We start from the raw sequence: 144179 nt of genomic DNA, 5'->3' as shown, positions 1-144179 counted from the left end.
TCCAAAAATCTTGCATAAACTTCAAGTTACACAACAACAACAAAACAGAAATGAAAAGGACAAATAATGATCCATTTTCTTTCTCTGTAAAGCAAAGCAGAATTTAGAATTTAACAAAGGTTGAACTAGATGGACGTGTTTTTCCTTTTTTTTTTCCTTTTTAACCTAATCTACTGTGTTACTGTCTTAGAAGACAAGAATGGAAGGGAAATCAAAGTGCTTTTTCTATTGAAATATAAAATTGCAGACAGGAACTGTCTTTGTGATTTTCAGGATGGGGCTTGTTACCATCTCCGAGTTTCACCATAATTGGGGTTGAGAAATATGTGAGTGAAGGACACCTGTCTTATCTTGTATAGCATTATCAGTGAATTATTTCCTGCTTGCCAGCTAGTACAGATAGGCAGAACAATTACTCCTTTGCAATGCTGTGAATTGTGTGTTATGTTTCTGGCATACTCTGTATTTTTGTTTCAAATACCATGGTCAGGTTAATCTGTCTGCAGCTTATAATGAAGTGAAACATCGGAGCCAGGAAACTATATGTCATATATGAATTTCTTATTAGTCATTATTTCAGCGTGTTTCTTGCTTTTTGTAAGGAGACTGTGATATAGCCACTGTCGAGTCGTTTGTACATACATTTTGGTACCATTATCGCGGATTATTCAAACAGAAACAAATTAAAAGAATTGCCTTTAGGTGGGTAATGTTATAATTAACGAGTTGAGGTTTATAGCTGCATTCTGTAGTACATAGCTGCACTTTATTAATGAACTAATAGTGTACTTTACCACTCTCACAGCAGCACTGAAAGGGTTAAGGAATGAGATTTGGATTGTAATTTATTTTCCTATTGTCTGATTTTGCTCTCTTTTGTAAAGCACTAGTACACTGGCAGTGCTGTATAAAGGTATACATATATTTCATGCTATTAATAGTTAGGATGCTAAGGCCCAGATTCAATAAAGTCAATTAACATTGGTTTGCGTTCGCAAATAGGAATCGATTTAAAAATACTAATAGGTGTCTGATTTAAATCAAAATGTTTCAATCCCTGGATTTAACTGCTTACACATCCCCCCCACAGATTGTTTTGTGGCCATAGCAGAGACGGCCCCTTTGCGCCGAATTGAGGGGCACAAATACACCCCTGCAGTGATTTGTAAGGAAAGTTGGCATGCATGATACAAAGGCTCATTCAATTACTGAGCCACTGATGGAGCCATCTGTGCTGAAGCAGGGATATCCTCAAAACCTGACCTGGTGGCCTTTGAGTATTGAAGTTGGCCACTAGAGATGGGCACATTTTTTGGGTGGATTTGGATCCGCAGGGGATCTGCTGGGTCCTTTGGTCCGCGAATTTCAGCGGCTCCATCTCAAAAGGGGGATTCACATTTTTTTCGTATTTTTCATTATTTTTGCCAATGCGGATTTAGCGACGTGCCAAAAAAAACCCGCGTCCGCGTGCATTAAAACCGACCAAATCCATTTGCAGATTTTGCACTGCGAAACAGATTTTTGGGGAAAATCCGGGAAACAGATTTGGGCAGATTCTCTATTGGCCGCCCCTGTCTTAACCCCACTAAATAAAGGGAATTGTTTTAAAGGCGCTATATTAATCATTTAGAAAAAGAAAGGAAAAGGCATCTTTTATTTTTTTAAATAATCTTGAAAAAGACGATATATTTTGGTTCATCCCATGACACTTTGCCAGATGAATGACATACAGATGTTGCAGGTGTTACTGCACCTACTGGCCCCGCCCCTTTTCACACGCCTTTAATGCAGTTACAATGACGGCTGCTCCTGCTCGGGGTGCTGTGCGTGCAATGCGCCAGCGAGAGCAATAACAGCTGCAACATCTGTGTGTATTGTGACACTTAATAGGATTAAATGCATGGGGCTATATATGTCCAAACCCAGAACGGCAACGCAGACGCTGAAATTATTGTAATTATTAAGTGCGCATTTTTAATTTTATCTCATCGTGAAGCATTATTGTTTTTGAACAAAAGTGGTTCATACAGTAGGTAAGCAGCCAAACGAAGCGCAATTCATGTTTATTTAGTAACTGTGTCAGTCCCTTGGTTGGGGTGATTCCTACTGGTGTGTTCAGTAATTTTCCTAGAGGCCCCTATTCGATATGATGTGCGTTTCCTCCCTGTGCTGGAGAGAAATAATTTAGCTCCTTTAAAATGAGTGGGACTGAAGTCTTCTGCAGCACGGGGAAGATGCCTTTTCAGCATAATGAAGTGTTTCTCAACCCTCTCTTTGGGGGCACCCCAGCTAAATCATGATTTGTAGGCAACCTAGCTAATCGCACATTCCCATAGGTGCAAACGTATGTTTGGTAATTCATGGGTTAATCCTCAAATCCGGGGTGTAGGGTGCCCCCGAAGAGAGGGTTGAAAACCACTGGCATTATAGATAAAGGTCACAGGGGATTTGAGTGTGGGTAAAAAGGGAGGCTGCAGTTCTCTGCTTTTCAATAGAGGAACAAAGTTCATCAATAGTGCTCAAATGCACCTCCAATCATCCCCCATGCACCTCCAATCACCCCCCATGCACCTCCAACCACCCTCCCCTGCACCTCCAATGACCCCCCCTGCACCTCCAATGACCACCCCTGCACCTCCAATGACCCCCCTGCACCTCCAATGACCCCCCTTCACCTCCAGTGACCCCCCTTCACCTCCAGTGACCCCCCTGCACCTCCAATGACCCCCTCCCCACCTCCAATCACCCCTATCACCCCCCCCCTGCACCTCCAATCACCCCCTGCACCTCCAATCACCCCCCCCCTGCACCTCCAATCACCCCCCCCTGCACCTCCAATCACCCCCCCTGCACCTCCAATCACCCCCCCCTGCACCTCCAATCACCCCCCCTGCACCTCCAATCACCCCCCCTGCACCTCCAATCAACCCCCCCCTGCACCTCCAATCAACCCCCCCCTGCACCTCCAATCACCCCCCCTGCACCTCCAATCACCCCCCTGCACCTCCAATCACCCCCCTGCACCTCCAATCACCCCCCTGCACCTCCAATCACCCCCCCTGCACCTCCAATCACCCCCCCCTGCACCTCCAATCACCCCCCCCGCACCTCCAATCACCCCCCCTGCACCTCCAATCACCCCCCCTGCACCTCCAATCACCCCCCCCTGTACCTCCAATCACCCCCCCTGCACCTCCAATCACCCCCCCTGCACCTCCAATCACCCCCCCCTGCACCTCCAATCACCCCCCCCTGCACCTCCAATCACCCCCCCTGCACCTCCAATCACCCCCCCCTGCACCTCCAATCATCCCCCCCTGCACCTCCATTCACCCCCCCACCTCCAATCACCCCCCCCCTGCACCTCCAATCACCCCCCCCTGCACCTCCAATCACCCCCCCCCCGCCGCACCTCCAATCACCCCCCCCTGCACCTCCAATCACCCCCCCCCTGCACCTCCAATCACCCCCCCCGCACCTCCAATCACCCCTGCACCTCACCCCCTGCACCTCACATCACCCTTCCTGCACCTCACCTCCCCTGTACCTCACCTCCCCTGCACCTCACCTCCCCTACACCTCACCCCCCTGCACCTCACCTCAATGCACCTCACATCACCCCCGGGACCTGCACCTCACATCATTCTCCCCCCCTGCACCTCACATCATTCTCCACCCCTGCACCTCACATCACTCTCCCTCCCTGCACCTCACACCACTCTCCCCCCCTGCACCTCACACCACTCTCCCCCCCTGCACCTTACACCACTCTCCCCCCCTGCACCTCAAATCACTCTCCCCCCCTGCACCTCAAATCACTCTCCCCCTTGCACCTCCAATCATCCCCCATGCACCTCCAATCATCCCCCATGCACCTCCAATCACCCCCCATGCACCTCCAACCACCCTCCCCTGCACCTCCAATGACCCCCCCTGCACCTCCAATGACCACCCCTGCACCTCCAATGACCCCCCCTGCACCTCCAATGACCCCCCTTCACCTCCAGTGACCCCCCTTCACCTCCAGTGACCCCCCTGCACCTCCAATGACCCCCTCCCCACCTCCAATCACCCCTATCACCCCCCCCCCTGCACCTCCAATCACCCCCTGCACCTCCAATCACCCCCCCCCCCCCCTGCACCTCCAATCACCCCCCCCCTGCACCTCCAATCACCCCCCCTGCACCTCCAATCACCCCCCCCTGCACCTCAAATCACCCCCCCTGCACCTCCAATCACCCCCCCTGCACCTCCAATCAACCCCCCCCTGCACCTCCAATCAACCCCCCCCTGCACCTCCAATCACCCCCCCCGCACCTCCAATCACCCCCCCGTACCTCCAATCACCCCCCCTGCACCTCCAATCACCCCCCCTGCACCTCCAATCACCCCCCTGCACCTCCAATCACCCCCCTGCACCTCCAATCACCCCCCCCTGCACCTCCAATCATCCCCCCCTGCACCTCCAATCACCCCCCTGCACCTCCAATCACCCCCCCCGCACCTCCAATCCCCCCCCCTGCACCTCCAATCACCCCCCCCTGCACCTCCAATCACCCCCCCCTGCACCTCCAATCACCCCCCCCTGCACCTCCAATCAACCCCCCCTGCACCTCCAATCACCCCCCCTGCACCTCCATTCACCCCCCCTGCACCTCCAATCACCCCCCCTCCACCTCCAATCACCCCCTCCTGCACCTCCAATCAACCCCCCCACCTCCAATCACCCCCCCCCTGCACCTCCAATCACCCCCCCCCCTGCACCTCCAATCACCCCCCCCCCCCGCCGCACCTCCAATCACCCCCCCTGCACCTCCAATCACCCCCCCCCCTGCACCTCCAATCACCCCCCCCCCACCTCCAATCACCCCCCCCCGCACCTCCAATCACCCCCCCCCCCCCCGAACCTCCAATCACCCCCCCCCCTGCACCTCCAATCACCCCTGCACCTCACCCCCTGCACCTCACATCACCCTTCCTGCACCTCACCTCCCCTGTACCTCACCTCCCCTGCACCTCACCTCCCCTACACCTCACCCCCCTGCACCTCACCTCAATGCACCTCACATCACCCCCGGGACCGCGGGGAACCGCCGCCATTTTTTTTTTTTTAATTTTTTTATTTTTTTTAATCTGATCGCGGGCCGTATGTTGTGCAGGCCTGGTCTATGGGTATGGCGCAGGCCTGGTCTATGGGTATGGCGCAGCCATTCATTTTGAGTTACAGTATTGGTATGCTACAATATAGCTCTGCTGTGTCTAATGAATGCCTAACACATATCGCCCATAAACACCTTGTCAGTGCTTCACAAACGCCATGCTCATTTCCATCCCCAGCACAAAGGCAGAGATGCAAAAACATTGATGTGGAATCCAGAACCCCGAGCAGCTCCCATAGTGTCTGCATCGCTAAGGTGATCGCTGCATCACTGCGGCGGCAGGTGGGACCTGAGCGTGGGTTTGCCTGCAGCTAACAGGCGGTCAGCTGGTCATTCTTGCTTTGTCTTTCACCAGTGACACCTTGTCCAGCCGTTAACAGCCTGTCCATGCATTAAAAGCAACACACAACATCATCACATTGTGATCTCCCACAAAGTGTGCAGTTAGCAACTTATTAAAGTTGTAATAGACAATTACAAAAACAATGGTGACTTTTTGCAGTAGTTACCAACCAATTACAATGTAATTAGTAGGGCACAAAACAATAAGTTACATGTATTTAATAGATGGGGCAGAAAAAAACAAACCATATAAGTGTACAATTTAAGAAGAACTGCAGGAAAATATGGTTGTATTTTGTTTTAATCTAAAACCCTCTTAGTTTTTAAAGTTAGGAGCCATTGGTATAACCCAGTTAGTTTGTCTTATATCCACTTGTAGGATTTTACAAGGTTAAAATGGTTCAGATAATAACAAAAACTGTATTTATTAATAGTGTACTTGTTAAGTTTATGGCTGATCATGTGATTTGATTAAATGTTTTTAACACGAATTATTGTAAGTATGTGCGGCGATGTTTGATTCCTGTACCACATTACCAGATCTTGTATTTCCTCACTATGGTCCAGATTCACTAAATGGTGCTATGTTTAGCGTGCCCTTGCTGCCATTCAAATTAATAGCACTACATCTTAGCGCCATTTAGAGAATGTGGGTATAAATGGGCGCAAATGTTTTTTGCGAGTTTTGATCCGCAGCGGATCAGCCCTTTCCTTTGGTCCGCGATTTCACCGGATCCATGTCAAAAAGGGGCGATTCGTGGATTTTCAATTCTTATTACATAGTTACATAGTTACATAGTTACATAGTTACATTACAAATACACTCTGCGGATTTCCACAACACGTAGATTTGTAGAATCTGAAGAATCCGCCAGCAGACCGCCGCATCCACGGATTGGATTCCACAGATCCGTCAGCGGGTTGTATCAAATGGCGGATCCTGATGAATCTGCGAGGAGTGAAACCGCCCAAATCCATTTGCGGATTATACACAGCGAATCGGATTTTGGGGGTAACATCAGCGAAAATCTGGGAAACGGATTTGGGTGGATTCGCCCCTCTCTAAATGTGGACCTATGTCAAATTATAAAGCCATAAAGGTGCAGTTCCACCAGGTCAAAAAAAGCAACAATTTATCCTTCTTCCTTAGAAAGATTCAGTCACCCTTAAAGACACAGTTTTAGTTGTTCACATGCTGTTACAAATTCATATGTTTCTCTTTGTCCCTGGGTCTGCTGAAATCAAGCATATCAGCATCTTATGTTTATTTGTTGGACTAATGATGACTTCATTATTACTGTGTAGTAACAACAGAGGGAGAGGGAGTAAGTGTTATTATTACTGTGCAAACATGGACAAAACAACAACATAATTTCTTCTCTAGTTTTTAGAACTGGCAAACAGTCTTATCCTCTGAATATATTTGATAAAGATTAGAAACCCCCCTCCAAAGCATTTGTTTGCCACGGGAATGTTAAAAGTTGAAAATACTACATTTTATAAAGTTAAAAAATACTTATTCTTGACTATTTTTTTATTTCAAGGTATAGTCCCCTCCAAGAAACCTATTAAACATGACACTCTTCTTAGTTCACTTTTGCCCTAGGAGGAACTGTCCCTTTCAAGATCACTTAAATATAATACACCTAATCATATTAAATATTAATTATACAATTTGCTGTTAAGTACATTTACAAATGTATTATTTGTTGATCAACTTTCTCTCTTTCTTTTGTATATATTCATTCTGTGCGTGTCAGCTGTATGTATTATGAATATAATGCGTCTCCTAGCAGTTTTCATGTGTACATTTTAATGGCGAAACATTGATAAAATCACTATCTCTGTGTGACACTTTGACAAAACTCCACAACCAAATTGGACAGGGAAACTGATCCCAGCAACAAAAATCCCCAAATTCCCAATTCTATCAAACAAATATAGCATCTATTACTTCCACCTTAAACACTCAGGTTATGTCACGTGTCTAGATCAGGGGCGCAACTCCAGTCCCCAAGCCCCCCAACAGCAGGGCCGTCTTAACAGCATGATAGGCCCCCGGGCAGAGCAGTGCACTGGGCCCTGCCAACTTTCCGCTACAAGTCGTAATTTCTCTCCTTCTACCGAGTTAGCGGGAGATGTGAATGTTGAGGCGGGCGATCGGACAATCAGAGTTAAATTCTGGTCTGTGCATAGATTAGCGCGGGGCCCCTATACTCGTGGGGCCCCCGGGCAACTGCCCAGCGTGCCCATGCGTTAAGACTGCACTGCCCAACAGGTCTGGTTTTCAGGATATCCTAGCTTCAACGCAGGTTTGATTGATCTAATTGAGGCACCTGTGCTGAAGCAGGGATATCCTGAAAACCTGACCTATTTGAGAGGGGGGGGGCTTGAAGACTGGATTCGAGCTCCCCTCATCTAGATCTAAGCATTGATGCAGATACTAAGGGAAATAATAGCTTTATATATCAGTATCACAGCTGCAAAACTGAAGCAAAAATACTACTCAAGGGCAAAAATGCAGCACTAAGTTAGTTAATAATAATATTTGAAATTCACAAACTGCAGATATATTTGAGTAAGTCAGAATCTCACAGTTGAAAGAAGTATAAAGTCGTGTTAGTTTCTGCTTTATTTTTCTTAAAATTACCGTTATTAGTTGCATTCTTTTTCACAAGTCACAAATAAGCAAGTATTTAGAGTAGAGAGGTTTAAATAAATAAGTATATAAACTAGCCACTGCATGTGCTTATTTCCACCATAGCTTATAGCTGGAGATTAATTCTCAACCTTGGCAGTCAACAAGGAGTCTCAGTGGTGTCCAGATAAGGAGGCAGGAGCCTTGCAGGCAGACCTTGATGTCTTAGTAAAATCATGTTTGTAATGAAGGACACTGAGAGAGATTAAAAAAAAAATAAAAAAAATATGTAAAGTCACTTCGGAGAAGTCCTCCCTTCACTGCCTGGCCCATTGACGTATAAACTGAGAAAATAAAAGTTACATATCATCTCTACTTGCAGATGTTGGCCAATTGTTTTAATTGCTTCACAGTGTATCATTTCAACAATGTTGCTGTCCTAATGTTTCAGCTATTTCGTGAGCTGAGCTATTGTGCATCAGCCCAGCAGGTGCAGGAGAGACCTTGGCTGGAAGTGAACTGATTACAACTTGAGACAACAGTTACACTGTATTGTTAATACAAGCTCAAGGTCCTAAGTATGGATAAATTCTGATGAGAACCCTATCCCTGCAGTTAGATCTGTGGACTCGGCTTCCCTATCAGGTATGTCCAATGTTATTCCATGATCCAAATGGCAATGCTAACTTATTATTGTGTCTCCTTTCCTTAATATCATTCGATTAACTTCTTTCAATTTTATATTAGAGCAACGTTTAACATATTGTTAGGGATATTTTGGGGATTTATTTTTCTTTGTAAGCAAATGACAAATATTGTACCATGTGATTTATCTTGAACATTACAAGTCTTAATTCAATTCCCCCCTTTGTATTATTACTACTAACTAGTGTGTGTGTGTGTGTGTGTGTGTGTGTGTGTGTGTGTGTGTGTGTGTGTGTGTGTGTGTGTGTGTGTGTGTGTGTGTGTGTGTGTGTGTGTGTGTGTGTGTGTGTGTGTTTTTGAAAAGTCATTTTGTTTTATTGCAATTTAATATAACAAAAAAACACAATTCATGTTTTTGTGGTTCTTAAAATCTATTAAAATAGTTTTTAATGTTAATTTGTTATTGAAACGGTCGTTTTATTTATATTACATTTGTGTATATATACACCCCCCCACACACGCGCAAAGACTCTTTACCAGGCAGACCATGTATCCTAGGACCACGCATCAGGGAAGAGACTGCACACACAGTAATCCAATTTCCAAAATATTTAGCAAAAAAAAAAAAAAGTGGCACAATCACCTGCTTTTTTTTTGCATTATATTTTGGATTTTGAATTACTGTGTGCTGTCTCTTCCCTGCTGCGTGCTCCTAGGATACAGGGTCTGCCTGGTAAGGAGTCGTTGCCTATACTCTTTCTATGGGATTAGCAACTACTTTTACTCTATATGTGAGTGCCATCTGCCAACAAAATATATATATATATATATATATATATATATATATATATATATATATATATATATATATATATATATATATATATATGTATATATGTATATATGTATATATGTATATGTATATATTATATATATATATATATATATATATATATATATATATATATATATATATATTTCTATGAATAAGACTGATGTCTGTAAACCAATTGAAAAAAACCCCGGTATTTCAATGACAAATTACAATTAAACAGCTGTTTTATGACATCCATTAAACTGCATTACTACCTCATTTATGACGTGCCCATGTTTAGTTCCCAGCGCTGTTGTATATTGCCATATTTCTCATAATAATAACCCTGTTTGTTTTCTAGTTGTTGATATTTCCTAGGACAAAGCTGGATGAGACACACGCTCGTTGTTCCTTTTTCCTATGCATATACCTCTTTGAGAATCCAATCTAAAGAGGCATAGGGCATGGGAAAATGGGGCTACAGGGTCCCTCTTCTTCACCCCAAAAGTCACTCATCAAAGAAACCTTTTGACAACATCACAGTAAGATACGGAATGTGATACTTAACACAGCAAATGTACCTTTATTTTTCAGATCTGGGTTCTTGGTTCTTGAATACCTTCTATTGAAGTCATGAGCCAAAGTTTAAATATTTCTACGTGGGGAAGATTGTGTCAATAATATCTTATCATTTCAATTTCTTAAATATAACGTTATTACCCTGGATTTCAAAAGAAGTCAAACACTGACTTTTACATTAAAAAAAAATGAATTTCATATTATTACTTGTAGCAAATCTATTGTAATACATTGATTTTAATAAATGTAATAATAGTATGATTGTTTGAATTACATCGAATGCCTTAAATGCAAAATACATCTATTTATTTTTCCTTTTTTGTTTCCTCACAGGGACTTCTGAAATGCTTCTACATGTTGCTGTTCTGTAAAAAAAAAAAAAAAGTTGTTAATGTTTTTGACACTGTTTTATGAGAATATTGGAATAAAATATAAACTGAATTTATTAGTAAATTCTCTCTGTGTGTATATAAAAACATACATAAATAAATAAATATATATATAAAACGGAAATAGCCGTATATATATATATATATATATATATATATATATATATATATATATATATATTCTGCAATATATATATATATATATATATATATATATATATATATATATATATATAATCAAAAAATAAATAGATGATACCGTTCTGTGGCTAACGAAATGGATGTGTTTTAGCCACAGAACGGTATCATCTATTTATTTTTTGATTATTGAAGCTCGGCCAACACGGTACTACACACACACACACACACACACACACACACACACACACACGGCTGAATTTAGTAACATAATAAGGGCACATATTTGTCACACTGCTATCACACTGCTTTAAATTAATAATTCTCGGAAGGTCATCAGATACATACATTATTTTATATGTATAAATGGGCAGTTTATTCAACATATTTGTTTCACCCTTACCCATCTCTCTCCATCTCTCATATTTCCCAGTTTCACTCATTTATCTACCGATTTACAGTACATGTTTCATGTCCCCAGTGACAGGTGGCTGCAATTACTTTGCAATGTTTTACTAACACCCCTTGAATAAAAATAAATTGAGAAGAGGGGGTATTATTTCCAGATGTTATCTAATGGTTAAAATCAAGGGCAGAATTTGTCTCTCGTCCCAGTTACTGGACTTTGTAAAGTCCTCAAATTTGCAAACACCATCCCAGCTTCACTGAATATACATTCTCATTAAGTAAGACTGCTTCAGCAAAAGAACATCAGTACACACATTTGGAGGCAAAAGGGAAGAAAATACACTAGATTGCTCTATCTTTTATAGCACTTTTTTTTACCAAAATAAATAAATGTATCATTAACCATTTTCTTGATATATTTTTCCTTCATGGAATACCTGTCTCCAAATTTCCAAGCTTAATCTTTTCCCTTATTTTATTTCTCTATAGCTTACTTATCTTTATATATTTTATATCAGTAATTGCACCAGGACAATGTTTAAAGCTACCAATAATTATGATCCTTTAAAATCTGTTTTATGGCAATTCACCTTTTAGATATTATTTCTTTCTTCCTATTATTATTATTCAACGTTGCAACTTTTATTTTGTGTTTTGCTTTAGTAATATATTCATTTCAAACCATTATAACTAATTGAAAACAATGATGGTAAATAATAATGAAGGCATTTTTTAATGGAGGGGCAGGGAGTGCTTTGCCACACCCTGACACTGAATGAGTGAAGGGCTGGTGAATGTTATAGAATCCTGGTATTTTACTGCTTAGGTTCCAACATTTCCCAATACCACTTCTGTACCCTGGCACTCCCAAATCACTGCCTAATTTGTCCTCATTAATTAGTAAGGTTATGGTTCCACACTCAAACATTACTTAGAAGTAGTATAATATGAATCCCAGAGGTTTAGATATGACCAGGAAAGATTACCCATCAGGTAATCCATAAACACAGTGCAGAAGAAATGCACCATGAACACACATAAAGATGACATTTATCCCCCCCAAATTCAAACATTAACCCTCAATAAAAGGTTCATTTGAACTATATATGTATCCTGTTGTGTGCGATGACCATCTAGACGGGCTAATCTGGGGGTGGGGGAAGGGAAGGGGACAGGGGAAGGGGACAGGGGAAGGGGAAGCTCCCGCGTCAGCAAAATGAGGATAGTATATGAAATCAAATAACACACAAACTGGTGCAATAGAGGATAAACTATAATAACAACATAAACAGACAGACAAGTTCCTCCTAGAATGCACTCAGAAAGGTAAGTCATCTGAGTGCATCTAGACGGGATTATCATTTTTGTGTCCTTCCAATTCAACACGTTTAATTTTGTTTTAAATACGTATTTGGGTCTAAATTACATCACATACATTACACAATAATTAAAAGTATGCAAATGAGCCATGTCTTTCAACTATTCCCATACATATATAACTTTCCCACTATATTCGTTCATGATTTTCTCACTCATTAAAACAAAGATCTAATTTTCATGTATGTCTTGAAATAAAATACAAACACCTTCTCTTAAACCAGTGTCCCTCATCTCTTAGCTTTTTTCTTATCTTGGCTCTTTAGCCCAGGGGGCTCAACTCCAATCCTCAAACCCCCCTCCAACAGATCAGATTTTCAGGATATCCCTGCTTCAGCACAGGTGACTCAATCTTGGACTCAGCCTCTGAGTGAGCCACCTGTGCTGAAGCTGGCATATCCTGAAACCCTGACCTGTTGGGGGAGGAAGGATTGAAGACTGGAGTTGCCATAGTTTATGCTCTGGCACTTCTCTCACTTGCATTAACAGCGAGTGTGTAGTGTTTGGGGATTTGCAGTACAGAATTAGAGGAAGTGCTGTTCAGGGACTTTAAAGTGCCAATCCCTCCTTGTACCAAGGTGACCTAATTCCAGTGATATGTTTAAATAGTCTCACCTGGGTAATTGATACATTGTTTATCCAAATCTGACACCTACAAGTATTTTTAATGTATTTTGATCAATTAGACGTGCAAACTCTTCTAGGTACAACGTGAGCTAAATCCAGTGCCATGTTTAAAGAGTTTCATATGGGTCATTGGTACATTTTTTTTACCCAAATCTGTCACTACTTGCATTTATTTTAAATGAGACTTAGGCTTAGTCCATAGATACTGCAGCCGTGCGGAGGCGCGCTGAGGCTCAGGGAAAGCGGTGCTTTCCCTGGCCTTAGAGCGCGCGCAGTCCGTGGGCGTGTCTGGGGGGCGGGCCAGTGATGTCACGGAGCTGGTTCGCCCTCATTGGGCGAACCGCTCATGTGACTGGCCCTGCGCTCCGGCGAGCTCTGAAACTTAACATTTGTTAAGACACACGCTTCCGCAAGCGTGCGGAAGCGTGCGCAAGCCCCTGCTAAAGCCGCTCTTGCTGCCGAGCAGCAGCACGCCTCAGCACGGGTCAGCGCTTAGGCGCTGACCATGCCTGAGGCCTTAGAGGGTGTGATTTCCTCTGGCTGTTCCCTTTTGTGGTATGTCACTGTGTGTTCAGCAAGCCCCTGCACCGCAAGATTCCCCCCTCCCCTTTATTGGTTCTCAGTTCTCTAATAAGGACAAGGTGGGCTAAGGGTAAGAAAACACTTGAATGACAGACAGATCCTCATTCAGAGCCCCCCTAAGAATTGTAACTGGCCAGCAATGGAGTTGCAACTCTAACATTTGAATGATATTACCTTATTGATTCTAATCTGATTTGTACTCAAATACACTATAATGTAACTCAGGGGGCTCAACTCCAGTCCTCAAGCCCCCACCCAACAGGTCAGGTTTTCAGGATATCCCAGCTACTCAATCAGTCCCTGCTTCAGCACAGGTGGCTCAATCAGAGGCTCAGTCTTTGACTAAGCCTCTGATTGAGCTACCTGTGCTGAAGCTAGGATATCCTGAAAATCTGACCTGTTTGGGGGGCTTGAGGACTCAAGTTGAACCCCCCATATCTTATTGACACTCTTTATGTGTGAGGGATCTCCTGCATTTGTCCGCATTGACAAATTTGTTATTTTCTTTATATTATTACTATATTACCATATTATTATTTACATATTTAAAAAACGTTTCCTGGACCCAACACAAGTCAGTGACTCAGTGAGTAACCACACTGACTCTGGCACCGAGCTTGAGAGCAGGGTAAACCTGGTTCAATTCCTGGTGTCGGCTCCTTGTGACCTTCGGCGAGTCTCCCTGTGCCTCAGGCACCAAAAAAACATCAATTGTAAGCTCCACAGGGTATGGACCTGTGCCTGCAAAATGCCTCTGTAAAGCACTATGTAAAACTAGTAGTGCTATACAAGAACATGCTATTATTATTATTTTGCTAGTATTTAACGTTTTTAGTAGTGTTTGTGATTATGATGGGTGACATTTTGTTTTATATTTAGATTAATTTCTAATGCAGTTTTCATGACAACCCTGTTAGGTTAGCCAAGATACATTATACATATTATTATAGTGTCACTAGGGCAGGGAAAGCTACCTCCAGTCCTCACGTGCCACCACCAGGTCAGGTTTTCATGATTTCCCTGCTTCAGCACAGGTGCTCAATCAGTGGCTCAGTCATAAGGACTGATTACAATTTTTGTGTCCTTCCAATTCAACCTATTACATTTTTTATTGAATACGTATTTTGGCCTAAATTACATTATACATACATTACACAAAGTATGCATTTAGGCCCAGGGTATCCATTCATGATTTGCGTATTCATTGAAACAACGATCTCACATTCAAGTATGTCTTGAAATAAAATAATACAAACACCTATATAATAATGACTGAGCCACTGATTGAGACACCTGTGCTGAAGCAGGGATATCATGAAAACCTGACCTATTGGTGGCTCTTGAGGCCTGGAGTTTGCCACTCCTGAATTGGGACTACCCTCTTCAATAACAATGCAACTGGTTTGATTGCTTACATTTTTCACAATCCCATATATTACAGATATCACATTTCGGGAATGCTGAACTGGGACAGGCCCAGGTGAACCAGCAATATAATAGGGGTGCTCGAGAAATTAATCTCTGACACGTTTTTGAAAAGAAAATAGACTTTGGTTGTTACTTTTTATGCTGTCTACAGATATTCTGGACATTTTTGCAGTGGAAGCATTGTTTGTTAAGCAATAATATGGAAAGGCGGGGTTGCAGACCTGCCTGAGACTTGTGAATGTGCTCACAAGTGGTATTTTTATTTGCTGTCTTTTTCTACAAATGTGGCAAACCTGGACTGTTATAAGTAAACATGAATGTGGTAACTTTACATTATATTAACTATCAACTAGGTGCAGAAAATGAAGGCGTGACAATGACTTGCAGATCTGTTTGAGCTCAGCGCATATTTTCTTTGCTTTGGGGGTGAGCCCATTAGTAAAATATAGACTAAAAGTCCATTAATCAATATATATGTATATATGTATATCTTTATTTATTTATATAGTGCCATTCATGTGCATAGCGCTTCACAGCAGTAATACACGTGATAATCATATAAATATCAAATAACACAAATAACACATAAAGGGAATAAGTGCTTCAGGCATAAAAGTAACATTTAGGAAAAGGAGTCCCTGCTCCGAAGAGCTTACAATCTACTGTAAATATGCTTTGAAGCCGCTTTCCCATACTGGAGAAGGTGTTCAATGAAGCAGATCTCTTCTGGTTCTCCTGCATATCAAATGGGGGCTAAGTTTCAATGCTCATTACATGGCAGGACTTCTTTCTATTAGTGATCTGACTTACAACACATTATATAATGTTTTCTATGTTGGATATGGCAAAAATTAAAAACCAATTAAATGAACTAAACAAAGTGACTTGCTATAAACGCCTTTAAAAAAGTGCAAGCACATTGGGAAACATATACAAGAGATGCACTTAGGTAGAAAAGCATTCGCCCTTCCGTCCCATTTTACAGCATCCACTGTATATTTTGGAAAGTTGTCTGTCTGTTCGCTATGCATTTGGATATCTCTTAAAATATCATAATCACATTTTGCATGATGGTTCCTGAGATCAAAGAGCAGGTTTTTATCTGTTTGGATATAAATCACAAATGACATCACTGATGACATCACAAATAGCATCAGCAATTATATCATTGATGACATGACCGATGACATGATCCCATCACACAACCCTTCAAGCTACCACTTCATCTTGGTAACTCTGAAAATCCAATTTGCTACATTAGCAAAAAATTCAGGAGCAACCAAAGTTCTTCATGAGCGTGAGATCCTTGTTTGGGACAAACGTTCAAAGCCTCACAAACACGCAGCGTTGGAGGCTATCGATCAAACACTTCAGGACCTCAGAGGCAATGAAACTATTATGGGTGGAGTTGTGGTTTTGGCAGGGGATTTCTCAAAACAAAACTAAAAAAAATCTATTCATTTATAAATCTCAGTATTTTGGGCTTTATTAGAATTCTCGAGCAACGTCGGCTACTTTCAGATTGTATTTTTATAATTAAATGTTTCATAGCTGTTCAAATGTAGGCCTGAAAGTGTAAATGTATGAGAAAGTATGCAATACATAGGAATCTTTTTTACTAAAGTAAGGCACCAAAACTGGATTGCTAGCTCTATAGAACAGGGACTAATTGTGTCTGAAAAATTCTATGTCCAGATATCCACTATTACACAATTTTGCATGTCTCCCAGCTGCAAAACTCATGCCAACAATGGCAACAGGTTTATCAAAGCAAAAAAAAAATATTGATTTCAATGTGATACCTTCTCTTTAATAAATAAGATTCTGTTTTTTATAACTTTATTTCATATATCGCTTTTCTTCCAATGAGAATCAAAGCGCTTCACAATTATAATATAGTGTGCGGTATGCTGCATTGTACATAGGAGTTTTACACACACACTCCCTGCCCAGGTGAGCTTACACTCTATGGGGTTGATCCTCGGAGCTCCAGTCATTCTGACCTAAAAACGTTATGTTTCCACAATAGGGAACGGCCGTTATTTTTTTTATTATTATTAGCGGTGGATCCTCAAAGCTAATGAGATGCAGAAATAACGTCCGTTCTTCAAAGCAGTAGCGCTATTAACTGTGATTTTCCTGTCTGAAAGACACGTTCTCTAATATACAGTCCAAGAGAGAGTGCGCTGCTCTGTTACCATACTAGACAAACAGGACAGGCCCAACAGAGACTTACAACACATAACAAAAAATGGGGGGAGAGAGAATAGAAGGGACGACCAATAGTGTCATATTGTTGATATAAAAAGATGTATTCGTAACAAAAGGTATCTCACTCACAAACAGGCTTGAATAATAGACATACTGATAAGGAGAGAAGAAAGAATGTGCTCCGGCGCTGACCCAAGTATATTTGTTATAAATAGTCCAGGTGAAAAATGAAAGAAGATAACAAAGTGTTACTGAAAATGACCTCCCTTTTGAAAGTTCTTGCAGTTACATATCTCTGATGAAGCAGGAGCGGAGTCCACCAGTAGAGGTATATCTGGCACACATCTTACTTGACAAATAGAATAACTAGCCAGTGCTCACTGGATCAGGGAAGCAGCAGTGCAGGACATGCTTTCTTTTCTGCTCACATTTGGAGGGACGTGGAACTCTCTCCTGGACTCTGGCAGCTGGACTTGGGTATATCTATATTGGACTCTTTACCTTCCTCCATTAACACTTTTAAGTTGTATTAACACTGTATTTTGTAATATATATTAGTAGTAGTTTAGTGATTAGCGCTAGTTTATCCTTCCCCCCCTCCCCCCGTATACTGATAAGGAGTTCTTTAGATCTTAATGCAACAGTCCAAGGTTTTTTTCTTTCCCCCTTTAATATGTGCACCAATACAATCTACACAATGATAAGTCATTAGCTAAGTTGTCAATCGATCTGTTTTCATGTGATCGATCGACGAAGATTTGGCTCGGGGGTTCACTAAATGGCTGTCAGTGCAGCAGAAGAGGACCTAAGATGCAAAGTTCTGTGGGGAAGATCATGTGACCAGGCAGTCACTCCATGCAATTGTGCACTGCTAGAGAGAGGGCAGGGCTCAAAAAGAGGTGTGCCAGAGTCTGTTTCAGAAGAGGAAGGGGATGTAACTTTGTAAATGGTTTCTATAGAAACACAATATGCTAGTTACATTATAATACATTACAAATTTCATTTACAACTTTTTTTTTAATGCTACAAGTATTTTCTCATAGTACAGAACTGATTTATGAGAACAAAAAAAACACACATACGTAGGATATTGCTTGGTCTGCAGCTGTAAGGCTGGTATTCTGCCACTTGTCCCAGTATTCCAGTTTCTGGATTCTTCATCTCTCTAATTGACTGTACATGCGCATTAGTCAAACTTTTAGTGGCATTATTAAGGCAGCACTTTTAACAGAGATTTTCATGTGCGTTACCAAACGCTAATGCAAATCCTGTTATGATATTGAGAAATATGTGATTTTTACATGTATTCACTTTTTCACTTAATTATATGATATATCATGTAACAACGACTGTGTAAAGTATGGGTGTACAATAATGTATATCCATACATACCTCAATAATATTAATGAATAGATCATTTTTATTCATGTACAATTAAAATAAATTAAAAAGGACACCCTTCATTCATTTTAATTGTCCTTTAATGAAACCATGTTTTGTGCATGTATAATCAACAAAATAATGCAATGTGATTTTCAAAACTGCAGTGATCAGGGCAGAATGATCTGAAAGAACTTCAGAATATTTTCACAATGTGGTGTGATCAGAATGGCAAGGGGAACTAACAGCAAGTTGTACAAAATATTCCCCTTACAAGCTCCTCTCAACAAGGAAGGGGGCACACTTACTTATACAGCAATTCACAGCAGGCTCTTTTATCACTGAGGGGGTTAAGTGGCGCTCTGCCCAATTAAAATCACATGCTTTGCAGTTGCTGCTTAGATTCATTTAAAGAGGTTGATTGACACCTTTCTTTTGCCACTAGACATCCACAATTCTTATTGATTGTGCAGGCCAGTGGGGGGCGACAGGGAGTATTATTATTATTTTCCAGGAGACATTTGCAGAGAGATTTCAATGTAATCCCTTCTTGATTTGCCTGAGTACCTATGGAATTGTATATCACAACATTTAAAGAGTCATATTTAGGATTATAAAATAATTTGACTGTGCTTCATTTATGGTGGCAGTTATTTAATTACTTCACAAAGTCTGTAACCATGTATTATTTGTCATCATAACTCTGTGCCCAGGACATTCTTGAAAACGAGAGGTAACTCCCAATGTATTACTTCCTGGTAAAACATTTATAAATAAATAAAAAACTATTTCACTTTGCATCAAATGCATATTACACTACAAGCATCAGGTGCAGTGTGTGATGGAGCGCATCTTAAAGTAATAGTCAATCAGAAGTGGTATACTGGTAGCACCGCTGCTGTTGCAGGGTTGAAGTGGGTCCAGTGTCAGTTTCTTGATTTGCACAAATCACTTTAATGTCAACATTGTATCTACAGTACAAAGCTGTGCACACTGCAATGTGAGAAAAATACTGTATGAAATTGGGACTTAGAAATAAACACAATGATCACCATCTAGCCCTATTTTTTATATCAACATCTTTTCAATAATATGCAAAAAAAAACATAACATATATTATCTTTACCTGTTCATACAATCTCTTTATATATCATGTATAACCCTGTTCATTTAATGTAACCATGTATTTGTCATCATAACTCGATGGCATACTTGAAAACGAGAGGTAACTCTCAATGCATTACTTCTTGGTAAAACATTTTATAAATAAAATTAATTAAAAAAGGTATATGTGGCAAGTGTTTACACACCTACCTGTATAGCAATTACAATACAGTAATAGTGAATAAAGCCCACATTATTGAACCAGGCCAATGTGGGGTGTATGCTATGAAGGTTTGTATACCCCACGTTGGTGCAATATTAAAACACTATTTATAATACTTATAATACTTATGGGACAGTATTTTTATTGCTATATACCATGGCAGACTGTAATTATACAGGTAAATAAGAATTTTAACCCAGGTGAGTGTTAGGCCCTGCTACGGTCATGCCTTGTAAGTGGCAGCAAGCTTAAGACGCTTTGGCCAAAGGGTTAAACTAAATTACCCTTTCTACAAGAGATATATAGGTATTGCACTGTGTATTTTTGTCACATTGGAAGTAGCTTTGGGCATTTATGTTTTTTTGTTGTAGATACCAATGCAAACTGCACTGATTTTCCATCACTAAGGAGGAGTTGATCTTAAAAGCAGTACCAACATCCTACAATATGTCCAAAGCTGCACCCCAAACTTTTACATGCCCTTCTTATTTTCCTCTGGTATTTTTAAAACATTATTGTAATTGCATACTGATGTTGTAAAGGTTTAAAAACAAAAAACACCGACACAACAGCAAGTTATCATTTGCAATTAGTTTCTTTAACCACATTTGTCTTTTTTTTTCTTCATTATAAAAGTTACCTTATCAACCCCTTGATATGCCTCTTGCTTGTATAGGGGCATAATAAGTCACCATCAGTACAATATAGAGATACATGGTTGCTAAATGATAGCTAGATGCACAACACATTTTTCTCTAATACTGAAAACCATTGTTGCGGAGATAACTATGTCATTGCACCTTTTAAATTAGGTGCTAAATGCAGCTAATTAATTCTGTGTCTTCCCAGTCAGGCTGGGGCAAATTATGTGTGAAATTATTGCTTTTATGACCTTTGTCTCATGGCCTGAAGACTACATGTTGTCAGTTAGTTTACAAATCATTAAACTCAGCAGAAACCAATAACAGTAGTGAAATAAAATAAACCTTTCAATTATAAAATATGAAATTTAGTTAATTTATTATTTACATTTATAGTGTGGCATTGCTACACCATGTAATTCAGTATGGATTATGTTGGAATCTAATATATAAACAGCAATAGCAATATGTTCTGTGTTAGCTGATGGTTACTAGCATACCTCAGTTTCTAGTTCCAAATCAACATCACTGGAGATATACAACCAGGACACATATTCACTGGCGATATACAACCAGGACACATATTCACTGGAGATATACAACCAGGACACATATTCACTGGAGATATACAACCAGGACACATATTCACTGGCGATATACAACCAGGACACATATTCACTGGCGATATACAACCAGGACACATATTCACTGGAGATATACAGCCAGGACACATATTCACTGGAGATATACAACCAGGACACATATTCACTGGAGATATACAACCAGCACACATATTCACTGGAGATATACAACCAGAACACATATTCAATGGAGATATACAACCAGAACACATATTCAATGGAGATATACAGCCAGAACACATATTCAATGGAGATATACAACCAGAACACATATTCACTGGAGATATACAGCCAGAACACATATTCAATGGAGATATACAACCAGAACACATATTCACTGGAGATATACAACCAGAACACATATTCCTCACTCTGTTCAGAGTTTCCTCTGTGACATTTTTTGATTTCTCCTTTTCCACGCCCTGTATATGGCGCCCTCTTGGCTTCGGTGTTTGCCAAGTTCTGTATCTCCTTATCTTCAAGGCTAGATTTGAACGGATTGTACATTATATGAGGTTATTTACATTTGAAACTGTCTGTGCACAACTTCTGTGCAGTATAAATGGTTGGAACTGAATACAAATAATAACAATATATGCTCTTCCAGAGTCTCACAGTAAGATACAATTTCACTGTGTACACTCCACAACAGCAGTACTGATTGAGACTCAGATGGTTCAGGTGATGTTTAATTAATCAATGACTTAGTCTTTAAAGTCTCATTGTTTAGCTCTTTCATCTACATAGAATGGTACCCAGGCCCGTCAAACTAAGAGTAGTTTGGGGGGTCATTCTTTAGTCCGACTGCAAGACTCGGGCCGCACCAGGAAAAAGAAAATACATAGTCACTATAACCTATGCGTCCACTTTTTTCTTGAGCTTTTTCTATCAGGAGTAGTCTCCTGCGATGATCACTTACAAGGTTACCAGCTGTGCTAAATGCTCTTTCAGAGTACACACTGGTGGGTGGTCATCTTAAGTAAACCATGGTCAGTTTATATAAGGGGCTCCTGATAGTTATTTTTAACTGCCACTATATAAATGGGTTGGCCCTGGTGTAAATTTCTCTGTTATTAAAAACATCTTCCACCATTCTAGGAACTTGTCTTAGCAGCAGGAACTTTGGTCATGTACTTTAAGCCTCACCAATTATTTTACATTTATTTGGTGTTTACATCTGTAAGTTAAGTTTGGATTAAACAAAGGGTCAGGCATGGCTGCCAAAATCTAGGGATCAGATCTCAATATAGTCGAAACCTTTGGGTTCTCATTAAGAACAGAAATAAGGTGATGAACAAGGCCAAGGTATCTTGAACTAGAACTATCCTTTTTCATTTTTTCTTCTGCTTCTTTAGCTGCTTTTGTAAATGTTTAATGAGTGGTATAAACTGACTCAGACTAGCACTGTCTAAACGCACTTCCTGTGTTGCTATTTCAAGTGGTTTAAGTAGTTCACACAAAACTGACATGATTTTTCAGTGTGCTGGTGAAAGATACCTCCCTCCTTTCTTTATTTCATGGGATGCTGCGTAGCTGATCATGACTTGTTGTGGTTCCTTAAGTTGCTGATGCCTATTGATAGTTGAATTCTGTCAAGGGCATATGGTGGTACTGACTGCTTGAAACTTTCTTCTTCAACACAATCAACATCATCAACAACAACACCTATAACATAAGCATCTTCATCAACTTCAAGTTAAAAAGAAGTATTAGCTTCAACAGTAGCCGCCTCAAGAGTACAGGGATTTTATCAAGTGGGACTTGAGAAGTTGGGGATAGTAGACTGGGAAGTGGAGGTTAGGTGGAAGGTGCTTCACAGTGTCAAAAAATGTCCAAATTCTCTGCTGTCATTTTTGGACTCTCTCCAGGTTTATTACATAAAGGCGCAGATACAAGAAGAACAACTTTTTCTTCCTCTGACTTAGTGTGCTCATGATCTCTCAGTCTCAAACTCTGATGACATTGACGCAGTGTCATCAGAGGCAGAAGATGGTGGATGAGAAGATGAATGACCTTAGGTACTCACTTTGGAACTGGGAACTCAAGTACTGGTAACATTAGATAATAATAATAGCATGTTTTTATATAGCGCTGCTAGTTATACGTAGCGCTTTATAGAGACATTTTGCAGGCACAAGTCCCTGCCCTGTGGAGCTTACAATCTATGTTTTCTTTTTTTTGGTGCCTGAGGCACTGAGAGATAAAGTGACTTACCCAAGGTCACAAGGAGCCGACACCAGGAATTGAACCAGGCTCCCCTGCTTCCAACTCTCAGTGCCACTCAGTGTCTTTTACTCACTGAGCCACTCCCTCTCCCATGGTCACCTGAGTCTTTGCTTGACCCTGCATGTGGAGTATGGGATTTGGGCTATTTTTTTCACAAGTTGAAAATCAACCTAACTTTTTCTCTTCAAGCTTGAAAAAGATGTTGTTGAACTTCTTTGTGGAGGGCCGTGCCTTACTCTTTGGTAGTTGCTATTTACTAGTACTAGAAGTAATGAGATGTTGCTTTTCAGTAGATGGATCCATATTGAGAGAAGCATAAGACAACAGTTCAAGGCCCAGCCCCAAGCAAATGATGTTGGGAAAGGAGGGAACTTGCCACCACCAGACTACTGTAGTACCCAACAGGTAAAATACTGGATGCTAAATGTAGCTAACCCAACGGCAACTGCTTTGACTGATATAATTAGTGTAGTGTGCTGTTGTATCTGGTAGAGAGATTAGAGACAGGTCAGATGGTGGTATGAAAACAAAAAGAACGATTCCTGCGCTCCTACCAATTCGGCCAAGATAAAATGGTGGTATCACTGCCAGTACGAACTGAAAAGGGTGTTTACAAAACGTGGCACTCATAGACAGGTCAGATAATGCTACCTCATAGTTACATAGTAGATGAGGTTGAAAAAAGACATGCATCCATCAAGTTCAACCTATGCTAAATTTAGACAACAGACACTTTACCCTATATCTATACTTACTTATTGACCTCATTATCAATGCCTATGTGCTATAAAATATAAATACAATTGTGTTACAGAAACCCACCGATATGGGTGTTAACTTGAATGCAACTGATTGGTACAGTTATGTATTATATATTCTAAGAGGATTGAACTGGAGGCAGGTCAGGTGGAGGTATATCTTTAATCACCTATAGTTACTCAGCAAGTACCAACAGGTGAACTAAGGAAGGGTGTATTTGTACTTGCACGTAAACCAACTGCAACTGGTTGAGTAATAATAATAATAATAGCAATAATAATAATAAAAATGACATTATTAATTATATTTCTGTGTATATATAGATATATTCTGTATAATGACACGTGAATGTGAATACCAATAGAGATAGTAGAGACATGTCAGATGGTGGTCTGTGGTATCACTGCGTACCCATTAAAGGAGAAATCCAAGCATGCACTTTTTGTTTTTACATAGGATTGAAGCAGCGAGTTTCTGGAGCTGAATCCCATTAATTTCAGCTATATAGATCCACGGCACAAACAGTAAATTGGCACAAACAGAACAAAATCAGTGCAATTTTCAAGGCCTGACAAATAAACCCCTCTGGATTATGTCTTCTTGTGAGTCACAATTGTAGCAGGTCTGCATGTCACATTATTACTGCAAATCCCCCACCAACTAACATGAAACACCATGAGACACAATGTGGCCCTTTGGACTCACAGATGCTTAAGCCACTTGTATGAAATGAGCAGGAGTCAGATGCAATTTGTCAAACTAAAACTCACTTGCAGGTTAAGGTCGTGTATCATACAGACAAAAAGTTGAACTATAATTTTCATCATTAAATATATTGTAAATGACATCGCAATAAGCTGGGGCCCTTCTACTTCTAACTGATTTCTGATCTGGACCCTTTGGAGAACTGGTGGAAGAGCTCTGGTCATTTAGTACTTGCACAGCTATATTTACCTTGATAAAATATCTTTGTTTAATTATATAAAGAACAGTAAACAATAGAATGTAATATGTTAGGTTATTATTTTTATTATGCTATATTATATTACCACAAACTGTTCCGGCATTTAATAGCTGCAGCACCATCCCGTCCTGCACTGTATCTTTCCTTGTGTTTGGTCTCTTTTACAACCTTAAATGGTTTTTTTTTCTTTTTCCCTTTTTGAGTCCCATTGGGTGAAAAGCACTATATAAATAAAGTTATTATTATTATATGAATCCTGATTTTTTAATCTTTAATATTTAATTTGCAGAACGTTTGTTACATTTCTGTATATCTTTTAAGACATTATTTATCTCTAAGCAAATCTTGTTATATGCAGCAACCTTTTTTAGTAGGAAGGAAAATGGAGTCACTTTATCTTGCAGATGCATTTACCAGAACACTTTCCTACTGTCTCTGTAATAATAATAATGATGATACTAATAATTTGTTCTTGTATAGTGCTGCAAGTTTTACATAAGACTTTACAGAGACATTTTGCAGACACAGTCTCTGCTCCTTTCTGGTGTCTGAGGCACAAGGAGATAAGGTGACTTGGCCAAGGTCACAAGTAGCCCACACTGGGAATTGAACCAGGTTCCCCTGTCTCGATTTTAGTGCCAGTCAGTGTCCCACTCACTGAGCCACTCCTTCTCTCAGTATGTTACACCTAGTTACCAATTAGATTGTAAGCTCTTCGGGGCAGTGACTCATTTTCATAAGTCACTTTTATGTCTGAAGCACTTCTTTCCATTATGCGTTATTTGTATTATTTGTTATTTATATGATTATCACATGTATTACTGCTGTGAAGCGCTATGTACATTAATGGTGCTATATAAATAAAGATATACATACATACATACATGCATACACAATCTATAATCATAAAGAGCGGTGACAAATATGGGTTTCTATGAAATAGTTATTAGACAATTAAATTGTTTTAACTATGTAAACATCTTAATTTAATTTAAGTAGGGGATATCTGATTGAATATATATATATATATATATATATATATATATATATATATACATACATACATACATACATACATACATACATACATACATACATACATATATATACATATACATATATGCAGGAAAAAGGAGTCCATGTGAAATGCAATAGATACCTTTACGTCACTGTTTTCTAAAATCTGTTTAAATAGATAAGCGTCAATGAAAGAAAGGTAGTTGTTCTTTATCGTAGGGCTGTATAAACTGTTTTAGTGGCGCCTGTTTACCGAAACAACTTGTAAACGTGTTAAATTGGGTGTTTGCTGGGGATGAAGCCAGCTGGCTAGACTCACTTAATGCTGTAATAGGGGTCACTTCTCACTGTTATCTGAAAATATCTTAAACATAGTGACTTTCCTTCTCTGGCAAAATGTACAATTAGCCTTTTGATCTACTTCATAAAAACATTAGGCTATTGACTTTGAAATGCACCAGGCTAGTTTTCCACAAATGTACCGTTCGACTTCATGCCAATTCCCTCATTTCCTAAATCCCTTCTTCCTTTATAAAAAAAAAATTAACATTTTCCCCAAACAGAAATCAGATAAAGCAGTTCTACGTTTTTTTTAAATTGCAATTTATTTTGCTTTTTTGTGTATGACTTTTTTTCCTTCCTGCCTTAATTCTCATATATATAGGGAAAAAGAACATACACAAAAATTATATATATAAATATTCGTACCGGCAATATACATATACACACAAATTTATATATTCAAACTTGAATTTCACTTTTTTTCATCAAAACACGAACTACATTTAATAATATCACGTTTCACCACTTATTAATTTAGAGCATTGTTTAGAAATATCCCAAGTAAATCGCATTATAAATATGTTATTGTTATGGGTTTTCCAAAACTGGTTTGATAACTTGTCCTGTCTCCTAGCCTTGAAATAAAATAATGCCCTAAATAATACAAGATAGATTATTTTATTTTGAAACAATTAAAATCTAGTACAGCAAAACAAAACAACTAACAATAAAATGGGACTATCTAATCCTAGGGGTTCTGATGCAATTACCTCCCAGGTATATCATTGAAGGCCAATCTTAATAGATGAACTTGGCGCCAGGTTAGGCAGCCTTGATATTCCTTAACTGCTGTATTCATGGATTAGTCGGATGTGACAATCACCCGAAAACAGAGATTAAAGTAACACTCAATAGACCCCATTGTTATAGACATCATCCCAAACACTGTTTCATTCCAACCCAGGTTGGGCTGCAGCTTTAAAGATGCGTGGGACACTGCGGGGAAATTAGTTGGCCCAGTTACTCTTGGAGAGGAAGGGACTGTTGAAGAAGGAAGATGGAACGGGGGGTCTTCTCTGTGGAATGGCTTGCACAGAGTAGCCAGAGGAAAGCCACCCTTCCCAATGTGGATTCACTCAACTGCAGGCGAGGACATGCTGCCGGCTTACAGTTTGGGTTACATGGGGAGTACAGCGCCTACGTTTCATCCAGGAGTAAGGAGGACTCAACGTCAGCTGCTGACTGCAGTGAGAAAGAAAACCATGGGTTTAAAAATAAGGTTAATGAAGAGAAAGTGGCACCTAATGAAAGGCAGTGGATTGTGCAGCCACAATTACAAGGTAAAAATAATATTTGTTTATATTCCTTTATTATTGATGATATTTAATACTATATATAAAAATATGCATTGGTTTTCTATAAATAAACTTGAATATATGCTTATTCATCTCTTAATGTCATGTGCAAGTAAAAAGACTTGTGAAAAAAAGTGCATTGGTATTCTATAAACTTGAATATATATATTATATATATAATATATATATATTTTTTTTTCACTTTTTTAATATATATATATATATATATATATATATATATATATATATATATATATATATTGCATTTTGTTCACAAGTCTTTTTACTTGCACATGACATTAAGAGATTAATATGTTTATGCCTCATACACATGTAGAATTTAAGAACAATATTCCAGACTGCACTGATCATATGGGCCTTTACTTTAAAACGGAGAGAGGAGACATGTTCTGCATTTAGCTGCTCTCAGCACCTAGATAATTGTAAAAATGACTGATCAGGATACCTCCCAAATTTATAGTCATGAAAAATTGATGCAATAAAGTGGACAGTCCTGTTGCACCTGTGACAGAAGATCAAATCAAAGACCATTTACCTATCAGTAGGTGCAAGAATGGAGCGTGTGTTAAAAAATGAAATCAGTTTTAATTAAATAAAAAAGATAGTGCTTGATGGTCTTAAACAAACATGGACATGTAGTAAATGGAAACTGTTTTAAAAACAATATTCAGCAGGGATGAGCAAAGTAAGTGATGGCTTGATCCTGTATTGAATTTGATCGGATCAATCAGAATTGGGTAATTAATTGGAGGCAATCCAAACATCTTACATTTTTTTAAATCGTTTATTTTTTGTTTTAATATATGTAGCCTTTGATTACCTTAATTGAATATGATATACCTAAACTGCTGATTGATCAGTTCTTTCATGGTCGATCAGCAAAATCCTGCTTCCTATAGGGTTCACTAAATGGCTGCTTTTCAGTTTCAACTCAAAAGTTCAGTTAGTGTCTCAGCAGCTACAATGTATCCTTATATTACTAAGGTCACATTATCTATTGTCTCAGTTTGCAGCTCAAACTGCTGGGAATATTAGCAACAAATTATCACAAACAGGAAAGTGTTACAAATATCTTGCACTTCTGGGGACTTGTTTAAAACCTTTTATAGAAATCAAAGAATTGTCACTATATTAAAACACACTAAAAATGGCGTAGAGTTGCATTTAAAATAATAAGGTAGTGAGTTATGTAATACTATAAAGCTGATTTATTTAAAAAAATGCTTGTAGGATATTGCTTGGATTGTTCCTTTAAACAGCTGTTTATCAGAGCAATACAAAATAAGTGATGGATTAATAGGACAGCAGCTGATATGGATTTATGTCTAATTGTAACACTGGTGTCCCATGGGTCTGAATATTGTAACATTGTAAGAAAAGTGTAGTTGCAAAAAGTTGCATTTGGTTTTTAAAAATAAGATGAATCAAACTAAAGTTCCTCCTATGGAGGAGCAGCTCAGTGAGTAACAACAACTGACTTGCACTGAGTTTAAAGCCGAGGGGACAGGTTCAATTCCTGTGTCGGCCTACATAAAACTAGCAGCACTGTACAGGAACATGCTATTATTATTATTACCTAATGAAAGGCAGGGGATTTTACAGCCATAATTACAAGGTATAAATGTTATACTTATTTATTATGTATGATATTTAATACAATATATATTATATTACATTAATTATATATTGAACGTTGAAGCTACACATGACATTAAGAGATACATGTTTATTGCATCATCCACATGTAGAATTTAAGAAGAATATCTAAAACTATACTGTGATAATATGTGCTTTTTCTGTTGAGTTTACAACACAATGTAAATGTAATTACTGAAAATGATTTTTTTGTGTAATACTAATAATAACATTTCATGTCATCACGAAATTGTAATCCATTCCTGTTTCTTAACGATCCTGAGACTGAGCCCGGATATCCTGGAGTTGGCCTTAGAAATAAGGACTGCGTTACATTTTTATGATGATGTGGGGGTCAAATTGTCCACATTGGTACATCAGAAACAAATCTGTCTAACACGGTGTAGTTGGCATCATTCATTCTGTAGCTCACTTTATTACCATTTTCATATTGCTTAAATTGCCCAACTGTAGCATACACAGAGATGAGAAATAGTTGCAACCATTCCACATTTGATGGTAGACACACCACTAGGGAAAGTATGCCAACATGTTTGAAGTTTATTGCAGCATTAGCATACACTCCAGCTCTGAGTTAAATCCACAAGAACCGTTACATTAAACACACATGCGATTTATGGTATGTCTGAATTATTTTACAGAACAGGGCAAACCTCGGGAGGTCTTGAAGGAGATCTCTGTTTGGGGACAGCGCCCGGTGAAGGATGATGATGGGAGCTCTGAAGGAGACAGCACAAGGAGCCCAGGCTCCCTATGTGACGATGAGACATCCTCCAGACCTCGTACGAAGTTTTCCAGTGAGCAGCTAGAAGAACTCGAGACGAGCTTCAATGAGCACAGATACATTGGATCCAGCGAGAAGAAGCGGCTGGCCAGGGTGCTGAAACTCTCCGAGATCCAGGTGACCACATTCTTTTGGTTCTTTACAGTTGTGCGTATGAGTTGTAAACCATTTATTTTGTACCAAATGAGCGGATACTGTTTGTTGTGGGTATTATCATCTCCCCCTTTTCCCTTATAGCTGCTTGTGGCATTTCATTGTCTTATACAAGAACAGCGAACCACACCGCTCACTAACAAACAATTGACAAAGTGATGGGAGTATGAGAATAAATGATTGTGCCAATTTGCCTGAGACTGGCAATGTGTGCAACCTATGTACTAGAGATAATTGATATAAATATAGAGGAACAGCTGACTAGAGGTCAGCAGAACATGAAAAGAAAGTACATTTAAATGGTGCATACCTGGACTATTAACTTAACATTTAATATAGTATGAAGTAATAGAGGACTACACATACTAAGTAAATAAAGTGACAATGTGTGAATATATAAAATAATGAATATATAAAATAATACAATCACAGGAGGTGTGGCTGTGTCTGATTGGAGAGATGTAATAATCCCTTTTTTTGAAGAGCTAGGTGACAAAAATAATCTACTATTCAAGAACCAAAATGTGGTATGGTAGATATATGAGCAACACCTGTTCACTAGCACTGTCAGTCAGGCAATTGTAATGTATCGCTATTTCTCTGCAAAGTTAACTGTTGGCAGCCAGATAGAGCTGCTCTGCGATTTAGACCATTTTATGCAATACATCCATTTTATGCAATACATACACTATATTACAATGATATAACCAGCACTATGACTATCTACAGTATTTACATGGGATTACAATGGTACATGTAATACATTACAGTCAGTTCACCAATTCAGTATCAGCAATAGGATCCGGCTAGTTGACTTTTGCAAGTCAAATGGAAAATTGCATGATTATGTACATTCATGGATAATTAGAAGCATTCATCCAATGGCCCCATATTTCACAAAAGCTATCATAAATTCCAGAGAGATCATTGGAGAGCTTCCCTATTAACATAACAGTCTTAATTTTATTTATAATAGTCTCAATTGTGTGTGTGTGTGTGTATGTGTGGTGTGGTGTGTGTGTGTGTGTGTGTGTGTGTGTGTGTGTGTGTGTGTGTGTGTGTGTGTGTGTGTGTGTGTGTGTGTGTGTGTGTGTGTGTGTGTGTGTGTGTGTGTTTGTGTGTGTGTGTGTGTGTGTGTGTGTGTTGCCAGCTTCCAGTGGCTTGCAATGGAGCACCTGGTAGCCATGAGAATATGAGTTATTAATATTTTCCCATGTTTTGTTATGTATGTATGTAGTATCTGTTTACATTTAAAAGGACCATGCTATGTTGTTGGGGAATTTTTACTTTTAAAATATCATAGACGATTTTGGAGATATGGGCCCAAGTCTGGGAAATTATTGGAAAGCTGCATCACATATGTAACATGAAGCCATCTTCCCCACTTCCAGTGATCATTCAAGACCCAGCTCTTTGTCCCATATCAGCATATATGGGGCTTTAAGATCTTATTGTGTCTTGTAAGGTATTATATATGACGTGGATATCAGTCCTTTTTTATGTGGATATTCTTTACAAATTTGTTCAAATCGTGTGGGTGGTGAAGCCATGCCTATTTTTAATATTATAAGTGCATCATTAAAAATGGGCTTCTTGACAAGGAGCTAAGATGGCTGGGTAGCCGTGTTGGTCCTTTCTTGCATGTAGTAACAAAGGAGGGAGAGGGAAGTGTATGTAAGAGGGATATCTGGTACCTCATATTATTTCCCACTTCCTGTCTACATACATTGTAACCACATATCCCTGTTGCATACACTGTATATTATATTGTGTTTCTGTATTCCTGACATACCTGATGAAGGACCCTGAGAGGATGGAAGCTTGTAACATTTCAACTACTTGTTGGTCCAATAAAAGGTATTGTACCACCTACTCCCTCTCACTCCTTTGTTTCTACTTACAAGGAGCTATGTCTTTTCAAATACTTGCATATTTTCATTTGAGGCTCGCATACAGAGAGGTATATCCACATGAATTATAATATTACATATTATTGATCATAACAACAACTCATGTGTTTGTTGTTAAATTATCCTAAGGAACCCTATAATAGTGCGTCTGAGAGCAGATGCATTGTAAATTTTCCAGGTATTTTGTCAAATTTTCATATGACCTGAAAATTGCAGGGAGGCCCGGGTAACCCAAGGATTCCTAGAAATCTCTGGAAAATCATTCCCTAAAACTGTGATTCTTAATGATGTGTTCATTCTATTGTCATAATTAACTAAATCACTTTTACTATCATTTCAGATTAAAACTTGGTTTCAAAATCGAAGAATGAAGTTCAAACGTCAAAGTCAAGATGCAAGGGTAGAAGCTTTCTTTTCTGGTCTATATCTACCTTATGGAGGCTACTCAGATCCCCAGAATCCAGGCTGCTCTAAACTGTCAGACTTTGCTGTTCCAATTTCTCCTCCAGCAACAGCCCTGCCATTTGCACCTATCCAGTCTGCCATGATTAGCCCAGGACTCCACACAGCACCTATTCCTGCTGCACACCTTGGCTCTTACCAATATTCTTCCATGGCTTTGCATCCCAGGCTTTCTGAGTGCAGTAGGCGAAGATTCAACCCATACTGAACTTTAAATTAAAGAGACTTTAAGGCACCCTCGGTTTGCTATATTAATTTTAAGTGTTGTTGTCATTGTATGTATTTATTTTAACTTATTTGTAATTCTAATATGTTCCTTAAACTTGTTGATTCAAATGCAAACACAATAAAACACTTATGTTCCTGCTGAACAGGTTTCTGTATGGACAGTGATTAAAACATTTAAAACACTGTGGACCTCCTTAGTAATGCCCTGGATAGAAAGGGGAACCCACACTTATTGATAAGTGTTTACATCATTTAAAGAGGCAAACACTTCTAGGATCAAAGTGAACCAAAATCCAGTGCCATGTTTAAGGGGTCTCATGGGGGATAAAAACAATGTTGGACCAAATCTGGCGCCAGTAAGCATTTGCATTATTTTTTTTTCATTATATATGGGAGGAGTTTAATTTCCTCTGGTTACTCCCTTTTGTGTGATGACACTTTGTACAGACTCCCACCTCCCCTTAAATGGGGGAGTCCCACCTCCCCTTAAATGTATTGGTTCTCTGATAAGGACAGGGTGGTACAAAGGTAAAAAAACGGTGATTGACAAACACTTCTCCATTCAGCTGATTGACTGTGACATTGCGCCTTTAACATTACTGTAGTTTATTATCATTACAATATCTTAAGGGCAGTGACACACAGAGCATGTGTAACCTTACAAAAGTAGTGACGTATTTACCAAAAACAACCACAGTTTTTAGCACATTTCCAAAGGCTTAGATATGTCTCTACAGTTAAACAATATCATTATGTTTCAATGCAATTGGTCCAACAGGTACTCATGTGGATGTCAAACTATAAGCACTTGGGCTGCACCGCTAAGGTAAGTGTAACAGAGATTTTTTTTTTTAAATAATTAATTATATAAATAATTATGTAATACTAAAAATAATGAATAACATTAAAAACATGCGAATATCACTGCGGTACAGCACATGTCAAATCTATATATCAATGTACTTTATTGAATAGATTACTCAAGTGTAATAGATCAAAGAGTGCTGAGAATAAATATATATGCAGCAAGTCAGGCTAAAACCCATAGGATAAGGATTCTAAGAAAATATAAGAGCGGTTGATACCTGTTTTGCCTTCAGAATAACTTGGAGCTTGGTGGAAAAATGATTATGAAAATATGATCCTCATATCATGGGTCTCTGCATTTTGTTCTCTTGGAGTGTCTCTCTTAAATGATTACTTCATACTCACAGATGACTCTGGGTACAAAACATCTCATTTAAGATCAATAGAAGTGAAGGATCCTTTGTTGGTTATCATGTTGTTAGAGATATATAAGATGAACAGCCGGCACCCCAATGAAGCACAATAGGGTAGGTGCATGTCCCATAATAAGTAATAAACATACGATATCAGTCACACGGGTATCAGCAAACAGCACTCAGGTTAAGATTTGTAGAATATATATTGTAGAAAAGACACAAATCACCAACGTTTCGGACCCACAAACAAGACCTTCCTCAGGGTAGCACTACCATGAGGAAGGTCCTGTTTGTGGGTCTGAAACGTTGGTGATTTGTGTCTTTTCTACAATATATATTCTACAAATCTTAACCTGAGTGCTGTCTGCTGATTCCCGTGTGAACTGTATCGTATGTATATATATATAGCATAGTTACCAGTCCGTGAACTAATAAAGGAGACGGCATACAGCAAGGGGTAGTCCAAAAAAAGATGTATTCAAAACATACTGTTAAACAGATGGCATCTGTATGTATGTTTTGAATACAGTATGTTTTGAATACATCTTTTTTTGGACTACCCCTTGCTGTATGCTGTCTCCTTTATTAGTTCACGGACTGGTAACTATGCTGTTTATCTCTATGGGACTAGCATCTGCCTATGCTTTGTATTAGTCTGCTGACTGTCTCTATTTATTATATATATATATATATATATATATATATATAATAAAAAAATAAATAGATGATACCGTTCTGTGACTAACTAAATGCTTTTATTTGTGCGAGCTTTCGAGATACATTGATCTCTTCTTCCGACGATGTTACAATGAATGAAGCAAGCAAAGGGTATACTTAAAAACAGTGTCTCTTGCAACATTTCTCTGACTGGCCATAAGATGAACAATCTGGGGGTTGCCATACTCAAAGGTAATCTTCAAACACCGAAAGAGAGACGGTTGCATGAATACAAATTTATGCAACTGTTCGGGACACTTAGCGGTGGCCTAAACAGAGATCGAAATTTTATGAGTCATTACTGACACAAGTGAACTCTCTTCCCATGAGCGCTAAAGGCCATGTCTGTACATTCTGTGCAATATGTATGCACACACAGCTGTCTCTTACACATACTAATACTCCTTGTTTTTCCATCCCTATACCAATAGGGACCACATAGTATCTACACACACTTTTAGTTATGCTACAATCTCTCACATTTCCACACCTATCCACACCATTTATATTAACTCCCACTCCACACACACCTTTTGTATAGCACTGTGTACACTGTGGGCTCTCCATTCATTTATATTCACAGATACACACACACACTCTTACATCACTAACTTTCAGGAACCATTTAACACCTCTAGCCATAAATCACATCAACACACGGGGGAGGGACAAGCACAGATAACATTCCAAGAGACACTGTTTTTAAGTATACCCTTTGCTTGCTTCATTCATTGTAACATCGCCGGAAGAAGAGATCAGTGTATCTCGAAAGCTCGCACAAATAAAAGCATTTCGTTAGCCACAGAACGGTATCGTCTGTTTATTTTTTGATTATTGAAGCTCGGCTAACACGTTACTGATACCTCTACAAAGAACTAGATTGGTCATCACTAGAGTCTAGGCGCAAAGTTCACCTTTCCTGTCTCACCCTCAAATACTTTCTGGGCAAGCTACCCAGCTACCTGAACAAGCTCCTCACCCCTACCACATGCAGTACCTATCACCTGAGATCAGACTCCAAAAGACTATTCATGGTCCCAAGACTCAACAAAGTATCCGGACGTTCCTCCTTCTCCTTCCGTGCACCCCAAAACTGGAACAACCTACCAGAGACTCTCATATCCACCACCAGCTTAAGTTCTTTTAAATCTAAGGCTGTCTCACACTTTAATCTGGTCTGTAACTGTTTCATAAGCTCATAATATATATTTTCTTTAACTGTGCATGCAATGTCTTGTATATAAATGTATACCTTGTTCATTTATGTAACTGTATTTGTAACCATGTATTATTTGTTTTACTCTGTGCCCAGGACATACTTGAAAACGAGAGGTAACTCTCAATGTATTACTTCCTGGTAAAATATTTTATAAATAAATAAATATATATAATTCTTATATAATTCTGGGGAAAAGTTGATTGCATAAGATAAACACTGAAATAGTTTACTATTACCAGAAGGTACATGCACTATCCACCCTGAAATATACTGAAATAAAGCTCTTCTGTAAAATGTGAAGGATAATTTTTGCACATTTTATTAATTCTATCACTTAGAATCCCATTCCATTTGCAATTGGCAATCATCCACTGATCATAAACCCATTTGATTAATTAAAACAAACTAGTTAATTACAGTACAATACACTGTATATTTGAAGAAAAAATATCCTACAGTATTTTGAAAGCTCGGTACACTATAATTTAATCTATGAAGAGCTCTCACATTGGTCCTTTAAAATGACTCGCCACAACACACTTTTAAATCCTGTATAATCGTAGGCACACTTGAAAGTGCTGTGGGGTATAAACACAGAACAAAAAAATAACATACAGGCATACCCCGCATTAACGTACGCAATGGGACCGGAGCATGTATGTAAAGCGAAAATGTACTTAAAGTGAAGCACTACCTTTTTCCCACTTATCGATGCATGTACTGTACTGCAATCATCCTATACGTGCATAACTGATGTAAATAAGGCATTTGTAGCAGGCTCTATAGTCTCCCCGCTTAAGCACAGCTTCGGAACAGGTAGGGAGCCGGTATTGCTGTTCAGGATGTGCTGACTGGCGCATGTGTTAGCTGCCGTTTGCCTATTGAGCGAGATGTACTTACTCGCGAGTGTACTTAAAGTGAGTGTACTTAAACCGGGGTATGCCTGTACTCATGTAAAAAAGATTTTAAAGAAACATCAATTCAAATAAATGTAAAAAAAACCTTTTTAATGATATACTGGTATGGTCTCTAAATCAAAGAGTGGCCTTCCACCGAAACTATAATTGCCAATGAATATAGGTAAAATCCCCAAACAACTAGTACACACCTTATTGTATTTATATTGGGTTTATGTTTATCATTGTCTGGATTCTATCTATTGGAATCACAAATACACTTTTGCGATTTTCTAAATCTGGTGTCATCATTCATTATGTAATATTTATTTAGGGATTAGGGATTTTCCCTATATTTATTACCAACCCTAAATCGCAAAATAATAGTATATAGTAATGGTATCAAACCACTAGATATATTCAAATATTGGGACTGAAGGAGTATTTTGGTGTTAAAGGTGTAATCCCTTGTAGTTAGCCATAAAACATACTTTTGTAAAAAAAAAAAATTCAACAGTCTTCCCTAAAAAATATCTAAGTGATGCTAATAGCAAAATAATGGTTGTTTTAATTTTTCTGGAAATTAATTGCAAGTGGAGACTCTTAGGAGCCTCTGAACAGGGAAGTGTTTGTCAATCAAAGGTTTATTTACCCTTATCCCCCCTGTCACTATTAGAGAGCCAATAAAGATAATGGGAGGGGAGGGGAGGTGGGGAGAGGGGGCTCTGGCTGTACAAGCACTTGATGATGAACACACAGTGACATCAGTAGGGTTATCAGAGGAAAACAACCCGCTCCCAAGCATTACCTCGCATTGTTAACATACCAAACTAAACAACATATTCTAAAATACTTATGTGTTAGATTTGGGTTAACAACCCCCCACATGTAACCCCTTAAACATGTCACTGGTATAAATGCACTTTGGTCATTGGTTCCAGCTCACCTTTTGACTGTAGGTTTGTCATTTTATCATGTAGAAGAGATGGGGAAGTATGCTTTCTAAGGGCTGTTCTAGAGTGGGTGCGCTTGCTGCGCCGAGCGCGCGCGTGGCAGTTATAGTTGGCTGTGGTTAGTCAGCCTTCCTATAATAGGACCAAGCGCGCGCACGGCAGTGAGCATGGAGCCGGCCGACAGGGGGGAAGATGGGGAAAATAAAGATTTTGTGCCGCTACCGCAGCTGAAAAGTATGTATATGTATGTGTGTATGTATGTATATGTGTGTGTGTGTGTATGTACAATGTTAATAAATAATTTATTCTTACCAACGTATTTATTAATTTATTTATTATAAACTTATTTATAACCCACAATCTACACACACATACACACACATACACAGATATACATGCACATACATACACACACACACACACGCACTAACACAGTACCTCACTGTCGCTCACAGCACACAAAAAGTGTGCAGCACGGGCGTTCGCACAAGCACGTGTGCGCGCACGGCCACACACTATATTACGGGCCTAACTTACTGATAAGTGAAAAGGAACTTTGGCAACATTATAAACCTCAAGTAGCTCCATTCAGCATGAATATGAGTACCAACAGTGGTATGCTTTTTTGAAACTTTGACACTAAAATATGTTTATACGCCAGTAGTTTTCAACACTTGTTACATTGTGCAACCCCTGCTAGAAAATACTTGTCCTGCAAACTCATAATTAATACACTAGACCAGTGGTTTTCAACCTTCTTTTGGTTATGGAACCCTAGAATTCGATTTAAAAATTCTGGGGAACCCCAACATTCCCCCCTGTCTCTCCCCCTCCTGGCACTCCCCCCCCCCCCCTCCCCACTACGCTCTCTCTCCTCCCCCCTATGATCCCTCTCCCCCTTGCACTCACACACCCATTTACACCCACACACCCACTTAAACCCACTCTCACTTACACTCCCACACTTACCTACAGACACTCTCCCACTTACACAGACTCTCCCACTTACCCACACAAACACACACACACTCCCACTTACACACACACACACACACACACACACACACTCTCACACTTACACATACACACTCTCCCACTTACCCATACACACACTCTTCCCCTACCCCCACACACACACACTCTCCCACTTACCCACACAAACACACACACTCTCCCACTTACACACACACTCTCCCACTTACCCACACACACACTCTTTCCCTACCCACACACACACACACACTCTCTCACTTACCCACACAAACACACACACTCTCCCACTTACACACACACTCCCACTTACACACACACACACTCTCCCACTTACCCATACACACAATCTTCCCCTACCCCCACACACACACACTCTCCCACTTACCCACACTCTCCCACTTACGCACACAAACACACGCACTCTCCCACTTACACACACACACTCCCACTTACACACTCTCCCACTTACCCACACACACACACTGCAGGGGTCCGCTGGCTGGTTGGGCCTGGCCGGTGCTGCAGATTCCCCCTGACCTCTGACAAGGCCCTGCTGTCGGTCGCAGCAAATAAAAAAACAAGTCTTTTTCTTCATTTTTCTGTTTGTAATCCATACCGTCACTCTCGGTAACGGGGCCTGTATCTCATGAAGTAGGGGGTCCCCGAGGCTGAAACCAATGCGGTTCAGCTCAGGAGACCCCCTGCTCATGTACATTATTATTAAAATGAATATTTTTACTGCACGGTCGCCTGTAACAGCCGTGCATGGAGATGCAGAATATCCATGCAAATGTTACAGGGGGCTTTTTTTTCCTATCAGCCATCGCACTTGAACTTTAAGCACGATAGCAAGGGGGGGAAAAGCACTCACGATCGGGCAGATTTGAGCTCGGCTGATACAGAATGCGCTGAAGTCCTTAGTGAATCACGCCTCTGGCTTCAATTTTTAGCGGACGTGAAAACTTTTTTTCACGCCGGCGCAAAAGCTCACTGCATAGGGGGCCTAATGTATTTGTAACCATGTATTATTTGTCATCATAACTCTGTGCCCAGGACATACTTGAAAACGAGAGGTAACTCTCAATGTATTACTTCCTGGTAAAACATTTTATAAAAATAGTAAATAAAATAAATAAGCAATGAACGAACCCTGTGTGTGTGTGTATATATATAATATATATATATTTGCAGAACAAAAGATTCCTGATTTAGAGCCTGTTTTATAATGCAGATTGAAAAATCAAAATGCCTTCAACCACACACGTTGGCTTCTTCAGAGGTGCAGTCACCCTGAAAGAGACCACCCTATCTGCTTAAATATACAAATACAATTGATCAACAAAATAGATATCACTTGGAGGTATGCTGTAGGCCAGGGGTGCGCAAACTAGGGGTGGCACAAGAGGGTGGGGCGCGGTGCTTACAGAGGTCCTGCACTCTTCCCCAAAGCATTAAAATTAAATGCCGGGTATCGCGCACAAGGCCTCTACGTTCTATTACCTTGTGTCCGTTGGCTTGGGGCAATGTGTCACCATGGCAAAGATGCTGCGGGTTCATGTGATGTCGTGCTGCCATGGAAACGTGATGTCACATGACCTCACTGAGTCATTTGATGTTGGAGACAAGGTAAGGGGGGGGGGCGCGAGAAGGAGGGCACAGAGGAACACGTTTGTGTACCCCTGCTGTGGACAGTGTGCCCTGCAACCCATCAGCTGGTTTAGCTCACACCATACCATTCATAAGGTGCCTTAGGCTGAAATTATACTGTGTGCTTGAGCCCGTGCGTGGCGGCTTGAGTGCGTGCGCGCATGGTGCGGCGCACGACCGACGCTCAAGTGATCTCTGCACATACTGATTGTGACAGGTGATGGGGGTGTGGCAGAGGCGTGGCTATTACATTACAGAGCGGGTTCGCCGTGATTGGCTAAACCGCTGATGTGACGCAGCTGTCGCTTGAAAATACACTTTTTTGTCTTTTCAAAATGCGACCGTGCCATTGTGCTTCGTTGTGTGTGTGCGCGCACTAGGGGCGGCCTCTAAGGATCCTGCATTTTGTACTTGGCGCAAGCGCCCTCGCACAGTATGATCTCAGCATTAGGCTAGAGTCCCCGTGGAGGCTTCTGCATGCGTGCCGTGTGCACAGCGCTGGACCGCGATCTGCGGTCTGTAGGCAGAGTTCTCATGCGCGGGGGGCATGGCCAAAACGGGGCGGTGTGTGCAGCCATGATGGGGGGCGGGGCCATGAAACAAAAGGTTTTTCATAAATACATTTTAAAAAACACCTTCTTTGGTGGCCTAAACACATTTATCTAACACAGAACGACATCAACTGTTGTAAACTACATTCAATAAAATTCATTACTCAGATGCAAAAGTATCATAAAAATCACATTTTTTCCCTCAACTTTTTTTTTTAAAAAGATGGGCTCCCATTGGTTAGCACTAGCTGGTATATGATTGGTTGATGCAATCCAGTCTCTGATTGGCTCCCTGGCGGACCATGTGATGCATCGCTGCACAGGAACAATCCAGTTGTACACCTGCTGGCTGACACATCACAGAACGAATGGGGCCAGGAAGCGAGGAGTCACCGGGGCCTGTTAAAGAGGAGGTGAGGGGCTGGTGAGAGGCGCGCCCGCCGCCACGCACGCCGCCACCATCTGTAGTAGGGACCTAGCCTTAGACTTGTCAACCCAATAACACTTTGTGTACTGTGGGAAACAAGTGAATTGCTGCAGTTTGTAGAATTGTATTTATTGTAAAATAAAGTATTTCCAGTACGAGTCTGGCACAGTGAATCCTTTTTGGCCCTGTTCTGTTCATAGCCATTTTTGTGCATATCTGTCATGTAGCACCAAAATGAGTGCATAAACCTATAGTAGCTTCCTTTAAAAGCTGACCACTTCCACGTTGACCGTTCCATATACAACATGTGACTGCTAATAAAATTAGAAAACTCTCTATCTCATCTGGAATTTTTAGCACTTTGCGTTGATCTGGTCACTGCTGGTTCCTGAAATAGGCTCTTGCCTGTGAAGGTGGAGGAGCGGGTACAAGGTTATTGGGGGGGGGGGTATTTATGATGCAGAGGGGGAAGGGGAAATCTTATGCAGGGCAGGCAGTGTATAGTTGTTTGAGGGGAAGAGGAAATGGGCCTGTGTGAGGGATGGGGAATTATGTTATACAGTTGGGAAAACATTTTTTATTAAAACAATTAATAAACTCCTCAGGCCAGGGTACCTAACTTTTAATACCCTGGCGGGTATAGGCAGGTAGTGCCCTGTCTAGGGAGGATTATTTCTTAAATATGTTTCCCTATTCTCTAGGTTTGCTTAATTCAATATTATCACTTTTTATGTTCATCTATTTGATTTATGATGTCTTAATAACTACTATACTAACAGACAACAGCTCACATCTACTTTTGAGGACTGAAATAGTCTCATCACCAAAAGACAGGTATATTCACCGAGTTGTGGGGAGGGGTATTCAAAGTATGTACTGTTGTTTATAAATATTTTTAATTGCAAACAACATCCACAGTGAAATGAGATTTGTATGTGAAATGCTTAGATTGTAAGCTCTGTGGGGCAGGGATTTCCTTTCCTATTGTCTGATCTTGTTTGTTGCACTTATTGTGTTATAATTCCATGTACTATATTGTCTCTTTTGTAAAACACCGAGTACACTGTCTGTGCTATATAAATAAAAATAATCAGAGACAAAAAGGAGGGGGGGGGCTCAATTTATATTTAGAAGAAAGGGGACACACCAGTCTCTATCAAAAAATGTTTGTATTTAAATATACATACACAGAAAAATTCACAATTGCAATTATTAGCAAGTCAAGAAATCTGAAAACTTACATAGCTGACACATCCAAAGAGAGTCAATGTTTAGGGCTATGGCCCTTTGTCAAGTCTTATGTAAGTCAGCTGTGTACGTTGTTTCAGATTTCTTGACTTGCTAATAATTGCAAGTGTCACTTTTTCTGTGTATGTATATTTAAATACAAATATTTTTTGATACAGACTGGTGTCCTCCCTTTCTTGTAAATAGGTAGGCGAGTGTATCCTGGATTATTTGAAGGAGATTTCCATAGGGGGAGTTGAGACTAAACCAGTCCTGATGCAGTCCGAATTTTCACTGACATTGTGCATACATATAATATGTAAAATATGAGAATATAAAAAAACATACCTGTGGGATTTTCTTTATACCGAGAGACTAGTTAAGGTACCCTGGCAAATGATAGGGTGGAGGAGGTGCTAATGGCTAGGTATATAGTGATGAACTCAACAAGAAACAGAAACCCGAATTGCAGCACTCAACCTCCCTTCTGAATGACTGGTGGTAGTATTAATAATAATAATCTTTAATATAACAAAAGTCTTAAGGGCATTAAAAAATAACATACATAAGACTCACATGGGATACAAAAAGGAGTGACACAATCCTATTTGGATAATTTGGACATATAATTTTTTGTTATATTAAAGATTATTATTAATATAATACTACCACCAATCATTCAGAAGGGAGGTTGAGTGCTGCAATTTGGGTTTCTCTTTGCCTGGTTTTTTATACCAGCAGGTGAGTGCGCTTATTTGCTTTTGTTCATAATATAAATAAAGATATACATACATATTTTTGGCAGAAGAAAAGTAAATACATTTGAGCTTATGTTGAGCATTGTTGACATAATACAGGTAAAACCAAAGTGAATAACTATGTACTAATATGTATATAGTTAAGTTATGGTGGGTGGGTTATGTGGCTAGTTATGTGGGTGGGTTTACTGGCTATCCATCTTAACCCTGACTGTGCTCAAAGCTGTTACCATGCAGCAAGCTTAAGCCTATAGGGAACCATGTAAATGGTTTTGAAGCAAAAGGTGGCACTGTATGCTCTTTTGCATGTCATTTCCCAGAATCCCTTGCTGCAGTGGAAGCGCTGTGTTTTGGATGATAATGGTGAAAGGTAGGGTTGCAGACCTGTCTAAAACATGCAAATGAGCATACAGTAATATTTCCATTTCAGATATATATTTATATTTATATGGACTTGTGATTGTGGCCAGGTATAAATTATGAACCCTTCATGTGGTTAAGGATCTGAAAATCCATTGCTTCTCAATGAATTGCTGGTAACTCTTGCATGTAAGCAGTTAAAAGATTTTGCACAAAAAAAATACCAATTTTAAATATTTAATATTAAAGAAATGAATCACTTATTTAATAATTATATATAAATCATTTATTTACATGTAAAAAATATATAAATTTATGGCATATAATTTAAACAGCAGGACCCTAGTAACTCATAAAGCATCAGCATGAGATGTGGGGACATAAACATAAAACAAACAAGGTAGAGAAACAGTTATATATGCTGAGTGCTAAGGAGAGGGTGGAATTGTTCAAAAGGGGCATTATTCATAATTTGGTGGGTCGGGTGCTGTGGTAGGAAGCTTGGGTAAACAAGATATGGAAGATCTGGTGTCTGATATGGATAACAATTGGTTTGGTAAAAGGGCAAAGCATTGTTATACTGCAATGCAATCCTATGGTTGTAAGAGAGAAAGTGGGAGTACGGGGCAGGAGAGAGCAGACTGTGCTGCTGGTCTTGTATCTGCCTCTTGAGCTTCATTCTGCGATTCTGAAACCAGGTTTTAATCTGTACACAAACAAAGCACAAAGCAAATATTTAGACATTGAAGCAACCTCTGTCATTTTGTGCCTGTGTATAGTTAATGCATCCAGTACATTAGATAAAAAAAAACATGGCATTTCTAATATGACAATAAATGTTTTATAACTACAATATGGTTTAAAATACAATTTCCTGTTATGAATTGATCTACCATTATGATATTTATATCATTATCAAAATGTGTGTGTTTTTAAGGGGAATATATTTGAAATGATGCAAAGGAGAAGCCAAAATGCACCACGGTTCCTTTCTACACATATTTGAAATGATGTTTGCAAGAGCTTCACGGAAATGTGTGTGGTAAATCTAAATGCAGCTAATATAATACAAAATAACGTTGGCAAGTGTGGATTATGCCTGTTTGATATATCATTCGAGGTGGAAAAGATCAGTTACCTGTATCTCAGAGAGTTCCAGGGACATTGCCAGCTTCTTCCTTTCGGAGGCCCCCAGGTATTTCTGCTTCTTGAAGGTTTTTTCCAGCTTGTAAATCTGCTGGGAAGTGAATGCAGTCCTTATTCTGCGCTGCAAGTCACATTTGGGGGTTATTTCTCCATTCTCAGCAGTATCTTCTTCCTGGTGACTTCTTGGGCTGCTGTGAGCACTGCTGGTCTCACTCTCGTCTTCAGAGCAAGTGGGGGACGATTCGTCTGCACTTCCCCAGCCTCTCACTGGAGCTGCACACACAATATGTATGGGAAAGCAAATCATTAGCAACACAGGCACATGTTTCAGCCAGCAGGTTTGGCAACAGCTTTGGAGGTGAAGCTAATCTTCAACAAGTATTGGTGTGTGTGTGTTCCACATGCAAACACACACATAAGTGTACTACAAACAGACTAATTTAATTTAATTTAGTGAAACTAAAAAAATCATATAGGTAATGTGCTGGCGAAGTTTTGTGTCAAAAATATCAAATTGAATTAAGCTCTGATCCAGTTGCCTAACAGTATCACAGTGTCTTTACGGTAAGTAAGTTTACTCATATAACATCTACCATATCTCTTCTTTAAATGATACTTTCTATCCAGATTTATGTTATAGATATGCGGAATTAAGGCAATCTTGTCACGAACGTCGCCGATATAATTCTACATAGCTATGGATACATAACAAATGTCTGCCACCTTTGCAAGGATCTGTGTTGAAGCTACATTCCCATATATAACGTGCATGCTTACCAGGTTTAGACGCGGTGTAGCATTGTAGCTGGCTATCTGGTTTCACTGAAGAGCAATTGAAGCTGGAGCCGTCTTCTTCTGCTGGCTCTCTTTCTTTCTCTCTCCTCAGCGTGGACACCGTGGGCCTCTCACAGTACCAGGAAGGGGGTTGTGGTGGAGGCACACAAGGGATGTGAGGTCTAGATGACATGCCCTGGTTGGGATCTTTTACATAGGGTTCGTCATTTTTACTCCTTGCTAGGAAATCAACAGAAAAGCTTGAGTTGACCATGCTGGAGGGCTGCTGGAGGACAGGCTGTGCTGCAGTGATCTCCAGCTCTGTGTATACAGAAATGGTGGTAGAAGCGGAGACACTGTTTTTATAGCTTGTTGAATTTGCAAGTGTGAACCAGATCAAAGTGCAACGCAAAAGAAATAGATAATAGCTATCAGAGAGGACTAATTAACTTAACCATTCCAAGTTCTCACTTCCGACAAATGTCTAAGGCTCTGGCTCCAGTGAGTCTGCAGGGTTTGTGGTGTCACCTTGTGATGTTAACTTTGGGTTTCAGTGTGAGCCTATGGCAATGCCCTACAGTGAATCCCATAAGTAGACAATACAGAAATGAAGAATACATGATAATCTCAACATCGCAGAGATAATGCTGTTTTGTCAAATATGCGTTCATATTGTTAATGAGTACACTGATAAGCTTTTAAACAGTTTTTTTAACCCTATTTAAATGTCGTTCCAAGGAGAAGGACTTCGTGTTGGCTTCTTCATGGGACATCTACAAAAAAAGTATTCTCCAATTTAAAGCGAAGGCAAAGAGCCACGTGACAAACCTCTAATAATGACAATGATTTATGGAAAAGTCTGCAACACTGTCTCTAACCCATTTATATAACTCTCTCTCTCTCTGTCATCATCATCATTCTCTCTCTCTCTCTCTCTCTCTCTCTCTCTCTCTCTCTCTCTCTCTCTCTCGTTTACATCAATGGGTTTGCCTAGGAAGTTCACAAGTAGACTTTTTGTAAATCATGGTTATTATGTATAATTTGATATGCATTTTATATATATATTTATATATATACACACACACTGAGTTAAGTTATGGTGAGTGAAAAAGTGACAAAAACCCTCCACAGGAAAGTATATAGCAAATGAGCACATATTTCCATTTGCTATATATATGTATTTGCTATATATATAATCTGTGTGTAATGCATTTATCAGTACATTGTTTACTGCCTATTACATAAATGCATATTCTGCTTTGATGAAGACAACATTAAAATCAACATTTCTATCAGCCTGGTAGCTCATTTGAATGACCGAATAATATGTCTATAAAACATTTGGTAATATTATGTCATATTCCTGAATTAAGTATTAAGATACTATTGAAAACTAGAGGGGCACATTCTATCTCAAGTATACCCGCTATGGGTGGGTATATAGCATCTGCAGTATGTACAGTAGGACTGTTTAATTTAATGAGGGAGTCTCAGCTTGAATTTGGCGCCGGTAGCAATCTGCCCATGGGAAGGGAAATTCACCCAGCCCAAGGAACTGCATGGATCAAAGTATCACCAGCACAGAGAAGTCACACATCATCAACTCCCAGCTCCCACAATGTACAGATAACACACCCCTCCCAAGCATTTCATTTGTTAAGGAACTTCCCAGAGAAGCCCGAGCTGCTTTAAATCAGTTATTTAATTTAAGGTATCATTATGTGATGCATAGTCATTCATTCCTCTGGCTTTCCATTGAATCGGAACAGTGGACTGTTCGTGTTATTTAAACGACCATCAAATATTTTTGGTTCAGCTCAAAGCTCTTTCCTGTTAGCATTGATATCACCAATAGTGTATGATGGGTGCACCAGAGCAAAAGGACATCAAACCACATAGCATTCCCCTGATAACCAGCAGTGTATCTGTTACCTGAAGGCATCTTATTGATGCTATGGGGCCTATGCAGCAATTTGCGATATGTGTGTGTCGGCAGCGCGCTTACATCTCCTGTGTTTGCCGGGAATTTGCCGCTAAATGCAGTAAATGGCGATTGTGAGGGAAATTGGTGAGTTGCACATGTTGCGAGTATAAGGCGCAGCGCTCCGCGTTCCTGCAGTCAGTGGCGGGTGACTGCATGTATCCGTATTTCACTTTAATGTCGCGTCAACCTCTGCACATAAATAAAAAAAACCTCCTTCTTGCTTAAAGCTTTCAGTTACTCACGGTACTGACTGTCTTGCGGTTACTGACATTAGCAAACCTTTTACTGCGCTGTCCCTAATTAGATACTTTTAGAAACATACCTGGTGCAGTGCTACAGTTGTGTCTTCTGTTCTTTGACACGTGAAGAGGTGATACATGTGTGCATGTGACTTGTGACATTTCATGTACATTTGTGTCTGTGTGTTGGACTATGTTGCAAAGCTTACATGTCAGTGAGTTGCTGTGTGTACTGTAACCCGTGCATGCAGCAAGAGGCAAGATACGTCATGCATCTGTATTGAAGGAGAATTTGGCGGCAACTTTTGAACATGAAAAAATCACCTCATGATAGTTTGACCTTACATTCTGTTACTCACAGCAGTGTGTTTCTTGCTGCTAGTGACATTAGCAAGGCTTTCACAGCGCTGTCCCGCAATAGATAGTTTTAGGAACATACCTGCTTCTTGTCATTCACAAGACAGACACCTTTGGCTAACATTAATAATGTATTTTATTATAAACAACACATGTAACAGGTTCTGAATGACATGTAACACAATTGAAGCTGCGCTGCCAGCAGCAACAGTACAATGACACAACAATGTCACTAGCAGCTGTAATTTTCGGCTCTCGCCTGCTTGTTGGTGCCTTCTTGTATTGCCGCAGCTTTTTGGCGCTTTTCTCGCAAGGAGTTTCTCCCGCGCACCCCCGAGATCTTACTCGGCATCTACTGAATTCTGCGTGCTGCTTAATATGGCGAAATAGCCATTCTCGCCACCCCGCCGGCGCTTGAAATCCGGCAACAATTGCATATGCCGTTTTTCAGTTAACTCGCACACATACCGCCATCAACTGCATACTACGGGCCTTATGCAGAGAGCATAGAATTTTAAAATTGGCGAATTTCATAAAAAGTAGCTTTTTTGGAGAGTTTTATTCTCCATATGCAGAAAAGTGCGAATTCTGCTATGTTTAACATGGATGCGTGTGGCGAGTTTAAATTGGCGAGATGCGCGCTTCAGAAACGTGTAAAAACAAATTTGCGCCTTTTTTTCCCCTTTACTATAGGCGGCGAGCGCCATCTTGCCATCTTTTCCTGGCGCGGCAAAAATGCGAGAATCGCGCTATTTTTTGGCGCGAACAGCCGCTACATGCCGTTCGCACCTCTCTGCATTCGGAGAGTTTTAAAAATGGCGAGATGGAGGTTCTCGCCAGCCGCGAGGCGAGTTTTAGACATAGGAAAAAAAATTGGCGCGTTTTTCGTAACTCGCCATTTTCTGCCGTTTTCTGCGCGAAATTGAACAAAAAATGGCGAGTTTTGAAATAACGATGCTCTCTGCATGAGGCCCTATATGTCTATTTTAGGACACGACAGTTTATAGCCTTTGAGGATACATTGTATGTAGATAATAAACATCTAATGTTTTTATTGATGTTGGTAGTAGTTGATTCCATGGCATTTAGTTGATATGGGGAATCATACTTTAGAATGTATTTATATGTACTATACACATGTTATGTTATGGTGGGTGAAAAGAAAACTCCACCGTATAACATATAGCAAATAAAAAGATCACTTGCGAGCACATTCACCTGTCTAAGACAGGTGAATGTGCTCACAAGTGATCTTTATTTTTATATATATACTAGCTGAGAGACCCGGCATTGCCCGTGAGTTAAATTTCCCGCTCCCTTCTCTCCCCCTATTTCTGTGCTCCCCCTCTTTCTCCGTTCTCCCCCACCCCAGAGGGGAGGGACAGTGGACAGGAGGGGGGGCAGTGGACAGGAGGGGGGGCACTGGACAGGAGGGGGGGGCAGTGGACAGGAGTGGGGGTGGACAGTGGACAGGAGGGGGGTGGACAGTGGACAGGAGGGGGGCGACAGTGTCACACACACACAGTGTCACACACACTGTCACACACACACACTGTCACACACACACACTGACACACACACACGTTTCAGTCCCATGCGGCGCTCAGCGGCGCCCTTCTCTGGCACAGGCCCCGCCCCCCGCAGTTCCGTGCGGCGCCTTTCTCGGGCACAGTTCCGTGCGGCGCCTTTCTCGGGCTCAGGCCCCGCCCCCGCAGTTCCATGCGGCGCCTTTCTTGGGTGCAGGCCCCGCCCCCCACAGTTCCGTGTGGCGCCTTTCTCGGGTGCAGGCCCCACCCCCCCTCCCGCAGTTCCGTGCGGTGCCGCACCCTACGGGTGAAGGGGGTGGTGTGGTACGGGTGAGGGGGGGTCGGCTGCCCCCTCCCGGCCGTCCGTTTCGCCGCTTGGTCCCGGCCGGTTGCGGCAGGAGGCACCGGGGTGAGGGAGGGGAGGCGGGAGGTGGTGTGTGTGGTGCTGTGTGGAGGGGAGGCTGGAGGCGCACGGGTGTGAGGCGGCGGTTTGGGCAGGAGGGGGTGTGTGTGTGGTGGTGTGTGTGTGTGGCAGTTGGGTGAGGCGGCAGTTGGGTGACATCATAGAGCCACCAATCTGATTGGCCAGAGGCTGGACCAATCAGATTCACCACGTCGTTTCAACCCAATCTGATTGGCCAGATGTTGTTTCAACCCCACAACTTTCGAATTTATATATTAAGATATATATATATATATACAATACCGTTTTAAGACGAATATCAGAGGCAGCACTCCAGGTAAGTGGTCAAAAGAAATTTGTATTAAAAAGACATCTTATCCAACGTTTCGGTCCTTCGTGCGGGACCTTTCTCAAGGTGATGTGAGAAAGGTCCCGCACGAGGACCGAAACGTTGGATAAGATGTCTTTTTAATACAAATTTCTTTTGACCACTTACCTGGAGTGCTGCCTCTGATATTCATCTTCAAACGGTATCGTATTGCCTATTTTATACCATACAGGATTTGCACCCACATTGTTTCAACCAGACGAGTGCCTATTGTTCTGCACCATCTATAATATATATATATATATATATATATATATATATATATATATATATATATATATACAGTGTTCGACAAACCTATACATTTGCACGCCCCGGGCGAGTGGATTTAACATCGTGGCGAGCTCCTATTGGCCCAAGCAGCACACGTGTGGTACTAGGTGGCGAGTAGATTTTTTTGTTCGGCGAGTAGATTTTTTGGTGATTTGTCAACCACTGTATATATATATATATATATATATATATATATATATATATATATATATATATATATATATATATATATATATATATATATAAAAATAGGCAGATGGCACATACGTAATGCAAAAATAGGTGCTTGTCCCATACAGGAAGTATGCATAAATAGACTCCTTACCAGGTAGATCCAGAATCCCAGGGCCACAAAGCAAGGAAGAGACAGCACACTCAGGAATATCAAAAGACGTGTATTAGAAGAAAAAACTGGCACAATCACCGACGTTTCGGTGCTAGACACAGGACCTTTCTCAAGGGAGCACTCAAAGGTAAGTGAAAAAAAAACTGTATTCAGAAGTAAACACAGCACAAACATGGTCTTGTGTCTGCTCCTGCTGGGGTGGATTGTTTTGATATATATATATATATATATATATATATATATATGTATATATATGTGTGTGTATATATATATATATATATATATATCAAAACAATCCACAATCCTATATATATATATATATATATATATATATATATATATATATATATATATATATATATATATATATATATATAGTGCTGTGTGCTGGGTGATAATGGTGAAAGGCGGGGTTGCAGACCTGCCTAAGACATGCAGATTAGCATACAGTTGTATTTACATATATATATATATATATATATATATATATATATATATATATATATATATATATATATATATATATAAAATAAAATGGCAGATTGCCCAATAAAAGTGTTTTTATTTGACATTATTCATGCAAGCCTATGGGATGCAATACTGGTGCTAGAAATGTAATTTTATTATAACCCTATTGATTTTTTCCTTGGTTTATTTTTGCAGTTCTTCAGCGCCACTTTAGTCACTTATATTAATATCCCCTTTAATATAAAAGCTTTGCTGCTGGTCCATGTTTGTGCAATTTAATATAGTGCGCCACAAAATATTCATCAATAGGCCAAAGGAAAGTTTGAGAAGAGTAAGTGGGTTTTCATGGGAAGGCGGTTTTGACCGTGTAGTTATTGATGGTGTCCAATGACCATGTTCACAGTAAAGATGTGTGAAACTGCGCCAAATGCATTCACAACATTTTAAGCTTTTAACCCCCAAAATACAAAATTGCTAAATGTTTCACTAAACCTCAGATTGCCAGACAGCGAGCGAAACATGGTGCACATGCCCTATTTATAGTCACAGCATTAAGAGAATAAAGTCATTTTAGAGAACTTTGCAAATTAGCATATTTAAATGAAATTACAATGCACATTGATTTAATGCTGGTGAATCCGCTGAAAACCCCTGACCGAGTCTTTCGCTACTTAAAAAGGGCACATTTTGCATGGTTTGAGGTCTTTCTTGTTCACATCTGCATCTTCTGGTTGAAGTAGATACAGTATAGACAGTTGGAAATATACATTCATGATCCGCATTACTTAATATGTTACTGAGAGGCACCCCGCCATGGGACTAGAGATGGGTGAGTCCGTCCAAAGCTGTTTTCCACATTTTCGATGATTTTACCCCCAAAAGCCATTTTGAGGTGTAAAATCCACAAATGGATGTGCGCGGTTTCAATCTATATGGATTCATTAAAAAGTACCATTGGATACAACCCCTGGAGGGATTTGTAGAATCCAATCTGTGGAATCAGCGATCCTTTGGGGGATTCTTAAGAATCCGTCCACGGGTTGTGGAATCCGTGCATTATAGTGGGGAGTATATTGGTAATAATAATAAAAAAAGAGGGGGGTGGGGTGCCGAGCACGTGTGTTCTAAGTGAAACGTCTTTGCGTTTTGTCACTGAAATTGTGTAGACTAAATAAGAGAAAGGAACCCAATGTGGGCACTCTGCCAAAGGTGGCACTCTGCCCACATTGGGTTCCTTTCTCTTGTTTAGCCTCTATATATCCCTACCCAAGGAGAACCCCCACCATGATATACTCTACGGCTGATGCAGGGGTACGTATCCTAGTTTATCTTCTCACTGAAATTGTATTTTGATTTTTATGATTTTGATTGAATGAAAGACTTTTGAGAGTATAATTTGTATTTTATTTTTTTCAGCAGAAATTTCCATAGTATCAGTTGGAATACATGATACAATTGATTTATGGTAACTTAAGTAAGATACATATATTTTCGATTGTAAAGTATCTAAATGCGTTACTCTCAAAAGTCTTTCATTCAATCAAAATCATAAAAATCCAAATACAATTTCAGTGACAAAACGCAAAGAAGTTTGACTTAGAACACGCATGCTCGGTACACACACCCTCTTTTTTTTTTTTATAATCATTACATTCTGGCAATGGAGGACACCTTACAGCCTATTCACTTAAACTGAAAGATGTTTTATGGAATTGCACCACTTAGTAAATATGGTCCATAATGTTGTTTTCCAAAAGTGATCTATTTGTCTCATATTCATTGGGATTCACACATTAAATGCATTTTAAAGGCTTCGGACATTTTTCAAGTAAATATACCAAGATATAACATTCTGGAAGTATGAAATGCTATTCATGTTCTAACCAACAGTCATATTCCATGCATTTTCTTCTATCATTCCTGATGGCAAGGTTACAAGTAATGAAAACAAAATTCGTTTTTCGATTCTTCACACTACACAAGAATGAGACTGAACATGGTTTGCATAACTGCTCAGTTCTCCTGAAATAGGCTATAATCACTGTACTAATTGTGCATTAATACATTCTTTACTTGCATTTTTGCTATACAAACATATTTTACTGATGGTATTAAGGTGCAATGTCACTTAGGAAGAAGAAATACATATTTCCTTTAATCATCAAAGGAGCAGTCTCCCATTATAATGGCAAATCAACCAATTTTTTTAAACCAAATTATCAATGTATTTGGCTTAGTTAGAATGTTTCAATCACCTTAAAGTGAAATGTCCACGTAATACACTGTATTTGTATATGCAGCTTTATACAAACAGTCACAAACTAAATTAGATTAAAGTACCCCAGAACATGTGGTTATTATGGAGCCATAAAAAGCATAACATAATGAAATACTACAAATATAATTTTTACTTTTATGTCGAAGCGCTTATTGCCATTAAGTGTTATATTATTAGAACTGAGTTCCCTGTGAGCAGAGGGTTAGAAAAAATGTAATAAATGTCATGTATAGGCTGCTATATGTATTACTGCTGTGAAGCGCTATGTATATGGATGGTGCTATATAAATAAATGCACATACATTCATACAACGAATCCTTATACTTATCTGATTAAAAAATGTAGTGTCAATCACCTACATTTAATCTACTAAACAAACTAGTTCACTTTGGTCCTTGGGTGGTTGCACCTTTAGGTGGGACAAGGTTAGATTTGATGTCTTTCTATTGAATCATTGCATTGTCTACTTCTTGGTCACGGTCGCCCCATTTAACATAAAAAGTAGCTACAAACTAGAACATACAATTTAATGTGGATGCCTGGAGCACAGTGAAATCAGGATAATGTATCAAAGACATTGCAATGGTATTCCAGTGGGACTCCCCCTCTTCAAGGCTGGCATTCTAGACATGAAGCTTTCACTTTAACATAACATGTTCTAATACAAACCAATACTGAGTATAGATAAACTCTTCCATCTTTCTAATAGTTATTATGATGACAGAATGGAGACTACAAACGTTTGAGAACAGGAAGCTGGTATTCACGCTTTGCAACCCCCTATGTATTACTTTGGCAAAGGACTGTCCTGCTCATAATCATGCTATTTATGAGTTGTGCAAGGTATCGCATAAGTTATGAGTTAGGCACGTTTTGGAAATAATTTGTTTTGAAGCCTAGTTCAAGTTATTTTTAATCTAAGCAGAAGATATGTTACAGAGAACCTCACATAATGTCACATTTGACATTACATGCTCAGTGGAAGTGTGTAGTTCTGCTTTCTTCGTTATACCGAGCTTCATATGATAAACCTATGCTTGCATCAGCATTTCTTCATATATAATGAAGCAACTGTTCTTTGGATACTGGAAAATACATGATACGAGTCAGTTATATTGTATGTTTGCCAGGATTTGTCACTGTACATATTGTTAGCAAAGTTGATTTTGAAATGTGATCTATACTTCAAACATTGAGTACTTCATTAAAGAAATTCGATTTTCTCCATAATGAGATACTTGGATTGGATATTGTGTCTTTTAAAACTATCAGTTGAGTTAGGGTGTCCAGCTAACCGGTGCCTGTATCAGGCTACTGGGAGACTAGGAAGGCGTCAGGAGTCTTGCAACACTTCCAATAACTCTTATGAGTTTGGAAAACAGCCGCCACGATCAAAGGGGTTTCTAATGGGAAACTCTCACCTCATCCTGTTTGGACTTTCATTGTCCCTCAGACTTGTGAGACAATAAGCCCTAGCAGCTAACTGGTTCATTTAGGGCAGCACCTAATTATCTTGGCCGAATAAGAGACTCGTTTAAATATGACTGATAAGGAAATTGATCACTGTTTGTAACCCTGACTGACTGTCCGCCCTCCTTGAAATGCTAACAAGTTTATTCAGTAGGCCTTTTGATGTACTCTTAAATGATAATAGATAGTCAATTAGGCATCAATAGGATTAATTGTTTAAGAATAAATACTTTTTTTGTTTGAAGTATGTGAGTCCAATAACTCACCCATCAGCTCTGTGTCTATTGGTCAGTGAAGCAGGAATTAGATTTTCCTCCAGCGTTGGAAGATGCTGGAATGACCACTATATGGTGTGTGTGTGTGTGTGTGTGTGTGTGTGTGTGTGTGTGTGTGTGTGTGTGTGTGTGTGTGTGTGTGTGTGTGTGTGTGTGTGTGTGTGTGTGTGTGTGTGTGTGTGTGTGTGTGTGTGTGTGTGTGTGTGTGTGTTGTATGGTTTTGAAGGTAAAGGAAATCAAGTGACAGCACTCAGATATGATAAGCAAAAAATTGTATTGGAACATGGCACTCAAAAACTTATAGGTGGCACTGTGTGCTCATTTGCATGTCATTTCCCAGAATTCCTTGCTCTGGTGGAAGCACTGTGTGCTGGGTGATAATGGTGAAAGGCAGGGTAGCAGGCCTGTTTAAGACATGCAAATGAGCATACAGTAATATTTCCATATCATATACAATTAAAACATTACATACATTAAACATTGCACTCTCATTTGCAACATAATTTCCTATCTCTAACAAGAGGTTGCTGAGCTGCTGCAGTAACACTTTATGAATACATTAAACACATTTCTTACTATATATATATATATATATATATAGTGAGCTGCTTTCGTTCTATAGCAAATGCTTAGTGTTTATCTACCTGGTAACCGCACTGCATATTATTATTCTTAATATTATTATGTTATATCTGTCTATCCAACATAATAAAAGCAGACAGCGGCGGTCCCACAAAACTGTCATACTCCTTCCACTTTTATGAAGGATCATTTGAGGATCCTCCTATTGGACTGCGTGGGGTGTTGAAATTAAACTAGCAAAATAATGTATATCTTGTGGTAAAATGGGCATCTTGTCTTAAAATGACTTTAAATCATACTGCATCCCTTCGCATGCTCTCATAAGGCAATTTGTAATTTAACTTGTAATTTGTCATTTAACACCTGATGAGACATTGAACTAAATCGAGGGGACGTAAGACTAAATATATCTCAGCTAGCCTTCATTTCTAAGTATGCATGCTAATTATATGCAGTGCAGTGCCTACATCAACCTATATACAAGCACTAGATGGAAATCATTATTATGAATTATATTTTTCAACCGTTAACACTCTGTTGGCAGTGGTTCTAATAATGATGAAAGATTTGATGTTTTGTAATGTATTTTGAAGATGTGTGTGTAACTAAATTGAATAAGCACATTTAATTCAAACTTGCAAATGGTGTTGTCTTGAGATCAGCTTGGTAAGATGCCACAACAGTGAAGTAGAGTTTGGGTTTTCTGGTCGCACCCTAGCCTTTAAGACTCCTTTCCTGCCAGGAGAGCACACATTTCAAAAGTCTGCCTCCTCCCTTGATATACATACAAGAAGCAAAAGGCCAGAGTTGTAAAGGTATCTGGCTTTATAGTGTTATTTGCTATCTAATTGGTCATCAAAGGCAAAGATAATGGGGGGCAATACGCTCTAATGTCCAAGACCAGTGAGATCTGACTCGATTAGGAGGCATCACTGAATATCTCCCCTTGGCTTGTAAATGTCTCACTGGCTGGCTCCACTCTGTCTGCCCCAGCTTCCCCGCAATCTGATGCCTGGTGCTAAAAAAAAACCTGCATTGGAAGAAAGGCATTAAACCATTGATGCACAATACATATTTACATGTTATTGTGTCTTGTGATTTACAACAAATACAAGCGAGTTGTAGTTTTTAGTAGCTGTGTAGTTTATGCTATTTCATTGTTACTGTCAATCATACATTAAAGCCATTGCAACGATTATTCATTGTTTCAACGACAGCTCACAATAAAACTATTTTTTAAAAGTGTTGGGCAGTCACCCAACAGCGATTCTAATAGGGTCAAGGAAGACATTATACATAACTTTTTATTATTTATACATTACTTGTATAATATACTTGTAACTTATACGTTACTTTACAAAACAAAACTCTGGTGTCATAAATAATAGAGATACAAAAAATCATTCATTATTTTTTTGGGTTGTATTTATTAATAATGGTAACATGGATAGTTGTACAATTACTGTCCAAATATCCCGTGGTGTAACAGGGTATGTACTATAAATGCTTATATGTATGACAACAGTTTACCTTCCTTTCCTATGAAACCACATTACTATGCCTGACATTGTTGATAGCTTCACACGTAGACACGAAAGGAGCTCTGCAAAGGATTACAGCATCATATTGGTACGATAAGGATAATATATAGATAAACAAAATTGATACATTTAGCAGAATTTCCCAAAAGCAATTACCCTTCATGTTATGAAGCCAGATCAACAGACATGTTCCAAGGTATGCTTTTTAGCTCTTCAATAATCAATGTACATTATTTGACTTGTGACCGATATAATGTTTCCATAATTTCATGGTATATTGTTCTCGTATTTCAGATACAAATGTTAGTCAGTGCCTTGAATATTTCGTCTCCTTTGATTCAAATGTCCTGGTAGTTTTTTATATACTGTAACACATTGAAAGGATAAAATGATCATTCTGCACGTTTTAATCCGTTTCACCCAAAGTGGATTCTAAAATATGAAGATAAAAAAAAACAATGGAAAATGAAATATTCTTCTCTAAGATATACCATATGTTGTATCTGTAACATTATTATTTGATGCACAATACCATCCAGTGTCCTAGTGCATCTAATAAATGTACATACACAAAGCCCCCACCTAATGTGGTCATCATGAACAATAAAAGGCACTAGTGCAGACGTTTCCAACCTTTTTAAGGTTAAGGAACCCCATGTGAAATTCTGTGGATCCCCAATCCTCTCTAATAGCGCATCTGACATACATAAGATGCATTGTAAGGAACCCCAACCCTCTCTAACAGCTCATCTGACATACATAAGATGCATTGTAAGGAACCCCAACCCTCTCTAACAGCTCATCTGACATACATAAGATGCATTGTAAGGAACCCCAATCCTCTCTAACAGCGCATCTGACATACATAAGATGCATTGTAAATTCTTCTGTATTTGGTACAATTTTAAAACTAAGTGAAAATTACAGGGAACCCTTTAGCGATGCCTGGGGAACCCAAGAGTTGCTAGGAACCCTGGTTGAAAAACACGGCACTAGTGTATTAAATAAAGAATATAAAGGTCTACAGCAGCATCGCAATTGTTTAGATGCTGTTGTCCCAAAAATATTAACTTGTGTTTGAGATACATTCTATTTTGTTTTATCTGTCTGTGTGTGCTATAAATAAATCGAGAATTAACTAAACCATTGTCATTCCTCCAAAGAAGATATTTCGATTATAGCATGTGTTAATCCTTATGCAGATTGGTAATTAGCGCCCTGCTTTCAGGACTCTCTGCGACAGTCTCTGCATAAATGGGGCATGGTTTTATTTATTTTGCAGTAGTTACTTGTAGGCGTCTACCATCAAAGGCAAAATACCCAAATATTAGCCTGCTCAACAGATTGACACAATTGGATGTATACCTTTGTTTGAGTGCAACTGTGGTTAGAAGTACATTATCAGAGTTAAAATAGAAATAACAAGCCCATCTGGTGCCAATTGTCTGTAAATATCACCACCCAAGTGAAGTTGAGGAGGTGTGATCATTTATTTTAGAAGACCTAAAAATGGTGGGTCATCCAGTGTGACCATAAACACAGGCAGATAATAGGACAGAATTAAACACATGTGTGTTTTTAATGGAGTCATCTGTCAGAACATAAAGAACACAGAACACATGCTAAAGAAACATGCAATGCAAGCTACATTGTGCTGTCTGGAGAAAGGCTGCGGGATTGGAAGGTAACATCTATAGCAAGGGGACTCAACTCCACTCTTCAAGCTCCCCCTACAACTCAGGTTTTCAGGATATCCCTGCTTCAGCACAGGTGGCTCAATCGAGTCTGATTGAGCCACCTATGCTGAAGCAGGGATTTATTGACACCTCTGTGCTGAAGCAGGGGCAGACACAAAAGAAAGAACATCCGGCACTTACAGATCTCCCTCCCCGACAGAACTACACGACAGATCAGACTCTTTGTCAGCATACTCCCTGCGCTCATGACGGCAACACATTGACTGAAGCGGGGATATCCTGAAAACCTGACCTGCTGTAACTGCAGTTACACAAGTTTCATTTGCATGAATGTTTCAGATGGTTACAGACGGAATGGGGGTCACCATGAGTATTCCCCATGGCTGTGTGCTGTAGAGCGGCTTTGGAGCACAGACTATTTTCCTCTCAATCGTGAAATTGTTCAAGTAAAATGCCATAACCTCTAGAAATTAAGTATTTTTCCAAAAAAAGGATTATGTTTAAGTGTTTCTTAAAAATTAGCTATGCGATTTGGTAAAAGGCAATTTGTTGTATTACTATTTTGAATACTTGCAAGCTCACCAAGGACAGCAGAGGTGCGTGTAGTATTAGTCCATAGGACCGTAAAAGTAACAATGTATCTGCTTTTGGAGATATCTTAATAGATATTAGTTGGATCAAAATTGGTCAGTAAAGTATGTATAATGGTGTGACTATATATATCACACAACAATACTGTTGTGTGATATATATAGTCACACCATTATACATACTTTACTGACCTATTTTGATCCAACTAATATCTATTAAGATATCTCCAAAAGCAAAGCATTGTCTGCTTGAAATCCGTGATGTTGTAATGTACAGGCACATATCTGTGCACTATACATACTATATACAGTATGTTTCACCTCTTTAAGTTGCCTTGACTCACGAGTGGAGGAGTATGAGAACTTCAGCTTCTAACCTGCCCAGTGTTTATTTGAAGCTCGGGGATTGTACCTTGTGTATCTGCCACATACAGTGTATTTCCGAGTTCTGGCTTATTCTACCTACAGTTGGGTTATTCCAGTTATCATATTGTTTCTAAATGATGACTTTATTTGCACTGACATGTGCCTATGCCTCCACAACCACGTGTACCCATGCCCTTCCGCCACCACATGTACCCATGCCCTTCCACAACCACGTGTACCCATGCCCTTCCACAACCACGTGTACCCATGCCCTTCCACAACCACGTGTACCCATGCCCTTCCACACCCACGTGTACCCATGCCCTTCCACAACCACGTGTACCCATGCCCTTCCACAACCACGTGTACCCATGCCCTTCCACAACCATGTGTACCCATGCCCTTCCACACCCACGTGTACCCATGCCCTTCCACACCCACTTGAGCCTGAAAGACCACATTTGGTCCACTTAAAACGTGTACATCTCTCTACCTAACCCACGCGTGAGATTTGTTGTCCCCGCCATTTTTGCTACTACTCTTTCATCAAAAACACATATTATAATTATAAAATACAGCTCAGATTTTATGGGATATCAGCTTGTGAGGTTGCTCTTGAAATCACTCTAGCACTAGAGGGACAAGCAAAACGCCAAGGGTTTGATTTATTGCAACATGGAAATGTTATGGGCTACAAATCAACTTCCATACATTGTTGTATATGTTCTTGCTGTTTATGTATTTAGGGCCGTCAGAGTAGACCTTAATAATGATATATTACTATTTAAAATGTCCCCATAAATGTAATGGTTTTCCCTCATTGAATTTGGTGCCCCTCTTTGCATTAATGTGAGTGGGGTAGGTGGGACCATTCAATCATGAGGAATGATGTTTGTTTGGTAATTTACCAGCATTCAAATGACAACTAAAAACATCCTGATCACTTTAAATAAAACACCAATTTATTAATTTAATATACGATTAAATCACAATGAAACTGTCTTCCGAACACAATAGAAGAAAATAATGATGCTCTCAAAATATGTACAATTTTGACAAAACAACTGTATTAAATCGAACTATTCAACGTGAATAACAAATGTATAAATACATTGCTTAAATCTGTGTAATATACATATTAATTTGTGAAATCCTCCTTGAGGAATATCCAGTGCAAATGAGTCCTGCTCAGAACAATAACTCAATAAGAGAGTTCATCTTCTATTAGAAGCTTGTGTGCAGGTTCTGGTGTGCAGTAGAAAGCAGAATATATTCATACTAGTTTGTCCCATATCAGCATCTCACAAACTGCTTTTCTTTTTAATAGTTAACAGGCTGCATAAGAGATTGCTGGTGCAGGTAAAATAGTGGAACTGCTGAAGGGTTGAAGGGGTTCATGGAGTCCATAGGGTAAGTCATGTTGGTAGGTACTGCATCCATTATTGGTATGTGACCATACGCCGGCTGCCCAGAATGTGTACACTGGAAGGCGGGGTTATTCTGCTGGGCATAGGCATATACATTGTAGAATGGAGCCGGGTGAAAGGGATCTGGCCGCAGGTCTTGCATTTGACGTTTGAGCTTCATCCTGCGATTCTGGAACCAGGTTTTAATCTGTTGAATAAAGGGGAAAGGTAAGAATTCCGGTCATGATTTTTTACCAGTGCCCTTTCCATGGTCATGGAGAGACACACACACACACAAAAACCAGGTCTTGCAGTAAAATATAAAGGCGTTTATTTAAAAAAAAATCATTTTGAATCTCATTTTTTTGAGTGAGCTGAAACTTTTTTCTAGTAAACTTCTTTTATTTTACTACAAGACCTGGTGTGCTGTGCCTGTCTCTCATGTGTACAATGTTGCAGACAACAGCCCCTAATAGCCAGCAAAAGCCCTATTCCCTCTTTACACCCATAACTGCCCTCTCCCCGCTCCTCCCTCTTCACAGGGGGGCCCATTTCAAGAACCAGATCAACAAAGTGCTAAAAATTCCAGTAGAGGAGGGTGGGGGGTAGGAGAGAGAGAGAGAGGGAGGAGGAGGGAGAGAGAGATGGAGAGAGAGGGTGGGAGGGGGGGAGAGAGGGTGGGAGGGGGAGAGAGAGGGATGGCGGGAGGAAAGAGAGAGGGTCTTCCCATGCTCATATTTGTTGCAACTAGTATTGTATTAACTGGGTACATCTACAGATAGAATCAGTTCACAAGGAAGGAATCGAGTTGCACAACCTACTTGAACTTCTGAAAGTTGGAGCTTGACTGCCAGATTGCGTCTCTCGGATGCTCCCAAGTACTTGTGCCTTTTAAAGGTCTTTTCCAGGTTGCAGATCTGCTCTGTGGTGAAGGCAGTTCTCAGTCTGCGGCCCAGCCTGCAATCCTCAGAGTCATCTGCTTGAGGCTCCTCCACCGCCTCCCCTTCTGGGGTTGTACAGTCAGAGCGACCTGCTTCACTTTCATAGCCGGAGTCAGCACCACCAGTGCATCTCTGCTCAGATCCTATAGGAACGAGAGGGGAAGGCGCAATTTAGTCTACATGAACCATGTATATCACTGTATATTTATACAACCTATTTAGCAAAAGTGATGACTGTAAAACTATATTATAAATATTATTTATTATAATTATTATTATAAATACATTATGTATACTAATATATTACGAATAGCCCACCTCGGACTAATCCCCCTAAAACAAGAAAAGCAATGTAATTTCTAAATATATGCAATTTCTAACATTATAGCTGCTCTATATAATAAAGTACTTTACAATATTATAAATACAGTATAAAATGTGTGTGATTGAACGTACAGTACCTGATTTAGCAGGGATTACATCTTCAGTGGAACTGGTTTGGTTATCCTGCTTCTTTTCGTTGATCTGTGGGCTGGATATTCGTATCTCGGGTCCCCCAGTCTTGTGGAAGAGATGTGGGTTATTAACATAGAATGTCTCTTGACCAGCAAAGAATCCATGGTGGGAGGTTGGTGGCCCATGGTAGGAGGTTGGTGGCCCATGGTAGGAGGTTGGTGGTAGTGATCCTTCGGTGTTTCTGGTGATCCTCCCTATGCTGTGACTGCTCTGGGAGAGCCATTCCACGGAAAAGGGAGCCCTGGTCATTGCTTCTCTCTGTCAGCCCTTCTTGTTGTATGAGTGAGGAAGCAGGTCTTGGTATGGACTGCAAGGGTCAACCTCGGCTATTTATACCGGACCTCCAAAGAGAGGCATTGTTTATGTAAACACACATCAAAGCCAGAGATAAGTGCCACCTAATTGTCATCAATTACCTCAAAGAAAAGAGATTGTTGCTCTATTCACACATTCTGCAACTCACTTAGGGATGGCTCCAGAATGTCTGGCTTGAGTTGGCTAACCCAGTTGTACCTGATTTACATTACCTGTTACATCCTTTCTTATATGCAGATTGGCTATTTCTTGTCTATCATTCCCACGTTGCCAAAATTAATCCATTATATTTAGAAATGGAGAATTGTCTATATAATGCATATCATATAGTATAAGGAATAATGTTGCCAAACATATTGAAATATGTATTACTGTACATGCATATCGTAGCAATCAATAATATTGTATATTTATAATATACAAAACGTAAAAAAAAAAATATATATATTTTTTTTTAAGTGAGACTGAATATGACAGTGTTTCTTTATTCGTATATATACTGTTGATTATTACAGATATTTATTTGCAGGTTAACATACTTTGTTTTGTTTTCCTCTAATTGTTTCGTTTTCCAGACTGCCATCAACTTCTTCAGAACATGTCCCTTAAAAACAATGACATTGTTAATCACATTCTGTTGATATGCACAGCAAACCTTATATGATTATATTAACTGGAAAATAAGCGGTATTTTTTATTAACAATTAACTAGAAAACAAATTGAAGTTACCCAGAAAAAGCTAATAGCAAGTTATATTTTCAGCTTCTGTATTTTATTGTATCTCCTGATATTTTGTTTAATACTCACAGTATCTACACTGTACTGAAATATCTATATATTCCGCAGAATATGTATAAATGCCCGCTTCCCATATTATCACTCAAAAAGTCCCAATTAGCACCACTGCAATGGGTTTCGTGCCTTTTGTCACTGAAGGGTTTAAGTTAAAATATAAAAATAATGTTGACATTAAAGTTTGAACAGATGTGCAAGTAAAAGGCAGGTGTGACCGTGAATCGTTACATATATGTGAATGTGCTCACAAGTGATATTCTTTATTGGCTATATGCTGACGGTGGAGGGTTTTTGTCGCCTTTTTCACCCACCATAACGTAAAATATATATATATTTATTTATATATATATATATATATATATATATAGATAAACGATAGATAGATAAACGTTACCTGGGGGTAATCAAGAGGCAGCACTCAGATATGTTTGTTCAAAAAAAAGGAATGTATTGATGAACAGTAGCACATAAATCCAATGTTTTGGTCCTGTAGAGGGACCTTCTTCAGGGGTGTTTACCCCTGAAGAAGGTCCCTCTACGGTGGGGGTGCGCAAACCACGGGACATGCAAACCGGGATTTTCTGCGTGGCGCGCGGGGGTTACAGAGGCCCATCGTTCTTCCCGAAGGCACTTAAATTAAATGCCGGGGAAGCAGTGAAAGCCTCTGTAACTCTCTCTTACCTTGGTTCAGATGTCTTCTGGTGATGCATCACCATGGCAACGTGGCGTTATGTGACGTCGCATTGCCATGGCAACATGACGTCATGATGCCAGAACGTCCAAGCCACGGTAAGGTGGGGGGGCATGAGGAGATGGGGGCAGCCGGCAGGGGGGGTTCAGGGGAAAATATTGCGCTCCCCTGCTCTACGGGACCAAAATGTTGGATTTATGTGCTTCTGTTCATCAATACACTGCTTTTTATAACAAACATATCGGAGTGCTGCCTCTGGATTACCCCCAGGTAACGTTTATCTATATTATTCTATATGGGACAAGCACCAGTCTTTATTTCTACTACCGGACTGCCAACTGTTTATATTGACTGTATATATATATATATATATATATATATATATATATATATATATATATATATATATATACAGTGCAATGCAGCAAGCATAAGCTTATAGGGGTTCATGTCAAAATGGATTTGAAGGAAAAAGAGGCACTGTGTGCTTATTTGCATGTCATTTCCCAGAATCCCTTGCTGCAGTGGAAGCACTGCATGCTGTGCGATAATGGTGAAAGGCACGGTTGCAGACCTGTCTAAGGCCTCGTCCATGGTTCCGGCGGGCGTGCTGAGGCGCGCTGAGGCTCAGGGAAAGCGGGTGCTTTCCCTGGCCTTAGACAGCGCGCCGTCAGGGGGCGGGCCGAGGGCGGGCCAGTGACGTCACGGAGCTGGTTCGCCCTCATTGGGCGAACCACTAACGTGACCGGCCCTGCGCTCCGGTCGAGCGCTGAAATGTAAAATTCTGGTAAGACCTACGCTTCCGCGCGCTTGCGGAAGCGTAGGCGGGTCCCTACTAAAGCCGCTCTAACTGCGGCTGTAGAGGCTCAGTGCTGAGCGGAAGCGCGCCTCCGCCAGCAAGCAGCAACCATGGACGAGGCCTTAGACATGCAAATGAGCACACAGTAATATTTCCATTTGATTGTAAGCTCTTCGGAGCAGGGACTCCTTTTCCAAAATGGTACTTTTGTCTCAAGCACTTCTCCCCTTTATGTGTTATTTATATTATTTGTTATTTATATGCTTGTCATGTATATTACTGCTGTAAAGCGCTATGTACATGAATGGTGCTATATAAATAAAGAAATAAAGACATACATTCACATGTTACAGGTCTGCAACCCCGCTTTTCGCAATTATCACCTAGCATACAGTGTTTCTATCGCAGCAAGGGATTCTGGGAAATTACATGCAAAGGAGCACATAGTGTCACCTTTTGCCTCAAATCCATTTTTACATGGAACCCTTAGGCTAGGTCCCCAGTGGCCGCTGTAGTGCACCGCTCACAATGCACAGTGCTCTATGGAGCAGGCCCCAGCCGGCTTGTGTGCGTGCGCTCACAAGACGCGATGCGTGACAGCCTTGGCCAAAAGACAAGATTTTTGTCTTTTGGCGCGGTGGCCGAGCATTGGCCACATCACGGCAGTGTTGCAGCCAATGACGCCCCCCCCACCCCCCCAGTCGGATTTCCTGCTCTCCACTCCAAGCACAGCCGCAGACCACAGGTCGCAGCGGAAATGGGTGCTCGCACCGCCAGACGCGGAGCATGCCGCCATTATCACTGTGGCCTTAGCTTTATAAGCCTTATAAGCTTATGCTTGCTGCATTGAGGTGAGCTCAGACAGGCTGCTACGCTACCGCACGTCTGCACCTCTCTGTTGGGCGATGTGTGCTCATCCACAGCAGACAGAATGACTCATTTGGCGGCGGGAGTTTGTGATTGGCTGGCGAAGTACACGTGACGCGGCTGCCACTTGAAATCACAACTTCATTTGTCTTCTTCAAGTGCAGCAGCGACAACGCTATACTTCACCACCGGGGGTCATTTTCAGTTTGAAAACTCCCACCCACCAAAGCGAAAGAGTGACAAACGTGTGCACACACGTATGCGCACGTCGCATCGCAGGCTGTCTAAACGCAGCCTTACACATCCTTTGCTGCAGTGGGAGCACCGTATGCGAGGTGATTATGGTGAAAGGCAGGGGGTGCAGACCTGTCTAAGACATGTGAATGTGCTCACATATTTTTAGTTGCTATATGCTATATGGTGGAGGGTTTTTGTCACCTTTTTCACCCACCATAACTTATCTTATGTGCGTGTGTGTTTGTGTTATCTGGTTTGTAAAGTGTGCGTGTATACATATATAGAACAAAATGGGGCAGCCGGCACTCCCAATACCATAAATAGTTTGCGGTGCATGTCCTATACCAATAGTAAGAGAAAAGAAATCCACTCCAGCAGGAGCAGACACAAGACAGCACTCATAGGTAAGAAAACTTGTATTATATATAGCAAATGGAAATATTACTGTATGCTCATTGCAAGACTTAGACAGGTCTACAACCCCACCTTTCACCCTTATCACCCTTATCACCCCGCACACAGCACTTCCACTGCAGCAAGGGATTCTGGGAAATAACATGCAAATGAGCACACAGTGCCACCTTTTGCTTCAAAACCATAAACATGGTTCCCTATAGGCTTAAGCTTGCTGCCTGGTCACAATACACACACACATTATTATTATTATATATTTATAATAATACAGTCATACAGTAATATTTACAGTTTATATATATATATATATATATATATATATATATATATATATATATATATATATATATATATATATATTATACACACACCTTAGAAACCAGTTTACATAATTATTTAGCAAGGCTTGTGACTAGCACATACATGGAGCTAGAACACAGCACAATAGACATGTATGTATTGTTTCTGCAATGATGGCAATAAGGCACTGCACTAGCCCACATGTCCAGCCGCACTTTGGAGATACATTTACAATATCGTCCATGGAGTTTATATGAAGTCAGCGTTATCTCTTTAAAATCATTGGGTCCCAAATGTCTGTTTAATACTCAACAGGCTTTTGAACCTCGACATCTATGCATCTGTCTACTAAAAAAAAATACTATACATAATATGTGTTAGCTTGGATGGGAAATGTGTTTTATATATTCCCCTCCCCCACCCCCGACCTTCCCTTTTCCATACGCATTAAACTTGCTGGCCAGAATTATGAATGGTGGCAGGTGTTTATCTGGGACAGTTCATGGGTACATGTCACCCTCGGTGCGTTATGCAGATGTCTCTTTAATAGACCAACGTCTCTCCCCGGGGCACTGGCGCCAGCATTCTTACCATGGCTAGGGGAAGATGGAAACGACTTCCTTTTTGGCCATTCAGATCAAAGACATTAGATTAGTATCGCCAATGTGTTTTAGCACCCATAATCCGAAATGCAAATCAAAGGAAAGCTGGCCTTTGTGTGTGGCTAAATGTAACAGGGGGTGGGATTATTTTACAGTGGGATCCACTTGTAGGAGTTAACATTGTGGATACAGTCTAAAAACTCTGTCCAATAAGACACAGATAAGGACATTATATTTTATATTTCAGATTAATGTGCATTCCCACATTTGCTGTATTGTTCCATTGGACTAAATGCATATATTTGCTGTTGGATTATGTGTGTGTGTGTGTGTGTGTGTGTGTGTGTGTCTAAGACCCTTTCAATGTATTGTATAATGACAAAAACTCTATGCAGCCTTATCTATACTATCCATTAATATGACCAACTGTAGTTGGGTATAGAGAAATATGGCTCTCTCCCTCTATTCTCGTTGAAGTTCTTTGGTTGAGATGTCTGTTGCACTTGGGTCATTTAGCTATGATTTCTACACTAATCGTTTGATAATTTGCTACATTGAAGGACAAAAGAGCTTGCTTTTGTTTGCTAATTGGCACTCCATTTTTCAGGCGTCTTCCCTTGAAAGAAGACCAAAGGTCACCACTCAAGTTAATCTGCGATAGTTAATGAGTTATTTAACATCTCAGCTGGTTCCTGATGAGGTGTGAATTTGAGCTCTCTGATCTCTATTTAGTATTCAATTAGGCAAGCTTTGATGGCACCGCATTGGAGACTCCCAGCCTGGTCTTGGACTCCGCAATAGATCTGCTCTCTCCCACAAGGTCTGTGCATTAATCACACACAGGGAAGATGAAATCTCCATTCACTGTACAAGAACAGGGGGGGGGAGTATTCTTGCAAAGGAGGATACACACACAATATTCTAATCCCTCCCAAACCCTGCATGTCAAGCAAAGCCACCATTATCACAAGAGAGTTTGTAGATACCTAAATGAATATATCTGTTTTAGCATTCATTCCACAACAGACAAGTGCTTTAAACAGTGCACTTCCACAAATAGTTTGGATTTAAATTAGAAATGAAGACTCCAAATGTTTCCTTATCAAATCTCCATTGTGACCACGGAGTGGAGTTTGTGAAACTGTTTTGTATTATAAAACTCATTGTAAACTAAATTATAATTCAAATATTGAATGCCCCTTGTAAAACCCCAAATAAATTCCTTTCTATTGGCCAAGCTAAGAGCTGTTTTACTAATATACAATACACAGACCAGCACTGTTATTTGCAAAGTTACAGAGCTCACAGAATAGACATTAGAATAAAAGGAATCATATGTGCATAAAACATCATGCAAAAAGTACTCCTGTCAAGGATAGTTTACAGTCTATAACTTGAGGCTATAATAAAGTCAAAGTAATCTACTATGCAACATCTTCTCAAACATCTTTAATTTGGTTATTATAATGTAAGATGCTCACAACAGCTTTGCAGATGTAGCTCTAAAAGTTTTTATTGCAATAACCATATATATATATATATATATATATATATATATATATATATATATATATATATATATATATATATATATATAAAAAAAATATTAGCATACACTGAACATACTGCTTTCATTACAGGCTACCAGTGGCTGAAAGCCACGTAAGTAAATAATGCGGTTCTTTCAAACATTGTAATGACTATCACTGCATTGAGAAGTTATGGAGTTATTAGAAAACCCCACATTTAATGAGATGTGCGCAACAATATCCCTACACTAATATTTCTCCAGAACAGAAAACTGCAGGAGGCAGAACAGCGATCAGGAGAAAAAATATGTCCAAGTGAAAGGGTTTTTTAAGTAGGAGCTAGCAAAGCTAAGTCTGCAGGCTCGTTGGTTTAACCCTTTCGTTGCCCAATGGACCCACGATGCACTGAAAGGTTCTGGCACTCAAAGGGTTAAACCTATTTCTGCAGCCCCTTAGTATAGAGTTGGAAGTGACGTGGTACATTCACTTCACTTGGAAGTGGCTGGCTGACTCACTCCCTTTAAACCACGTTTATTGTTTACACCAGGAACGCTGTTGCTCTTGAATATCTGTCACATATTTATCAAGGGCTCCGAATGAGACATTTCTCCCTTCACTTGTTTTTTATCCAATTGCTACTCTCCCCCCCCCCCCCCCTTCTCTTAGTGAACCTTGATCTATATTTAAACAGTGGCTTGGCTTTCCTTTCAGTGCTTGACTATTTAGGTAAAGCCCTTTCTTCTCCACTTCTTGCTGTTCTGAGCCATGCTACTTTCCTAGGTGCAGCTCCATATCCATCCTAACTTCACACAGTACTACAAATAAAACATTACATTTATTATATGGTTGGTAAATATTGATGTAAGACGAGTTTAGCATAGATTTGTGGGTGTCTCTAAGTTTCTGAAAAGCTTATGACGCAGTCCTGATTTTTTTTGTTTTTGGTGCCTGAGGCACAGGGTGATAAGGTAATTTGCCCAAGGTGACAAGGAGCTGACACTAGGAATTGAACCAGGCTCCCCTGCTTCCAACACAGTGCCAGTCAGCGTCTTTACTCGCTGAGCCACTCCCTCTCTCTGTATGTTCCTCCAACCTACCAATTAGATTGTGAGCTCTTCAGGGCAGGGACTCCTTTTCCTAAATGTCACTTTTACGCCCGAAGGCCTTCTTCCCATTTATGTGTTATTTATATGATTGTCACGTGTATTACTGCGGTGAAGCGCTATGTACATGAATGGCGCTATATAAATAAATATATATATATACATTCATAGGTATTTTCCTAGCCCACACATTGTACTGCGCTGGGGTATATATCAGCGCCATACAAACAGACGATAATAATCTTCTGTAGATCTAGATTGCATGAGTTTACAAATGACCTATCACTAGTAAGATACTTTACAACACTTGACATTTAATCCCTTGGGTCAAAGGGACAGTGCAATGAATTGCAATCTTCCTTGGCAGCTAAGTGGTTATATGACAGTGCTATCACTGGTCTGTTGTAAAAAAAAAAAAAGGGTTTAACCAGTATTACATTATTTTAAAAGAAAGTCACAGCTAATTAGGAATTGCTGCCTTGTAAAGAATAAAATGAAGGGAACATTGTGCCTCTTTAGTAGCAGGGCGGGCTGCGTAATTGCAGGGATATGTACTACAGGCTGTTCTAATACTAACATGTTCATGTATAATCATTCTGCATCAATTTCCAAACAAGGTGCAGCATATTGTGAAAGTATTCTGGAGTTACAAAAAAAAAAAAGGAGGCACTCAAACATATATTATTGTTATTAATATTATATTTCATGTATATGGCGCCACCATGTTTCACAGTGCAATACAAAGAGTGGATAAGGACAAGTACAGAACATACAATTTAAAACAATAAGTAATCAGGTTCCTGCTAAGAGAAGCTTACAATCTAAGAGGAATGTATAGCATCTTAACCGTTCTTAACAGTGCTAATTTGGGAAAACAGATACCATGAAAAACAATAATATATTTAAATATATATATATGTATATACATATAATCAAAAAATAAATAGATGATACCGTTCTGTGGCTAACGAAATGCTTTTATTTGTGCGAGCTTTCGAGATACACTGATCTCTTCTTCCGGCGATGTTACAATGAATGAAGCAAGGATAACTTAAAAACAGTGTCTCTTGGAATGTTATCTGTGCTTCTCCTTCCCCCGGTGTGGATGTGTTTTATGGCTAGAGGTGTCAAAGGGTAACTGAAAGCAAGTGAAGAAAGATTGTGTATGTGTATCAGTGTGAATAAAAATGAATGGAGAGCCCACAGTATAAACAGTGCTCTACACAAGGTGTGTGTGGAGTGAGAGGGATATAAATGGTGTGGGTGGGTGTGGAAATGTGAGAGTTTGTAGCACAACTAAAAGTGTGTGTGGATACTATGTGGTCCCTATTGGTGTATATGGATGGAAAAATAAGGAGTATTAGTATATGTGAGAGACAGCTGTGTGTGCATACATGTAGCACAGTATGTACAGACATGGCCTTTAGCGCTCATGGGAAGAGAGTTCGCTAGTGTCAGTAATGACTCATAAAATTTCGATCTCTGTTTAGGCCACTGCTAAGTGTCCCGAACAGTTGCATAAATTTGTATTCATGCAACCGTCTCTCTTTCGGGGTTTTAAGATTACCTTTGAGTATGGCAACCCTCAGATCGTTCATCTTATGGCCAGAGTCAGAGAAATGTTCGCCAACAGGACTGTCTCTTGTTCCGCGTGTGATGCTGTGGCGATTCAGGTTCATTCTCTTGTTTAGCCCCTGTCCTGTCTCACCTATGTAGTAGCAGCCCCCTGGGCATTTCATGCACATGATGAGGTACACGACATTGCTGGAGGAACAGGTGAACCCTCCTCTGATTTTGTATTCCCGATTCTTGTGTGGTATTTGTATTGTGTCCGCTGTGTAGAGCATTGCGCAGGTTTTGCATCTTGGGTCCTGGCATGGTTTTGTCCCGCATTCAGTTGTACTGCTGAATACTTTACTCCTCACCATAATATTCTTGAGATTATGGGGTTGTCCATAAGATGAACGATCTGAGGGTTGCCATACTCAAAGGTAATCTTAAAACCCCGAAAGAGAGACGGTTGCATGAATACAAATTTATGCAACTGTTCGGGACACTTAGCAGTGGCCTAAACAGAGATCGAAATTTTATGAGTCATTACTGACACTAGCGAACTCTCTTCCCATGAGCGCTAAAGGCCATGTCTGTACATACTGTGCTACATGTATGCACACACAGCTGTCTCTCACATATACTAATACTCCTTATTTTTCCATCCATATACACCAATAGGGACCACATAGTATCCACACACACTTTTAGTTGTGCTACAAACTCTCACATTTCCACACCCACCCACACCATTTATATCCCTCTCACTCCACACACACCTTGTGTAGAGCACTGTTTATACTGTGGGTTCTCCATTCATTTTTATTCACACTGATACACATACACAATCTTTCTTCACTTGCTTTCAGTTACCCTTTGACACCTCTAGCCATAAAACACATCCACACCGGGGGAAGGAGAAGCACAGATAACATTCCAAGAGACACTGTTTTTAAGTTATCCTTGCTTCATTCATTGTAACATCGCCGGAAGAAGAGATCAGTGTATCTCGAAAGCTCGCACAAATAAAAGCATTTCGTTAGCCACAGAACGGTATCATCTATTTATTTTTTGATTATTGAAGCTCGGCTAACACGGTACTGATACCTCTACATGTATATACATATATATCATAATACTGAGTTAAGTTATGGTGAGTGAAAAAAGGGACAAAAACCCTCCACAGGAAAGCAAATATGCAAATACAACTGTATGCTCATCTGCATGTCTTAGGCAGGTCTGCAACCCCGCCTTTCCCCATTATCACCCAGCATACAGCACTTCCACTGCAGCAAGGGATTCTGGGAAATGACATGTAAATGAGCACACAGTGTCACTTTTTGCCACAAAAACCATTTTTAACATGGTTCCCTATAGGCACTGGGACACTGTGTGCTCATTTGCATGTCATTTCCCAGAATCCCTTGCTGCAGTGGAAGTGCTGTATGCTGGGTGATAATGGGGAAAGGCGGGGTTGCAGACCTGCCTAAGACATGCAAATGAGCATACAGTTGTATTTGCATATATATATATATATATATATATATATATATATATATATATATATATATATATATATATATATATATATATATATATATTATATATATATATATACTAAAAAGACATACATTGGCTCAACAGAAATTTAACAAACATTCGGCAGATTAAATATTAAAGATTAAATATGAAATGTTCTAAAAATCAGGATTAATATAATGATAATAATAACTTTATTTATAGAGCGCTTTTCTCCCAATGGGACTCAAAGCACTTCACAGTTACAAACAGGGAAAAAGAAAAAAAAAGTGTGTGTGTGATCACGCGCATTTTAAGTGAAACTTATTTGTCTTTTGTCAATGTTTTGTCACTGAAATTGTAATGGTTTTAATTAATCATAACACAATTCCGGTGCCAAAACGCAAAGAAGTTTGACTTAGAAAGCGTGTTTTAGCTATTTGCACTTCTATATATATATATAGTAACTGAATTCCTTGTGTGTGTCTGTGTGCCAGTCAGTGTGTGTGTGTCAGTCAGTCAGTGTGTGTGTGTCAGTCAGTGAGTGTGTGAGTGTGTGAGTGTGTGTGTGTGAGTGTGTGTCTGTTATTCTTAGGGCCCTGCCCCCTTCTCTCATGACACCCCCCCAGGGCATCCCTCCCTAACCCCCCCCCCCCCCCCAGCAGAGTTACGGAGACACGGGGGTCTGTCTGAGTCCCCCACCCAGAGAAGGCCCCCCCACCTCATTCTCTCCCCCGGCAGAGCTGGGGGGGGGGTGAAGGGTGTACTCGGCGGCTCATGGGGGGATTACTCGGCAGCTCACAGGGGGGGTACTCGGCAGCTCATGGGGGGGTTACTCGGCGGCTCACGGGGGGGTGCTCGGTGGCTCATGGGGGGGGGTTACTTGGCGGCTCATGGGGGGGTTACTCGGCAGCTCACGGGGGGTGCTCGGCGGGTCATGGGGGGAGCTGGGAAGCTCACGGGGGTTTACTCGGCAGCTCACGGGGGGTCGGCGGCTCACGAGGGGGGTGCTCGGCGGGTTACGGGGGTACTTGGCAGCTCATGGGGGTGTTCGGCGGCTCACAGGGGGCTCTGTGGCTGGTGCTCGGCGACTCACGGGGGTGTTCATTGGCTCACGGGGGGGGCTCGGTGGCTGGTGCTTGGCTGCTCATGGGGGGAGGGAGAGGGCGTGCTCATGGCGGGGAGAGGGTGTGCTCGGCGGTTCACTCGGCAGTTCACTTGGCTGGTGTGTGTGTGTGTTCCTCCTGCTGCTGGAAGCTGGCAAAATTCAGTGGCAGGGAATGTTGCTGATGGTCTTTTCTGCCAGCAGTGACGTCACCACTGACTTCAGTCCCCACCAACTCCATTCACTGCCACTGAATTTTGCTCATGTGGTAGGTGCTGCTAAGGAAGTTTCACTTCAAAAAAGATTTAAGGTTCCCCCTTTTTTATAAAAGAGACCAAACACAAGGAAAGATACAGTGCAGGACGGGACGGTGCTGTAGCTATTAAATGCCGGACAGGCTGTGGTAATATAATAAAAATAATAACCTAACGTATTACATTCTATTGCTTACTGTTCTTTATATAATTAAGCAAAGATATTTCATCACGGTAGATATATAGCTGTGCAAGTACTAAATGGACCAGGGCTCTTCCACCTCCAAAGGGTCCAGATCAGAAATCAGTTAGAAGTAGAAGGGCCGCAAGCTTATTGCGATGTCATTTACAATATATTTAATGATGAAAATTATAGTTCAACATTTTGTCTGTACGATACACGACCTTAACCTGCAAGTGAGTTTTAGTTTGACAAAGTGCACCTGACTCCTGCTCATTTCATACTAGTGGATTAGGGCTGTTCTATAGAGTGTGCGGCCGTGCACGTGCCGCATGCTTTTTGTGTTTGCTGAGCTGTGAGCTGTGTGAAGGTACTGTGTGTTTGTGTGTGTGTGTGTGTGTGTTTGTGTGTGTGTGTATGTATATGTGTATGTGTGTGTGTATGTATATGTGTGTGTGTATGTATATGTGTATGTGTGTGTGTATGTATATGTGTGTGTGTATGTATATGTATATGTGTGTGTGTATATGTGTCTAATTTATTATTTATTTAAAAAAAAAAACACTTTCGTAAAAATAAAATATGTATTAACATTGTGCAGACACGTTCAGACACACACACACACACACATACATACATACATACATACATACACACACATACATACACACACACACACACACACACACACACACACACACACACACACACACACACACACACACATACACACATACATACATACATACATACATACACACACACATATATATATATATACACACATACACACATACATACATACATACATACATACATACATACATACATACACACACACATACACACAAACATACATACATACATACATACACACATACACACACACACACATATATATATACACACATACACATACACACGTCAGCGCCGGTAGCGGCGCGAAAAGATTCTTTTACCCGTCTTCCCCGCGTTCGGTCGGATGCACGCTCACTGCCGTGCGCGCGCGGCCCTTGTATAGAAGGGCTGACTAACCTCAGCCAATTATAAGTGCCGCGCATGGAGTAGCGCACGCGGCCACTATATAACAGCGCTTAAGCATCTGGGAGTCCATGGGCCACATTGTGTCCCTTGGTGTTTTAAGTTAGTTTGTGGGGGATTTGCAGTAATAATGTGACATGCTGATCTGCTAAAATTGCGACTCACAAGAAGACATAATCCAGGGGGGTTTATTTGGCGTGGGGTGTGTCTTTATTTATATAGTGCTATTAATGTACATAGCGCTTCACAGTTGTAATACATGTGATAATCATATAAATAACAAATAATACATAATGTGAATAAGCGTTTCAGACATAAAAGTGACACTTAGGAAAAGGAGTCCCTGTTCCGAAGAGCTTACAATCTAATTATATGATAAAACAATTAAGACACTATGTTAAGACAGAGGCAATAGGAGTATAAGTATACTGGGCAGCAATCTTTAAAACTCCCCCGTCACTTGAATGTTAGATTAGTAAACACAAAAACAGTGTAAGATCTGAATACCAGAGGTGAAAAAAAAGCCAACACATTGTGTGATTTATTTTTTAACACAGCCTACACATGACCTGTGACCTAAATCTGTCTGCTTTCGCTCACCTGTCTTTCTTCATCAGCTTCTACTTCCATAGCTCGTGGATGGTTCATATGATATCAATTATTCAGAAAAATCCCTGCAGTCAAAAGGGGGTATTAATCTGTAAATGCATTATATGTATCCCAAATCTAAATCTTTTGCCTGCCCAAACTAAGGAATCAACATTGTAATGTGGAAAAGAGATTTGAACAGGTGACGCTAAAGCCTCCCTGATATACAGAAAACATGACACTATAAGAAATGCAGCTTTTGTTTGACATGGTACTGTATCTATGTGCTAAAGTGTTATATACTGAGTATTTATTACATTCAGGGCTGTGAACATCCCATTCTGACAATACAGTCCGTCAGTACAATTTTTAGAAGCCTGTATACTGGAATGAAAGAAATTGACAACTCAGGTTTCCTTCTTACAGGCTTATTCACAACAGCAAATGTGGAGAAAGTAATGGAAGTGTCACTGCCTTGTAAGTGTAGCCCCGGTCTTGTTTCGCCCCCAGGGACTCCCTTCTGCGTTTACCGAGCGGTCGCGGGTCCCGCCGGAGCCAGCGACTGACCCGCCGGCTGCTCGCGAAGGTGGGGGCCGGTGCAGGGAGCGATCCGAGACCCTGGAGTCCCGGCGGCGTACCCGGCTGGCGGGGACCGCCATGACAGGTTGCGCGAGCATGCGAGTGATTGCGCATGTGCAGGGACAGTCAGTGAGTTGCGGCGGCCATCCGGGACTCGCGCATGTGCAGGACAAGCACGCACACTGCCCCAATACAAAGACAGCCTCCACGGGACTACAAGTCCCATGAGGCATAGGGAGGCAGGCACCAGGTGCCTCATGGTGGCCAATGAGGGCCCAGAATTCCCAGACAGGGGAATAGATACATTTAGCGAGCTTTGGAACACGGCAGTTGGAGCTGGGAGCAGGAAGGGGAAGGAAGGGTGTAGGGAGCAAGTGGCTCCTACACCAGGTAAGGTTCCCCAGATCCCAGGCAGGCACCAATCCCCACCAGGGTAGTGGTAGGTACTGAGGGACGGCCCCTAGGTTAGGGACCCTGCCCTTAGGTGTGTGAGGGTGCAGTCTTGTCAGTGTCACGGCTGGCAGTGCTGTGAGCGCTGACAAGTAGGCACAGTGTGTGTGTGTGCAGTGCGGTTGCTGCAGGTACCAGGTTGGTTGCTGCAGGTACCGGTTGAGTGCAGTGCGGTTGCTGCAGGTACCGGTTGAGTGCAGTGTGGTTGCTGCAGGTACCAGTTGAGTGCAGTGCGGTTGCTGCAGGTAGTGTGTGAGTGCAGTGCGGTTGCTGCAGGTACTGTGTGAGTGCAGTGTGTTTGCTGCAGGGTTAGGTTGAGTAGTCAGAAGGGATCTGGGAGGTGAAGGGAGAGGTAGTGTGGGTGCAGGGGGTCAGTGACCCGCCTGCGTAGGACAGGCTACCCCGTAGGCCCCTAGGAGTGTTCCCTGAAGTCACCATAGGTTGCTGTGCTGCAGAGACGGCCTATAGTGAGAGCGAGCATCACCCCTTACTGTGTGGACAGCTAGGGACAAAGGGACAAGCGTGCAGAGCAGGTTTGTTGGCGAGTCGTCTGGGACCAGACGGCTGGACATTGAGACCCAGGAGACAGACTGCTGATTCATCTGACCCTTTGCGAAGAGGTACCGGTCACCGCCATGACCGGAAGGTACTATAACATCAAGTGCACCAACACCGGTCAACAGGCGCTGATCCCGCCTTAGGCTAAACTCTTTAGGAACACTGAGCGAGTGGTTAAAGAACTGAGCCTATACCAATAGTACTATACATGGACACGGTGTGTGGGGCACGCGGTGAGGGGACGGAGACGTTACTCCTGATGAGTGGGCGAGCCACTAAGGTTATACCGTTATAGTATAAGGTTACATGTGTTGGGTTATATTGCTATAAGATAGAATGATAAGGTATCGTGCATTATCTTATAGTAAAACTGGTTGCATCATATATATGTGTGTTGTTGTATTTCTTGCCCAGGGGAATCTCACATCACGGGGATCCTGGGTAAGTGGAGGCGCTAAGTAAGTGTATGAGTGTTACCCCAGGCTCCCAGCTAGCGGAGGCTCAAATCTCCTGGAGCTGCAGGTGTTGTACAGTGACCAGTAGTTCCTTTGGGAGGGTTCAGAAAAAAGGCTACATAAGCTATGCTGTGTCACAAGTTTTGATGTAAGTTTATTGTTTCCTAGAAACAATCAATGTTTCTACTCTGAATAGCCTTGTGCATCTTTTGATTAACTATGCTATGATATGCAGTAAACCTGGAGTAGTTCTTCGTCCCATATCTGCAGCACTTTATTATTGCAAAAGAATGGTTTGCAAACGTGAACTAAACCTTATTTTGCAAGAGATAAAATTCATGCAACATATTCCCCACCGATTTAACATTTGTTTCAGAGGTAATACATGTTTAATAACTTTAACAAATAATTACTTAGATTGTAAGCTTTTCAGGGCAGGCGCTCCGTTTCCTAATGTTACTTTTATGTCTGAAGCGCTTATTCCCACTACGTGTTATATTATTAAGTAATGTGTATTACCGATGTGAGGCGCTATGTAAATAGATGGCGCTTTATAAATAAAGACATACATACCATCATGACAACATACACATTATCAAACATAATGATTTAAACCAGTGCTTTCCAACTCCAGTCCTCAAGAACCCCCAACAGCTCAGGTGTTAAGGATATCTCTGCTTCAGCACAGGAGGCTCGGTTATTTTGACTGAACTACCTGTGCTGAAGAAGGGGTATCCTTAAAGCATGACGTGTTGGGTGCTAACTAACTTCAAGTGCAAGATCTGAACGCGTGGTTTAGTGGTAAGAAGATTGCGTACACGGAGTGCTGGAAGCAAAGATATATATTATCTGAAATAATCCCAGGAAAAGGCACAGAAATGTAGGGTGCTAGAAACCTATAACACAAAAGGACTGCCAGGGTGTAGCCCCTTTAATGAAAATAAAAACAAAAAAAGATACATCCAATGGACTGTTCTGGCCCCTGTTTGACTCTCCCTGTTATGTAGCTGCTGTCACTCCTCAGTATTTATGTTGTTACTAATGTAACTCCCTTCCCTGGCAACTTCCCTTTACCCCCAAGTTATTTTAGGCTTTCTGTATAACCCCCTCCAATAAACTTCCAGAACATACGAGACTGTGCGCATTTAAAGGGGGCGAGTTTAACTGCCTGATTCTACTCATTAGCTACAGTGAGCCTGGGCCAGAACAGACTCGCAACAGTAAAAAAGAAGAAAGTGTCCTTCTTGGTGGATATGGTGCCTGGTTAGACCCCGCGGTGTAAGCCTTCCCTTTTTGACAACGTTCCCGAGGTCTGCCACTTACACTGGCTGACCGCAGGGGTAGCAGCAGAAGACTTCGAGCCTTGTGGCATCGCCACAGCAACTCCCGACTAGCACACTCACAGTCAACCCGATGCGTTTCGTAAACCTGGGCAACTTCCTCAGGGGTAAAGGGCCTGGCCGACTCAGGAACTGCAGAGTTTTAAATCACTGGCTTTAACGCTTTGTCTGCCGGGCTGGCATGGCTGACTCTTGAACTACAGTCTTTTCTCACGCGGATTTTTAAACATATTGGTATTTTAATTTTGCGGTAACCTTTAACTGCAATTCCCAGAATAATGTTCAATATAAAGAGACATCTCAAAATGTTACCAGTCTCCACAGCTTCTACAAATACAGGCAATCTAGTTAGTAAGCTTCCTGGCTACAAAGCAAAGCTGCTGGCTTCCGCAACTGTGAAAACTTGGGGTGGACCACCTGCAACCACGTGACTGCTAGCAGGCCAGAAGCCCACAACATTTACAGCTGCAGTCTGCCAGTGGCGAGAATGGGGAACGCTGGCAAGATGACATGCTTACATCAGAGTCTACCCAAGCACCACGTTCACCATGGGGGACACTGATCTACTGATGTACTTGGTCACAAGAATACTTTTGTACTTTATGTGCATTTTACGATGTTTCCGCATTATTAGAGGTCCTACACCATGTGTGCGCGCTTTTGTGTTAGAGGTTTATTTATTTTCCTTCTTTGGATTCCGCAAGAAGAGAAGCAGATTGGTGCATCTACTATGCCAGAGGTGGCCACCTCCAGTCCTCAACTGCCACCAACAGGTCAGGTTTTAAGGATATCCCTGCTTCAGCACAGGTGGCTCAGTCAAAGACTGGGAAAGCATTTTGCGTGCACAGACTGCATTTCTCTCTTCATGTGATAATTGAGCGTGAGTGGTCATTTTTGGTTTATTTTCCCTTTTTTCTATCGGTGTGCATTATTCTGCATTTTTTTTCTAGAGTCTCCAAAAGGGGAGAACGTTTTAAGAAAAACTGCACGTCACACGGACTAGCGCCCTCTCTCTCTCCGCCTTGAAGACCCCTCTTAAAACATACCTCTTTAATTTGGGTAGCTCCATCGGCCGATACTATACGTCTCATATGCGTTTACCATGATCCCTTGCAGATACACTTACCATAAAACCTTCCTACGGTCTCTGAAAGTTCTCACTACTCACCCCATAGATTCTAAACTCTTCAGGGCAGGAACTCCTTTACCCGTCTACTTCTGTATGAAGAGCTTATTCCTATTATGTCACATTTATTACTGCGGTAAAGCGCTATGTACATGGATGGCACTATACAAATAGAGATAAAACATCCATCTATGAACGGACTCTAGTGAATTAGATTAATCTCGGCGCATTTTGATTTCTTAATCTAGATGACAACCTGTCACACTGAAAACTTGTTATTAAATTGTATGGCAAATTCAAATTGCAACCATGCTGTCAACATACAGTGTAACTGCCACAAACCCCATTGCACCTCACAGTAGTGGGTTTCATGAATTGCCCATAGACAAAATAATGTGAAGCGGTTTCCCTGTGCCCAACAATTTTATAGTCCCATTTATTAGAATAGTGCGGAACACTTATCCAACGCAGGGAAGGCGGTTTCGTTGCAAACTTTTTATCAAACAGATTACAGGTTGTGTGAAGTTGTGATGAGTAAAGATTTGTGATTTTAATGCATATCACACAGTTAGGGCAGTGGAGTCCCCAATACTATTTTTTTCCCTTAGCAATTCAGTGAAAGTGTTGTGCAAACAGGAAAACCTATACACGCCAAAAAAAAAAACCCAACTAAATACACCTCATAGTTGATTTCAATGCAGACTACTGACAGTCATCAGCCAAACGCAAGCAGTCACAATCAATAACCTGCTGATAAAGGTTGGATAGTTCTTCTTTGAAGTCGCACAGAGGATATTAAAAAACACCATATACAGTATCAAACAAATGAGGAGTTTATTTTACAAATACATACATTGAACAGCACAAACTTATGTTTCATTTAGCATTTTATGAAAAACAAACATGCTGTACTGGAAAAGCATTTTTTTTCCTTTTCAATACATAGTAATAAGCTGAACAAACATATACACTAATTATATATATATATATATATATATATATATATATATATATATATATATATATATATATATATATATATATAAACAATGCTTACTGAATACATGTTATAAGACCTGTCAATGTTTAAAAAAATAAATGCTTCACCACACAAAGACGTTATTGTATAAAGATTCGTACAGTTCACACTACTCTTCTGGAATATGTAATTCAAATGATGCAGAATGATGAGCCGGACGGACCAAACTATGGCTCTCCATCTGAAATAAAATACCCAATTGATTGAGACACGTAAGATTGGCGAGGAGACACTATGAATAAAAATCTTTTCAGCTGCCATGTCAGGCCTGATTGAAAGCAGCAATTTTCTTAAGGAAATAAAGACCAAGCAACAGGCATTCTTCCATGCTGCACAATGATTTCATGCAGCAGACTGCACTGTAACTAGAATATCTGGAAATCATGCTGGTATAATTTGAGTTCGCTATTTGGAGACCACTTGGCGGTGGCTCTGAAACATCTGTTGGCCTTAACAACTTCAGTGCTTTCCATTCATCTAACTGCATGTTGCACAGGCCTAAGCAATAAAGCTTATATGGATATCTTAAAAAAATAATACTATATACAGTACTAATTGAAAATATTAATTTTAACTGTTCCCACATATAGGGACGAGCTTCAAACGTGTTCCTGTAAAATCAGTAATAGAAATACTAGAAGGGGGGGGGGGGCAACTCCAGTCCTCAAGGGCCACCAACAGGTCAGGTTTTCAGATATCCCCTCTTCAGCACAGGTGGCTCAATCAGTCCCTGCTTCAGCACAGGTTGCTCAATCTTTGACTGAGCCACTGATTAAGCCACCTGTGCTGAAGCAGGGATAGCCTGAAAACCTGACCTGTTGGGTGGTCTTGAGGACTGGAGTTGAGAACCCCTGAATTAGGGGTTTATTCTATATCAGCAAACGTGGACAATTGGGCCATTGAAGTAAATGTGAAATTTCGGTCGAAATCTGCCCGATCGGCCACTGCAGCTGATATGGAATAAACCCCTTAGTAACAGAAACGACTGAAATTACAGTCATTTTAGGTCCTGCGTTTCTATTTTGCACTTCGATACATTCATATTATGCATCTAAATAAAACAGAGTTTTTTTGAGGGGTTCAAAAACCCATTATAATTGGCAGCCGATCTATCAGATAAATGGTCAGATTTAAATACCATCCCTTTTTGGCACGAAGGGAATATCGTTGGTCCCATATTACCAGTAATTGTTAAAGGTAACCGCTCAAATGTAAATATGCTGAACAAGTAGACGTGTGTTTCTCCCATAATACACATAGGCAGCCGGTCGCAATGTAAACATGATTCTGATCACCCCAATTACATAGCATCTTTTTCTGTAATAACATATACTGACAGTAATAGTGCATTCAAAGATTGGAAATGTTGTGCCTTCTCCTCTTGCAGATTACATGATGGAAATGCCCTCCAAATCCTCTTTTTAATCCGAAAATACTGTATGCAACTAGATTCTACTTTCCCAAATACAATGAATAAGTAAAAGTTCAAACTGAAATGAGGGAATAGTTGACATATATCACACTCTGCTCTATAACATGACATGTTTAGTGCTTTTTTCATTGGAAAAGTTGCATATTCCATTGTTAAGTGTTATTTGCAAGAATGGTTAAGTGAGCAAACGGAATAATTACAAAAGATTGGACATTGCCAAAACATTTCCAGCAGTCTGTTATATTGCATATGACTTGTGCACCATGTGATTCCTTATAAGAAACTAACCATACAGTGCAAATGTCTGTCCAATAGTATTAAATAATGGGGATAATTCCAGAATATTTTGTACTATGTTTGTTACATAAGTGCCAATACCTTTAGGCAGGGGTGCTCAACTCCAGTCCTTAACCTCTCCCTCCAACCCCCCCTGCAAACCCAATAAGGTCAGGGTTTCAGGATATCCCCACCGAGAGACATACAAAAGGTAACTGTTCTGCATACAGATTTCTAGAACATGCTGTCCAAGATTACAATGCTAATTTAAGGTGCAATATTCGATCCCCTAAACATAAATACTGATATAACGCTTTTGAATGAACTGACCAAACGTTTCTGTGCTTTGTGTAAAAAAATGCAAAAAAAAATAATAATTAAATAATGTCCAGTATTCTATTTATTCTTTATTTTAACTGTGCCTAAGTGCTGCCCAAAGTGAGATGACCGGTATACAAAATAAACTTCACAAACAAATAATTGGTCAATTCAAAATCATTTAAAAAGGTAGCAGTGCTCGGAATTTTTTTGGCTGTAAAATGGTCTACAAATGTTTGGTAGTGACCTTCACAAGTTTAGTTATCAGTATTTCCCTAAATCGTATTATAAAATGGTATTAATAACATACCACAATACTACTCTTATTTATCCTATTACAGTACATTTCATATCGTAATAATATATATATGCTTTACATTATGCAATTTCAAATAAATAGGTTACCAAATATATGGTTCTGGTTATAGAAATTTGTGGAAACGTTTTCAATATATAGATATTTAGGCTCTTATTTACTAAGCGGTGCCATGATACTTTCCTGCATGGTAAGACACCAGGGCCGTAAGATGTCTTCCAGCACTGGAAGGTGGCTTATGATATAGCATGACTTAGGAAATATGAGCCTTAGTGCACTCCGTAAATAAAGGGGGAAAGAAGTGGTCATTTGCTAAAAGACCATGTAATACAATGACCAATAACTGGTAGCAAGTTAGAAGATTAGAAACTTTGGCACACATATATATTTGTATTTATTTATATCTCAAGTTTACAATTGATCCTTCAGAAAGGAATGGTGTGTGGCAGAAGTAGAGCTTATGAAAAATAATATATAAATGATATACAAGAAGTCATGCTTTTCATCCATATTAACAGGGATACAGAGAATCAACAGCTTCCTTCTAGAGAACATCTAAGGATCCCGAAACAACTTGCTGTAATTGTACAATGAACATATACGCCTATATTATTAGGCAGACTACGCAGTATTCTTCCAAAAGACACCATTGCCTTGAATGAGCTATATCGGTGTCCTATGCAGTAGACTTCTTGATAAATATGGGCAACATTATTAAGCAGTGTTCTGCCATTAGACACCTTATGGCCCATTGACATGAATGGATTGGAAGGGTGTCTTCTAGTGCCAGAAGGTGTCGTATAGTAGTGGCCGGAAGGTGTCCTCTCGTGAGAGAGGATATATGCCCTTTCAAGTGGCTATTTTTTCTACTTCATTTGCTCTTTGGTCGTATAAATGGGACACATATTTGCCGAGCTGTTTGTCGGTTGAATGCAAATTACTGAAAAGTTGCTTTCATTCTGCGCAGGGTGTCCTGAATTTTCCGGGAATGTTTTTCTGACGGCATGTGATGGAAATTGGCGTTGTTGTCTGCGGCCAAGACAGAAATATCTGCATCACTGAAATGAGCTATTCGTTGTCGGAGGTAAGACTTCAGTTCTGGATCAGGAGTGAAGGAGTACGGAATTTCTTGAAATGCGTGAACCTGACTCACAACTTTTGCAATGTTCCTGTGTAACAAAACAGTAAAAAAGAAGAGCTGCAGTTTTAATTTAAACAATATCCGATGTGTGATAGAGAAATGTAAGTTTAGACATTACTGTAATTCATTTTGCTTAAACATGTTTTATTTTTAGAACTATAATTTGATTTAAAGGGGAACCCCTAACCCAGAGGTGGCCAACTACAGTCTTCAAGGGTCACCAACACTTCATGTTTTAAGGATATCCTTGCTTCTGCACAGCCACCTGAGCCACCTGTGCTGAAGCAGGGATATCCCCAATACCTGGCCTGTTGGTGGCCCTTGAGGACTGGAGTTGGCCGCTCCTGTACGAACCCAAATGCATAGCTGGTATCTTTCAAGAAAGCAGCACATAGCATGATAAAGACATGAAACACCACCGGACCCGCACCTGTCTCAGATGGGATCCGTCCCACATCCCTTTGTCCCAGTCCCGCAAACATACACTGTTAAGCTGCCAATACCAGTATCTCCTATGCCGGTATCTCCTATGCATTTGATTCCCACGGTCATATGACGCGGGACATTTCAATGCATAGGAGATACTGGGACCCCATAACGGGCCCTGTATCTCGGGAAGCAGGGGGTCCCCGGACCTGTAATCAACGGGGTTCTGCTCCGGAGACCCCCTGCTCATCTACACTAGTAATAAAACCCTAATGAAAATTTGAACACGTTCGTTACCGTAGCGGCTATCTGCTATGGTAATGAAGCTCCTTTAATGTAATTTTTATTAATAGCGTGCGGGAGCAGGGGGTCTCCTGAGCTGAAGCGGTATGATTTCAGCCTCAGCAACCCCCTGCTTCCCGAGTTATAAGCCCTGATATGGGGCATCTGGTGTCAGTATCGCCGCCATTTTTAAATCGTCCGCATCACGTGACCGGGGGATTTAAATAATGAAGGAGATACCGGCACCCCATATCTGGGCCTGTAACTCAGGAAGTAGGGGGGCCCCAAGGCTGAAATCAATGTGGTTAATCTCAGGAGACCCCCTGCTCCCACACACTAATAATAAAAATTACATTAAAGCAGCTTCATTACCTTGGCAGATAGCCGCTAAGGCAATAAAGGGGTTAAGGCACAATAGCAGGTTTATTGATGGAAGAGGGAGTGAGTGAAGCAGGTACTTGGCCCTTCACTCACCCCCTCTGCCCCCAATAAACATAACAATATGTACTAAACACCAATACACAACCCACCCACCCCCTGTGCCCCCACATAAAACCATCATTTTTTTTTAATACACAGGATTGATACCAGAGGCCGGCAGGGGTTCCCACGGCTGTCTGTCGGCCCCAACGGGGTCCCCGCGGGTGTCTGGGGGGCTTGGGTGGTCCCCGCTGGCCTGCGGTAACAATCCTGTACCCAAATTTGTTTTTTGCAGACATTGCAATAAATACATTTTCCCTCTCTCCCCCTCCAACACATACAGTACAGTAGTGGGCAAAAGAACTATTATCCAGATATGGATAATAGCTAATTTGCCCACTATTAAAACAAACATTAGCCAGGCAGCATAATTAAAGTAAATAAACCTTTCTACTTACCCCTGCCATCATGAAGGCGTCTTCGTCAGCATACCGCAGGACATTGTCCTCCGTTGCCAGAAAGAATACATACAAAAATACACTCTAATGGCCCCTATCCCCTTAGCGGTTAATAACCGCTATAGTAATTAAGGGGTTAACCCACCCTCCCCTGCTACCCACCCCGGAGGCTTAACCACCGACCCTAGACCCACTACATCCACCCTGTACCCATTAATTGGCATCCATATAATATGGGCATGATAAGCCACTATAGCAGTCAAGGGTCACACTAAAAAATACACGAAGGCCCAAAAAACACAATAATAAAACATACACAAGCACATAAACACCACAATTCAATAAATAAAAGCACTAGCCAACAAATTCAATTAATAAAAGCACTAACCAACAAAACAATTAAAGAATTTTAACTAGTAACCAACAAAATAATTAATTAATACAACCACTAGCCAACATATCAATTCAAACAAGGAGCCAGCAAAAGAATGAATAAAAAACGCTAATCAATCGGAAAAAAAAATACATAAAAACAAGCCATCCAGATGACAAACTATTTAATGCAAACAATCAAGAGAAACAGAAAAAATAACACTCAAAAGAAAACAAGTATAAGTCCTGTGTATAGAAAATTAAATGATGGGTTTATGTGCAGGCAAAGGGGGTGGGTTGTGTATTGGTGGGTAGTACATATTGTAATGTTTATTGGGGGCAGAGGGGGTGAATGAAGGGCCAAGTACCTGCTTCACTCACCCCCTCTGCCCCCAATAAAGCTGCTGTTGTTCCTTAACCCTTCATTGCTTTAGCGGTTAGCCGCTAAGGTTATGAAGTTTCCTGTAAATGCATTTTTATTGCATGGGATTCATGCCGGGGGACTCCGGAGCTGATATTAATGGGTATCAGCTCAGGAGACACCCGGCATCAATCTGATGCAGGAAAAATGCATTATTTTTCTAAGTCCTGTCTCGCCGCTTATCACCACCTTCTTGCCAAGTTTTCCTGGAGAGACGATTTTGAGAGGAAATCTCAATTCTAGAGCGTAGTTAGCCTCGATAAGCTAATCAGGGCTACTAGAATTGCACGAGTTTGACAAGCTGCCAATAAGTGGCAATTTTTATTTATTTAGGCAAACAAATTTGCCAAAAAGCTCGTCGCCGACTTATCAGGGCTTACGGAACAGCAGTAGGCCTTTTTGCCGACAAGTATCTTATCGCTGTTAAGTGCATAGGCCCCAAAGTCTAGCAGTTGCAAAAAGTAGTTTCTTATTGCAACACTTTGGCCTCACTTTTTAGTTGAAATGTGTTTATTGTAGTGCTGAGGCTACTGGCTAAAATCTTTTAATTGACAACACTGTGTGAACCACTTTCCCACTGCTGTAAAGCCTTTTTTACCCTCTTCAGTAGGATCTGCAAAAATAAAATCAGCATATATTTCCATACATATGTTGATAAAACCCTACTGTCTCACCAATCTAATCAATCTTTAAGCACCGTACTAAAGGATTTTTCATTAATACACACAACTAGAAAGTGTAAGTGTTGACATTGTGTATGTAATGTTATAGCCCATAAAATACTCTTGGCAAAATACAAGTTTAAATGTAAGTAAAATAAAAGCAATAATTGATTTAGTTGTTGATTCATACACATCTATTCTCTTTAGTTTGAAATGTTTCAGAAACAGTTGTCTCTAATATCTATTCCACTCACCTAAGCTTATTCCATTTAAAAGCCCCATTGGCCATGGTGAAACCACCCGTTTCAAGCTGCTGTACATGCATTGCTAAAAGATAAGCTGAAGGAATTGTGGGTAACGTTCTGAATCTGTCTCCTTTCATCAAACACAAGCTGTCACTCTTTAAAAACACCTAGTAAGAAAAACCAGGATTAGAAACAGACGATATCATCACTAATATAGCGACATCAAAGGTTGGTCTCCGCCGCACACAGAAACCGTACTGTGATTCTGAAGAACCTTCTGCTGCATTCTATCGGGAAGAAACGTGAAATAACCACTTTTCCAGGGCTGAGACCTCTTTGTCAGGTGCAATGTAGCATAAAGTGCACAGAAAATCAGTGGGACAATAAATAACCTTGTGTGTACATCCATCAAGCAAGGGTTTTACGCTGCGATGTTCAAACGGATGTCACAGTTAATCATTTGCATATATCATGTACACAAAAAAAAAATAAGAGACTGGGCTCACAACACAAATACCGCAAATGATCGAATAAACGCCGTGCCTTAGATAATATGAGAGCCTATGTGGGTACAGTAGTATTAGGACAAATAAGGGGCTACCGTGGTGTGGTTTGCAAGCTCAAAATGCTTTGGCCAAAGAATTTAAATAAATGCCACTCACTTATGAAAAGAAAACAGATAAGTATTTAACTATATCATTTGTCATATTGACTGTAGCACTGAGGCTTTTTGTTCCTTCTACTTGCAACAAAAGGGATCTGTGGGAGATCACTCTGTTATCTTCCTTCTACTTGCTAACAAAAGGGATCTGTGGGAGATCACTCTGTTATCTTCCTTCTACTTGCTACAAAAGGGATCTGTGGGAGATCACTCTGTTATCTTCCTTCTACTTGCTATGCCAGTACCATCCCTGTGCACCGGCTATTATATTTGCTAATTGGCGAGCGGTATACTACAAGTTATTGCAATATATTAGGACCAATAATAATATATTGCCTTCTCTATATATCACTGCAATAGAGCCGCTATACTATCCAGTATACGAATTGATATACACCCATATGTTTATGACTAAAACACCTGGTTGCCTATTATGACAAACATTTAATAATTATTACAAATTGGGTGTAATTTATCCACCACCACCTGGTATTCTTCTTATATATAAATATTTATGTCAATATACCATAAGACATTATACTATACTACTTTAGCCCTTGGAAACTGCATACTTAATTAAATTATATCACTGTATATAATTATGTTGCACTAAGTTTTTGTTCTAAAAACCGGACTTTATTTAAAAACATTTTTTTAATAAAACTTAATAATTTAGCAATTCTCCACCTTATGAGTGCAATATTCAGAGACCTATCCTCTCCTCCGATATTTCCCATTATAATATCCTGTAAATGCACCTCATTAATCACCGATTTGATAAATAAAAGCTGAGCAAGGAGTATCCATTTACCTAGGGATAACGTCACTTCTTCTGAATATTCTGAAGCAATACCACGTGGGTTGTATACAGAGTGTATATATATTTTACCTGACGAAGGGGCTATATTCTTTGCATTTTGATTTCTGTACCCTGACTTGTACCCTATTCCTCTTTGTTTTTGTTAGGAAATAGTTATTGTTTAATACCTCTACAGCTTTTAGCTCTTCCAATATTTCAGACACTTTAGAGGGTAAACTTTTCCAAACCTACAAAAAAAAAAAAGTTATTGTATTTGGTCTTCTGTATTATGGAAATGGATCTTAAAAAGTAAATATTAAAACTTACAGGGAGTTGTCGTACAATAAGGTTTTCTAATCCTCCCAATATTTGAACAGCGGTTGCAAAATCCCGTTGTTCATAGCATAATTTTGCAATGAGAAGAAATTTGGTCAGTATGCTTGCCTGCAACTAGAAAAGAGGATTGCAAAAATATATAACAGACCATGACACAATTAGGAACATATTAAAAACACAAGAAAAAGCAAATTTTTTTTTAAAGAAGCTTTACAGATATCAAAAAGTGGATGGCTAGTGTATTTTCATCTGGAAGATACTCAGAAATGATGGTTAAGAAGATTTTGCTCAATGTGTCACGCTGCTATTTGTGTAGTTAAAAGATATAATTTTAATACATCTTGTCTATTGTACTAAGCTGTGGAATATGTTCTCAACTTGTACTTACAACAATAACCATTTACTAAATATGTTGGACAGTGTGTATGAAACCCACGATAAACCACTGTGTTATCTAACCAACATGCAACACTAACCTTGGAAGTATGACATGTCACAATCTCTGCAGAAACCCAAGTACTGACATTATCTGCAAATCGTAGCAACTGTAACATATACTTTTCTTGCGTGCAGTTTGGCAAAAACAGACTGCAAACTTCACCAGGAAGGGTCTCGAGACAAAAAGTCCTGGGAAACACAAACAGATGCACATAGTGCTAATGCAGGAGCAGATTTTATAATAATGTGAACTTTTTCTTTCTATTGAATTTACATACTAGAGGAGTAGATTCAAATGCAGATGGTATGCTACTGTAAATAATCAAATGAGCATTCCCTCCTTGTACCAAGATGCGCTAAGGACAGCTGTGTGTTTTTAAAAGGTTAGTTGTAGGTGATTGGTTTATAAATGGTTTTGGCAAACAAGAATAAGTATTTTTTTTTCTACACTTTTAAAGAGAGTCTTTAAAATATATATATTTTTGTTACATAGTTACATAGTAGATGAGGTTGAAAAAAGACATGCGTCCATCAAGTTCAATCTATGCTAAATTTAGACAGATACTTTATCCTATATCCGTACTTAGTTATTAATCCAGAGGAAGGCAAAAAGGTTTGTTTGTCTTGTTTTTGTTTTAATATCTGCAGCCTTTGATTACCTTTCTTGAAAACGAATGACCTAAACTGCAGATCGATACATTCTCCTGTGATCGATCAGCAAAGATCCTGCTTCCCTGGGTTCACTAAATGGCAGCCTTTCTGTTTCAATCAGCAGCTACAATATATCCCCGATGTTAGTAAAGTAACGTTATCTATTGTTACAGTTTGCAGCACAAACTGTTGGGAATAATGGCAAGAAATTATCACAAACAGGAAAGTGTTGCAAAGATCTTGCACTGCTGGGGAAGTGTGTTTAAACCTGTTATAGAAATCAACTCATCCATTCACAAATGTATTCCATAAAAACTAATTCTACACAAAAAGTATAGTTCTTCTAAAAGCCTAGTATGAATGATTGCATATACAGGGGTCCATGTTAAAGAGGCAACTCAAGCTGGCCCTTTTTCTTGTTTTAGACACAGGATTGAAGCACGGGGTCTCCGAAGCTGAACTCCATTCATTTCAGCTCCGGTGACCCCCTGCTTCTGGAGATACTTACCTCCGCAGTGGGTACCGGTAGCCGCTCCACTCAGTTACTAGGGTTCATGTAATGGCGACGTTTCAAAGCTCCCGCGTCCCGCGGGCCAATAGAAACCTGTGACATCATCCAGTTCGACTTCCTATTGGCCTGCGTGACGCGGGAGCTTTAAACGTTAAAACTCAGTCGGAGCGGCTACTGGCACCCCCTAAGGAGGTAAGTATCTCATGAAGCAGAGGGTCCCCGGAGCTGACATTAATGGGGTTCAACTCCGGAGCCCCCCCTGCTTCGAATCGGTGTTAAAAAAATGGAAAAAATGAACACGGCATGAAAAGCTCCTTTAAATGAATAAGAAGCAATAAATGACACATTGTGAGTCCTTATTTGCATGTCAATACCCAGAATCCCTGGCTGCAGGGGAAGTATTGTATGCAGAGTGATTATGGGGAAAGGCGGGGTTGCAGACCTGTCTGAGACATGTGAATGTGCTCACACGTGGTATTTTTATTTGCTGTATATAGGAAGGGAATGTGTTGAGACAACTTCACACTCTCTCCTGCAATTGTAACAATATTTACTGCTTTCCTGGTACTGCGATCAGGAATGGTGAAGACTGGGGAAATAGCAACAGCTGTTAAACAAAAGGTTTTGTGATGTGTTATAGTCAGCTCTGGCATTTGTAAGTAAACCTAATGATAATAGTTCAAGTAGACTTACTTTGACACATTAGTTGATTTATCTTTAACGCCCAGTGCTCTTGAATTCAAAAAATGTACTGGATGGCTTTTCTGGAACATTTCCTGATAATAATAATAATAATAAAAAAGTGACAAAATCAGATATTTTCTTTTGTGTTGACTCTTACCCAGAAATGTTCCTGACTTTTTTTTATGTTGTAATAATAACTTTTATTTCATATAGCGCTTTTCTCCCAATGGAACTAGAAGCGCTTCGCAATTACAGTATAGTGCGTGGTACGCAGCACATGGGAATGTTACAGACACAGTCCCTGCCCAGATGAGCTTACAATCTATGTTGCTGGTGCTTGAGGCACAGGGAGATAAAGTGACTTGCCCAAGGTCACAAGGAGCTGACACCGGGAATTGAACCCGGCTCCCCTGCGTCAAACTTAGTGTCATTGTTTCCAGAGTCCGTGCCTTTGCTCACCGAGTCGCTCCTTCCTTGTAGCTATATACCCATACATTTGTTTTTTGAATGGATAAAAAAGGCTGCCATGTTTCTCATAGTAATGCCTCACCACTTCTAGGTCAAATGCAAACTAACTAGGACAACTAATAATACAAACAGCAAGCCACGCTTACTTTAAGACCTATAAGAGAAGGACACTAGAGATGCGAAAAAATGCCTTACATTTCTAACTCTCGGCGTCCGAAGGACCTGCAGCACTAACAGTATCATAAGGACATGGTTTTTGGTTCCTACACTCCAGTAAAGCCTCGCTGAGAGGAGGAGAGATGTGTGTAAAGTATGCATGTTTGTGTAAATCAATATAATCGGAAACTGTCCACAAGAATGGCCTGGAGTAAACCTTTTCATATGTCCATTTGTTAATACTTTTCACGGACACCCGAGTCCTGATTAATAAAACCAATACTCCAGATTCATGAATCTGTTCTCAAAACTAGTTCTGGTCAGAATTGTAATTGTATTTATACTTATTTATATGTGAGTCCACAGTCTTTAGCTCCCTCTAGTGGAGTTGTGCAGAAGTACAGGCCTCTTCCCCTCTTGATAAATGGAGGAGATAGAGGGAGATATGTAGAAACAGATGGGGAGGAAAAGGTAAGACAGAGGTGAATAGGGTAATGAGATGGAGCAGAACAGGATAGGGAGGGAACAGAGGGACAAAGACTGAGGATAGATGTAACAGAAATAATTAAGTGGGAGAAAAAGAGGTGGCTAAGAATCTGAAAAGTAAGTCAGTGGGAGAGTGACAAGGAGAGACTGTATTAAAATTACCCCGCAACTCATTGGGCCTAACTAAGAGTTGTACATTCAAATACAATTATTCATAGAGATGGGTAGAATTTAGTTTATATTTGTCTGCGTCACAGGTCACCAATTGTCCCCGGTTCTGCAGATACCAACAGTTATCGGTCCCGGGGAAACAAAATGGCCACCAAAGCAGAAGCCAAAAGGAAGCCGCATCGGACGACACGGCAAATTCCTATTGGATACCACCAGCGCTATCTTCAATACCCGGCATGTGACCTGGCAGAGAAAACTACAAGTAACTGGGGGGCCCTAAAGCTGAATAAGCTAGCGTGATCCAGCTCCACCCCTTCCCACCCCGGTAACAGAATCTGAACAGGGAGTCCCATGATCCCATAAATGTACCTTTTGTGTGCTGGTAAAATTAAAGATGGCTGCCGTGGTCGTACAATACGAAGCCACGACATCATGCTCTAATGATATTGCGGGTTCCTAGTGGCCCATTGAAATGAGGCATGGATGACAGCCATGCCGATTTCCCAAAAGGAACCAGAAACACCAGCACATCAAGTAAATATTTAGGAAAAAAGGGGTCATCCGAGATTTTTAAAAAAAGTGCACTTCAGGTCCCGGCATCTGTAAAAAAATAAAATTGGAGTATGGGGGATTGCTGCTTTAATCAAAAGAATTGCTATCTACCCCAAATCGGGACTGGCCATTTGAACGAACAATAGAATATTTCCTACATAGCTTTCACATAAGATATAAGACTTTCTAAAGATAACAAAATATATATGGTCACATTCTAAGACAAGACATACGAGTTCTCCGAAGCGGAGGTGCAGAATAATCAATGAATTTTGTACTGGTGAAATAAATAAACCAGTTAAACAAAGCCAAAATACAGTAGTCACATACCATTGTCTGTAAACATGATTTACCTCTTGGATTAATGTTAATTGAGAAGAGATCTGATGAACACTGCATTCATATACAGAGTATGTTCCACGCTCATCTGCTTTAATGTAAGCCAAGGAAAACTCTTCAACAAAACTAGGATAGCATGGTCGAGGTATCGCCGATGCGATGGTGTATGGCTTATCTTTCTGGTTAGGTACATTGGGTCCATTACCTTTGGAGAGTTTCCAGTTAAAGCTCTGCAAAAAAAGAGAGTAATTGGATACAGCTGAAATCTTCTAAATCACCTTACAAACTCTGTTCATCTTCAGTTAAACATATAAACCACTAGTTTTCTACCTCTTAAAAGGTTATTCTGGCTTAGAGGAACACCATTAGCAGATGCTAATGCCAATGATGGACTATGGGGATATAGTGACGGAGGGTGGGATAGAACAAAGCCATCCCTTGTTTGTCGTGCTGGGATGTTCCTGGCACTATAGTTTAATGTATAGTCAAGGTCCACACTAGGACCAAAACATTGATCCTTGTACGTTTGCACTATAACAATTTCTGCCAAAACCATTGGAGTGATGGTTCTTGAAAGAGCTGAAAGTGAAAGAGCTTCTTTCTTCCCAGGACCTGCTATACCCCAATATGCTGGGGCTTTCTGAGCACCCATGGCAGCTCTTCACCATCATTTTGAGTGCACCTACCTGCTCTTTTAACAATATTTTCATGGACATTCGGGCACTGAAAAGGTGAACATACCATCAAAAGAGTTCTTCATAGGTGTCATGCAAAAGGTTTCTTTGTCATGTGTGTCCAATACACATGAATAAGAAGACACTTGTGAGTGTGCAAAGAGGCTTTATAATTGTATCTATGAACTGCCTATAAGAAATATACACTTAATGTTCATAAAACATCCTATGCCGTTTTCACATAAATTAATGTCCTCTGATATTTCTGACTATTCAGAAAAGGATGGAATAAAACTTCACAAACCTTTCTGGAGACATTATCTTCAGACAACTTTGTGCACAGTGAGTGTAAAGATTTTGTGTCATCCTTCTTATCTCCAGAACTGTAGCTTGGAGAGGAAATTGTGTATTTCTTATTGGAAACTTCTTGCAGTAATGTCATCAAGTATTCACCGTGGTCATCTCTTGGAAGAATCTAAAACGTATTGTAAATGTAAATATGTTATGTTATATGAACCCAATGGGTGCAATACTTGTTTTGTTTTAGAAAACCAGTTCTATAGGTAATTTAATTATGCAAAACAAAGAAAAATGCACAAAGCTACAAGAGAATGGCTTTGCTGTTAAAGCCTGAGTCTCTAGAGTAGATACTAAAGTAGAGTTTGTGGCCCAGAACCATGCAGCTCAGCTCATATGAATGGGAGTAAAGGCGTGCTAGAGTTTAGCACCCTTTTGTGGTTCTGGGCCTGTGTGTCCCATCAGAACATGCTTCTGGATTCTTTATTAACCTTTGATATGGGTGATCACACTGCAATCCCTCATTAGCTGCCATTGATTTAAGTAGTAGTTAACATGGGATTGCAGGGCAATAATAACCCATATTTTAGGTTAGTGAATCTTGCCCATAGATCTCTGTAATATCTTTGGGACAGGAATTGTGTATTTTGGCTATGAAATAAAGTTCCCATCATATTACAATATATGCCTGCAGTCATTTGAAAAGTTCAAATAAAGTAATTTATGATTTAACCAACTGCATTTTATTTCAAGTGTCTGCACCTAGGTAACCTGGTAGTACTCCAATAACCTTTTCCAAATCTTCAGCCTGGGTCGGTGGCTTCACAATTCTATACGTCAGTAGGTTACACAGATCTATTCAAAGCAAAACACGTAACTGAAGATTTGTTCCAATGGCTGTGCAATACTCTCCACAGAAAGCTGTGACATTTGCATAACACAGCCAAAAAGAATTATGTTTGTGAAACTTTGTCTCACCAAGGAAATGTTGCTCAAGAGTAAGGCTACAGTGCACCACCTTTATAAAAGCTGAGATCATACTGTGTGCTTGAGCGCATGCATGGCGCGGCGCGCGTCCGACACCCAAGCGATCTCTTTTCAGTGTTTCAGGCGTTGGGGGGCGTGGCAGAGGCGTGGCTATGATATCACGGCGCTGATTCGCCATGATTAGCTGAACCGCTCACGTGACGCGGCCGCCACTTGAAAATACTTTTTTTTGTCTTTTCAAAACGTGGTCGCGCCATTGCTCAGTCGCGCACGCGCACTAGGAGAGGTCTCTAAGGCCTCGAATATAGAACAGGCGCGCGACCGAAAGTGTGATGTTACACGTGCCTGTACTTGCCGAGAGCCGTGGCCTGCATGTTTGTGCGATGGGGGGGCGTGTCACGGAGCTGATTGGGCAAACCGCTCATGTGACCTGGCCGTCACGTGGCAAATTCAAACAAGTTTGTCGCGCAAAGTACCGGTCGCCCTTTGCGCTCGTGCACTATACAAATGCACATTGGACTCCTACTGTTTGTTTTCGGCGCGAACAACGTCTGCTGCACTATGGACACGGCCGAAGGGATCCTGCAATTTGTGCTTGGAGTGTGTACCATCGAGACTTGTATATGCAGAAGCTTGAGCTCACATGTATGGACTGTCATACAGGACCATTAACAGGTATTATAACATGCAACAATATCTGATTTTTTTATTCAATATGATACACACTACATGAGGGAACAATACACCGTTGACGGGCTACAGCTGGCTTAATTTCACAGTTCCTATAACATAAAATTGTGCACTTAATAGCGTAATGTTCTGGAATAGGCTACAACACATTCAAGTCAATTGTGAATATACTCTGGGAAATGTATTTTACCCACCAAAATATTTATACTCCAATTCAAATGAAATACCTGTGAATTAATTAAATCTTCCAATTTATCTAAAAGACCTGGATTTGGGGAGAAATCGGTATGCCAACAGTCTTCAATCCAAGTTTGTAGGAGAATTAGAGCCCGCTGATAGATTTTTGTGTACGTGGGTGAAGAATCCATCTCTCCTCTAGTAATACAATAAGTTAATTGAACACATTACATAACTGAGCAGGCATGGAATTATTTGTAACAAAATATGCACTATTGGCAAAATCAGGAACCATTTTTAGGTATATATATATATATATATATATATATATATATATAACACAGCAGTATGCACCTAATAATAATAACAACTTTTGTAACAAGTTCTACTAGCATGTCAGTATATTAAGTAGGTGTAGAATGGGAGTATTGGATTCCCACATAAGACCAAACAGAATGAATGGAACCAATACAGATGCAGCGGCCGTTATACAACCATTTCTCTCATTTTTTTTCGAGATCTCCCGGAGATCTTTGCTAGATTTGCCACAACAGACTAATGGCCCATCGGATTAACACAACAGGGGTCTACCTGTCTGTAAGAGATGCGCAGTAAGAGAGAGGCTGAATCAGTCACTCTACCTGCGCGCCTCTAACATGTGATCATGGGGTTTTATTTCATTTTAATATTACAGTATTGTAGCAGGGGGTCTCCGGAGCTGAACCGCATTGATTTCAGGTCCGGGACCCCCCACTTCTAGAGTTACAGGCCCAGTTATAAAGGTGCCAACTCCAGTCGCCAAGGGCCACCAACAGGCCAGGCATTAGGGATATCCCTGCTGCAGCACAGGTAGTTCAATTAGTGGCTCAGTCAGAATTACCTGTGCTGAAGCAGGGATATCCTTAAAACCCGACCTGTTGGTGGCCCTTGAGGACTGGAGTTTGCCCCCTGCCCTAGGTAGTTACTTATGAAAAAAAACATATAACTGTTTATTTTTTTTAAGGGAACAATCTATTAAATAAATCATTTGTTCACCTTCAGCTTTATTCCTTCAAAAATGATATTGCTGTGAGTTAATGATTAAATAGAAATACATTTTTACAGCCGCATTTCCGAAAGGTTTAAGGCCTAAATAACGCAGCAAAAAAAAATAATTCATTTTATCTCAGTGATAAGTGTGGGCTAATTAGATATGCAAGAGCATTACATTTAATGACTGCATCGCAAATGAAGATTTAACCACGACAATATATTCACATGCTACTCTTTCAACTCTTATACCTGCTGATATTGGGCTACCGCTAATACCGTCAATTTGCATCACCTACCTAAGGCTGGCATTAGGCCCATGTATATAATGGCCATTAAAGACATAGGCTAGGTAAGACTAGCCAACCAGGAATGGATGATAAAAATGCGTAATACTAACAATGTTGAACTTAATGCAATCATTGGTATTCCTTAATATATTAATATACAGTATTATTATTTCCATATTCTAAAGGATGAAAACTACAAATGTTTTTGACTAATCACTTATTCATAAGAAAATAAATTACTGTTCTGTTTTCAAGCATACTGTATAATCTTATTTATTCTACGTTAACCATGATTTACCAGATGCAATATTGAAATTGTTACAATCGAATATAAAGTACTTGAATAGTACAAACTTTTTAATATAATGCTGGTTAATCATTACAGTACAGAAAGCTGATATTTATATTTTCCATCTAGTTTATGTAGCTAGATTACAGCCTTGTAATATACAAGCTACAACATTTCTAGACATTACCAATATAGTGGCATAAGAAATAAACCTTCACTACTGAAACAAGATTAACATGATCTGCTATATGTATGTCTGCTGATAAAAACATTGATTTGAAAGAAAGCGGAGAGCTAATGTGATTTGTTTCCAGAGAATAAACGCATTACCTTGGCAACGTATTATTAATTCTGTCAATAAGAAACTGCAAAAGATCTTCTTGAGTGCAGAAATATCGGAAAGTGTAGAGGAATTGTTGAACATACCCATCTAATACGACATTGCTATAAAAAAAACAAGAAAATTATATATGAGACAAAAGATAACACCAGGTATAGTAATAAATGCCGTGTCCCATCTCCCCCCTGCTCTTATTTTACATAGGTGGGAAGCAGAGACTGAACGGTGTTCATTTCAGCTTCGAGGACCCCCTGGTTCTGTGGATACTTCCCTGTAAAACTAGTATACGAGGTACTGCCCTATCCAAGCTAAACAAAATAGTGGTTTCAATCTACCACGTTACACCGGCAAATAGAAAGCTGCAACGTCACCTGTTGTGGCTTCCTATTGGTTCGCGTGACGCGGGTAGGATTTAACCACTTGAGTGCCGGAGGGGGGCGGGGGAGGGGTTGAGCCATCAGCGTGCCACAGCACCTATGGCTGGGGCCATAGAGGGGGTAGCAGGGTTGAGGCGTGCCTGCTGAAATCTGCGCGATTTCATGCCCATGCAGGCGAGCCAGCGGGCGCAATCGGGAGGTGGGGGGAGACTGAGGGAGGCGGGGCAGTGACGTCGCTGGGCCAATCGCCCGCGACGCACCGACGTCAACGTGCCGACATCACGGCGCCGTGACGTTGACGCTGCTCCGCGCTGATTGGATGTTTTCAGCCGACAGCGCTCTGAAAAACAGTTTGGCTGTCGGCTGAAAAATCCAGCACCTCAGCACGCCTGCGGACGCTCGCGTGAGCCCCCTCTAAAGACATCCTCATGGAGGATGCAGGGGCTCAGCGCGGAGCGTCCGCACGGCTCAGCAGGAACGTGCCTTCTATGGACTCAGCCTAAGGCAAATGCCGATCACGTGACTGCGGTAGCTCATAACCGGGAAATGGAAGAGGCTTCCTTTTTCATTTCCCTACACAACAGCACATGGCGCAATCTCCCCTGGAAACGAACGCTCGATAAGCATGACGTTGGCACCCATAGGTTAAACAACCAGTTAGCGTTCCCGGCATATATGTTGGGAAGCCGGGGACCCGCTGCTGTCCACCTATGTAACAAATAACATACTTTTAGGAGACCGTTAATAAAAGGTAAAAATTTTAAGACTGCAAATAAATATGACGCTGCTATTAAATGTGAGTATTTTAAATGTCTGGTGACATTTTGGAGGATTACAATAAGCAGGCAATGATTTCATATATCTTTAGTGCAAACTTTTATGTCCCATTGTTTTAAATATGACTATACTGGCATCAAAGCTCCATTACAAAGGTAATGTTTCATATTGAGCAGACCTTAACATCTTTTTTTTGTATTACAATGCTAAGAAAAAAACGTGTCATGTTTGTCTTTAGCAGTAAAACATACCACCCAGGTTTCGTAGTATAATGTACTGCTGGTGCTGAAGTAGCTTAGCGATTAGGACAGTGCATGTAAAGCAGGGAATCCAGTATGAACACCAGTGCCAACGCTCACAGTGACCTTGGCTAAGTCTGTTTGCCCCCTGCATGTGTTTCAAGCAAACATATTGGTCCAGATGGTTGAAAGGAATAAATAAATCCTATTCATTTCAACAGGACTTTTTTCTTTGATACGTACAGTATGGCCCAGTTTTCTGTCCCCAAATTGCACCACCTTTGCCTTGATTGTAAGCCCCTGTGCTCGTGGCACTAAAAGGTGATTATAAACCCTCTGGGATTGGCGCTCCTTGGGAAATATATATCAAGGCAGAAGTGGTGCAATTCTGTGTCAAAATTATTGCACCATCTGTATCAAAGGAAACCAATCCCATTCAAATCAATAGGATTTGTAACTTTGATGCATTTTTTTTGCCACAGAATTTCACTGCTTTCACTTTGATACAATGTGACCCTAAATATATGGAACAGCTTTAGAATAATGATATACGTGTATGTGTAATTTTCTTTTAACGCTTTCCCGCTAGAACAATACTTTGCAAGCACTGCTGCACATACCATGTGTTTATTATATAATATAAAGAATAGGCGTTGTATTCATGTAGATCATAAAGAAATATGGTTGAATATATTGCTGTTTAGTAGGTGAGGATAATTTTATTCTACGCAGATGCCATTATTTATTTAGCAAGCATAACAGATTTAGGACACACATCTGACTAAACAGACTTGGTATTGAGAGCTACAATCTTAATAAAGAAACTCACATTTTATGCTTTTTTAGGCAGACAGTTTATTGGTTTTATTGTAGTTGTCATGACCTGCTACGGTTTTATGGATGTCTCTCATAAGGCTACATTATATTAAAATGATACAATGTAATAAAAGGCAAACAATGATCTTGTCAAGTTATTTTATATTCATTCTTTATCATATCCATGGACCCAGATCTGGCTCACATCTATCTTTGTTATTCTTCCTCACCACCTATCCCCACGGAATGTATTGAACCTCGCACAATGTTTTTCCCACCCAAAACCGTCATTAGTAGTGTTTATTCCCTTTAACAATTTAGCTCTTAAACTGTTTTTTTTTTTTTTTTTTTGGCATTAGCATGCTTTTAACAGATTATTTGGAATTACGGGGTAATCCCTCCTAGGACCAAAGGGAATTTATTACAGTGACATGTTTAAGGGGTCTCATCTGGGTAATTGATGTCTTTATTTACACAGATCTGACACCTATATATATAGGTCATTATTTTTACAAATGTAGACTTGGGAGGGGTTTGATTTCCTCTGGCTGCTCCCTTTTGTGTGATGTCACTGTGTTCAGCCGGAGGATTGTACACCCACAGCCCCCCTGTCCCCTCCCTTTAATGTCACTGGTTCTCTGATCAGGATGGGTTGGGTTAAGGGGAAAGAAAACACTTGATTGACAAACACTTCTCCATTCAGAGACCCCTAAGAAATTCAACTGTCCGACTATGTGGGATTGCATCTTTAAGGTACTGGAGTCCAATTTAGCCCTAGTATTGCTTTAGTGAATGAATCACAGAGGTTATGTGGTATAGTGGAGGTTAGGGAGGATTCACATTACACATTTTACATTTAGATTTTGATTTACATTCATGAATTGATTGCAATAACGGCTTTTCTTTTTAACACATCAAGAAAAACAAAGTCCAAGTTTTAAGTCGTTTACATCAAATGCATTCATAAACATGCTCCTTTCATTTCATGAAGGAACAAAATGATGCAAAGGGAAATTACAAACATGCGGTATGCAAATACTACCATTTAAATACATAGCATACATAGCATGTCCCTTCCTTTAAGTGGGTTAGACTCTGTATTCCTTAATGCGATTGTCAACATGACCAAGAATATGATGTTTGTCTAAAGCGGGGCTACAAAAGATAAAAGGAGGGGGCGATGGAGAAGACCATCGATAATAATGACAATACGGACAGGCTACTCAAAATCTTACAGGCTCAGTGAACACTGCTCCTATGAGATTAAAATATATATTTGTTCTGTCTGATAAATGAGAAGATGAACGGACAAATCAAACTGATAAGGAGTTGAATGTGGGGATCCAACCATGTTCGCCTATTTTAACCATTACCACTCGGCCACTCCGTCCATCACCCTTTAAAATAAGTCACGCCAAATAAATGCGACACTACACGGGAAGACCCTTATTAGAAGATAAAAAAAAAATAATAATACATCCCAACGGCACATTGTAAAATAAACAAAAAGTATACCTGGAGTAAAGATACACCATTAATCCAAGGGGTGTCCCAGCTTGTAGGCTTTTTAATTTGCTGTGACTAGTTTGTCCTTTCTCGTTATAGATCAGCAGAAATGAGGAGTCATCAGAAGGGTTCAACTCTATCTCATGCCTTGTAAGGTTTGCTACTGTAGGAAGCTCACATTGTTCAAGACCCCATTGCTCTGCATAAGAAACCTCCATGTAGAGTAGAGACATGTTCAGAACATGAACTGAAGCATTGTTATAGATGTCACAGAAAAATACATTGGAGCGAAGATAAATAGGCAATACACATGGCATCCTAATGCCAGCTACCAGTCAAGGCCACTGAGACCCGAAGTCCATCTATGGCAACCCAAATATGATGCCAGCATGTCCTGCTAATGTGCCAGTACTCAAAGCGTGATAGTACTATGGAGTACAGATTACCTCTACTTACATAGTAACATAGTAGATAAGGTAGGGAAAAAAATAAATGCTTTTATATATACACTTATTTATATGCACAGTATCACTCTGGGTTTAATTTTAAAAGCCCCTCTCTAATAGTCTTACGGCAGAATCTTCGTCATATTTATCTATGATATACGAATGTCTTTAAAAATGTTTATCAGATCAAATTAAAATCATATACACATGGTACTGTAGTTGGACTATAAAACACAGAGACAGACGGTTCAGGTCCTTGATTTAATATTAATTTTAGAAAATAATGGAATGTAAAGTTATAAACAATTTATGTAACCATGAACCAACCCAATCAATCAATGATCATTATTGAAAGTCTCGTGGAACATGTATGGTTAGGAAATCTGGCTTGCCTCACCTGAAGTAATTTTTTGGCCAATTCAAGAAATTGCACCTTTGATTTCATTTCTTCCAAATGTCCTTTTAACTTGGGTAACATTTCTTTTACATCCGAACCTTGAGACAGAATACAAATAGAAATGACACTGAATATTAAGGAAAATCAAACTGAATATAAAAAGACAGTGTGTGTCAGCAGAAAATGTGGTTAGTAACACAAACGTAGAAATGAATCCAATACTGGGTCTAGACATTAAGACCATGGCAGATTGTTAACTAACCTATTGGTGTACCCATTGCTCCTACACGATGCAGGTTTTACCAACATGTGGTTTTTAAAAATGAAACGCAGAACTTTAACCAAGTCATTTGACAAAACTATACTACCAGTTATTCCTCATCATCAACTCATTTCCTGATTGCAAAGTTCTATAGGCAGTTATGACAGCAGGAATAGGTATGGAGTTGTTGGGGTGAGGAGGGTTAAGGGAGATGACATCTTAAGCATGAACCAGATTAATTTTTAGTTCTGCTTTGAATCTAAATTAATTTCCCACTTTTGTGATTTATATCTAATACTATACACGATACATAAAGCTTGGCCCCCCGCAGACGCACTTACCTGAATGCCCTCCTACTGTCTTTGTACATACGGTCTCCCCACCAATGAGACTGTAAGCTCTTCGGAGCAGGGACTCCTCTTCTACAATGTTACTTTTATGTGTGAAGCACTTATTCCCATGATCTGTTATTTGTATTATTTGTTATTTATATGATTGTCACGTGTATTACTACTGTGAAGCGCTATGTACATTAATGGCGCTATATAAATAAAGACATACATACATATAAAATCAGCCTAATAGACATGAAAAGACGGGTAGAAGGGAAGGTGTCCGTAAATGAATTTTTGCCTTGATAGAGCGTCTGAGATTTCAGAGTTGGAAAAGCTAATTCACACAGCTGGGACTTCTAATTCATTTTTAAATGCATCTTTTATCCTAAGTTAGGATAGAAACTCAATTACTGCTATTGTTTATAGAGCAAAGTATGTTTTGGATGATAAAACCTTTTAACATCTTTGGTAATTCTTCAGGTGCTGTCTTCACAAGGCGAATAAACAGAGATTGATTAGAAAGCAGAACATTTTACCTTTATTCCTCTTTCCTTTCAGCAATAAGCTCTGATAAAACTTAATGGTTTTTCTGTAATTTTTGGTTTCAATCATGAGCTGCTGCTCAAGCTCCTAGAAACAGAAAATACCAAATTATAGGTTTTCATTTCAACAATTAGTCACAAGTTTACAACGTATCAAAGAAGTTCTGTCTTAAATTTTAATACCAGTTCTGTGATGTTACGCCTTTGCAGGAGAGATAACATGACAATGTTATATTAGGAGCAGTAATACATTAAATAAACATGCCATTTATGATCAAGTATTGCTGAGAAAATTCACAACTCACCCAAAAAGCTGTTGTTTCAATTGCCACTGAATCAAACTGTTAACTAAACCCAAGACAACTTGCTGGAGTGCTACTGTATATTAAGAAATCACTTGACTCAACACATAATAAGTGAGAACGTTGTGGATTGTTCTTGGTGGGTAGCAATAACCAGACTGGCAAGGTGTAAGGAATCGGGGAACACGTCCTTTGTGACGTGTTCCCTCCTTACCTGTCGCCGCACGGACCTCCGCTCTGGCACAAGCGCGTGCACCCCCGCTCTGCTTACAGAGAGTGCGCGCATGCTTGACACGGAGCCAAGCTCCGCCCCTCGGACGCGCCGCGCTTCTCTCGCACGCAGCGCGCACATGTGACGCAGTGCACCGCTCCCAGCTGCGTGGCAAGTATTCTTATTGCCCACTTGTCTCCTGCAGCCTATCCCTGCCTCCGCAGAGGCCGCGCCTGCGTTCCGCCCCCTGCCTCATTGGATCCTGTCTGCTATATATGCCTTGCTCATTCACTCCTGCTTTAATGAGCATAACTGGTTGTAGCCTTGAGCTCCTGCGTTTGTTGTGCTTTGCTCCTGTCTTGTCTCTCTTGCAGTTTTGATTCTAAGTGTACCGACCCGGTTTGACTTCTGAACCCCTCTGGATATCGACCCCGGCTTACCCTCGACTCTGCGGACCTCTCCAACCCAGACCACGGCTCTATAGACTTCAACAATTCTGACCTCTCCAGCCCAAGACCGTGGCAAGTATCTGGACCCTCTCCAACCCAGACCCGGCTACGTTGACAATCCGCCTGCCAGGCGCGCTTCCGCTGCTGTGGGTGCGTGGTTCTATACTTCCCCACCTCAGTACCGGGCTCCTGTCTTGCTCGTGGGCAGCACAAGCGTTACATAAGGTAAGAGTCTTTAATCTCTCATTGTTAAGACCCCAAGTCATTACAAAATGATATACTGTATTGTGGTTCAAGGACACTATCTGATAAAATGCAATCCTTTAGTTAAAATGTGCATAGGTAGCAGGCATTTAAAACAAGGAATGTAAAAGTATCTAGGGTTGAAAGAGAGAAGCTGGCGTATATCATTTCAACGACAACCTATTTACACAGAACAGAACCCCATTTTTTGAAGAAATACAGAGAGCCCACCTTTTTAATGCTGTAGAAATGTTTTTGCTGCTCAATATTTGGATTTAATAGTAGAAGACTAATACACATTCATAATACTGAAGCATAACATTGCCACTTGTCTGTGTACACACTTATGCAACAAGCAGATTGTATTCAACGACGAGCTATTGACCCGAGGTCCTCTTCGATATAGGCTATTATATACAGTATGTGCTATAAATGTGATACTTTTATAAATGTGCCATGTGGTGATCATTAGTACCTTAAGAAAGTAATACTGTTACAGTACAAGTCCTAAACAGAGGACAATATTGTAACTTATGTTGTACATATTTACAACCATCACACATCAACAATATACAGTGGATATATTACACAGAGATGTGACTATTACACACTCACTGGAATCACATTACCGACGTGTACTGCACCACTTAGAAGTAGATTTCTAGACATGAAATATGTAAACAAAACGCCCTACTAGAGAAACTGGAAATGTAAACCGTAAATGAGTTTTATAATTGCCAGGGGAGAATAATATTGCTTCAAGTCACTTGTAATGTGCCATGTAAATGAGGAAGGAAGAGAAATAAACACTCAGGTGCAGGTTTCACAATCTGAGAATAGCTGCTATAGAAATTGGGTAATACAAATTGCGTAAGAAGCCACCGCATACACAAATAACATGTCTGTTTTATGTTGCTTTGATATCTCTCTAAGGCTCCTATTCAATATGTTGTGAATTGAAATAAAGGGAGCTAAAATCTTCCCCCGTAAGGGGAAATCAGCTTCTCAATGTGTTGAACAAGGGCTTAAGAATGATGTGCTGTACAGTTGAACACAATTCAATACAGTGTGACCCGGATTTAATAAACTCTGTCAGGGCACTTACTCTTAAGTTAACGTCACGTTAATTCACTAAAGTTAGTAACATAACATAGTTACATATAGTAGTTACATAGTAGATGAGGCTGAAAAAAGACGTACGTCCATCAAGTTCAACCTATGCTAAATTTAGACAACAGATACTTTATCTTTTATCTATACTTACTTATTGATCCAGTGGAAGGCAAACAAAAAACCCCCAGTGTCACATCATCCAATGATGTCTCATAAGGGGAAAAATAAATTCCTTCCTGACTCCAAGAATTAATCCCTGGATCAACATATTTCCCATGTATACTTATTTGGTATATCCCTGTATAAGAAAACATGAAGCCATGTTTTCTCCCGTAAAGAGCATAGCATTAATTCAAACTGACCTTTGTTATGAGGTGCTAATGATATGCACATAAGGAGTTATCGTAGCACCCCCTAATCACCAAACTCTGTTGAAGTTAACAAATGCAACGTTGGTTTCCCGTGTTAAGTCAGCGCTCAACCTGCTGTTACTTCCATCCAGACCCTGAAATTGGGTTTTTACACCCATCCATATGCTGCAAAAGCCCTATGTCAGAGTTCGATTGGGAGTAACGCCAGCCAGACGTTAAGTCTATGCTAATGAGTTCTAGTGCGGCAGCTATTTTTGCATATTATTAGCCAAGTGAAATCATGTTAACTCCGGGAACATAACGTTCGTTCCCGCTTTCGGCAACGTCACATTAGGTTCCCTGATATTACAGAGGTTCGTAAATTCCCACCTAAGTGAGACATGGGGTACAGCCCAGTTACTGATCCAAAGCTTAAAAATCTGCCATTCTTGAATACATTGTCAACTGTGTGTTAATCCACTTTTCATAATATTGAATAGGGGTGGAGTTTGGTAAAGCAGAAAAAACAATATACTTACCAGTCTGTCCCAAAAATAGAGAAAAATAAATATTACAAAGTTAATTCATTTTAATAAAGTACGTCAACATTAGCAATAGCAAGGGCCATACTTACCAGTCTCTTAGCTTCTATATTTTTGGAGCATTTCTCTTTCTCTCCTCCCAGTATATTAACATAGCGTTGAACCTCTGAATCAAACAACTGGGCTCCATAGAATGCACTGCACCAGCCAGGGCTGCATTTGTATACATCGGTTGGACAAATGGACATGGTAAGGCTGCTGTCCCGGTGCTTCACTATTGAATCTTCGCTGTTTTCTTCATTCTCCTCAGTAAATTCTGGACTGAGACAATAACTGTTGCGATCTAAAAATGTTCTGTACATGTATTGTTCTTTATCATCTGTTTGAACACCAGGAGTTTGTGATCGGTGATCCTTTTCAGTCAATTCAGTCAAGTCCAACTCATCAAATGAGGAGTCTCTCCCAACGCCAGCTTCCACCTGCATATCGGTGCCTTTTAAGGGAGAAAGGAAAGGTCATGCATAGGAGAATTCATACTGTGCTTTGGGTAAGGTCTAAATGCCACACAATGAAAGAATAATCTCAGGCCACGTGTGCCTCAAAAAAGTGTTATGTGGGGCCCAGGACTAGAACTTCACCGCTCCTTCCCCCGCAACCCCCACACACCATATGTGAGCGGCCTTATGAGAACTCCTGTCACACCTGTATTTCTCACCTGCCTCGGCCTCTCACTCTTCCTCCCATCTTCCTCACTCACACTCTGCCCCCTCCCTCTCCTTCACCCCCCCCTCCGCTATCACTCAATTACCCCTCTCACTCGATCCCCCTCCTACACTGGCGCCACACACACACACAATCCCCCCTCCAATACACAAACACACACACACAGAAAACCCCCTCCCAATACAAAACTACCCTCCCAAATACAGACACACTACGCACCACCCATATACAAACACCACTACCCCTCCCCAGATACAATTACGATCACTACCCCTCAAAATAGTTACCACTACCCACCTACAAATACAATTACCACCACACACACCCACACAATTACCACTTACTCTGGTTGCCGCCGCCGAGTCTTGGCTATCCCAGCTGCTGCCGCCTCTTCCCTTGCAGTCCTCTCTCTCTCTCCCGCTGGTGCGCGCTGGAAGCTAGGTGCACCCTAAAGTCCGGCGGGAGAGAGAGGATGGCGTGGGAAAAGGCGGCAGCAGCTGGGGAGATCTAGGAGCCGGGGCCCGGCAGCAGCAACCAGAGGCCCGGCAACTGGACGCAGAAGTTGGACCCAGCCTCTGGCCCAACTTCCAGCGCCGGCCGGGCCCCCCACTTCCTCCTGTCGGTGGCCCTGAAACTAGCAAATAAACAAAAAGCAGTATGTTTACAAGTGCTCTTTAACCAGTTCTCCAAAGGGGCCAGATCACATTAGGCCGCTTAAACACTACTATAAAGTTAGCAGGAGCAGAGTCTCTAAGGCAGTGTTTTTCAAGAGAGGGTTCCTAGGAACCCGTGGGTATCCCTAAAAAAGGGTTCCATCCAATTTCCAGGTCATTTAAAAATTGTACCAAAAATAGAAGACCTTACAGTGCATCTGATCTCAGACGCGCTATTAGAGAGGGTCAAGGTTCCTCAGAATGTCACAATATAATTATAGGGTCAACCCAAAAAAAAGTTAAAAGAACACTGCTCTAAGGGTCACACTAAAGCCACCAATTGAACAGCCTTGATGTATGGTATAATCTGGGATATGTGTTATTTTGTGTTTCATAAGTAAGTAGTTACAAGAACAATTACATGTAGCAGGTTAAGTACTTTATAATCGCAAATCCAGTACACTGGTCTCCGTCAGATACTGCTTCTATCTTACCATAGGTCATCTATCTTACTATACTGTAGGTCATCTATTTTACTATAGGTCATCTAATCCCAGTAGAACCTGCATTGTTGTCTCAATATTTATGGAAGGCCTGGCAAACCGTACCTGTATTCATTTCTTTTTCCCCAGCCACAGCAGTTCGTTGTGCCTGATGTGATGTGGTAGATAATATTTCTTCACTGTCCGTTACATCCGTGTGCTCATTTGTTGAGCTCAGTCTCTGTTTTCTATACTTTTTGGATTTTCTTTGGATTTTCTTTACATTCTGCGCAGGATTGCATTGATAGGAAGCATCTGTCGCATGTGTGCTAGGAGAAAAAAATAAATAAAAAAAGAAAAACGACAGCGTTAATTGCAAGATATTGTAATTCTTGCAGTGCAGACTGTACCTCTTACTGTCATATGTTGTGATTATCATCATCAACCTATCACACCAAAGAAGACAATGGAATCTGCTACATCCGTCTACACAAAATAAACACAAACAGTACTGTATATACATACATATATAGAAAAGGTTGTTTAGCACAAAACGTTGCTCTAATTTTTTTTTTTATTGTTTATATTTTTTGATGATGTAATAAATGTATCTTTATATTTTTTTTCAACCCCTGAGTGCAGTGGACATGTTCTATTGTTTTAATCCGGAGAGGTGAACACGCATCGTCCAGCGAGCACCTATGCTACAGCTAAGTTTCTATTTATATTCAGGAGTGTTTCCACCAAAATTGAGAGAGACACACGCACACGCGCACACGCACACACCTCAAAAAGGTACTAAAGTAATGACAAGTGCATGGGCCATAAGAAATAAATACAGAAATACTTCACCCACAAACCAAATGCAATGAAGTCCTCCAGTATGTGTGTTACAAAAACACACAACTTGTATTAGAAAATCAAACGTTTCGGTGCCCTGATGCGTCCCATAGTAGGACTGAAACGTTGGATTTTCTAATACAAGTTTTGTGCTTTTGTAACACACATACTGGAGGACTGAGTCTCCTTCATCACGTTTGGTAGCACAACACTCAGATAAAGTGAAAAATATACATTTATTCTGTCCTAAATGCATACTGGTTCGACGTTTCGGTCCTCAGGGGGATCTTCTTCAGGGGTAACATACCTGCTAGGGGCCACACAATAAATACCCTAAAAAAGGCACGAACAAACGGTGACAGGGAAAAGGGGGTGGGGCAGTGTTAAGCAAGAACAGGTAAGGGACAGCAACAAATACTCCCTGCTTCTCTTTGCTATAACTGAGACCTGGCTCACTCAGTCTGACTCTGCTCTGGAAGCTGCCCTCTCCTACGGTGGCCTTTCCTTCTCCCACACTGCGCACTGGTGGCAGGGGTGGAGGCGTGGGGCTCCTGCTCTCCTCTCTCTGCCGTTACCGAACCCTTCCTATTCCTCCCTCTCTTGCTTTTCCCTCCTTTGAGGCTCACACTGTCCAGATTTTCTCTCCTCTCCCTGTTCATGTGGCGGTCATCTATCGCCCACCTACCTCTACTCATCCCCCTTCTGCCTTTCTCTCTCAATTTGAATCCTGGCTCTCTTTCTTCCTCTCCTCAGACTCCCCTGTTCTTCTCCTTGGGGACTTCAATTGCCACATTGATGACCCCTCTCTCCCTTGGGCTTCCCGCTTTCTTTCTCTAACCTCTTCTTTTGGCATTCAACAGTGGACTGCAGCCAGCACCCACAAGGATGGCCACTACTTAGACCTGGATTTCACTAAGAACTTCTCTCTCTCTGATTTCTCCATTTCCCCCTTTCCTCTCTCTGACCATCATCTCATCTCATTCTCTCTATCTCGCTTCTCCCCTTCTCCACCTCCATCTACACCCCGGTTCTGCAGAAACCTGCGCTCTATTCACTTACCTGACTTTGAGTCCACTTTACGCTTCTCCCTCTCCTCTCTCAGCTCTGCTACAGACCCCGACAACCTGGTCAGGAACTACAACTCTGTCTTGTCCTCCTCTCTTGATCTACATGCCCCACTTTCTCTCTGCCGCACTCGCCCTTCTAACCCTAGACCCTGGCTAAATTCCCACACACGCATGCTGCGTTCCTCCACTCGTTCCTCTGAACGCCTCTGGAGGAAGTCTCACACTCTCGCAGACTTCCTTCACTACAAATTTATGCTATCCTGTTTCAACTCTGCCCTCTCGCAAGCTAAACAAGCCTACTTTTCTGCACTAATCAACATGCACAAGTCTAACCCACGCCGACTGTTCTCTGTCTTTGATACTTTACTCAAACCACCCTCAGCTGCCTCTCCTTCCTCCATCTCCGCTCAGGACTTTGCTGACTATTTTAAGGAAAAGGTGGAATCCATACGTCAGAACATCCCCTGTTTCTTCTTCCCATCCTACACCTCTTCCTAACTCTCCTCCTGCCTTCCTTGACTCTTTTTCCACTGTCTCAAAGGAGGATGTGTCGCTGTTGATCGCCACTTCTCCCTCTACCACTTGCCCTCTTGACCCCATTCCCTCCCATCTCCTAAAACCTCTTGCTCCTACTATAATCCCTACGCTCACACACATTTTTAACTCCTCCCTCTGCTCTGGAACCTTTCCGTCCTCCTTCAAACATGCAACAGTCATACCATTACTCAAAAACAGCAAGCTTGACCCTACCTGTCTTTCTAACTATCGACCTGTCTCACTCCTGCCTTTTGCCTCTAAACTCCTTGAACGTCTTGTATTCTCTCGCTTGCTCCATTTTCTCAACACCTATTCTCTCCTAGACCCTCTACAATCTGGCTTCCGCACTGCTCACTCCACAGAAACAGCCCTCACTAAAATAACTGACGACCTCCATGCTGCCAAAGACAGAGGTCATTACACTCTGCTCATATTACTCGACCTCTCTGCTGCATTTGACACCGTGGACCACCCTCTTCTCCTTCACATTCTCCATACTCTTGGTATTCGGAACAAAGCTCTATCCTGGATCTCATCCTACCTCTCCCATCGTACTTTCAGTGTCTCTTCTGCTAACACCTCCTCCTCCTCTATTGATCTCTCTGTGGGGGTACCCCAGGGCTCTGTCCTGGGACCTCTTCTCTTTTCTCTGTACACACTCTCTCTAGGTGACCTAATAACATCTTTTGGGTTTAAATATCACCTCTATGCTGACGACACACAAATATACTTTTCAACACCTGACCTTACACCTGCTATACAGACCAAAGTTTCTGAATGTCTCTCTGCTATATCATCCTGGATGGCCCTCCGTCGCCTTAAACTCAACATGGCTAAAACAGAGCTCCTCATACTACCTCCCAAACCTGGCCCTACTACCTCCTTCCACATTACTGTTGGAACTACGATCATCCACCCAGTAGCCTAAGCACGCTGCCTAGGGGTCACACTCGACTCCTCTCTCACATTCGCCCCTCACATTCAAAACATTTCTAAAACTTGTCGCTTTTTCCTCCGCAATATAACAAAGATACGCCCTTTCCTCTGTTGCTCGACTGCTAAAACTCTGACTCAGGCCCTCATTCTCTCCCGTCTTGATTACTGTAACCTCCAGCTGTCCGGCCTTCCTGCCTCTCACCTGTCTCCCCTACAATCTATCCTAAATGCTGCTGCCAGAATCACTCTACTCTTTCCTAGATCTGTCTCAGCATCTCCCCTCCTGGCTTTCAATCAAATCCCGCATCTCACACTCCATTCTTCTCCTCACTTTTAAAGCTTTACACTCTTCTGCCCCTCCTTACATCTCAGCCCTAATTTCTCGCTATGCACCATCCCGACTATTGCGTTCTGCTCAAGGATGTCTTCTTTCTACCCCCTTTTTATCTAAAGCCCTCTCCCGCCTTAAACCTTTTTCACTGACTGCCCCACACCTCTGGAATGCCCTTCCCCTCAGTACCCGACTAGCACCCTCTCTATCCACCTTTAAGACCCACCTTAAGACACACTTGCTTAAAGAAGCATATGAATAGCACTGTGAACATTCTGAACACATGATACATAAAGCTTGGCCCCCTGCAGAAGCACTTACCAGAACTCCCTCCTACTGTCTCTGTACGTTCTCCCTACCTACCAATTAGATTGTAAGCTCCTCGGGGCAGGGACTCCTCTTCCTTAATGTTACTTTTATGTCTGAAGCACTTATTCCCATGATCTGTTATTTATATTATCTGTTATTTATTCGATTACCACATGTATTACTACTGTGAAGCGCTATGTATATTAATGGCGCTATATAAAGACATACAATACAATACAATGCAATACAAATACGTGAGGGTAAAGTGGGGAATGGCAGGGAACAAAGTGAGGGCAGAGACTGGTAAATGCTGGGGACTGAAGTGTTGTAAAAATGTATAGCATATTAAACACGTCAAAATAATGCAAAATAATAAAAACTGATATATTTTCACATTCTCTGCCTAATTTTCATTAACATAATAGCACAATTAGCCATACAGTTACAGCAGATACTCAACGACACCCATTATATATAAAAACATATACACACACACACACACACACACACACACACACGTAATAGCTGGAAGATCATTGAGAAAGTCTAATCATATCATCCAGAAGATTAGATAGATACACACACACACTTACAGGGCTAAGAAGATAAAGTATATCTCTTGTAGATCCTTGTATCTAACCGTTTTGAAGAGAAACTTCTTTGCTGGCGCCTACAGGGTTTTCATGGGGAAAAATCCTTGCGTTGTAACGAAAAACCGTAACGCCACGGTAGTAATAGGCATGCGACATCGCACTCGTGCATGCGCACAAAAACACTGTCTGGTCTTGGCCTTCAGCACACGCGCTGAGGCCTCCTGCACTCGTGCACCAGCAGGACACGGAGACCACCCATCCACCCACAGAGAGACACACACACGCACAAGGAATTAACAGATTATAAATATAGAAGTGCAAATAGCTAAAACGCACGTTCTAAGTCAAACTTCTTTGTGTTTCGGCACTGAAATTGTGTTTTGATTTTTAATTAAAGACATCACCATCACAAATACAATTTCTGTGACAAAAGACAAAGAAGTTTCACTTAAAATGCGCGTGCTCGGCACACACGTTTTTTTATTTCTGCCAGATGGGTCTGTTCTGCCTCTTCTGGCAGCAAAATTAATGTATTGTGTAGAGGGAGTGTAATATAAGATCTTTGTTAAAAAAAAAATAAACTACATTATTGCCACTATAACACAAAATAATAATAATAATAAAAATAATAATACAAACTATGCACTTTTAATTTACATTTGTAATGGGGCTGCTTTGAAAGTAGACCAATATTTTAATATTTCCTTTTTCTTATTCAAATATTGCTCTAAAGAAGCAAGTTCAAGTTATGTGATACAGTATCAAATTCCAGCCAACATGAACACGGGAACAAAAACCAACATACCTGATACACGGGGGAGCTTTCCCATTGACAACTTTGTAGAGATTGTCAAGCAACTGATCATCCCAATACAGGTCACAAAACTTCTCACACACTGCACCGCAGAAAGTAACATACTGCAGCCCTGCTAAGGCGAAAATATATTCACCTACACAGGATAAAACATGGTTATTTAAGGCAAGGAATGAAACACTAACCAATTGCATTATAACAAGAAAAATAACAAGAAGAACAAAGAAAAAAACGATTTATTAACCCCATCAGTGGCCGAGGGTCCTGCCGCCTCTGTGGCCACAGACGGATCACGTGATCGCTTCAGGCAGCCGGATCAGAAGTGAAGGGGTCCCCCCTTTCAGTGTAGTTCACGATCAGCGCTCCACGGGAGCAATGATTGCAAACAGCCCCCTAAAAAAAAGAATCTAGCAAAAAAACGTGACATATGTCATGGGGCCCTATAGGGCGGCACTTTTTATGCCGTACGCTGTAAGTAAATAGGGCACTGAAGGGGTTAAAAAAACAAAAAAAACGAAATACCCCAAAATGTAACTGGCTGGAATCCCTGTTTTCAGAAGCTCATAACTTGATAAGGAGAATACAGCTGAAACATGGCACTTTCAGGGAGAATCAAGGGCCAAACTGCTTTGGCAACTCAGTCAAGTTGTAGCAAAATTTGGAGTGGCAGCATGTATTCAGAAAGTAGCTGAAAGACATGATTTGCGCAATAAATATTATTTTCTAGGAAATTCAACAGCGGAATGGATTTTCATGAAAACCGGCAGAGTAGAAGTAAGTTCTCTTTAGTGCTTTTGCAAAAGGCAGCAACCTGTCCTTTACATCATCAATACATTACTCAACTGCAAATGAAGCATCACAATGATAGAAGTTATACCGGCACATTAACATTAGGATATAAAAGCATCCTTTGCCTAAATCCCGAGGCTTGGAAGGGCTCGCCATGAAATGCAAGGAAAAATGCTGTAGGCCATTTCAGCTCTGAAAGAGTTAAAATGATGTACCCTGTACTGTCCGTTAGGCTGGGGCCATGGTACAGCAGACCGTGCGGAAGCTGAACGAACAGATTGCCTTAAGGCAGTGTTCGCGTCCATGCGGCGTGCGGGCGGGCGTTGCGCAAGTAATCAGTTCAAACTGATTTCTTGGCATGACAGGCCGGACACGTGAACGGTTCACCCAATGAGGGCGAACTAGCTCCGTGACGCCCCTAAGCACGCCCCCCGCGACCAGGTAAGCGCCCGCTCACTGACCAGCCTCCCGCGCTGGCGAAAGCACCATGGCCCCAGCCTAATACAGCTATGTGCAATAGGGAATTAAAAAATCTATTGGTAAATTTTGGTTCTAACTAAATAACAACGTACACACCGCTTATTTAGACCCTCCTACGTAACTCACATCCGCTCCCTACCCAAGATGCTGAGCTAGTAACTTCTTACAATACCAACAAGGGAGTTACAGCAGTGCATTTCCTATACCACAGCCCTAGTACAGTGACTCCATACAAACAAAGACCTTTCATCATTTTGTAGCCCGCAGCAAAAATTGTAATGAAAAAAGTAATTGCTGGATGCAAGGGAAAAAAAAAAAAAAGGTTTCACAAACACGAGAGTGAAAAGAAAGAGAAAATATACCATGCTGGTTACAAAAGAATTTGAAAGAAAATGACATGAGAAAATAATTGTAGAATATGAATTCTTATTGTAAAGCAGACACATGCTAGCATAGTGCGATGTGGTCTAAAACGAATTATTTGCTACGTGGTATGACTTCCTGGAAATAAGGAGGAATACTGCTGGAGTTTAACAAGGCATTAATTCCCCCCATATATAATAAAATACTTATGATATATCATTGTTTCAATACTTCCTTCATCCATACAACACAATAATAATATTGTCATGACAAAGATCAGCCAACCACCACCAAATATCCTACATTATGTTAAATGTGGTGTTCTCTAGAGCGTTCATATGCTGAGACAATTGTACGCACCCATCGCAAGATCCTCAACTCCATTTTCTAAATATCCATCAAATGCAAATTCATCCCGTATAAGGTGGACCACGTTTTGCAAAGGTGAGCACATTGTCCTTTGTGTCTTAGAGTCTAAGTTAGGAGCCGTCTCTTGTGAAATACATGGATTGTTTGCTTTTAGCTCACAATGTTCCACACCTTGATAAGTCGGAGTATCTTTAGAAATGAAAGCCAATCCTACATTAGAAGATGGTATGTGACCTATGAAATCATTAACTTTCATCTGCAATTCGTTGCACTTGGAAATAAAAGGCACAGTGAGAGGGTCGCAGCTTTTGATGTTACAAGAACCAACGTCATTGTTTTCCATTGTGCCTGGGGTCTGTGTATTCGGAGTGCCAATGCACTGAGACTCCGGTTCAGTCTCAAGAAATATACTTGGTATATGTTCTGGTACAGTGAGTTGTACACGTACGAGCTGCAGAATTCCTGTCTTTGGGTCCTGTTTGAGAAGATAATTATTTATAATTGGACTGCTTGGCAACGTTGAAGAGGTTGAGGAAATGGAAGATGCAGCAGATGAAACCTTTTCTTTTCGATCAGGCGAACAGTCTGAAATGGATGAATCCCACGTATTTGAATTCTGGGTCTTTGAAGAAATGTTGCAGGAATTGAGAATTTGGCATGTCTTGTCTTCATCTGCATGAATTTCAATGTCATTGACCCCAATATGCACCTCTTTGATTTCTTTTTTTTCAACATTTACCGACTGTTCAGCATAAGAGAATGTGCGTTTACTGAAAGATATAATACACTGTGTAAGTAACACCAATACAACATTGGATACAAGCATCACTAATCATCTGTTGGAAGTAGACATTCATACCTGCTGGCATCTGCATTTTGCATAATAATTATAGGTTTAAAATATGTGGCTGGAGATGTAAATGCAGCCGGTAAGTTGGTAGGTTCGTCTTTTAATGGAACTGGGCCTTTAACTGCCATAAGTTTTCCATTAGTGGAAACTGGAACAAACCCTAAAAGCAAAGAATACAGGGTCAATAATGATCATGCAAGACATACATAACTAGTGACAGCATGTTCATGTGATCCATGTGTTTGCATGAGAAATGGCGGTCACAGTTTTCCGTATGGATGGAGAGGTATAACGTTACAAATACCTGATGAAGGCTCTGAAAATTCATTTGTGGGCTCAAAGGAAAGGCTTTCTTGGAAGAGCGGGTCTGTATTCTGGCTGGACTAAATAGAAAGAAAACACGCATATCAGAATTTATAGGTACACAGGTACTGTGTCAATTACAGAATAAGTGAAACACTTCCCATTTCTCTAACAAAAGACAAAAAAATATATATATATATACACATACGACAATATCCGATTATTGTTGTGCTTTCCAAATTATATTATTATTATACATAAACTACTGATTATTGTATATGGTCACGGACAGTATGTCCTCACCTGATATGCAAGATTGCTTAGGCGGGCCCATATTACTTTACTATCTCCACCTCTTTGTAGTAGATATTTCCTGCAAATCTATAACAGAAAATAAAAGTTGGAATTTAAAAAAATAAACAAATATTTGCGATATCAAATAATTTGTCTTCAAACAAAACACATTGAGACAGTTTTTACACAACTAGCTTCTTGTTTTCAGTAAATAGTACATGCTATCTTAAGAGGTCTGCCATATACTGTAATATAGTAGAAAATTATAGAGTCCTCCAGCGCGTAGACTTCTGATCCTCTTCTCCTCAGTATATACAGGGAAGAAAGAGAACAGAACACAGACCGAGGGTGTAATACAAATTAATATAGCAGTTAATAAAATAAATATCAATGCAGAGATTGACACTTGCCTGTGCCTTTCTCTCACTCAGTATGCTTCCCCAGATGGACTCTATCATTTTCTACTGTCTATATTTCTGGAGGAATTGGAATAACCTCTACTGGACTCTAGCTGCGGGATAATAAGTATATTTATGTTGTTTATAGGATTGGCGCCGTTTCATATATCACTGCTATTGTGAGTGATATTAACCTTCGCATATACTGTAATATAGCTTCAAACCCCTGTTTTGCAGGAATGGGAGGCTTCTAGTATACAGCAGGGCCCCGCTTCTTGGCGCTCCGCCGATACGGCGGCACCGAGAAGGGGGCCGCCATGTTGGATCCTAAGTCGTGCATGTGCAGAACGAACGGTTGCGCCCGGTGCGCATGCGCAGACCGTAGTTTGCGCGCGCAGACCATAGGTCGCTCGAGAGCAGAGAGCAGAGGATGCCGGCAGGGAGGAGAGTGGAGGCTGGTGGGGGCGGGGTTAGCCTCAGCGGAGCCCCAACACTTCCGATGTCTGCTGCCATTCTGCAACCATTCTGCTGCCATTCAGAAACATTCTGCAACCATCGCTCTGTAATTACAGTACCTGCAGAGAATCAGCTAAAGTAGGTCTTTCATCAGCATTCCGTTTTGCCATATGTAGAAGAAACCGTTTCAGTTTCTTAGGCAATGCTAGTTTTTGATTAGGAGGGACGTTGTGTTTAGCAGCAGACCATAAAATGGCTGCTATACCGTACACACAGGCCTGTTAAAGGAAAGTGTGAAAACATGATTACATCTGTAAAAGAATGAAAATGAGACACGGTCGAATAAAAATCAAATTAAAGGTAAAACTGCATAAAGATAATGTTGTCAGACGTAACCAAGGAAAGAGAGATGCAATAGTTCCGAATTTTGGAAGATAGATTGAATTTCCGATTTAAAGTGGAATGGAAAATTTGAAATGGGGGGAAAAAAAAAAAAAAAAAAAAAAACTTGCATTAACCAAGTTATAATCAGACTATGGGAAAGTTAGTTGGGCACTTTCAAAAGTTATTTCATTTATCGACTTGGCCTTTGTAGACGCCTCACCACGCACACAGTAACAGGTGAGCGTTATGTGCCGTCAAAATAAGATAAATAAAACCACTGATTTTCTTATGTCAAAGATTAATCCTGAAGAGGCAATCCAAGCAGGCAATTTTCTATGCAATTACATAGGATTGAAGCAGGGGGTTTCTGGAGCTGAACCCAATTGATTTCAGAGATAGACCTCTGTAGGGGTTGCCGGTGTCTGTTTTTTTTTTAAAGCTCCTGCATCACATGGGCCAATAGGAAGCCGTACCGGATGACGTCATAGCTTCCTATTGGCCTGCAGGGCACGAGAGTAGGGTTGTCAGGTGTCCAATTTTGAACCGGGCAGCCTGGTATTTTGCCCCGGTAAAAATGTATGTGTCCGGTATTACCTCTCTTGACGTGCGGTGGCTGCCCCGGCTCTCCCTCAGCTGCAGACCTCTCCCTCACTCTGTCCCACGGCGTCTGATGCTGGCGTGCGCCGGGCCTCTCTGACGTCGACGCGTGCCAGAAGTAAGTTTGGCTCCCCTTTCGGCATGAGAGGAAGGCCCGGCACACGCCAGCATCAGAAGCCTCGGCGTAGGACAGTGAGGGACAGGCTTGCAGCTAGGAGAGAACCGGGGCCCGGTGGCAACTACTGTGTCCAGCCACTGGCCCCCTCGCTGACACCGGGCCTGGCCAGAGACCGGAGACCATCCCTAAGGCAAGTCTGAATTTTATATGTATTGGGGGAGGGGGTGGGTGTATTTTTTTTATATGTATGGGTGTTGAGGGGGGGGGGGGTATTTTTATATGTATTGGGGGTGTGTGTATTTTTTAATATATATTGGGGGGGGGGGTGCATCTTTTACTCTTGTGTCCAGTATTTTTGGAGCAGCCACCTGGCAACACTACGCGGGAGCTTCAAAAAGCGATCATTATGTGATCCCTGCTAGCCGAGCTGGATCGGCCACCGGTAAGTATCTCTAGACACAGGGGGTCCCGGAGCTGAAATTAATGGGGTTCAGCTCGGGAGACCCCCTGCTTCAATCCGATGCTAAAAAAAAATGAATTGCCAGCTTGGATTGCATCTTAAGCTTTGCAACATACTGTATAACGTAAAGAAAGAAGGAAGTATTTTTAAAATTACCTTCTCTGTTCCTGGTCCTTGAGCCTTAAATTCAGGGGGTACACAAAATGCATCGTAAGGTTCTAAGTAAAAGGGAAATTAAAATGTGTTACCTTTGTTCTGTTTACAATCCAACAAAGGGCCTCATGCAGAGAGCAGCATTATCGGGGGAAGCGACATTTTTTGGCAAAATCTGCCTTTAGAAAGGCAGGTAATGGAGTTTTGAAACAAGCGCCATTTTTTTTTTAATTTGAAAATTTCGCCGCGCGGCTGGCGAGAACCTACATCTCGCCAGCTTTAAAAATTTCCAAATTCAGAAACGCGCGAACGCCATCTAGCGGCTGTTCGCGCCAATAACATGGCGCGATTTTCTTCAATTTTCTCCGCCAACTAAAGTTGGCAAGAAGCTGGAGCTCGCCGGCTATAGGGGAAAAAAAAAATGCGCGATTTTTTTTTTTTCCCTTTCAGCAGCGCACATCTCCTCATTTAAAATTCGCCACATGCAGTAATGGTATAAATAGCGGATTTCGCCCATTTCTGCAAATGGAGAATAAAACTCTCCATTAAACCAACTTTTTATTCCCCTCGCCAATTTTAAAAAGCGCTGCTCTCTGCATAGGCCCCAAAGACTGATTCACTGCATGCTATCTTACCTTCATTTTGAGGAGCAGCAAAAATAACCTCTCCACTGTTATCAATAAACACAGATTCAAGACCTAAAAATGCTGGAAAACACATCGAGATTCAGTTTATAAAGTTGAATCAAATCATTACTATTTAAAGCTGAATAGTTAATAAAGTTATGGAGGAAAAAAAAGTAACAGACAGTGGTAAAAAAGGCTAGACATTAATTTTCAGTGGGAATAATAAGTTTTAAACAGTGTCGTAGAGGAAAAGATTAACAGTGTATACAGATCTAACTCAAATTCTCTGTATTCTTATTTGACAGAATAACATATTGAATAGCCACTCAGAGAGTAATTAGTGGTATTTATAGGAGGTTGTGCTCTCATTTCGAAAAATCATAAACATACCACAAGGAATTACAAATGTCAATACTTTGAGCCCAAGCACTGAACATTAAGAACTAGAGCAGTGTTTCCCAACTCCAGTCCTCAGGGAACCCAGACAGGTCAGGTCTTAAGGATATCCCTGCTCCAGCACAGGTGGCTCAGTCAAAATGACTGAGCCACTGATTGACCCACCTGTTCTGGAGCAGGGATATCCTTAAGACCTGACCTGTTGGGGTTTCCTGAGGACTGGAGTTGGGAAACACTGAACTAGGGTAACACAGAACAGTTTGTGTACATAGACCAGTGGAAAACTCCAGTCCTCAAGGGCCACCAACAGGTCAGGTTTTAAGGCTATCCCTGCCTCAGCACAGGTCGCTCAGTCAATGACTGAGCTATATGTGCTGAAGCAGGGATATCCTTAAAACCTGACCTGTTGGTGGCCTTTGAGGACTGGAGTTGGCCGCTCCTTGATATAGACTATTGAAAATGCAAAAAAAAAAAAAAAATGGGGTTCAAACTCATTTGAATCTAAATGGTAACTGGTACTGGAATGGGATTGGAGCATTATATATATATATATATATATATATATATATATATATATATATATATATATATTTATTTTAAATGGACCCTGTGCTATTTATTTCAAAGAAAGTTACAATCTTTATTTAGTGACACAACTTTTATACATGTTGTGCTGCTCTGTTTCAAGTAACAAAATAACGTTAACGCAATATCAACAATAACGAGATGGAAAGTTGGTATAGATTAATACACAGCTGCCTAACCAAACTGGGGACTTACGCCCAGATCCACAAAAGGGTGCTAAGCTGTTAGCATGCCTTTATGCCCATTCAAATGAATACCAACGCTTAGCACGGTTTTGTGCACGTGGGCCTTAGGTTTCAAGACAAATCCTGCACACTTAAATGGCATTATTTTTTTGAATGTGATGTTCTATTAAAAGCTATGATTGCTGCCTTCTTTGCCCTTACAGTAAAATCAGGTTAGTATGTATGCCACATTTTTACCACATCTGCTTCATTTACAAGAAACAATGGCATTCATTGTGGTTTCTAGAAGTCATTTGAAGGAAAAGGCTAGAGTTGGAGAGTTTAGAAGCAGAATTGCTTGACATAAACAATGCAGCACAGTGGTTTTGCCAACTCCAACAAAATGCTTTTCACACTGTCAGAAAGTAAAATGCTCTTCTGATGCAAGAGATTACGTAACAAGCACATTGGTTCTTTTTCTGTTCCTTTTCATCTAGCGACTTTTTTTTTTTTGCCAACAAGAAAGAACTTTTGTGTACTATTCACAAACATCCTCTGTCAGCATTTTGCTGAGCGACAAAACTAATAAAATGTCTCTTTGTTTGGAGAAAGACAGTAGTACTTAAACCATTACATTTTCCAATCTACACATTAACATTATAGCACTGACAATCGTGTAGCTTTCAGCGTGCAGTATAAAACCGTTTCAAAAAGTTCTATTAGTCATATTGCTCCTGGAGAAATGCAGATTATTATTTTTACAGTTCTTCAGATTAAACATATTGTACATACTTGACAAAATCTCATAGGTCTCTTGAAGAAGAAACTTGAGGTTTTTAAAGCTTGTCTGTACATTATAATTAAATCTACAAAGAATTCAAATGTTGTTCAACTAAAAGGTATCACAACCTACAATAAATCCATAGTAAAACTGTTCAAATGTACAATGTCTACAATGTATCAAATCCCATTTTCTTCCTTATTTTTGTATACAAGGCTTGGGTTCATTAAGTACAAGTACAGTATATGTGAGGATACCTTAAAACTAAGCACTGAGTAGGTCTTTAAAACATGCTCTCCAATTTGAGCGCAGATCGTGTGAGACAGTTTGAGACGTCACTGGGCTAAGACAGCATGATGACAAAGGGCGCAAAGGACAATCAAACCGTTGATTATGCTACAATAAATCGATTTCTTTCACAAGGCCCATGAGTGCCAAAGTGATAGATATATACACATAACACGCGCGTGTATGTGTATGCGCGTGTATGTGTGTACATACATACGCAAGAACATTAAAAAAAAAAAAATTAGACATTTTAGAAATATTACCTGGATAATCTATGTATGTCTGCAAAGTATCTAAGCATTCATGACATAAAGCCCACAGTTGATCTTCATTTAAGGGCTTTCCATAGTTCAATAAAACATCCTTCAGTGGAATCCACTTAAAAAAAAAAAAGGAGGAAGAAATCAATATCAGTGTCATACATTACACAATAGTTTTCAAAGCAGCAAACTGCCCCAAGCCTATGAGATTAATCTATCTATATCTATATTAGAATCATGCCCCCTGAACATGTCCTTTTAAAAATATATATTTTTCTAGTGTTTAAAAACAGGATTTTCTTAATCTGCAGCTTCTGAAGTTACCATGGTAAGCTTTAGGCCTTGGACATGCTTACCGCTGGCGTGCTCATGCTCGCTGAGGCTCAGGGAAAGCGGGTGCTTTCCCTGGCCTTGCGGTTGCTTGTCCTGCTCGCCGTAAGGGGGCGGGCCGGGGGCGGGCACGTCACTCGCCGGGGGCGGGCCAGTGACGTCACGGAGCTGGTTCGCCCTCATTCGCCCTGGCAAGCGGGGGAATTTTAATTCCCCTAAGACCTGCGCTTCCGAAAGCGCGCGGAAGCGCAGGTGAGCCCCTACTAAAGCCGCTCTAATTGTGGCTGTAGGGGCTCAGTACTGAGCGTGAGCGCGCGTCAGCACGCTTCCGCCAGCAAGCGGTAAACATGGCCAAGGCCTTAGACTGCAGCGGGCTCTGGGGAGAGCTTAATTTTATCCTCCGGGTCAAAGAGGAAGCTCTACATTGCAGCACTGAAGCTTATACCTCCTAAACAAAGCACCAGATTTTAAACTAAATGTAAACAGCACTGGAAAGGGCAAGAAGAGACATATTACAGTAAAATAAGTTTTAAAAAATTACGATTTGCACGGGCAGATGCTTTAAAACAACTTTCCTAAGACACATATGGAGGTTACCTACTTCTATGGCATTAGAAAGCTAGTTTATTCGTGTTCCACTTGAAGAATTGAGTTAGTCTACTAGCATCTTTTATTTATCCATAACATTATTGGCTCACATCAAGTTCCAAACTTACCCAGAGTAAGTTACAATCTTCTTTACACAAAGCGTCAGCCAATTTATTAAACTACAATATTAACGTGAACAGCATACATAAAAACGTTGCATTTCAAACCGGCATTTATGGAACGTTAGAAGTAAATACGAATGTCATAACCACATTACATTACTGGAAATCCACTCACAAGACACAGACTCTTTTTTTACCTGCTGCTCCTTTTTTAAAGTTGTTGACCCGTCTCCTTCACCAATACAATTTCTTCTAAAACTAAATTCGGGCGAGTTTACTTGTCTTGAGAGAGGCCCACTGTCCTCGTGGTAAACCGGTATCGACACAGGCTTTTTGTGCACCTTGGATCCTCTATTTAGATCATTAAAGTGCGTAGAATTTGGAATAATATCCACAGATGTTGCATATTTTTCAGGAATTATTTCTTCGTCTACAGATAAAGAATGATCACTTTTCTGTGCGCGCCCTGCAACAAGATATTCACCCGAAACTTGGGAATGGCGCTCTGATTGACATAATGGAGAGTCACAGTTTCTGTGGTTTTGCATAGGGATGCAGGAAAACAGTGAGTGATCTGTTATCTTTGAATTCACAAAACACATGACATTGTTTGCCTTGCTTGCTTGTCCACTAATTACAATATCTTGGTCCTCCATATTAGTATTTGGAGACAAGCAGCTAGGCACAGATGGCCAGCTTTTCAAAGTAGCCATTTCAGCACCTGCCCGTAACTGGGAAAAATCCCCCTTTTCGGGAGCATCTGCTGTAGATGTGTGTTGTTTATGTCTGCTGTGTTTCTTTGGAGCGAGTCTAATCATTTCCCCATCAAGCTGTTCTCGCTCTGCAAAGCTATTACACTTTTCGTAACAGGAACCCTTTGTTCTTTCTCCTTTGTTTTTCTTAAGGTGATTTCCAAACAGGGAATGTTTAACAGGACATTCTTTATCAATGGCTATTTCAGTTTCTCTCCATCCATTATCATACTCCTCTTCATGTGACGGGGTGCTGTTATGGAAGGTGCCGGGATGATAGGTAAACGCCATGTTATCAATCACAGTTGACGTACGTTCTGAGCCTTTTTCACTTGTCTGTGATTTGATCCCCATCTCTATTTTGCTTCTCCCCTTCCAAAGGTTTTCCCAGCCATCTACACCCAATAAAAAAAATAAAATCATTATTCATGCTGGTCTCCACCCATCGGGAATAATTCTATTCGTAGTTCAGGAACAATAACTTGCAGCCTGACAAAAAACTGTTCTTCTTTCATCACGGTGTAGATTTTACATGAGAAGTTATTGATTCAAACCCAAATCGCACACTAGCTTTACCTTGGAAAGTACTGACTGATTCTATAGAAAGCACTCTTCTTCCAATGGCTGAAAGACTTCGGCAAATCATGGATGAAGAAGAATTCATTTTTTCTTCGCACAATGATATAATGCTCTGTATACAGGAAACATTACATTGATTGAAACAAGATTAGGAAAATATACATTTGTTTTACTTGTACACGTTACATATTATTGTAAAATGTTTATTTATTCCAGAACTACAGCATGTTTTAATCTAAAATCCGCAGTTCATGGTGAGCACGTTTTTAATAACAGCCAGAAGAAGGTGTGCGGATATTCTGCTTTGCTTTAGTTTTAATCGGAGTTGTCTGGGTTACTCACTTTCAGTTTCTGCAATTCTGCTTACCGAGAAAGTGAGACACCCCACCAGGATCCGAAGAGTGCGGAACAAGACACAGCACGCCAAACAAGAAGTAGGAAAAAAACGTTTTAAAGTGCAAATATAAAATATCTAACGTTTCCGGGTCAACTCAGGACCCCTGAGTTGACCCCGTAACGTTAGATCTTTTATATTTGCACTTTAAAACGGTCTTCTACTTCATGTTTGATGTGTTGTGTCTTCTTCCACGCTCTTCTGATCCTGGTGGAGTATCTGTTCTATATGCCACTATATGACGCATGCACTTGCTATATGTATTTGCTTTCATTAATATTTTTTGTAAGGTGTGCATCCTCGTTTTGCTTTGACACACACACACACACACACACACACACACACACACTATTATGTTATTCATTAAGGTCTGTGGTGCCAGATCGGGTGCCTTAACGGATAGCAGACCTTAATTATTCGCCCCATTAGCAGTTTTGCAACCACTGCATTAGTGCTAGGTATTACATTTAGCCTGTGACTACAGGCCCCTGTCAACTTCCTATTTACCTCCCAACAAAGCACAGGGGGAAAAAACAAGCACAAATACCCCTTATAATATAAATAATAAAAATATAACCAAGTAAATGAAGTGATATATTGTGAAGTGTATTACTTTTAAACTTTTATTTTGTATAAAGCAATATTGCACTATATTTGCCTTTTCGTTTTATGTACTGGGGTTCCCCCTTTATTCTGGATATCTGCTGAAGGTGTCATGACTCATCCAAAAGTTGCTTACTTTAAACCCCACTGCATGAATATCACGCACAACACGTGAGTGAGACACCTAAACACCCGTCTCACATTATCAGAAGCGATTTAAACAGTGCTGCACTATATTCTTTTCTGCTGTTTTATATTCCATATATCCTTGGAGACCATTTGCCCTCGGGATTCTGCTTCTCCCCTTACTTCCCAACAAGGAACATAATTTTACAAATGCAGGTCACGTGAACACAAGGACTCTGACCAAAAAGACTAAGGCTGGTTCTATAGTGCGGGCGCGTGTTACACCGTGCGCGCGCGCTGCAATTTTAGTTGGCTGAGGAGCTTGGAGCGGACCGACGAGGGAGAAAATGAGGAAATGAATGATTTTGCGCCGCTACCGGTGCTGTAATGTATGTATATGTGTGTGTGTCAAAGTTAAATAAATAAAAAATATTTTTATTACAACATTTTTTTTTTATTTTAAAAATATTATTTAATACATAACTCACAATCTCAACACACACACACACACACACACACACACACACACACACACACACACACACACACACACACACACACACACACACACACACACACACACTATAGAAAGGCCCTAAAGGACTCTTACCTCAATATCAGGTCTGTCCACTGGGTTTTCCTGTTGCATAAGATCCAGCAAAGAATTCAGATCCTGGCAAAATTGTGTCTCTAACTCCGGTTCGATCACAAATTCTATTGCTGCCTTAAGTGTTGCTCCCAGTGAGTAGATATGTGCCTATATAAAGTAAAACATAATTAAGTTACATAGGAAATATGCTGACAAAGACATCACACATATTCATTAAAGGTTATAACACAATAGGGATTGCCATGGCCCAAAGAACTGTAATTCCTTGTAATGTTGCAGGCCCCTTCAACGCTAAAAGATTATTTAAGAGATTTTTAGTAGCACATATCTTGAAGAAGAGAGGGGGTGGGAGTGTATGTGGTGTAAAAGCAATGTGGTTCTGCATTGTGAGACAGTTCAAATAATGGAAGAAAACTTGAGCAGCGTGTATTTAAACTTTATGCACAGATGTGAATAATAATTTTATTGTAGAATAATTATTATAGAAAATCTCATAAGAAAAACATGGCAACGTTAAAAAAATAAAAATACATTTGTTTTTTCCTTCTGTTTACTTCAGTGGGTTGGTCTTGTTTGTGCTGGCATCTTTTCAAATCAATACAGCATGCTCAGGCCTCCTTAATTACATTTCATTGAACAATGGTGGAGGTTTCTATTATTCTGCATTGAATGGATTCTGTATTATCACTGTGGTTCAACATGTAAAGGGTGACACAAAAGACCATTGATAGGACCTGCTCCAAGTCAACTTGTCTTACTACTGTGCCTCAGATGCCAAACTGAGAATCTGCATTAATCCGGTGGGAGGGGATTTCGTATTGTTTTACCTTCTACAGATATAGATATATACACACACACAGTGTTCAGGAATAATATATATATATTATATTTAAAAATATATAAATAAGCTATGTGTTTTGCAATTTAACTTAATACTGATAACTGCAATATTACCAAACGATCTCCATATTATTGACAAATTCCAGTCATGCTTTTCGAAGCTCCCATTATCTACATTGAGAATCAGAACCATTACAATATACTGGGATTAGAGTTGGAACACGTGTGTGTGTGTGTGTGTGTGTGTGTGTGTGTGTGTGTGTGTGTGTGTGTGGGGGGGGGGGGGGGGGGGAGAGGGGTGAATAGGTCTAAAAAAAATGGGGCAATATACGTCACACAAAGCGTCTGTGTCAATTTGTGAGCAGTGACATGAGTGAATCTTGCTTCTTACATTTGGTGCAAGTCTCTTTGGAGCAGAGGTTAATGGCACCTAAACCTGGCAGATATATTTAGTGCCAATAGAGAGGAAAACTGCACCAGCTATAGGCGCTACTTTTGACACCTCATAATATTCAACTGACTCTTCTCCCCGAACTACTCCTATATCAGCTCCCCAAAATGTTCATGGCACAGGTAGAGCAAACCACCATGATACATTGACGCTGGGTCACATAACTGTGAGTATCGGCCTCCGGCCCGTCTCCGTGATTCGACCAGTGACATGCTCCGCGCTACCAGGCTGGGCGACACCGCACGCACCACGCTTAAGCTCAGCACCCATGACACGCCCCGCACTACCAGGCTAGGAGACACCGCACAGACCACGCTCAGGCTCCACGACATGACGGGTGATGTGCACCGCACGCAAGCTACTTGCAGGCGCCGCCATTGGTACATGAGGGGTTAATTCCATCTCCAAATATTCTTCACTTGCACTTCTCCCCGCCCCTGCCTATCAGTGGACTGAATATGTCTAAGGGGTGGGTTTCGTGCATTACCCTGCAGCTGTCTGCTATCCTACCATTGGCTGCCTGTTCCTTAAATGCTCAGCCAGCCCTGCTGCAAACTGGCTGAGCATAAACTTCGGTTTGTGTAACTAGTGTTAGCCTCAAACACTCTGCTGCCCTGCTATTGCCTTGTTAACCCTTGTCTTGCTTCTCTTGTTCCTGTTTGACCTCGGCTTGTACCTGGACCTTTGCCTTCTGACCACTGGACTCGGCTTGCATTTGAACTTCTACCTTCTATATTACTGGACCCCGGCACCGTTCAACGAGTATCCGATCTCTCCAACCCTTGACCACGGCAAGTACCACGACCATTCTGTCTTCACCTACCCTGACCTGGCTACACAACCTTCACTCTGCACTTGATTGCAGGTCGGTGGTTACCAACATCCCCACCTCAGCCTCGCGGTCCTGTCCTGTTTGTGGTGAGCACCCGTTACAATAATGTAGTTTGTACCGATTTTGGATTAATGCTTAAGTTTACAACAGTTAATAGATATTCCCCAAAGGACTGTACAAAGGTCACATGAAGATATGGAGCCTAGTTGTCAACACCGCAACTTGTTATAGATTATACCGGTTGCTTGGAACGGGAGGGTGGGCAGCATGGGACGTTGGGTGAGCAGGACGTTGCTTGGACGAGACGATGCTTGGGCCGGGAGGGAGGATGGATGAGACTATGTTTGGGGGGCAGCAGCCAGCCTTTGCACAGGGCAGAAAATAGCGCAGCGCCAGCCCTGGGTTCCACCTGCCTACCTTTTTTTTTGTACTTGGTTTGAAGCAAATGGTCTCTAGCGCTGAACAGTGTTAATTTTAGCTCTGGGGACCCTCTGCTTCCTGAGATACTTACCTCCAAAAAGGTGCCCTTGAACTGTGCCCTACAGGGTGTAGAATATGGTGGTTTAAAAGTCCAGTGTGCTGCAGGCCAATAGAAAGCCGCAACATCATAAGCCGCAGCTTGCCATTGGCCCGCATCACGCGGGACCTTTAAAACCTGCATGAAAAACCGGGCACCTTCCGAGGTATGCAATTGCAAAGCAGGATGTCCTCAGACCTGACATGAACGTGGTTCAGTTCTGGAGACTACTTGCTTCCCACCAAAGGGGAATGTTTTTTCTCTTGAAATGCTGCTTTAAGATATCAGATACGGAAAATTAAAAAAAAAACACAACCACCTTGAAAAACCTCTGCCTAAAAGGTAGTGTTTCTTCTCATTACAATTTTTTTGTTTCACAATAGTAACAAAAAAGTGGCATTTTTTTATTGAAAAGTAAAATTGGAACATTGGTTATTACATTACATTTTATACATAACCTTCATTAATCTTTTAATAAATGCCCCAAATTTAACTTGATTAAAAATCTACTGCTGAGACTTGGGAAGTCATAATATTATAATCATCAATTTTTTTATGTATCGTTCCAACATGTACATACAGTATACTTCAATCTAGCAATCAAACAGAATTCTCACCAAAATTAAGTCACTTACCTCCAAAGTGTTACCAGTGAGATCAAACTCTGGAGGTACAAATGCACCCTCGGGATCATCTAAAACGAAAAATGTCACCAAGATTGCAATAATTGGCTTTTTTAATTCTTTGTAGTCTTAAATGTCTCATTTACAGTATACACATTCAAAGGTCTAGAGAATGATCAAACTGAAGAAATGACATCGAAGTGTACTAACTTTGTGCAGATTTTTCTTCAAATGACAGAATATTAGGAAAAAAAAAGTAAGAACTTAACCTCATTATTTAAGATGTATTTGATTTTCTAGTTTGAAATCAAACTACGATCTGAGTCTTTTTATTCATTCATAAATATAAAGTACATTTTATTAGTTTTCTAAGATGAATTTGTACTAAATACCCCAATAAATTGTAGAGAAAATAATGTACATTTTATAGCCAAGAGGCTATTTGCTAGATCACTATAGACGATGGCTCCTCCTATGTACCCATATAGGGCCCTATGCAGAGAGCAGCGCTAAAATAAATTGGAGATGTTAATAAATTGTACCTGTAATGGCGTGATTTTATCTCCTATGCAGAAAGGCCCGAAAACTGCATTTAAAATCATGTGTGATTATGGAGAGTTTCAACCGGCGAGATGCGCGCTGGTGAAACATGTTTAAAAAAACACCGCGGTTTTTTTTCTTCTTTTCCCTCTCGCCGGTGAGCTCCAGCTTCCTGCCAACTTTTTTTGGCGGAGCAAATTGTACAATTTCTCTCCATTTTAATGGCGCGAACAGCCACTAGATGGCGATCGTCCCTTTCTGCATACGGTTTAAAAGACTGAAGAAATTTAGGTTCTCGCCAGCCGCGCGGCGAGATTTACAAATAGAAAAAAAAAATGGCGCGTTTTTCGTAACCCGCCATTTTCTGCTGTTTTCAACGCAAATTTCTCCAAAAAATGGCGATATTTACTATAGCGCTGCTCTCTGCATAGGGCCCATACTGCTTGATGGTGGAGAAATATGGAACAACAACAAATGCTTACATAACAAAATTCAATACCCAACATATTGAAAGTCAGAATGTCTTCAAATATCATTCAAGAACAAACTACCTTTTCTTCTCTACCATGACACAAGCTTTGGTGCAAAGCTCGAATATAATGATAGTCAATGTCACCATGTGTAGATGAACAAGCTGTATTTAACTGTATTTTTAGTGGGACTTGAAATTAAGGAACCCATTATTTTATCAGAGGTCTGGTTTGTCAAATTGCTGATGATTCATAAAATAGTTTTGTCTAATTAGTCAAGATGCCTTTGGCAGATATATCAGAAGTGCCTTTTTCAGAAGAGTCGTTCATTATCCAACAATGTTGTGTTGTACTTCCTTCAACACAGACATGAATCTCATTTTTGATGCACAATTACTGTTGGCATGACGATTCAGAGATTTTTACACTGATTAATAAAGTAAATACTTACCACTGAGCTGTTCCATAAAGCAGACATTCCCATTGGCGTTAAACGCCAGAGTGTCTGGGGTAATACAGAGTGTCTGAAAAATGTTTGAATGAGAGATACTCTTCATGGAATAGCAACACTCCAGGCAGATTGCCCAAATATCCTGCTCAGTAAGACCGTTATCTCGTAGTGACAAAATATCAGCCAAGGACACATTCTCCTGCCAAGACATTTCACAGTAATTCATTAGTATTTGAATGTTTGAGTACACAGCATTCGATCAGGTCTACATTTGTAAACAAACTCACTAAGTAGCTCTTCCGCTCATTACTTCCAAGACATGCATATGCTTTTTATCGGCACTAAACATGTGTAATAAACAAATTACGTATGTAATTAGGTATGTTATGGTAATAAACAAGTCTCTTTATAGTGCTCACAATATACCCAGTGTTATACATTATAATATTACAAACACCAAAATAAGGGGACAAAATACTACTGGGAAGTACTATAAAGGCAAGCAAGATGCGATATCACAAAAAAAGTGTATGTGTGTCGAGCACGCGCATTTTAAGTGAACCTTCTTTGTCGTTTGTCACAGAAATTGTATTTGTGATGGTGATGTCTTTAATTAAAAATCAAAACATAATTTCAGTGCCAAAACGCAAAGAAGTTTGCCTTTGAACATGCATTTTAGCTATTTGTACTTCTATATTTATAGTAACTGTGAATTCCTTGTGTGTATACGCCTGTCAGTGTGTACGCCTGTCAGTGTCTTTCCTCTCCCTCCCCCGACGTCACTAATGGCCTCTTCTGCCAGCAGTGATGTCACTTCCATCACGGAATTTTGTTACAACACAAGGGATTTTTCCTATCAAAACTCTGTAGGTGCAAGCAAAGAAGTTTGACTTCAAAAAGTTGCATATTTTAATCAGAGAGGTATGTGGGATTTTTGAAATATTTAAAACCAGTTATTCTCCTCTACATTTTTCTTTGAGTACTCCCCATTTTCTCTTAGGCTACGGCCCCGCTGCCTGTGCGCCTGTGAGGCTGGTGGCGCGTACAGCCGAGTTCCCTGGTCTGCAGTTAGCTGCAGAGGGAAGACAGGGGGGGCGCATGATGACGGGGGAGTGACTGGGGCGCGGCCATGACGTCACCCGGCAGGTTCGCCCTCATTGGCTGAACCGCTGGGGGCGTGGCCTAGCGCTCCGTCGCTAGGTCTGAACTCAATTTTCATGTATCCCTGAAAAACTGTCGGCTCATCGTGGCAGCCGCCCCTCGCAGCGGCCCCAGCCCCATTGAGGGGCGACTCTTGTCCTCGCAGCGCAGCGGGGACCAAGCCTTAGGCCGAGTCCATGCTCCCTGCTTGCTCGCTGAGGCGCGCTGAGGCTCAGGGAAAGCGGGTGCTTTCCCTGGCCTTGCGGTTGCTTACCGCACGTGCTCTCAGCAGGCCGTCAGGGGGTGGGCCGGGGGGCGGGCCGGGGGTGGGCGCATCACTGGCCGGGGGCGGGCCAGTGACGCTGGTTCGCCCTCATTGGTTTTGCAACTAACAGCATTCCAAAGCTAATACCAGGAAACCCTCATTGGGCGAAGCGCTCACGTGACCGGCCTGTCTCGCCGGCAAGCGGGGGAATTTTAAATTCCCCTAAGACCTGCGCTTCCGCAAGAGCGTGGAATCGCAGGTGAGCCCCTATTAAAGCCGCTCTAATTGCGGCTGTAGGGGCTCAGTGCTGAGCGGGAGCGCGCGTCAGCACGGTTCTGCAAGCAAGCAGCAAACATGGCCGAGGCCTTACCTGTTGGAAACCGGGAGTCACCGATAAGTGTCTTGAGAACCAGGGAGACCCCAGAGCTAAAAATAGCTTGGCTTAGCTTCGGGGGACTCCCCGGTTTCAATTCGGTTGAAGAAAAAAGAAAAAAAAAAGTGTCGGAAAAAAATTAAACACACCGAGCCAAGAATAGCTCCCAATACAGTGCTCCAGAGAACTCCTCGTATATATAATCAATGCTCTTTGATGAAGCACTCTGCGTGTGAAACGCGTAAGAGTGTCTGTGCCAGTACTTTTTGTTATGTTTAACTAATAAATGTTTTTGGTCACGATGTCCCAACATCTCCTTTTTTGAGCAAGCAGTGCACCGGCTTTTTTCCCCATCATTGGAATCTTCTATCTTGTGGAAAATAATAAACTATATTTCATGTAGTGTTTTTCTCCCAATGGGACTTAAAGCGCTTCGCAATTGCAGCATAGTGTGCTGTGCGCAGCACGTAAGAATTTTTACAGACTGTCTCTGCACAGATGAGCTTACAATCCATGGTTTTGGTGACTGAGATACAGGGAGATAAAAGGAGCCGACACTGGGAATTGAACCAGGTTCCCCTCAGTTGTTTACAGAGTCAGTGTCTTTACTCACTCAGCCACTCCTAATGAAGCAGGATTTGAGGTAATATACAGTGCTTGTTTTAGACAAACACGTTTTGCAACTAACAGCATTCCAAAGCTAATACCAGGAAACATGTATCCTCAAATTGCTTTAATTAAGAATTTCAAATGTACTCGTTTAAAGCTGTTAATGGATCAGACTTCAAACAAGTGCTATAGGAAAAGTCAAACATAACGGTGGTGAGCACAAGCATACTAAATGTGCTTTTAAAAGGTGACAAAAACATAAGTAGCCAAGAAAACGCACCCAACATTCTTGTAGCCAGTAACCAAGTGATTTGCACGATCCAATATCATATTATCTACACAAAAAATTTCCGTCTGGTCACTTTAGCAAGTCCTTCATTTAAATTATTTATTACTTTTAATTCAATTATTTCTTTTTTTTACTCTTAAAGTGGACCCAATACTCTCTATACAAAGCAATGAAATGTCCAACTAAAACTCTACTGTACTGAGCTTTACCATGTACAGTAAAGCCTGGCTGCACTTATCAATTGGTAGGTTAATATGGCAAAAGTATCCATGCACAAAAACATGCACAATCAGTAAATATGTCAATAAACACGTCAGAAAACAAATAATGAACTAGTCAATGGCACACAGGTTAGAAAAGGCAGCAGCGAAAGGTTGGCAACCCATGTCCATACCAGTGAACTCGTGGATATCATAGTTTGGGAGAGTTTGGAAGTATTCTCAAGATTCACTAAACCAGTCAGTCAAACTCCCAGCTCTATAAATGGATAGCAAGGCATCTGTCACTGTTCTATTTGATGAGCAAGTATAAATAATCTATTTTGTCTTACTGATCATATGGACAGGTACAAGTTTAGATTATACTTTAACCAAAACCTTCTCATCCAGCCAATTATTTTGTAATATTCTTTTGAGCCTTTAATTCTACACATTTTTTGTGTTCTGTTTCTTCTTTTATATGTATTTTCACAATCAATGTACATCCCCCAAAACTTGAACTGTGACCATCATCGCAGGATCAGACTGGATCAAAATGCAACACCACGCAGGTAAGTAGCAAGAAAAAAAAGTGCATTTAGAAGTCCATACAAAGTACCAATGTTCGGTCCTCACAGGGACCTTCAGCCGGGCGAACAGGTCACTGGGAGGACAGACACGTTGGTACTTTGGATGGACTTCTAAATACACTTTTCTCTTGCTACTTACTGTGTAGTGCTGCATTTTGAGCCAGTCTAATCCTGCAATGATAGTCACGGTTCCAATTGTGGGTAACGTACTTTATTCATTATTTCGATGCGTGCACACGTCATAACAACCTAATTGATCAACTACTGTACACTGAGGTGTGCCTAATTTTTCCACTTTTTTTTATATTTTAAATTGTTTGTAAGATATTGACTAAACAAGTTGTCTAAAGCAGATAATAGTTTAATCAAAGTTAATGGTTATTTTGCATTAACACTTTCAATGCCAGGCTGCACAGCAGCTGTCTCTGACTGCTAAAGGGTAAAAGAAATTAACAGATTAACCACCTCAAAAGATAACATTCTTATTAGTGCGTCAACCATAAGTAGAATCACTACAAGCACCAAAGCTACATACACAGAAATAGAATACATACAACCCATGAAATTCAATGTTTAGAATATAATTTTTTTAATACATTTGCTTTGTACCTGCTTACTTAATGTAGCACTAGTTATGTAACTTCTCCATCAATGAAAATAAATCTGAGGTTCAGGAAACTCTTTTCTGTCCCTTTATTAAAACGCATAGCTAACACATATAGAACCCACATAAATACAAAGCAAAAAAGTAGCATCATTGTAACTCTTTCGCTGTCATTAAAAGCCTTGATGACTAAAACAGTGTTGGCCAACTCCAGTCCTCAAGGGCCACCAATAGGTCAGGTTTTCAGGAAATCCTTGCTTCAGCACAGGTAGCTCAATCGGTGCCTCAGTGATAATGACAGCCACCTGGGCGGAAGGAAGCAGGAATATCCTGAAAACCCAACCTGTTGGTGGCCCATGAGGACTGGAGTTGGCCACTTCTGGAGTAGAACAATGACAAGATCCCATGTGACGGTCGCTTGTAGATTGTTTTGCAGTTGAGTTGCAGTTCTAAGCCAAGCAGCTCTTGCCATTAGTGAGCTCTATTTAAGCAAGTACCTCTATAAAGTCAACATATGAAAGTTTGAACATGGTCTTGTACTCCAGTAGATCATCCATGAGATTTCATACCTGCCATAGTGTGTATGAACAAGATATTGAAATGAATGAGATATGTGACCAATGACTCATTGGGGTTAGTGGCATCATTCACCTTGACGCCAAAGAGACAGAGACGGCAGAAGAACCACTTGGCCCACCTTGTCTGCCCATTCTGCTGTCCACTGTGAAACCTCAGACCTTATTAGATTCTTTGGTGTCTTCAATGTTTAGAATAGACACAAGGCTATAAAACATTTGTTAACGCCATCACTGTATCTGCCTATACCACCTATGGTAGGAGACTCCACTGACAGCACGGAGAGTGTATTCTATTGAGTAACACTTGACAAACATGTGAGCAGGTCTCCAGTCTCCAAATGACCGATAATCACCCTCCACTCATATTGGCCAATTGATGAAAGCTCTTATGAGGGAAGAATGAGGAAGATCTTTTAACAGTTTATTAACTTGGTGTTCTTTATCAGTAAATATAACACACTTTGAGCCTCGGATAAATGGGGTCGATTTGGGCAGCTACCTACCGAGCTACTCTAATTAAGTGATACAGGTCTGCGAAGCTCAACTAATGAGTTAGCATCACTCCAAATAATTGAGAGGTAGCCTCCATTGACTGAGACTCTATCCAAATACATGAGACCCACCAGGCCCATGTCACAATAGGGGGTTATTTACAGTACTAAAGTCTCCTGGCTGCAAAACTGGGGCAAAGTCTGTGCAAAAGAATGCACCAGATATAGCAAAGGGAAAACTCCCATTACTTTTCAATGGAGTGCCTCTTCTTTGATGAAAACGGCTTTTTTTTTGCACAAGTTTTGCCCTACTTTTAATTATGTAGTACATAGACCGCCAAAAACTGTCTACAGGTATCAGTGTCCCAGCCACTCACCTCATCTTCCAGCAAGGTGGGCAGAGGCTCGAAATCACAGAAGCCATTGTCACCTTCCTCCTCCTCCTCCTCCTCTCCATAATACTCAGGCACCTCGGCCTCCTCCATGGGCAGGAGATGCCCCTGCCAGTGTTTGCGCGGGGGGGTGGGAGGGCTGCTCACAGAGCCTCCGCTGTGAGGCTCAGGATGAGAAGGGCACGAAGCCAATGGCAGAGCATCGCCTGATCAGCCCCTTACCGCAGGCTCCCGTGCAGCCCGCACGCATTGCCGCAGGAGTGCTGCTAACCTCAGCACCGCGATGCCGCTGCCCTGTCCCGGCCGCAGACACAGGCGGGCGGTTGTGCGGTTTCCATTGAAGTGAATCCCTGGCTGCGCCGCTCTGCGATTTTACCCAAAGCGTTCGCTGATGTACGCGATACCATGGCAACGCACCAGTGCCTAACGTCACGACGTGGAAGCCGCGCCCCCGCCACTGCGGCTGGAGGCCATCGGCGTTGCGTCTCAAGCCTCGTTCTGGGGATTTCCACGCCGATTGGTCAGCACGGGGTTATATAGGTGGTTAATATGGCGGCGCAATGTGACGCAGTTGTGTGTTGGAAGATTGATAGAGTCTCGGCGTGTGAATACACGCATATGCATCACGCCTCGGGCTTGGGGAGGTTGTGCGCAGGAGCGGCCCGGGGGTTCTCAGTGATGTTTGCGGGGCTTAGTGCTCCCGCGGCCGCACCTGTCAGTGACCGGGGCACAGCGGGACCGCGGGGTGCATGAGGAGTGCTGCTGCATTAAGTAATAGAGTCAATAAAGTAGCGGTGTGATGGACGTTTTATTTGCAACTAGCTGAGAGACCCGGCGTTGCCCGGGATGTAAATGCGTAATAGGTAGTATGATTTATAAATTGTGGATTGTCTGTGAGTGTGGGTCCTGCTAGGGTGTGAGGCGGCGGGTGGCGCGTGGGTTGTGAGTGCTGTCTGTGAGTGGGGGTCCTGCTAGGGTGTGAGGCGGCGGGTGGCGCGTGGGTTGTGAGTGCTGTCTGTGAGTGGGGGTCCTGCTAGGGTGTGAGGCGGTGGGTCAGTGATGTCGGTGCGTAGGGGCGGGAGGCAGCAGGTGTGTGTGGCGGCAGGTATGCGTCGAGTGTGGTGGGTGTCTGTTGAGTGCGTGCAGCGGCTGTGAGGCGGTGGGTGAAAGGCAGAGGCGGCGGAGTAAGGGCGGGTGAAAGGGGAGGTGGTGGGGAGGGGGGAGGGGGGAGGTGATGGGCAGGGGGGGGAGGGGGGAAGGGGGAGGTGGTGGGAAGGGGGGGTAGGCGGTGGGAAGGGGGGAGGCGGTGGGAAGGGGGGGGGAGGCGGTGGGAAGGGGGGGGGGAGGCGGTGGGAAGGGGGGGGGGAGGCGGTGGGAAGGGGGAGGGGAGGCGGTGGAAGGGGGAGGGGAGGCGTGGGAAGGGGGGGGAGGCGGTGGGAAGGGGGGGGGGGAGGCGGTGGGAAGGGGGGGGGGGAGGCGGTGGGAAGGGGGGGGGGGAGGCGGTGGGAAGGGGGGGGGAGGCGGTGGGAAGGGGGGGGGAGGCGGTGGGAAGGGGGGGGAGGGGCGGTGGACAGGAGGGGGGGGCGGTGGACAGGAGGGGGGGGGCGGTGGACAGGAGGGGGGGGCGGTGGACAGGAGGGGGGGGGCGGTGGACAGGAGGGGGGGCGGTGGACAGGAGGGGGGGGCGGTGGACAGGAGGGGGGAGGGCGGTGGACAGAAGGGGGGGCGGTGGACAGGAGAGGGGGGGCGGTGGACAGGAGAGGGGGGGCGGTGGACAGGAGAGGGGGGCGGTGGGCAGGAGAGGGGGGGCGGTGGGCAGGAGAGGGGGGGCGGTGGACAGGAGAGGGGGGGAGGTGGACAGGAGAGGGGGGGGAGGTGGACAGGAGAGGGGGGCAGTGGACAGGAGGGGGGGCAGTGGACAGGAGGGGGGGCAGTGGACAGGAGGGGGGGGCAGTGGACAGGAGGGGGGGGCAGTGGACAGGAGGGGGGGGCGGGGGGCAGTGGACAGGAGAGGGGGGGGAGGTGGACAGGAGAGGGGGGCAGTGGACAGGAGGGGGGCAGTGGACAGGAGGGGGGGCAGTGGACAGGAGGGGGGGCAGTGGACAGGAGGGGGGGGCGGGGGGCAGTGGACAGGAGGGGGGGGCGGGGGGGCAGTGGACAGGAGGGGGGGACAGTGGACAGGAGGGGGGGGCAGTGGACAGGAGGGGGGGGCAGTGGACAGGAGGGGGGGGCAGTGGACAGGAGGGGGGGCGGGGGACAGTGGACAGGAGGGGGGGACAGTGGACAGGAGGGGGGGACAGTGGACAGGAGGGGGGGCAGTGGACATGAGGGGGGCAGTGGACAGGAGGGGGGGCAGTGGACAGGAGGGGGGGGCAGTGGACAGGAGGGGGGGGCGGGGGACAGTGGACAGGAGGGGGGGACAGTGGACAGGAGGGGGGGACAGTGGACAGGAGGGGGGGCAGTGGACATGAGGGGGGCAGTGGACAGGAGGGGGGGCAGTGGACATGAGGGGGGGCAGTGGACAGGAGGGGGGGGCAGTGGACAGGAGGGGGGGCAGTGGACAGGAGGGGGGGGGCAGTGGACAGGAGAGGGGGGGCAGTGGACAGGAGGGGGGGCTGTGGACAGGAGGGGGGGTTGTGGACAGGAGGGGGGGCAGTGGACAGGAGGGGGGGCGGGGGACAGTGGACAGGAGGGGGGGGGCAGTGGACAGGAGGGGGGGGGCAGTGGACAGGAGGGGGGGGGGCAGTGGACAAGAGGGGGGGCAGTGGACAGGAGGGGGGGCAGTGGGCAGGAGAGGGGCTGTGGACAGGAGGGGGGGCTGTGGACAGGAGGGGGGGCAGTGGACAGGAGGGAGGGCAGTGGACAGGAGAGGGGGGGCAGTGGACAGGAGAGGGGGCAGTGTACAGGAGGGGGGGCAGTGGACAGGAGGGGGGGGGCAGTGTCGCACTCAGTCACACACACACACACACACACACACGTCTCAGTCCCGTGATGTGCCCTTTCTCAGTCAGTTCCGTGCGGCGCCGCAGGTAGGGGGGAGGTGGGGGAGCAACACACGCGACACCTACCTGTACTTCCGGCCGCCGCCATCTTCTCACTCGGCGCCGCGAGGGAGGAAGGGGGTCCGCCATCTTAGCGCCGCGTGGCAGCCTGTTCCCCCGCGAGGGAGGTGAGTGGAGAGGGAGGTGAGTGGAGCGGGAGGGAGTGGTGTGTAGCTGGAGGGAATGGAGCGGGAGGGAATGGAGCGCGAGGGAATGGAGCGCGAGGGAGGAAGGGGGTCCGCCATCTTAGGCGCCGCGTGGCAGCCTGCCTGTTCCCCGCTGGGGAGGGAATGGAGCGGGAGGGAGTGGTGTGTAGCGGGAGGGAGTGGTGTGTAGCGGGAGGGAGGTGAGTGGAGCGGGAGGGAGTGGTGTGTAGCGGGAGGGAGGTGAGTGGAGCGGGAGGGAGTGATGTGTAGAGGGAGTGGAGCGGGAGGGAGGTGAGCACCGGGGAGGGGGGGAGGTGAGTGTGATGGGGAGAGGACAGATGTGTGTGTGTGTGTGTTTTTTTTTTTTTTTTTGGACCTTTGGCCCGTCACTCCGCCTCAGGCCAATGAGAGGTGTGG

At 41.4% G+C, this 144179-nt stretch overlaps 3 protein-coding genes, 1 long non-coding RNA gene and 1 pseudogene across 5 annotated transcripts; 2 read left to right on the top strand and 3 right to left on the bottom strand.

The window, feature by feature from the left end:
* The first annotated feature begins 8533 nt into the window (after positions 1 to 8533).
* Positions 8534 to 10618, top strand: LOC142500975 (uncharacterized). The gene is made up of 2 exons (XR_012803382.1): positions 8534 to 8784; positions 9960 to 10618. It is a non-coding gene; the product is annotated as an uncharacterized LOC142500975 (long non-coding RNA).
* Positions 10619 to 17744: 7126 nt separating this feature from the next.
* LOC142500974 (homeobox protein vex1-like) lies at positions 17745 to 33123 on the top strand. Its single transcript, XM_075610231.1, has 4 exons — positions 17745 to 17814; positions 27539 to 27914; positions 30248 to 30507; positions 32794 to 33123. Exons 2-4 carry the CDS (start codon positions 27632 to 27634, stop codon positions 33121 to 33123), a joined length of 873 nt encoding a protein of 290 aa, XP_075466346.1. The 5' UTR covers positions 17745 to 17814; positions 27539 to 27631.
* Positions 33124 to 44440: 11317 nt separating this feature from the next.
* LOC142502192 (homeobox protein vent1-like) lies at positions 44441 to 46308 on the bottom strand. Its single transcript, XM_075613064.1, has 3 exons — positions 46038 to 46308; positions 45253 to 45533; positions 44441 to 44820 (listed from the first exon to the last, which is right to left on the bottom strand). The coding sequence occupies exons 1-3, from the start codon at positions 46306 to 46308 to the stop codon at positions 44527 to 44529; spliced, it is 846 nt and encodes a 281-aa protein (XP_075469179.1). The 3' UTR covers positions 44441 to 44526.
* Positions 46309 to 62111: 15803 nt separating this feature from the next.
* On the bottom strand, positions 62112 to 63930 carry LOC142502191 (uncharacterized; annotated as a pseudogene).
* A 21912-nt stretch (positions 63931 to 85842) lies between these two features.
* Positions 85843 to 141071, bottom strand: KNDC1 (kinase non-catalytic C-lobe domain containing 1). 2 transcript variants are annotated; one of them, XM_075612712.1, is made up of 30 exons: positions 140561 to 141052; positions 135048 to 135246; positions 133599 to 133657; positions 130324 to 130470; positions 128588 to 128702; positions 127457 to 128406; positions 126223 to 126337; positions 123755 to 123826; positions 123123 to 123184; positions 121527 to 121685; positions 120563 to 120640; positions 120261 to 120339; positions 119966 to 120116; positions 119098 to 119876; positions 117097 to 117241; positions 111805 to 112007; positions 109913 to 110313; positions 106605 to 106698; positions 105472 to 105569; positions 104638 to 104840; positions 100904 to 101017; positions 99016 to 99163; positions 97119 to 97289; positions 96155 to 96370; positions 93978 to 94060; positions 92161 to 92311; positions 91676 to 91798; positions 91537 to 91596; positions 89898 to 90055; positions 85843 to 86630 (listed from the first exon to the last, which is right to left on the bottom strand). In XM_075612712.1, exons 1-30 carry the CDS (start codon positions 140666 to 140668, stop codon positions 86399 to 86401), a joined length of 5673 nt encoding a protein of 1890 aa, XP_075468827.1. In that variant the 5' UTR covers positions 140669 to 141052; the 3' UTR covers positions 85843 to 86398. The 2 variants fall into 2 exon arrangements, with proteins under 2 accessions (XP_075468827.1, XP_075468828.1); XM_075612713.1 differs by lacking the exons at positions 85843 to 86630; positions 89898 to 90055; positions 91537 to 91596; ... (12 more) ...; positions 117097 to 117241; positions 119098 to 119876 and having other exon boundaries at positions 119984 to 120116; positions 120261 to 120334; positions 140561 to 141071.
* Positions 141072 to 144179: the final 3108 nt, after the last annotated feature.

This window comes from Ascaphus truei, chromosome 8 (assembly GCF_040206685.1).
Source record: "Ascaphus truei isolate aAscTru1 chromosome 8, aAscTru1.hap1, whole genome shotgun sequence".
In the NCBI taxonomy this organism is placed as follows: Eukaryota; Metazoa; Chordata; class Amphibia; order Anura; family Ascaphidae; genus Ascaphus; species Ascaphus truei.
Note: the sequence above shows the minus strand (reverse complement) of the source record. Positions and strands in the feature narration are given on the sequence as shown.

What these genes read in the sequence shown, in the direction of transcription:
- LOC142502192 (XM_075613064.1), bottom strand. Translation starts at nt 46,308, where the DNA reads ATGGTCAACTCAAGCTTTTCTGTTGATTTCCTAGCAAGGAGTAAAAAT. An exon ending in CTACACCGCGTCTAAACCTG is followed by an intron (nt 45,534 to 46,037) that starts GTAAGCATGCAC and finishes TTGTGTGTGCAG; the next exon opens with CTCCAGTGAGAGGCTGGGGA. An exon ending in TGGAACTCTCTGAGATACAG is followed by an intron (nt 44,821 to 45,252) that starts GTAACTGATCTT and finishes GTTTGTGTACAG; the next exon opens with ATTAAAACCTGGTTTCAGAA.
- LOC142500974 (XM_075610231.1), top strand. Translation starts at nt 27,632, where the DNA reads ATGGAACGGGGGGTCTTCTCTGTGGAATGGCTTGCACAGAGTAGCCAG. An exon ending in TGTGCAGCCACAATTACAAG is followed by an intron (nt 27,915 to 30,247) that starts GTAAAAATAATA and finishes ATTATTTTACAG; the next exon opens with AACAGGGCAAACCTCGGGAG. An exon ending in TGAAACTCTCCGAGATCCAG is followed by an intron (nt 30,508 to 32,793) that starts GTGACCACATTC and finishes CTATCATTTCAG; the next exon opens with ATTAAAACTTGGTTTCAAAA.
- KNDC1 (XM_075612712.1), bottom strand. Translation starts at nt 140,668, where the DNA reads ATGGAGGAGGCCGAGGTGCCTGAGTATTATGGAGAGGAGGAGGAGGAG. An exon ending in TAAGCAATCTTGCATATCAG is followed by an intron (nt 120,340 to 120,562) that starts GTGAGGACATAC and finishes CTTTCTATTTAG; the next exon opens with TCCAGCCAGAATACAGACCC. An exon ending in TTATTGTACGACAACTCCCT is followed by an intron (nt 91,597 to 91,675) that starts GTAAGTTTTAAT and finishes TTTTTTTTGTAG; the next exon opens with GTTTGGAAAAGTTTACCCTC.